The sequence below is a fragment of the Lagenorhynchus albirostris genome, chromosome 7 (genome assembly GCF_949774975.1).
Source record: "Lagenorhynchus albirostris chromosome 7, mLagAlb1.1, whole genome shotgun sequence".
NCBI classification, from domain to species: domain Eukaryota; kingdom Metazoa; phylum Chordata; class Mammalia; order Artiodactyla; family Delphinidae; genus Lagenorhynchus; species Lagenorhynchus albirostris.
In genome coordinates this window covers 22,805,790-22,944,440 of record NC_083101.1, presented here as the reverse complement: position 1 = coordinate 22,944,440, position 138,651 = coordinate 22,805,790, and the positions used below count along the sequence as shown (strand labels likewise).

Here is a 138,651-nt window from a genome sequence, read left to right as displayed (position 1 = left end):
AATTTTTCCTCCACATTAAAAAAAAAATCCTTTAGTGCCGTCTGCTTCTATAATACTTTGTCATGCTTTAAAAATTTCATTCCCAGACTCTGCAGTCTTGAAATACCTCCATGAAAGTTTCGTAAAGGAAATAAATCGGAAAAAGAATTTCCATTCCTCCTAGCTTGTTTCTTAACAAACAGCAGACAAATTACTCAAGAAACATAGAGCTGCATAATTTTTGTCACAATCAGACACTTCCCTTCTGATTCTCCCTCTGACCTTATGACCATGCTGTGCCTGAGGAAACAGTATTTTATGTGCTATGTACACAACTTGTGCAATAATTTTTCTTTAAAATATGCAGATCTGGTTTTATAATCTGTACCATTAAATATGATGAATTTCCATATAGTCTCATTCATTTTATAGATAAACATTTAACAGATGACTAGATTACCAAAATAAATTCTCCAAGGGACATTGATGGACTCAAGCAATAATACCAGTAAAAGAAATCCGATAAAGTAAATAGACTCTTCCTCGATGAACTTAAAGCACACGTTTAGATAAAAATCAGACTTTTCCAGTTTGGGACAGCAGTAATGGAAGATTAAGTGGCTCACTTTTGCACTGTGTACAACTCAAGTCTGATATTGATTTAGAAATAGAAATAAGTGGTATTAAAATAGTGATGCTGAAATTGTGGTAGAAGAAATAGCAATAGGCCAACAGTCTCCTCGGAGAAGTCTAAATATGGATGTTCAATTGTTTACAAATATATTCAACCTTTCAACCATTATTCAATATACATCAAACACCTGCTGTGTCTAGATTCTCTACAAGTTTCTGTAATGAATCAATAATTTTCTAAATAATTTTAGATGAAATTGATTCATCATCTTATAGATAGAACTGGACTCCCTTCCTCCTGTATTTTCTTCTCTGGTCCATTTTCCACATATTAACCAGAACTAACTTTGTGAAGTTAAAATTATATAATAAAGTTCAAACTCCTTAATGGGGTTTACAGAAACCTGATGGTTTCACGCTTGCTACCTCTCTGGCCTTGCGCTCGCCTTTGCCCTCCAGCCACACTGAACGACTAAGCGTTCACAGAAGTCAGGCCTTTGCATGCATTTCCACTGCCCAGATAATTTTCTTCCTCTCCTTTTCTGACTCTTTTTCCTTGCTTTTTAGTTTCTGGCCTAAATATCTCCTTGGCTAAAACTTCTCTAAGGAATAAAGCCTGGTCGGGTGAGCCTCTTACGCAGTCAAATACTCTACACCTGAGCTCTCTCCATCAGGTGTATCTCGTATGAACCACGTTTAACATGCCATGCCTTCCACCTCTTAGCACCTAACCCAGCAAGTTATTCACTTGTCTGCCTCTTCTACTGGACTGGCTACCCCTCAAGGACAATTGTTTGCTCTGGAAATCTCGTTACGTGAAATAGGGCCTTGGTGATAATTGGCTGAATGAGTAAACGGAAAATTGAAATACATTTTTTCCATTTATTTTGGTGAGGCCATTTTACAGTGGCATGTGTGTGAAGTAAGGGAAATTATCCTTGGTCCCACTACTTGACTACGTGGATTGAAATATTTGATGGTAAATGCACACACTTAAGCACACTCTCCTTTTTCACACATTTTAATGTTAATTTATTATTAAATGTTTTGTACTGAAATCAGTAATGCTCCCGTCTTTCCTACTGAGAAGATTAAGTGGCTTAGTCTTGCTTTGATGTATCATGATGAGTCAAAATACAAGGCAACTCCAAAATCAACTTAAATTTGTTTTCTTTTCTTTTTTTTTAAAGCAGGGTAAGAAGGAGTTGCACTAACAATAGTTATTTCTGGTTGACTTTTACTTTCATTTTTTACTCTCCCATGTTGTCCTAAACATTGACAATGAGCAGGTCAAAAAGGAAACCAATAAATATTTTACACACAGGAAAGAACAGGAAAGATAATTACATTGTACCAAAGACAGATTAGTAATATGGGTGATCTGTGACTTTCTTGCTACCTTTAAAATTCTATAATTTTATGGCTTCTCAATTGTACTATGCAAAAACATGTAGATTTTAATCCACACTAGACACAGTAGGGATTCAACTAGAAATGTCTGTGAAATGTTCTATCACGATAGAAATAATTAATGAAAAAGTTTACATATGACTTTAGTCATAATAAACGGTAAATGCCTTGTACATAGTGAGCACTCATTAACTGTTAAACGAATAAATCTATGAATTGGTCAATGAATGTCAAATGAAGTTTGTGTATTAAAATCCTGTCTCTGCTGCCCTCCAGTGGCTCAAAGGTTAAACTCTGAAAGACTTCATTTTCTGCATTTCATTTTCAGATCCTTATTTGAGAGGAGTATGAATGTCCAGGTTTGGGGGCTTGGTATTTTTCGTGGACAGTTTTGTATTTGTTCTCTGAAATATTACCTTGGCGGATCCAGACTAAATCCCCAAGATCAAATGCATTATCCATCTCTTCCCATTTGCAGGCTAAACTTCAGCAGTAGTAATAGGTGGTGTCAATAAACACTAACATTTGTATGTTCACAGTTTACAGAGATTCTTCATTTGTGTCATCACATAAAACTTCTTGTAAGAAACAGTGGTGTCAATGACGACACCAACTGCAACTGTTTTATTAGAAATAGCTCTGGCCTCTTGTTACTATAAAAAGTAGGTGATAGTCTTGCCATGTGCTATTAGGCATGAGGGTTCACATAAATGACATACCCTATGAGCAGCCTGGGACTCTAAATTTACATGTAATCTAAAAGTAGTACGATAGAAAAATGTTAACTTTGCAGCAAATACCATTACAAATATCAGTTCTGCCATCGGGTGAACTACAGAACTGTATTTTTGTATTGCCCTGGTCTGTGAGAGTGATATCCTGAATTCAACCAGCTACTAGAGTAGATGCAGGAGAAAACTTTTGTTTCCAAAAATATGGAGTTTTTGACATTGGCTAGGAGCTAACTGCCAGATCTCCTGTGCTTCAGGCCTCGTCCTGGGGCTTTAGATAATGATCTCCAACTGATTTATCTCCTAGATGACTTCTCTAAATGTTTACCTTCCCTTGTTATTATAGTTCTTCTGGAATTTCCTTTCAGTCGTAGCCAAGGAAGTCTCTAAATTCCTTCCTAGTCTGCCACCATACCTCTAGGTGGTGTGATTGTTTCCATTCCACCTTGCTCACCTACAATCTATCGTCTTGAATCATAGTCTCTTACTTTATGTCTCTTACTTAAACGTTATTTCTTCCTTTTCTGTAATATGTATGTCCCATTTATCTGTCATAATACTACTTGTGTTTTTCTTATTATCAATTAGATTAGAATTTTGTGTATTTTATTGATGTTTTCATAAGCTCGGGTTTATTTAACAATTGTGTAATTTTTCTACTTTTTACTTCACTGTACTTTTGCAACTTGTTTTCAGTTAATATATTGGGAATATTATAAAAGAAAAATTATTTTTAGAACTAATCCTAAGAATATTTTCTCACCAAAGCATTTTTATAACAGTGAAGCGTTTAAAAAGAATAAGTAAACTGAAATAAATGTCCATTAAGAGGAGATGTGTTATATAAATTCAGTGATATCATAAAATGCAATAATATTCACTAATTAAAATTATGTTTTCTTTAAATATTTATTTGTTACAAGTCCATAAAATAGCAAGTTAAAATTACAGGACATTTTGTGAGTTAAAATATAAAAAAGTATTTTTTTCCATTTTTAGAAATGGATGTGCATGGATGTATTGTGTGTGTGTGTGTTTATGTGTTATACGCACACATGTCTGAAAGAATATACTCTAAGCTACTAACAGTGATTTTATCTGTGGTGTGGTTGTTATCATAAGAATCTATAACCAAAAATGTCCCAACTCTCATTATTCTTCATGAGGCCTTTAACCTAATGTGCCTTAAACTTCAACATATACTTTAATATAATTTTCTAAACACTTCCAAAAATTTTATGGAGATACAGGCACAAAAACAAAAGAAAACAGCCAAACTGGGATGCCTTCCATTCTTGTTACAAGAAAAGCAAACCAAGAACATAGTGAGAAATTGTTTCAAGACAGGTTTGTGGTACTTTGTTATGGCAGTCCTAGGAAACTAATACAATTTCCTTAGGAAATTATCCATTTTATCAAGGTTTTAAATTTTTATTTGTATAGAAGTCTATAAAGCAGTCTCTTAGGATTTGTAATTGCTTCTGCTTCATTTTGTTTTCACTCAATTCTTCATTTTTTACTTTCTCTCTTAAGTTAGGGGTACTTTGTCTATTGTTTTATTTCACCTCAAAATAAGCACTTTATTTGTGAATTAGATTTATTGTTTTCTATTCTGAACCTCAACAATTCCTGCTTTTACCCTTACGATATCTTTGATTATTTATTTCTTTGGTTTATTTTGTTGTTTACCTTTATTTTTTTCTTTGTTTTTATTTTTGGTTTGTTTTTGCATTTTTGGCTGGGCATTTAATTCATTTATCTTCATTCTTTCATTTTTATTCATGAAAGTGTTTAAGGCTTTGAGTTTTCCTCTCACCAGTACTTTAAATATCTTCAAAAGATTCTGAAATATAGTGTTTTGTCACTGGTTTTCAATAATTCTGTAATTTGTATTTCCCCTTTCACCCATGAAGCAGAAATTGTTTAATGGAAGGCTTTTAAATTGCCAGTTGGACATACATTTATTTATTGTTAATAATTTTTCATTTTTTGGCCTTGTGATAAATGTATAATATTTCTTATTCATGGTACTTATTGATCTTTTCTTTGTGACATTATATATGATCAATTCTCATGACTTCCATGTGCCCTTAAGTAGGTACACTCTATTATCAGAGTCTGAAGCTTTATATATCCTTAAGATCTGTCTTACTATAAGTCTGATATTTGTGGTCTCAAGTCTATCATTTTATTTTATAATTATTATTGTTATATTTGCTGAGTTTTTTCTACACACTATAGATATGTTTTGCTCTTCTACCTTTTAAACTTTGCTATTTACAAAGTGATTAACTTTATCCTTATGTATATTTTAACGCCCTTAGTCCCATTTCCTTATTTAAACTTCTACTCAATACTCTGTTGTTTTATTCTGGTATCACTAATTCTCACCTGTTCACTATATGTATAAAAAAATTAGTAAAATTATTCTACTTTCCTCTTTTGTTCTCCATTCTCCTCTGATATGTTGGTTGTGTTATTTATACTTGTAAAAGATACAACACATAACTGACATTGTGTATAACATTATTTTACCACCATTGTCCTCATTTTTATAGTACTATAGTCTTACTTAGATCTATATACAACTGAATGTATGAAATGTATACCAATAGTCTTTTTTTCTGGTTTCAGCAGTCAGATCTTGGTTAGAAGATGCTCATTCTCTAGTGAATTCCTCAAGAAAGGCTACCTACTGAGTACAGAATGTCCTGATCTCTTGCATATTTAAAGCATTGCTATCAAAGACAACTTGGCTTTATAAAATTCTTGGTTTGCACATCCTTTCCTGAAAGGATTTGAAAATTCTGCTTCATTGATGCCTTGCTTTATGTATGTTTTTCTAAGAAATTTGATGCTAGTCTAATTCTGTCCTTGTAACTTTTTTTTTTTAACCTGATGGCCCTGAGAATTTTTTTCTTCATCTTTAAAGTCTAATAGTTTTACTAGAATATGTCACAGCATTGATCATTGTAGGTCAATTTTCCCTGGTACCTGGTAGATCATTTCAATATGTAAATATGGGTTTTGTTTATTTCTAGAAACTTTACCTAGATTATACATTTTAGTATCAGTTCTGTTTAATTTTTCTCCTTCTGAAACTCCAATAATACATAAATTAGTTCTTTTTTGCTTGAATACCATCTAAATCACTTTTCTTTGGTGATTAAAGAAAAAACAATTTAAAAACTATTTTTTCATTCCCATGGTTGTTGTCTTACTTTTATTCATTGCACTTTATTAATTTTTCACTCGTATCTTTTCTTCCATGATTCCCTCCTCCCCCACTGAATTCAATCAACTCCTATTTCATTTCTTATTATTCTTGACTTTTGAATTGTTTTTTTTTCGGTACGCGGACCTCTCACTGCTGTGGCCTCTCCCGTTGCGGAGCACAGGCTCCGGACGCGCAGGCTCAGCGGCCTACGGACCCAGCTGCTCCGCGGCATGTGGGATCTTCCCGGACCAGGGCACAAACCCGTGTCTCCTGCATCGGCAGGTGGACTCTCAACCACTGCGCCACCAGGGAAGCCCCAACTTTTGAATTTTTGATGCAAAATGCTGTTTTAAAAATTCCCAAGGGACTTCCCTGGTGGTCCAGTGGTAAAGAATCTGCCTTACAATGCAGGGGATGTGGGTTCAGTTCCTGGTTGGGGAACTAGGATCGCACATGCTGCGGGGCAACTAAGCCCACGTGCCATAACTTCTGAGCTTGCATGCCTCAACTAGAGAGCCTGCGTGCTGCAAACTACAGAGCTCATGCATCCTGGAGCCTTCACGCCACACCAGAGAGAAGCCTGGGCACCACAATGAAAATCCTGCATGCCTCAACGAAGATCCCACGTGCTGCAACTAAGACCTGACGCAGCCAAAAATAAATAAATAAATAGTAAGTAAATCTTAAAAAAAAATAATCCCAAATACTTGTTTGACAATACTTAATTCAGTTTGGAACACTGTGTGCTAGTTTCCTTTTCCTTTGCTTTTCTTCTGTTTAAGGGAAAGTTCATTAGAAAACTGTTTTGATTTTCATTTGTTTTATTTTAATAGTAATCTATACAGACAAAGACTGTATCCCTGCTTGGGGTAGATTACCAGATTCTTAATTCAAAAGTATCTTCTTCAGTCTGTATAGCAAAATATAACTTCTCTCTAGACGGCTTTCATTTTTCTGTAGGGGATAAGGAGAATGACTATGTGCTCTTTGATATTTTAATTTCCTTTTGTTTTCTAGGATCTCAAATTTCCCTCTCTTGCTTCTTTTTCTCATTCACTCTGAATTTTCCAAGTTGTGTTTGCTTATTTTTCTCATTCACTCTGAATTTTCCAAGTTGTGTCTCTCCCATCTGTTTAACCCCTACATCCCCGCAAACTTACTCTTTTCTAATTGCCTCCTTGCATCCGCTGTACATTTCTCAGTCCCTTCCATGAGATCAGTACTCTTTTCCAATATTTTTACACTTATGTTTGGTTTTCTTTCTCTGGAAGTAATTTCTAGATTAACCTTAGGCCCATTGCCAGTTTCCCTCTTCTTTCATGCAGCTTTTAATAGACTGCTTTTGCTCTCCATGGACACTTCTGTCAGGAATGTGAGTAGTTCACTGGTATTTTGTTTTTATTTTTCCAGTTTTACAAGTAATTGGAAGTCTGGATGTTCTCTACTACTAGAATTTTGCATACTTTTATTTGTTCTTGTTGTTCTGACTTTTTTTAAGAGGATATGTTGGGAGATTTGAATTTACTGAATGCCTCAACGAAAATCCCGCGTGCCGCAACTAAGACCTGACGCAGACAAAAATAAATAAATAAATCTTAAAAACAAAATTCCCAAATGCTTGTTTGAGAATACTTAATTCAGTTTGGAACACTGTGTGATAGCTTCCTTTGCTTTAGCTTCCCTGCCATTGCTTTAGCTTCCCTAAGTTCCCCCAATTTTATTTTAAGTGGTAGATTTTAATATATTATTGTCAATTAAAAGTAACTTTGAAAATGAGTATTTTTTAAAGCAAAAAAAAAAAAAATCCTACAAAGTTGCACGAGTCGCTTCACAGGAAAGACACATCTGACTCTTCAAGCCTGTGCTCCAAAAAGAATTGCTATTGAGATACTGGAATCACTACTAATGATCTTTGAGATACCAAAGAGACATAGAACAGTTGCGAGGATATTGCAAATGGGTGAATCCTGTTGAAATTTTCAAATGTGAAAGATGAATTATGTAAGATAACTATAGCAATTTTGACTTTGAGCCCAAATAGTGTTCTAGGATGGTTATTTAAGAGGTCGTTTGGGGTTACTCAGATGAAGCTCAGGTTGAACATGGGTTCCTTGTGAAGAAGTACTATCAGGTTAGCTAGACTCCTTTTTTTTTTGAAAGTATGGGTAGATTTGGGAATTATGTGAATATAATGTATCTGGAATTAAGAAGACATTTGACAAATCTTTTATTATATCCTTTTGGGCAAAATGGAAAAATATAAGCTGTATTATAATATCATCTTTTTCTTGCTTCCTCTAAGCTATAAGACCTATCTTTGTGTCAGGTGCTCACTCCACCATACAAAAGAGGTCCAAGAACACATTCGTTTTACTACCATATTGTAAACAATTTTCCCTTGCTTGTTTCATGTTTATTTTACCCCAACTTCTGACCTGATTCATTTTCCCATTTACGACTTTAACTTGAGCCTTGGAACTATTGCTCATTACAAGTTGCTGGCTAGCAGTTACGCTTGGCTGGAATTCATATTCTCTCTTTGATTACTTCTATGAAAAGGGATGACTATAAATTAAAGATGATAAAACTATAAATAAAATGAAGGGATAAAAGAATGATAAAGTTCATAATTCAGATTCTGAAAACTGTCTTAACGGTACCATATATATACCACACTAAGGAAATTCCACAAGATTTTTCCTTATATATCCCTCTTTTTCTTAAAATTTTATAATGTTTAATTTTGATAACTACCGCCTTCCCTAAGTTCTAAACATTTTGCTGGTGGTGTTGTTCTAAAGAAACACTCCCAAGACGATCAGCAGATGGCACTGCTAACTTGAGGAACCAATTCCAGATGAACTAAAATTTGGAGATGTGACTTTTTAAAACTATTAACAGTCACTATTTTTTCATTACACAAGTGTATTGAAGAATAATGAGAAAATAAAGTTAAGCAGATGGAAGAAATTTTAAAATCAGATAAATAACAGGTAAATTCACTATGAATATTTTAATGCATCGCCAGTTTTTATGGTCACATGGAAACAAAAATGGAATATATCCCACAAGAGCTTAGTGGCTAGGTTTTTTAAATGAATAATGTATTATAAACAAATTGCTTTCTCAGCACCATGATTTTTTATGCCTATAAAACTATATCATAATTTGGTTAACTAATAACATGTTGTCTGAAATCTAGGCTATTTCCAATTTCTTATTCTCATAAATAACACTGTCGTGAACATCCTTGTGCCTAATTCCTTAATTATAAGCATCACATACTTAATTGTCTCCCAACAGGATAAATTTTTAGAAGTACAACTTCTGTTTCAAAATATATCTATATTTTCAAAGTACTATTTTCAAATTGGTCACAAGAAAGGCTATACTAATTTACACACTCCTTTTTGCTTTGATTTACATACACTGAATATTATATTAAAAAGCATTTGCTTCAAAATAGGAACAAAAGTTAACTTTAAAGCAAGTGTTGTCTTTTATTAAATATTTTTAACTTTTAATAGGTTTATGATCTGCTTGATTTTTATGAAATTCGTATTCAGGTCTTTTACCCCTTTTTAAAAATAGAGCAAGTCATAATTTCTCTGCTTATTCTATAAGCACTCTGTATACATTAAGGTTATCATTGCCACTAAATAGCCCAATACCATTAACCCAAGAGTTATTTAAGAGAGCATTATTTTATTTTAGAAAGAATATTTCTTCTTTGTAAAGTTTATTAACTTTTTTTGAGTATTATTTTATAATTAATTTTAATAAACGTCCCCAGGGGTTATGAAAGGGTTAGTCTATATTTGTATGCTCTAGAATTCAAATTTTACAATCCTGTTATATTTCTCTAATTCTCTATATGTTATTTATCTTTGACCACTTGATTTCTCATGGAGAAGAGATGCTAAAATTTTCAACAATTATGTTTCTCTTTACTCACATTTGTTTTTTCTTTTTATGTTTTATCATTATATTATTTGATGCATTAAAGCTTATAACTCATATTTTTAGTGTGGATTTTGCATTTTAGCTTCAAGAAAGCCCTCTACCCTATTTCAGTTGTCTCTTTAAAAAAACTCAAATTATACTTGGTATACTCCCTAATTAATATATCAATTGTATATTATATCAGTTAAGAGATGCTTCTAAAGTGGTTGAAAAGTTTGATCTTTTCAGTAGCTTTAAACATTTTACTCATAATGTTTCCTGTTTTTTCAATGGCTTCCTTCAAACTGTCCCACAGGTCTATGTCATTCCATATTATAAATTAATAGAATTTGAATTCCATAATATAAATGCTATAAAAGAGGATGTGACTGTCTCTTATGCACTTAATGTTTAGGGAGCTGCCTAACTGGAATAGAGTATTTCTCATGTAAATCAATGGATTTTTAAAAATAATGGCATTCACTCTGACAGGGTTTTCAGGATAGGTGTATTTACTCAACAAAACATCTACATGGTGGGCTTCCCTGGTGGTGCAGTGGCTGAGAATCTGCCTGTTAATGCAGGCAACATGGGTTCGAGCCCTGGTCTGGGAAGATCCCACATGCCACGGAGCAACTGGGCCCGTGAGCCACAACTACCGAGCCTGCGCGTCTGGAGCTTGTGCTCCACAACAAGACAGGCCACGATAGTGAGAGGCCCGCGCACCGTGATGAAGAGTGGCCCCCACTTGCCACAACTAGAGAAAGCCCTCACACAGAAACGAAACCCAACACAGACATAAATAAATAAATAAATAAAAACATCTACATGAAGTAGATATTTTTATTATCGTTATTGTATTATTACTGTAACTTTTTAGAAATGAGGAACAGAGAGATTGTTATTTGCCCAAGGTAAGATAACCAGGATCCAAACCCACACAACAAAAACATCTGAGTTTGTGGTTTTATTTCCACAACCAAGCCAGAGAGAGAGAGGCCTGCAAGCAAAACCTGAAAGTGATGATTTTATTTACGACTTTGTAGGATGATGGTGTACGGCCCAATACTACTGGTGCCTGGTGGCAGCACCTCGGCAACCACAGTGGAGGTTGTTTCGACAGCTTAAGGAGTATTAGAAGACAGTCCCTTTGGCAGGCCTGGCGACAGTATTATGGTGAGCAATAGAAAGACAGTGATGAAGCGCACTTACAACAGGCTTGACAAGATGCCAATGGAAGGGGCTGGCGCAAAAGAGGAAGACCGAAGCAGAGATGGCGCAGGTCAAGACTCAGTTGTGAATTCAAGTGCACCCCCCCACCCCCTGGGGACTTGCAATGAATATGACAGAGTCCAGAAACGACCTGATTCTACAGGAGGGGACGAAGTTGAAAGCAGAAAATTTTGCTTATTTCTTGACAAATTGCCGTACTTCTACCTGTCTGCTAGTACGGCCTAGGAAATACAGGATCCTTCTATGGGCTGGGGGTGGGAGGGGCAGCAATATTGACAGAGCAAAGGCAGTGTAACCCACTTGGCAGGAATTACATTTGCAAAATCAAAAGACTGGTTTGCACAGCCATGGTTCACACCTGGCCCACAATGCTTTGTGATGCCTTAGATCCTATTATCCTGATCCTGAGTCTAGAAGTCTTTTCACTAAAGCATCTGTGTATGATTAAGAGCAGCTAACATAGGATTTAAAAAGAAGCACCCATGGTTTATACATGGTAGTTTTTTATGAATGATTATTAAACAAGTCAGAGTGAACATCTACCATTTCAGCTGCAGAGGTGAAGCCCTAGTTCTGTCAACTGCCCTGAGATTTGTGTGATCTTAGGGAAAGCATACCTCTGAGAGCCTTGGTACATCCACCAAGGATGTACCAAACTTCTCATATTCCAAGTGACACTGACCCTCAAATTAAAACAAGCCTCTCTCTTAGGGGTAAAATTAGTGACCAATGGACCCAAAGGCTTTTGAATTTTGATGATACTTAAATGAAATTCTGTTAGACTAACTAGGCAAAAACAAAATAAAACAAAACAGGTAACTTTGAATGACATAAAAATTAGATTTACCTCAAACTTCTATGTGATACTGGATGTCAGACAACACTGAAGAAAAGTCTACAGTGAAATCCATTGCCTTTTACCAGGAGAGCCTTCAGTAGATAGTCTTTGATTATACAAGGCCTCAGCAAACACACCTCCTATGTACCCTTCTCGAAAAGAAGAAAAATATTTTACTCAATCGAAAATGAATCAAAATTCACAAGATGATTCTGAGACACATAGAACTGATAAGCTCATGAATAATATATAGAATTATCTAAAGAGTGTTGTAAGTATAGCTACAAAAATGGGTACAAATATGAAAATTGTGTTTATTTATGAAGTTGTCATACATATGTATATTTAAAAGTAATACAGCATTGTAAATAAACTATACTTCAATAAAATAAATTTTAAAAAAAGGTAATACAAAATTATGGTGGGTAATTTAAGGAGTCAAAAAAATATGGAGAAATAATCATTTGTAATTCTGCCTATGAAAAAGAAAATCTTAGCATTTCAGTGTATTTCCTCCTGCTACATATATGCATGTTGCAAGCCAACTATAAATGGCAAATTTTATTCTTACATTTTAAAACTTAATAACGGACAAAATCTAATAGCCTGAATTTCTGAAAACATGATTTTTAATATTTTTGCATAATATTATATTCTACAAAAATCCTATAATTTCAAAAGATTTCCTTTTGGGGGCCATTAGATCATTTCTACTTTTTGGGGCTATTGTGTATAACATAGATGTAAATGTCTTTTAATCTCTGCATTGGATAGAGTCCTGAACATGAAATTACTGAGTCAAAATGTATTATCTTTATAAAGTTCTTGATAAAAATTTCCCATTAATTTATACAACCACCATCTGTGTAGGAGAATATTGGTCTATGTCATCAATAGCAACGATCATCCTTAGAAAGTATAACTTCCCAATTTGAAAGGCAAGCAATGATGTATTTTATTCTATTTAGGTCCTAATGTTTTTCGCAGAAATTCAAATCGGGGTATTTTCCCTGGGTAAATGCGACTGGCCAAGGAGTCAAGGAATCATGTTCTGTCTGATACGTTATCTTAACAAACTGTGTCTGTATCCTGACTGCACACACCCCTCAGCCACACCAGCCCCACTTACTACCATCCCATCCACCCCTCTCCCACTACACTGTCTGTCCTTCTAGCCCTGAGCTAATGTCCTATCATTGCACCATCCATCATACAGATGGAAGCAAAGCAAGTTAGGGCTGGAGGTAGGGGCATGGTGTATTACATGCTGCCCATTGACTAACATTCTCCTACAACTTGCTATTTAGAAACGGGGAACCAATTCTTACTGGTGCATTTGATTTAACTCTTTGATAAGACAGACCTTAATAACATCAGGAATTAAATCATTCTTGCAGTCACCAGTGGCTGATTGGTACAAGGCCGTTGCTTGTACTTCATTATCACGATGCCAGTTGCACAGAAGCTAATGGACCCTGCTTTCCTCTCCAAGGTGGAATGATAACTCTAAGAAATCTCATTTACACATTAACGTTTACTATTTGTTATTTCGTTGAATACTGATTAGTTTGAGAATTTTTATGCTGTTAGGTTTTTGTAATTCTCTGACTTGTCCTTTGTTGAATCTTAGGTTGGAATTTTTTTCTTATTAGTTTATATGAGCTCTTTGCCCACTATAGTTAGTAATCAATGCAATTCCTGTAACAAATATTTACCCTTAATTTGTCTTACGTAGAGAATGGTCCTACCTCTTTCCTGATGTCTATGTTTGAATTCTATGTGCATGAGATTCCTGGACATATTCTGACCTTGTTATCACTTCTTTTCGAGGGAGAAGCAGCATCATGACCCAATTGATGAGTTTGGGAGCAAAATCTGTGCATACACAGCTCAGTACCCTTTTCAAGTGTTTTCTAATTTGAGAGCAAACTTCCCCCTAGTGAGACAAAAGGGACAAGTTCTATTCTGTTTTCTCATGTCGTAAGTTCAACAGGCGCAGACCCCTAATGTGAACGCTTGGGTTGCTCCAAGGCTGCCTGTGAGTTGACGGGTACATAAGCCTAACTCAGGGGCTCTATGGTAGCAAACTCACCCGTTTGTCACTGTTCGGCAACATTCTCCAACATGAGCTTGATAATAATAAAGGTGATATTTTGGCCTCTATTGACTTATCTCTTTTATATTTCAATTGGTTCAGAAGTTGGATGGGGGAGACAGATACTATTCATTGAATCTTTGAATTCCAGTAATTTGTTTCTTAATGATGTGGTTTTTTAAATAATACAAACTAATTTTTGTAAAGTCAAATTTATTGCTGCTTTCCTTTATTCCTTACATTGCTTTTATTCTTAGAAAATCTATCCCCATGCTAATAAGATCATTCAGATTTATCTATATTTTCATCCAGCTCTTATGTACTTTGGCTTTTTATTATTTAAATCTATTTGAAATTAGCTTATGAACATGATGTAAAGTGAAGATTTCTTTTCCAAATAATTAAGAAAACACCTTGGCACACCTTTTTTGAATAATCCTTATTATGCACAAAATTGTAATAACCTTCTCATTCACTACCAAATATGTACACGTGGCTTCACTGACAGCACCGTCAGGATCTGGGACCTGCAGGACCAGGGCGTGCTCAGGGCCCTGCCGGGTCACCCTAACGGAACCACGACCATCATTGTCAAAGACCAGAACATCCAGACCTGACAGTCTGGACTCCTGCCAGCGGTGCTGAGACCCAGGGACAGCTGGGAAGCCCCAGGAATACCAATTCATGTCTCAGATAATGAGCCTGTACCCCCGCCTCCAAGAGGACCGGGTACTGGTGGGCACAGCCAATAGCCAGCAGTAGCTGCAGCACATCTGTGGGAGCCCGAAGTACACGGTGGGGTGTAAGGATAGCACCATCCTCTGTCTCAACTTCTCTTCCCTCTGCCAGGGGTGGGTGAGTGTTGGGATGGACCACCTCGTTAGCATCTACTGCATGCCCATGGTGACCAAGGTGTCACAGGCACCCGAGACCTCCTCCATTGTGTGCTGGGATGTGTCCCCCACAGCTGCCTGATGGTTACTGGGGTCCAGGGGCTACTCCTGATGTACCAGATCACGTACTGAGGGGCTTGCCCCTGTTGTCCCGACTCCGGGTCCTTTTCTTTGGTCTTTTTTTTCCCCCAGGGATGGGGGGCAGGTGGTAGTGGTGATGTGTGGTGTGGGGATGCTGAGTTTCTTTGGCATTACAAGACTGGACCGGTGATCTTTGCCACATGCAGCAAAGCAACTGAGGGAAACAATAACCCCCACCACCACATAGAGATGTTACATATATATGCATATATACATGTATCTGTGTGTTTACATACATATTACATATACACACAATCATGTCTCTGGACTGTCAATTATATACCACTGATTCTTTTGCCAAAGTTCTATTTTTCAATTACGATAGCTTCTTTTTTTTTAATCAGGTAAGGGAGGTTCCACCTTGCACAGTCCATCGTATGAATACATGTTATAATAAAATACCATTTTTAGCTATCAAGTTTTGCAAGCAAACATTAATTAATTTTCTGCAATAAACTTTTATTATTTTGTAAGTGTGATCTCTACACATTGTTCATGCCTCTGAGTCAGGCACGGACTGGACTGTGGCTTGGGCTCCCAGCTGGCCTGCTGCACGACCGAGAATGGTCTCCACCAGTCACAAATTACATCTGTTTGTGCCTCTATTTGTTAGACAATCTGGCACCAGGAACAGCTGAGAGGAAAGATTTGAAAACAGCTTGCTTGACTGATGTGTCTAGAGTTATCTCTAAATCCAAATAAAATGTTAAGTGCTATCAAGAAATCATAAATCAGGCATGTCTCTCTTTGAGCCATGAGAAGATCTTGCTAAAGCTTTTATGACACCCATTTGTGAGAGACTGGCTTGCATTCAAAGACAGAATTTAGATCTGCTTGTTCTACACAATTAATTAGGTCACATTTTTAACCTGATTGAGCTGTGGGGTGTAGCACAGGGCCTAGCATTTAAGTCATGGTGAGGAAAACTACTGGAACTAGGATTTCAGCCAGATAAGAGGAATATAGCACCTACTAAGAATGCAGAAGGTGGTTGATACCAAAGAATATGTTGGGAGAGCAGATATGATCCAGGAGAAGTGTTTGTGGGTAGTGAGACATCGATCAAGATGGGCATGAACAATACAGGGTAGCTCAGCAAAAAACCAGTAGGACATCACCTTGGGGGAGATCCCAGTACTGAACTCTGTGGGTTATAACAAGAAGTTTTCAAGGGAACCCTCCTACACTGTTGTCCGGAATATAAAGTGGCGCAGCCACTATGGAAAACAGTGAGGTGGTCCCTCAAAAAACTAAAAATAGAGTTGCCATGTGATCCAGCAATCCTACTCCTGGGCAAATATCCAGACAAAACTCTAATTCGAAAAGATACAGGCACCCCTATGTTCATAGCAGCACTACTTACAATAGTTGAGACGTGGAAACAACCTGGATGCCCATCAACAGATGAATGGATAAAGAAGATGGAATACTATGGAACACTACTCAGCCATAGCATACAATGGAATACTACAACGGAATACTACTCAGCCACAAAAAAGAACTGACATAATGCCATTTGCAGTTACGTGGTTGGACCTAGAGATTATCATATTAAGTAAAGTAAGTCAGAAAGAGAAAGACAAATACCATATGATATCACTTATATGTGGAATCTAAAATATGACACAAATGAACTTATCTATGAAACAAACAGAATCACAGATGTAAAGAACAGACTTGTAGTTGCCAAGGCGGGGGCAGGGAGGGGAGGGATGGATTGGGAGTTTGGGACTAGCAGATGCAAAATATTATATATAGAATGGATAAACAACAAGGTCCTACTGTATAGCACAAGGAATTATATTCAGTATGCTGTAATAAACCATAATACAAAAGAATATGAAAAAGAATATAAATATATAACTGAATCACCTCACTGTACACCAGAAACTAACACAACATTGTAAATCAACTATACTTCAATAAAAAAAAGAAAGTTTTCACATTTTTATATTTGTGAAAACCCTAAAGGCCACGTGAGGGTGCAAATGGACCTCTTCTTCAGGCAAAGCTTTTTTTTAAAAAAAAAAATTTCCTAACTGTTGTATTAGATGCCATCAGTTAACACCAGCTCAGCCTAATTTAGGCAGAAAAGAAATTACTGGAAGAATATTGTGAAGCTCACAGAATCAACGGAAAGGCTAGTGAATCGAACTTGAGAAATGGGTAAAAACCAAGGAAAGTTAGGCAGGAGGCACTACGTTAAGGCCATGCCCCAGGAGCAGTTGGGCTCTGGTGACGTCTTGGCACCAGCACCTCTACCCTCTACCCTCTACCGTGGCTGCCCTGCGCCATGTCAGTGAATGAATTCTCACGTGACTTTGGTTTTTGCTGACTCAAGACTGGAAGTAGTGGTCAGGAACATCTGATTGGCTGATCCTGGTCACGTGCCCACCCGGGTCTGGAGGCAAGCGGGGGAGGATCTGGAAACTTGGGCTTCTTTATGTAAGGCTGGGCCTTGACTCCTTAGCAAGACTGTTGAGAGTGGGAGGGGAGGGAGTCTGGGTGTTGGGTAGTGAAACAAAACAACAACAAAAAAAAACCCCACAAACACAAATATATCAGCAATGGATTTCTATACCTGAAATTTCAACATTTTGAATATTTGTTACTTACAAAAATCTGTTTCTGTTTTCTGCAATAATTTGTTTTTAAAAGTCTAATGCTTGGGCTTCCCTGGTGGTGCAGTGGTTGAGAGTCCGCCTGCCGATGCAGGGGACATGGGTTCGTGCCCCGGTCTGGGAAGATCCCACATGCCTCCGAGTGGCTGGGCCCGTGAGCCATGGCCGCTAAGCCTGCGTGTCCGGTACCGCAAAAAAAAAAAAAAAAAGGTCTAATGCTTAAGGTCTGTTTTTCTCCCACTTTTTGTGAAAGGAATATTTTTTCTTTATTCTTTCTTTTGATAGGGTCCTGGTATATCTCCCCAGTAATAGGGTGCTTACAGCGTCTCCTGGATTTCCCTAAACATCACTTGGGTCTTCATAAGGAAGGCTGGGCTCCAGCTCCTTGATCCAGTAGCCCAAACAGAAGGACCTAGGGCATTGGGCAGCCTTGGCAGGTAAGTCTCATTTCTGAAGTAAATCTCATCTCTCTCTCTCAAAACTTACATGCCAGATACCACATCTTTCCTGGCGCAGCATAAGCTATGGAAACCTGATGTAACCGTGCCACCTACAGAGGACTGTTGCCCACCTCCACCTACCCTCATTTTAGCACTCTGAACAGTTGGCGGCCTGGGCTTAGGCAAAAGTTTTCCAATATCACTTTTGCCAGCAGCCAGTGGCTTGACAAAGCCATCCAGGGCTCAGACCTCTCAGGTTAACTACTCTCAAATCTGGCTGGATTCCCCCAAGGCACTTATACCAGTGAATCTGGGGACGAGCTGCTGCCCAAGACCCTCGAGGAGGAGGGTTTTCTTATGATCCGATGGTTCATTTCCAACTCAAGCCCTAGACCATATAAACTAATGTATATTTATGGCATTCAGAATTTCTTCTTAATTTTTGAAAGCCTCTAATTTCTAAGGCAAGAGTTTGCAAGTCAATCCTGATTAAGCTTCTTTAAGCAGATCCCATGTGCCCTGTAACTAAAAGAAATTCTAGCATTTGGATGGTACCCTTCCCTGGTTTCCTATATGAATGGAGCTGTTTCTCCATTTCTTGGCTGATTTCACTAGCCACTGGGAAGAGAAATATTAAACACCTGTTGTCAAGTAGCTACCTTCCCACAGATGGCAAAGAGATCTGTGTTTGTTCTTTTTATATTTTATTTCACCTCTTCCTTTGAGTTCCTGTCTCATTGCTTTCTCTTGGCATTCATAAAAAGGTATGAGGCAAAGATGAATTAGGCGAGAAAAGAAGTAGCACATTTCTCTCATACCCCACACATCGTGGACAGGTGGTTTCCCATGAGCTCTACTCCTCTCCCTGCTCTCACATTTTACCTAGTTAACAACTGCTCAGCTCAAATGCTCTCCTCTCTGGCGGTCATCTCAGACCAGCCTCACCATTGCGGGACCCACATCAGCACCCAGAGTGCCCCCCCCACCACAGGGCTCTAAACATGCCTCTCTCACACCTATTGTACTCTCCCAGCATTGTCCATGCACTCACAGCATCTCCCTAGCCAGACTGTGAACTCCCAGATAGAGTTAACTGTCACTGGATCCCCAAGGTCAAGTGGAGTTTGTGAAATGAATGAACAGGTTTGGGAAAGAGATAGAAAAGACAAGACGAAAAGTTTTCTTAGAACCTCTAGATTGTTCCTAAATTGGTAGCATCTAAGATCTCTCACACTTTATTCAACCAATTTGGGAGGACAAATGTGAAGAAAGAGCTAGATTATGGGGCTGATAACCATTTCTGTTTATTCTGCTAAAAGCATAGTGCTTGTGTTAGAGACTAACATTGTAAATAATTACTAACAGCAAATAAAGTATATAAACAAAGCTTTGGATAATAGTTTCTATACAATTCCCACTTCTTTACAATAAATGCCCTATTCTGCATTTATTATTAGAAAAACGAATTGTCCACTGTGGAAGAGCTACCCAGCAGCCTCAAAGCTCCTAAACAATATACAATCTCGTCGTTTATGGCTCTCAGCTGCACACTGCCTGGAAGATGCTTTAGACGTGAGCCAACTTTTGACGTCTAACAAATGCCCAGTAAAAGACACTTCGAATTCCAGTTGGGCTGAACTTGCCCTTGCTCCAGAGGGCACATAAATGAATAAATACATCGTGCACACACATATGCGCGCACGCAATCCTCAGAGCAGCTGTGTTATATTATAAGTTGGAGGCCTTTTGTTAGTTCAGATGTTTCAGGTCTGTAAAAGCACTCTGGAGAAGAAATAAATATTATGAGTAAGTCTCGTTTCCAGGCTTATAGTGGAGAAACACTTACTAGCACGGTTTACTACAGCTTTATACTCAAACAATCTCGTAAAAGAATACCAGCATTACTCACTCAGCACATGACTGCTAAGACAAGATGGTGTTTGTTTTATTCCCTAAATATTCAAAACATGATTTCATTCAGACCATTTCCCAGATGGATTTTCTTTTCAGTAAAACTAATCAGGATAATCATGGATCATGGACCCACTTTCGTCTGTTTTTTTCTTAAAGCATTCATCTTTCTTTTACTTTACCAAATATTGAATATTAATAAAACTTCACAATGAGAGAGACAAGATGTATACATTTGAATTGTCAAAGGAGAGGCAGGAAGCTGGGCAGGAACTCAACGTGGACTCTAGATCATTCCATTTGAGGTTTTGGGCTTTTGCTGTGAAGGCTCAGGGTCTGAGGCTGACAAATTAGGCAACAAGAGGAGAATGTACTGAAGACTGACATAAATGTGAATTTATTAATTTACAAGGAGAAAGGACTCTCATAATAACCAAAATACTATAAGTCTGCCTATCAGTGCACTCTCTTATCATTAAACTCTACGTGAAGCAAAATTATAACAAGATGTTTAGTGAACATAAAGTCAGAACAAAGGGACAGGGAGAAGTTGATTTTTAATGGCACTGAGAGCCTGATGTGTCCATATCCCTATGAGGTCTTGTTAAGGGGATTAGAAACACTTTGCCACGCTCTTCCCAAAGCCTGGTACATTCTTCCCCCCTTCTTCACTAACTTTTACTAATCCATCTAATCTTAGCTTAATTATCACTTTCTTAGAGAGACCTTTTCTGGTCTTCTTATCTATGAAAGGGTCCCCACTGCACACTCCAGAGCACCCTGTAATTTTTCTTTAGAGCACTTGCCTCGATTTGTACTTATAGACTTATTTGTTGCTCCAAGTCCTGTCTACCTGCAGACTGTAAGTTCCAGGAGAGCGGGCATCATGTTTGTTTTGAGTCCCACCAGGTTTTCAGTACCAACCACAGTGCCTGGCACCTCTGCAAGCATTCAGTAGATATTTGTTAAATGAATGTTCATCCAGAAGCTGCCTGGATGAGTGGCTAAGAGCACAGGTGCTGGATTCAGGCTCCCCAGATTGAAATTCTGGCTCTGCCTCTTAATAACTATGGGAGCCTGAGCAAATTACAGAATAAGATCCCTTATCTTACGATAAGGGAGGACACCGATAGTGCCTGCCTCATAGCATTCTAATGAGGATTAAATAAGATAATAGGGCTTCCCGGGTGGCACAGTGGTTGGGAGTCCGCCTGCCGATGCAGGGGACGAGGGTTCGTGCCCCGGTCCGGGAGGATCCCGCATGCCACGGAGCAGCTGGGCCCGTGAGTCATGGCCGCTGAGCCTGCACGTCCAGAGCCTGTTGTCCACAACGGGAGAGGCCGCAGCGGTGAGAGGCCCGCGTACCACAAAAAATAAAAAAATAAGATAATAGATGTAAAATACTTGAAACACTGACTAGCACAGTAAGCACTCAAGCAGAGTTAGCTATTAATAGTTTCTTTCAAAGCATAATTCTAAGAAAAATTGAAAGCCTGATTGCTAAAACTCAATTTCCCTGGGAATTATTAGGATGAGTACCATCAATACTAATCTCTGAAGATATTTATTTATGTTCCCATGGTTTAGCAGACCATCTTTTTGATTAAAAAATCCTTTATTATTAAATATGTGGATATATTGAAACAAGTCATCCTCAAGCCCTTCCAGCCTGGAATTCACTTTATCTTATGATGTTTTGTGTCTATGTACTGATCCACTGTGCATGGGTGACAGAGCTTAACTCTAATGGCAGCTGTATCATCCTCATTTCTGAGTTTTTGGGAGGGCCACCTCTGTAACAATGAGTTACGGACAATACTCAAGGCGGATATTTTATAAAATTTAGTAAGGAAAGAAGAAGAACATAATAAATACACAAAATTCTGTAAGAACAGAGGTAATCACTATTGTATTCATTTGTTTTTTTGTGTTTGTTTTTGGTTTTTTTGAGGTACGCGGGCCTCTCACTGCTGTGGCCTCTCCTGTTGCGGAGCACAGGCTCCGGACGCGCAGGCTCAGCGGCCATGGCTCACGGGCCCAGTCGATCCGCGGCATGTGGGATCTTCCCGGACCAGGGCACGAACCCGTGTTACCCATATCGGCAGGCAGACTCTCAACCACTGCGCCACCAGGGAAGCCCAGTATCCATTTGTTTTAAACGCTTTACTGACAAACACTATGGGGCATGCACCATATTTGTAATAAATTAGCACTGCAGTTTTTGCCCCCCTGCCACCCACCGTGGGTTTCACTTGGGTGCTTATGGGTAAGCGCCTGGACACGAGGAGAAAAGTTACATAACCTCAAGCTGTCAATCAACTTGTCAGTCAAATGACACAGGACACAGGGAGGGGCCACCACTCTAAAAAAAAAACCCCAACCCTACCCCACTGCAGGGCTGCTTCTGGTTTCCAAACAGCCCGCTCTCATGCTTTCTCGGGACTGTACTTTTGCTCTGCTTAATAAAACTCTGGCTGCTTAAAAAATGCTCTATGCCTCTCAACTGAATTCTTTCCCTCAAGAGTGCAAGAACTGAGGAAATGGCCGATCCACTGGTGACAGATAAGAAATAAGTCCATATACATATAGTCAACTATAATTTTTGAGAAAGGAGACATGAAAACACAATGAGGGAAGGATAGTTTCTTCAATAAATGGTGTTGGGAAAACTGGATATTCCCATGCAAAAGAATGAAATTAGACATCTGTCTTACAAAATACACAAAAATCAACCCAAAGTAGAGTAAGACTTAAATGAATGACCTGAAACGGTAAAACTCTGAGGAAAACATGGGGGGAAATCTCCTTGACATCCATCTTGACAATGATTTTTTACATTTGACACCAAAAGTAAAGGCAATAAAAGCAAAAATAAATAAGTGGGACTACATCAAACTAAAAAGCTTCTGCACGGCAAAGGAAACGAATAACAAAATGAGAAGGCAACCTACTGAATGGGAGAAAATATTTGCAAATCATATATCTGATAAGGGGTTAATATCCAAAATATATCAAGAACTCATACAACTCAGTAAAAACAAACAAATGGGGCTTCCCTGGTGGCGCAGTGGTTAAGAATCTGCCTGCCAGTGTAGGGGATACGGGTTCGAGCCCTGGTCTGGGAAGATCCCACATGCCGCGGAGCAACTAAGCCCATGCGCCACAACTACTGAGCCTGCGCTCTAGAGCTCATGCGCCACAACTACTGAGGCCGCATGCCACAATGACTGAAGCCCATGCGCCTAGAGCCCATGCTCTGCAACAAGAGAAGCCACCGCAATGAGAAGCCCATGCACCCCAACAAAGAGTAGCCCCCGCTCACCGCAACTAGAGAAAGCCCGTGCGCGGCAACAAAGACCCAACGCAGCCAAAGATAAATAAAATAAATTAAAAAAACAACAACAACAAATTGATAAATTGGAGGAGGAACTGAGTAGACACTTTTCCAAAGAAGACATACAAATAGCTAACAGGTACATAAAAATGTGCTCAACATCACCAGTCATCTGGGAAATGCAAATCAAAACCACAATGAGATACCACCTCACACCTATTAAAATGGCTATCAGCCAAAACCAAGCAATAGCAAGTTCTGACAAGGATGTGGAGAAAACAGAACCATTTTTCACCACTGGTAAGAATATAAATTGGTGCAGCCACTGTGGAGGTTCCTCAAAAAATGCAAAATAGAACTACCTTATGATCCAGCAGTCTCACCTCTGGGTATTTATCCAAAAGAAATGAAATCATAATCTCAGAGAGATATCTGTACTCCCATGTTCCTCACAGCATTATTCAAAATAGTCGACATATGGAAACAATTTAAATATCCATCAACGGAAGAATCGATAAAGAAAATGTGGTATACACATACAATGGAACATTATTCAGCCTTAAAAGAAGAAGGAATCCTTGCCAGCGTTTGGTGCTGTCCATGTCCAGGACTTTGGACATTTTAATAGGTGTGTAGTGGCATCTCACTGTTGTTTTAAGTTGCACTTCTCTGAAAACATATTATGTAAAACAGATTTTTCATATGCTTAATTTGCCATCTGTGTATCCTCTTTGCTGAGGTGTCTGTTAGGGTCTTTGGCCCACTTTTGGATTGGGTTGTTTGTTTTCTTGTCATTGAGTTTTAGGAGCTCTCTGTGTATTTTGGGTAGCAGTCCTTCGTCAGATATGTCCTTCGCAAATATTTTCTAACACTTTGTGGCTTGTCTTCTCATTATCTTGACATTGTCTTTTTTTTTTTAGGTAGTGAAATTAGAGGAAGCTTTATTATTTATAGTATTCTTCCATTAATCTATTTTATACCATGCTAATTGTAAAATAATTTGCACTCATTTTTTGAAATATGTGAACATTAATGTTCATCATTTATACATTTCATTATACCTGGAATATAGAATTAGTAAACTAGAAAAGAGAACTGGTACAATGCTTGTTCATCCTATTTGGAGAATAAAGCTGGGGAAAGGAATTAACAATTATGAATGCTAGTTTATTATGAGCTAGATATTGCCCTTGTTCACAAAATACATCATCCCCTTTTAACTTCATCACTCCATGAGAAAGTTTTATTACCATCTTTTTTTTAAGACTGTTTTTTAGAGCAGTTTGTGGTTTACATCAAAATTGAGAAGAAGGTAAAGAGATTTTCCAAATACCTTCTGTCCCTACATGTGCATAACTTCCCCCATTATCAACATGACTCACCAGAATGATACATTCTTTAACAAGGATGAATCGATATTGATGAATCACGATCACCCAAAGTCCGCAGTTTACCTTAGGGTTCACTCTTGGTGCTGTGGACCAAGGAATTGGACAAATGTATAATGACACGTATCCATCATTATAATATAATACATAATACTTTCACTGCCCTAAAAAACATTGTCTTTTGCAGAGCAGGCTTTAATTTTAATAAATTCCAGCTTGTCAATTAAAAAAAAAAAAAGAAGGAAATACAGCCATTTTTGACAACCTGGATGAACCTGGAGGACATTCCGGTAAGCAAAGTAAGTGAGACAGAGAAAGACAAACACTGTATTTGTGGGGGTGGAAAAAATGGGGAGAGGTTGGTAAAACAGTACAAACTTTTAGTTATAAGATGAGTAAGTTCTGAGGATCTAATGTACAGCATGATGACCATAGTTAACAATGCTGTACTGCATACTTGAAATGTACTAACAGAGTAAATCTTACGCTTTCTCATTGAAAAAAAAAAAGTAACTATGAGAAGTGATGGATACGTTAATTACCTTGGTAGTGGAAATCATTTCACAATGTATACACATATCAAATCATCACATTATACACTTTAAATATATTACAATGTCAATTATATCTCAATAAAACTGGAAAAAACCTACAATTTTTCCACTTGAATTATCAATTACAAAGAGGTGTGTTAAAATCTTCCACAGTGGTTGAAATGGTTCTATAATAGCTGTGGATTTGCCAATTTCTCATAGTAATTCTATAATTTTTATTATAAATTATAATTATATTTCTATAATTTTATATAAATTATAATTCTATAATTTTTTGCTATATATATTCTTTATATATATATATTAGGTACATGAAGCTACATATATGATAGTGGGTGAAGAATAGATAGACATCAATGAAATACAATGTACAAATATAAAGCATCTTTCCTGTTACCCTCTCACATACGTGCTCATGGGAGTCCTTAGTAATCAATCACGGCACTCCATTCTGATCCTAAAATTGTTCCAGATTATGTTTAACATAGTGCTCCGTGCAATCATCTTCGTCACCCTTCAAGGTAATTCCTTTTTGCCTTTCCCTTCCTTACCATCTTATTGTCCTCAAGAATTTAATACACTAAAAAGATGAGATCTCAGGTAAATGGGATAAATAAGAGATTACTTTTTAATAAATGGAGATTATTATTTATTATTTAATCAATTATTAAATTTAATTTAATAAATGGAGATTATTTAATAAATGGATTAGTTAATAAAGAGATTATTTAATAATTGATACTTTAAAAAAAGTCATATTTCTACTTTCCATGATGCTAAGGAAAATTCTGGATTGATTGAAAAATTTAATATAAAGATAATAAACTCTTAGTTGGTCTAGAAAAGAATGTACGTTGTTATTATCTTTTCTTGGAATCCAGAGAGCTTTTATGAACATAAAAGCAGGGCCTGGGTAGCGGGCACAAGGAAAAAGTCTGATAGATTAAGTTTTATAAAAATTAAAAACATTTTTTTCAGTCATAAAAGGCAAACTGAATAAATGAGGAATAGATCGACAATGCATATAATACTTTAGGTTCTTAATATATACAGATCTTATAAATTAAACAAGAAAAAGACAAACATCTTAGAGGAAAAACAGACTAAGAACAAGCTCACATAATTTACAATAGAAGTATTAACAGCCAATACACATACTGCAAAAGGTTACATTTCACACATAAAACAGCACAAGATACCTATTTTACCCATCAAATTATCATAGACAGAAAGCCAAAGATTATATGATTTCACTTACATGTGGAATCTAAAAAACAAATGAACAAACATAACAAAACGGAAACAGAGTCATAGATACAGAGAACAAACAGATGGTTGCCAGAGGGGAGGGGAGTGGGGGGATGAGAAAAATAGGTGAGGGAGATTAAGAGGTACAAACTTCCAGTTACAAAATACATGAGTCATGGGTATGAAATGTACAGTGTGGGGAATACAGTCAACAATAATGTAATATCTTTGTACGGTGACAGATGCTAACTAGAATTAGCTTCTTGATCATCTTGCAATGTATAGAGATAGCGAATCACTTTGCTGTGCACCAGGAACTAATGTAGTGTTGTAGGTCAATTATTCTTCAAAAACAAACAAGCAAACAAAAAAAACTTATAGAAAAGAAAAACAGATTTGTGCTTACCAGAGGCAGGGGTGGGGGAGAGGGAATTGGATCAAGGTGGTCAAAAGGTACAAACTTCCAGTTATAACATAAATAAGTACTAGGGATGAAATGTACAGCATGATTAATATAATTAATACTGCTGTATGTTCTATACGCATGTTGTTAAGACAGTAAATCTTAAGAGTTCTCATCATAAGGAAAAAAAATTTCCTTTTGTATGAGATGATGAATGTTCACTAAACTTACTGTGATAATCATTTCATGGTGTACGTAAGTCAAAGCATTATGCTGTACACCTTAAACTGACACAGTGCTGTAGGTAAACTATATCTCAACAAAAATGGAAGAAAAAAATTATCATAGATAAGTTCAAAATGATGTCATGATAGAGTGAAAATTGGTGACACTGGTAAAAATATCTGGAAGGAAGTTTGGAAACATGTATCAAGGGCTTCATAAACATTCACATACTTAGACTCAGTAATTCCGTTCCTATATTTATCTGAAGGTCAGAGGATCACATGAACAAGGATGGATGAGAGCTGACATTTTACTTCTAAGGTTAGGAACTGGAAATAACTAAAATGCGTGAACGATTGCACAGATGGTATTAATAGTATATCTGTATGTTAGAATAAAATCCGTAATAATCAATGTTGGTAGAAACGTACACAAAACAATGTGCAGTGTTCTTCAAACTTTAACATATAGTCTATGTGTATGGCAATAACATGGCAAACATGGCAATAATGTTGGTTTGCTAAGTCTGGGCACTACTATTAAATGACTGACTACTGTTTTTATTGTTCTTAATGTTTTATGATTGTTTTCTTTTTCTTATTTATTTTTTTACTATGAATGGCTAAAGACAGAAAAAGATTTTTAAAAAGAAAAAGTCAGCAAACAAAGAGTGCCTAAAAATCACATCAGACTATTGCAGTCTTCAAATATTTTCTAATCTAGAGAAGTACAACTAACAACGGTTTTATTAGACCACTGACAAAGAAACATCTCAAAAATATTACTTCACTCGCAAAGCTAGAAAATCACAGAAAATGTCTCCTTGAGTATGTACTGTAATCATTTCTAAAGCCCTATGTAAACCGCTACTCAAAATCTCCAGAACTTTCCCTAGTCTGCACAGTTCAGTCTGGCCCTTGCCCTGGGCTAACCAAAAGCAACCTGTCCTCTGGCCCATAGGCCACACACATCCAGGCTTTGCAAAAGGGCCAGAGGTATGGCTGGTCTGGCAACCCTAATCCTAGTGATTACCAGGATGTTACAAAATAAGACTTATCTGTGGATTTATGTTTTTATTAAATTAAATCTCCTGAGGCTGTCAGGGTTATGCAAAAACCGCATTTACTAATCCTTGCAACAGCTCAAAGAGACCACTGCAAAATCAGACTGTGAATACACTGACCACGTCATACTGATTCAGTGTGCAGCGTAATCTTCTGAGCGTTATTTGGTGCTAAGCTGTTGAGGAGCTAAATGAAGCCTTCTCTGTCCCTGAGATGGTATGTCTTTCAAAACTGGAAAATTCTTTCCAGGCCATTTAGACATTAGTACACACTTCCTGAGCCATTATTTATCCAGCACGTCACTATAAGGGTACTGTGCTGTTTATAGAAAATGCTAGAAGATGTATCTAGCGCCTTGTCCAATTTGTTTACAATGACTGAATTCAACCATATAAAGAAGCACTGTCATAGTCTGTGTGTGCATCTAGCAACTATTGCCAGGCAAGGAGAAGGGGGTGCTGACTAGATTCGTTTTCTCATTGTTTAGTCACCTGGCAAAAATGAAAGCTAGCAATTTCGGCAAGCAAATGCCAAAGCTACTTTCAATATGGTGTCAACAGTTCAAATATCTTCTGCTTTCGTTTTTGGAAATGAGGATGTCATAAATCAAATTAAATCAAACTGAAATTTAATAAACACAGAGATCTAAGAATTCAGCATGTGAACTGTTGTCTGCGATTTTCTTCCGTGCTCATGTTAGCCCTTAACCGTGCATGTTTGAAATACTCCTGACAAGGTCACCACCAACCACCATGTGGCGAAATCAGATGGACACTTCGCATCCCTAAACTCCCTCACCCCTCAGCAGCATTTGACCGAATTAACCATTTCCTCCTGCTTAGGAGCTTCCTTCTTCCCACAAGAATGCACACACCTGCTTTTCCAACTTGTCTGGCAATTGTGTCTCACCCTCTTCTGCCTTATTAACTTTCTCTTCTCAGTACAGCCTCTAAAAGTTGGTATTCCTAAGAGCTCAGTCCTGGGGTCTCAAATTTGCTCCAGCTACCCTTTTCCATGACAATCTCTGCTGTCTTATGATTAAACAACATCAACATGCTGAAAACTCCCGAATTTACATGGAAGCCCAAACTTTTCTTCTGAGCTTCAAGCCCTAAATCTAACCTGTTTAGCAGACATTTTTATTTGTGTGTCACACAGACTTCTCAAACGTCACATCCAGAACCAAAATCATGGTTAAGAACATCTTCCTTCTTAAGCTGTGTTTTTCCCTTTCTAAAAAAAATCCAGTCTTCAGCGTCTTAGTAAATGACACCCCGTCCATCCAGGTATTCAATCTAAAACCCTGAACATCATTTTTGTTCCTCCTTCTACCTCACCAAGGCCTGTTGTTCTAATATCCCAGATGAAGGAGCAGTCTTTTTATAACCTAATATCGGAGGTGACATACCATTGCTTCTGCTGTGTTTTATTCATTAGAAGTGAGTCATTAAATCCAGACCACACTCAAGGAAAGGGGATTACAAAAGGGCACTCCACGTTTGGGGACTATCTAAGAGGCTGTCAAAACACTCCCCCACTGTTCGGGCAGTGCTCCCAGCCCTGCCAAGAGCTTCTCTCCTTACATTGCCACATGGCCTAGTGGAAGCAGTTGTCGATGTTTCTTTTGGATGCCAGTGCCTGGGATGAGGCCTCGTAATGACGTGTTGAACTGAATAGAATTGTACGTCTCTAAGGCATGGTCAGAATATGTAAACAGTGCTGATGGTTGGAACTAAATTGAGAAATAAAGCTTTTAAAATGGGATGTTTCCTTTGGAGGTGGTCTAGTTCAGTGTTCTCCAATCTTTTCCACAGTCCCCTGAAAATAGACCTAATGTTTTTGAGGAATGTGTGGTAGGAATCTGGAACACACCAGTTATGATGATGAGGAAGAAGGAAGGAGACAGGTGGTGAGAAACAGGGATGACTCTGTCATCCTTGTAAGGGGCTTAAATGATGGTTTATGGCCTTCTCTGTGCCTCTCTGTCTCGGGAAACTCTGGATGAAGTTTAAGATTGAGGAAAGCTGAAGAGATGACAATACAGAGGGGCAGCTTACAGGGCACTCAGGTACTAGTTTTATTATAAGAGGAACTGAAGGAGGACATTTGCTTACCACTACCCTCAGGTTCCCAAATGATAAGGGCCAGAGAACGCCCAAATCAAATTCACTCTTTTCCTGTACACAGGATATGCCCAGAATTCCTGCCTGCCATTTTTTTCCCTAAAGATCTGGGTAAATACAGTAACATAGATTATCTTTCTTCTCTACCAAAAGCATAGACTTCAAGCATACAGCCCTACGACTCCAGTCCTGTTTTCTCTCCAGTGTTGAGTATGCCTTCAAACCATCATTTCCCCAAGCTGCAAAATGCAATTCTGCATGACCTAACACTCCAAATGCTCCTCTGGAGGAAAGGAAAAAAAAATACAGCCTATGAAAGTAAGCCAAGGAAATCCCTTTTAATGCTTCACTCTCGTGTCAAAAGAATCCACCACCAAGGCCTAAAATTCCTAGGGGGAAAGGAGGATATTGTTTCATTGATTCCTCTCTCATCATAAAATAGGTACCAGGGGTACAATACGTCAGGAACTCTGCTAGGCACAGGCATCACAAAGATAAAAGATACAAAAATCAGCCTTCGATAAGCTCACATTCAAGAGCAGGTAAGAATCTATTGTACAGTGTGTTGTGATATACAGAGAGTGGGGCGCACAGGGTCGGAGCACTGATGAGAACAGAGAAGAGGGCATCCTACCTGGGTCGAGTCATCAAACGAGACTTCTTAGGGAGGTAAGAACCGGGTGGAGTCTTGATGGACAAGCCGTGACTGGCTAGAAAAAAAAGCAGAAGAGTTACATTTCAGCAGAAAGGAAGCCATGTTAAAAGGCAGAGGGGGGGCTTCCCTGGTGGCGCAGTGGTTGGGAGTCTGCCTGCCGATGCGGGGGACGCGGGTTCGTGCCCCGGTCCGGGAGGATCCCACGTGCCGCGGAGCGGCTGGGCCCGTGAGCCATGGCCGCTGAGCCTGCGCGTCGGGAGCCTGTGCTCCGCAACGGGAGAGGCCACAGCAGTGAGAGGCCCGTGTACCGCAAAAAAAAAAAAAGGCAGAGAGGCCAGAAAGAATGTGGTGATTTCAAGGCACTACAGTTACTCCTCAAACAGTGTGAGGAAGGGAGGATGAGAGAAGACGGGGGAGAGGTGAACAGAGGTTTGCCATGCTAGGGAGTGTGGAGTTTACCCCCCAAAACAGTGGGAAGCCATAAAACATTCTGGGCAGGAGAACAAAGTGGCCAAATTTGTATACTAGAAGGAACTCTGACATTGGTGGAGAGAAATGATTGGCAGACCCATTAGGGGGCTGCTGTAGTGAACAGACAATAAATTAAAGAGGGCTTAAAGTAAGGCAGTGAGGGCACTGAGAAAGGGACAAACTAGAAAGGCCTTCAGAATGTAAATCTGATAAGATTCACATTCAATTTAAGGTTCAGGGGAAAAAAAGGGTGTCAGGGATGATTCACAGCTTAATAGCTTGAGAAGCTGAGTAGAAGATGGTGATATTGACTGAAACAAGAGATAAAGGAATTCCCACATTTCAGGGAAGATGATGAGTTTAGTATTGGACATACTGATGCTGTAGGGCCTTAGGACCAATTTCCTCTGTTACTAGGATCTTGGATTCATTTAAATGAAGACAGATCTCTTGGTCGGTAGAAATTTAGACTCCAGGTCTTGAGAGCTTTGCGAAAAGGTTTTGTATCAGATTTAATCAGCTCTGAAATCATAACACCTTCCCAAGCTGTCTCCCACAACTCCCCAAAATAACTTCCCACTACCATACAGGGATTGGGGCATATAGGGGACAAACAACCGAGACTGTCTTACTTAAAGATACAGACAGCTGTACAGGACTAGCTCTTGGTCTGTTACTAACTTACTCTAAGGAAACTTTAACATTGAAAATCACGTTTTACGGGCAATTTAGAGCCACATCAACTTGAAAAAGTTATTAATTTATGTTCAACTCTTATTTATTAAACACATTCCATACGCCAGTCATTATTCTAAAGTACTTGCCTTCATAGAACTCACCAATAAGAGGAAACACGTATCCTCCAACTTTCCCAGTGGCACCTTCATTTATGAGTTGGGAACTAGGTCTAGTTTCTGGAGATATGCGGGTTTCCAGAACTATTTGAGCTCAGATGAGAACCGTGGAGAGCCATTATGGAGATATGGTCTGTACATGACATTTTCGTCTTAAAGAGCCCCTTGCAGTGATGTGGAGAAAAAGCAAAGTTTGAAGGTTTTCTGTCCTCTCTGATCTCACTGTTAATTCTAGTTGAATATTAAATGGTTTTAAGATTTAAAATATTGTATCTCAACTGTCAAGTTTCAGTTGCCGTGGGGCAGCCAGGTAGGTGACCACATATGCAGGTGTCTCCAAAAGAGATTTAATTCAAAGATACAGGTGTAGGAGTCATACATGTATAGATGTTACTATAGTAACATCTATAGTAACATGTATAGATGTTACAGATAGTCTAATACTGTAAAATGGCTAAAGCCACTCTTAGAATATGTGTGCCAAAGAGGAATGCCAAGGACTTAATGTTGGGAAAAAATAATTTTAATTCTACATGGGAAAGAAACGGTTTTATGAGGGTGACAACAAAAAATAACAAGAAAGAGCACCATGCAGAAAAACCAAGTGAAAAAGAACTTCGAGTAAAAACAACTGGCCAATATTGTCATATGCTGAGGAAAATTCAAGTAAGATACATACTGAGATATCTATTATCTTAGGAAGGTTTTTTTTTCCTTTTTGATAGTTGCCTTTTGGCAATACGTTTTCCAAGGTAGATGTGAAAACTTTATGTAGTCAAATGTATTCATCCTTATATGACTTGTAGGTTTTGTATCATATGACTTTTCCCACAAGAATATACACATGTATTTTTTTCATGCGTTCTTCTACTACTTTCAATTGTTTTAGATTTTTACTTCGGTGTAATACATGAGGAACATACATAATTTTTTACTTTGGTGTAATCTATGAGATACATAGATAATTAATTTTTTAGATGGCTACCCAGTTGATAGAAGTTATCTTTTCCCACTGATTTAAAATGTCATCTATCATTTATTCAATTTCCATCGATCTATTTATAGCCTAGTACTACACTATTTTAATTATTATAGCTTTTACAATGTGTTTCAACATTTGCTAGGCAAATTACCCCCTTGTTAGTCTATTTTTTCAATAACTTTCCTTGGTCATTTTTGCTTATTTAGTTTCCCTATATGCATCCTAAAAATCAGTTCTCCTACTTCCAAAAATACTACTGGAATTTCATTGGGTTTTCCTTAAATGTAGAGGCCACACATTATCTCGGGGGGCAATAGTTCTGCTAAAGCTGTGCCTTGCTCTTTTTCTTCTTCACAAACTGCCGTTAGGAGTAAATGAAACACTATTACAAGTAGTTCTCCTTTAGGGTCTAGATCTCTAGCTCTAAGCAAGATTACCTGAGCTAAGGGTACATCCATAGGACTGATGTAAAACTGAGGTCCCGGTGGAGGAGGAAATACAGGCTTCTATACACTAAGAAGAAAACAAACCCCCCAAACCTCTCCACCGTTTGTATACTTGCCTGACATCTTAGGTGTTAATATCACCGAACCAGGTTCACTCACCGGGGGTGCAGCAAGCCAGACCCTGAGACGCCGAAGTTTGAAGCAGAGAAAGGGTTTATCCACGAGGCAGCCAAACGAGGAAATGGGTGAACGAATCTCAAATCCGCGTTGGCAAGGTTGAAGGGCTCGGGATGTTTATGGGATAAAGCTGGGACGTGGGGAAAGTGGGGAAAGGTGATTGGAGATAATAAACAGCTGAGGCACTCCTAGTTCTGCACAGGAGCAACTACGCTACCGGCTTCTTCACCGGCCGCACCTCCAGAAGAGTGGCACCAGCATGTTCTGAGGGTGGAGCTCCTGGCCCTCTGACGTCAAAAGGTCACTGAGCGGACACCCGCGCATGCCCAGTTGGAGGGTCAGCGGTCCCAACCAGTCTTTTCAGGATTAAGCGCAAACGGGACACAGCTGACTCCAAGTTTCCAAAAAAACAACTTGGGCAAACATCTCGTTGTTTAGGCTACGTGACGCTTGGAGGAAATGTGCGTTTTTATAAAAAACCAAGTTAAAGCAAGCTTGATCCAGTGAAGGCAGGTCACAGTTTATTATTTATTAATGGCTAACTAACTGATAATTGCCCTTGGTTTCTTTCATACACCAAGATAGGCAGACGCACAAGAAATTCATAGTCAATATTGATGACAGTAGGCTAAGTAGTTAAAATCCAATAATTAAGTCTCCCATTCACAATCCTGTGAGTGGCAAAAGCAATGGGTGAACACAAATGACAGTAATTCGGTGGAGAAACTCTAGGTTTCTAGGGCCAGTAATTCCTGATGCTATCATCTCTGGCTCTTACAGGTAAGTCATTACCTCCTGCATATCCATAGAAAACTGGAATACTTTGCAGGATGAGATTAAGTTTGAAGGCAGTAAGTACTGAGGTTTGGGGGTTTGTTGGTTGGTTTGGTCTGGTTTGCATAGGCACCAGGAAGTAGAAGGGAAACAGTGACTTGGAGGAAAGCCCTGCGTGAACCGTCTGGTCTCCTAGAAGTTCAGGAATATTTAAGTTTTGCCTGCTGAGGAAGTTAGTTTTGGTCCCAGAGGGGAGGAGACATGTACTTACCTGCCTCCCAAGTTTATTGGCTAAGTCCCACCAAAAACCTGACTGATCTCATCTGCAGTCATGTATACATCTTGGGTCACCTTCTAAGCCAGCCTGCTTACTATGACTGTTCACACCAATTTGTAAAGAACCCCAGATGACTCACCTTCATACGGCAGGACATGTCCAATGTGATCTTGGGACAGCATGTACCATCCCCATCCTTCTTCCAGAGTCACTGTATAACCATGTTTGCCGTTTCCCTGATTTCTCAGTTTGTATTCATCAGAGAAGATAAAATCACCACTTACCTTGACTAGTTCAACCTCTACGCTTGTTTGGCCATTAAAACACCCACCTGTCATATGAAGCGTATACTGTATCCACATTGTAGATGCAGTGGTTTGGGGGCTGGGATGGGCGGGAATCAAATTTAGAAGCCAGACAGACCTGTGTTAGAATGCTGCCTCCACTTCCTAGTTACAAAACTTTGGACACATTTTCAACCTTTCAAAGCTTTCCTTTTCTGCAAAATAGACATTTATTGTTACAATCAACAACAAATGACTGGTTTATTTAGGAGAAAGGGAACTTGGGGGAAGGATATTGGGTAGCTTGTGGAATCCTGGGGAACACTGAAGAGCTAGGCAGGAACCTAAGGCAGTCAGGTGGCAAAGCGCTTGGACGACGATCTCAGCAGAGGAACAGCCTGGTCAGGATGACACAGCTCTGCAGCGGAACGCTGGGCACTGGCACTGCCATCGCTAGACACTGGATACTGCTAAGGCACTGCCACGGCCGCATGCTGCCCTTGGCACCACTGCCACTGAACACTTGATGCCACACCACTGGCGTGAATTCTAACTACCTCTTTCTTTGTGACACTTGCTCCAGATTCACAGTCCCAGCGAAGGCGTCTGATTGTCTGAGCTTAGGTCACTTACCGTACCCAGCTAGCAGGTTCACAAGAGTAAGTATTCACTTTTCTTAGCTTCTGTAGGGACAGCATAGACTTTCCTCCTACCAAAACTCACAGAAACATAGGAAGAATTTCAAATACTGAATTAAAACAAAACAAAACAACTTCACTATAGAGTATAATGCCTTCCTTGCAAAGATGTTTTTAGGACTAGTTCTTGGTCATAAAAGGACATCTGTAGTTGTCATAATTTTTCAATATGTATAATAAAACTTTTATAAAAACATGAATACTGGGCTTTCCTGGTGGCGCAGTGGTTGAGAGTCCGCCTGCTGATGCAGGGGACACGGGTTCGTGCCCCGGTCCGGGAAGATCCCACATGCTGCAGAGCGGCTGGGCCCGTGAGCCATGGCTGCTGAGCCTGCGCGTCCCGAGCGTGTGCTCCGCAATGGGAGAGGCCACGACAGTGAGAGGCCCGCATATCGCAAAAAAAAAAAAAAACATGAATACTGTCATTGTATTGACTCTTTACATAAACTATTTTTAAAAAAAGGCTTTATATTTTTAGAGCAGTTTTAGGTTTACAACAAAATTGAGGAGGTACAGAGATTTCCCATACACCCCCTGCCCCACACATGCATACCTGTCTCAATATCAACATCACTCACCAGAATGGTATGTTTTTTAGCAAGGATGCTTACATTGACACATCATAATGATCATAGTTCATAGTTTACCTTAGGGTTCAGTCTTGTTGTCATACATTATATGGGTTTGGACAGATGTATAATGACATATATCCATCATGATTCTATCATACAGAGTATTTTCACTGCCCTAAAATTCCTCTGTGCTCTGCCTACTCATCTTTTCCCTTCTTTCCCTGCCCCTCAAAACCACTGATCTTTTTACCATCTCTATAGCTGGGCATTTTCTAGAATGTCATATAGTTGGATCATACAGTAGGTAGCCTTTTCAGATTGACTTCTTTCTCTTAGTAATATGCATTTATGTTTCCTCCATGTCTTTTCATGGCTTGACAGCTCATTTCTTTTTAGCACTGAATAATATTCCATCGTTTGGATGTACCACAGTTTATTTATCCACTCACCTACTGAAGAACAACTTGGTTGCTTCCAAGTTTTGACAATTATGAATAGAGCTGCTATAAACATCTGTGTGCAAATTTTTGTGTGGACATAAGTTTTCAACACCTTTGGGTAAATACGAAGGAGTGCAATTGCTGGATCAGATGGTAATCTGTTATGAGTATGTTTAGTTTTTTTTTTTTTTTTTTGGCGGTACGCGGGCCTCTCACTGTTGGGGCCCCTCCCGCTGCGGAGCACAGGCTCCGGACGCGCAGGCTCAGCAGCCATGGCTCACGGGCCCAGCTGCTCCACGGCATGTGGGATCTTCCCGGACCGGGGCACGAACCATCTATTTTGGACCGGGGCCATCTATTTTGTTTTGAGACCCAAACAGCATCCTGAGATATATAAGATATACATTTACCTGTTGGAAATTCCTGCTAGCATACAATACTCCATTTTCTATATTCACTCAATTTTTCCAGTTGGAAATCTGTCTTTATGAACAAATCCTTCTGATTCACCTTTCCATACTTGTCTAAATCTATCCTTTTCTCTCCATCTACACTGTTACAACCTCATTGCCCCTCGTGTGAATGGCAACAGCTACAGAGCTGGTCTCCACTCTGAGAAATGAGCTTAACTACACATAAGCAAAATGGCCCCGGGTCGTGGGCTGTGTTCCCAATATGAACTCCTAAACTGGTTTAAACCTACCCCCATCCCTGAATCCACGCTTTTCATTGCTTGCTCCCATTGTCCATTTCCTACCTTCTTTGTCCTGCCAGTATCATCACTGGTTTATTGACTATCTCTAACGCAATACACCCACTTTGCTTCCTATCATTACACTTCATTGTCTCTTCTGGAATGCTGCTTCCTTGGGTTAATATATCACTGACAAATACCCTTTCCTTCCCCCCTCCCCCAAATAAACCTAACAATTCAACATCTGTTATGTGGAAAGCTGAGAATTGGTAGAGAAAAAAAATTACACCAGGGTATATGAGAATCGGTATGACTCTATACTGAACAATCTCAGCAGTGTGTTCTCTTCTTCTCCAGAGTAACTGTTTTAAATCTTCTCCGACCTCATCTTCTACTTGATAGAGATGATAGAAGTCATCAGATGAGGGCTCAGTAAACTCTTTGCCGTTCCTGCCCAAAAACTCCCCTACTTATCCTCATCATCTTCTATTACAAGATCCTATCCACCTGGTTTCCTTGAGACCGTGAATTGTCTATTATCTCTTTTCTCTCCTGTGTCTTTAACCTCTTTTCTTTCTACAGGATCCTTCACAGCACACCTTCAAAATAAATGAAAAATCAATTCTGTCTTCATCCAGCCTCTCCCTCCAGCTGCTTAACTTTCTCTATCCCTTCAAAGTCACTCTTCTTGAGAGAATCATATTTCCATACTGTCTCCATTTTCACACCTCTTATCCACTCTTCCATCTCTCTGTACCACTCTGATTTCTCACCTCATTCTCCACTGTTTCCTGAGACTGCCCTTTATCAATGTCATTAATTACTTCTATGTTGCTAAATTCAATGGAAACCTTTCCGTTCCTTCTTACTCGACCTCTCAGTAGCATTCAGAACAGTCCTGGAAAGTAGGCTCTCCTTCTGGAAACGCTCTCTTCCCTTCCCTTCCCTTTTGTGACACTCTTATCAGTTTTTTTCTATCTCGCTAGCTGTTCCTTATCAATCTCTTTCTCTAGCTCTTTATGTTCTACTGAATTTTAAAGGGTGGGATGTTTCATGGCTCAGTTCTAGGGCTTCCTATCCTTCTACACTCTCCCCTTAGCGTAACTGATTCACTTTTATAGCTTTATTTGTGATCTACATTCCCATGAGTTATTCCTGCTCTTAGAATGAAGTTCTTACTGAAATATACAAGATCCTGAATGACCTCCTCTACCTGCCTCTGTAGGTTTTACCCTCACTTTCTATACTCCAAGCACACTGACCCTTTTTCTTTCCATCACATCACATCCTTCACGTTCTGGGTCATTTCCACATTCTTCTCCCACTACCTGTTATGGTCCACTCCCAGACGTCCCTAGTTTAGTTGTCTGACTTTTACTTATCCTGCAGGGTTTAAGCCTCACTAGCATCTTCTCAGAGAAGCATTTCTTGAGCCCTCAGACTAGGTCAGGCTCAGTTCTTATATAATTTCACAGTACAATGTATCTCTCCAGATTATAACTTAATTATTAATGTTATTGTATAATATTCACTCTATCACCAGACATTGTTTCCTGCTCCATTGATTCCTGCTGAATGTTCAGCATACAGTAGGTAGTTAATATAATTCATTCACTCATTGAATAAACATTTTAAGAGTCCCTCCCAATTTTACAAGGTGTATGTTCCCAGAATATTGATGTATCTCTAATTGCCATCCTAATATTTAATCAGACATTAAATCCATTTGTAAAAAATAGAACTCTAGAATATCCCTTTGACTTCCCAGGAATTTTCTGGAGAGGGCAATCCATGTGGCACTTCTGAACCACTGTCTGCCGACCAGTGAGGCAGAGAACCAGGTCATTGCCCTTTGTGATAATTAGAAGGGGCTCCCTGCCAAGCCTCAGCAGATGTATGAGAGCAGGGTGCAGACCAGCGGCACTAACTGGGGGATGTGCTGACTCCAGCAGGAATGGGGCCGGTCTCATCAGCCGCTGTATGGTTGAATTCTGGCATCAAGTCCAAGATATGGCTCAGCATGGTGCTGCTTGCTCTCGTGGCCAGCTCTTGAGATGAAGAAGCAGAGATACCAGAGGTGGCAAGACAAGCTTACCTGGTGACTGAGTGCATTTTACTGAAGGGAAGACTGGCCATCAGCCCCATTTACTCCCCACATGCCCAAGAAAGGAGCCAAATAACTGGCTGGCACCCAGCCTCCACTCTCTGTGGCTGAATGAGCCTGCTTTACCAGGAATAGGTTTGCTTGTATTATAGGATGGAAGGCCATTTTCCATCCAGGTTCCAAGAAACTGCTGCAAGGACCATGATTGGCTGACGACCTCCAGCTGCTACACTTTGGGAGCTGCTGCAGCGTCCATGCCTAAGCCACACTCTCCAGGGGCTTCTCTTAGCCAACAGTTGATTCATTTTATTTATTTATTTCAATTGAAGTATAATTGATTTACAATGTTGTGTTAGTTTCAGATATACAGAAAAGTGATTCAGTTATACATACATACATATATATATTTTTTCAGATTCTTTTTCCTTATAGGTTATTTCAAAATATTGAGTATATTTCCCTGTGCTATACAGTAGGTCCTTGTTGTTTATCCATTGTATATATAATAGTTTGCATCTGTTAATCCCAAACTCCTATATTTATTCCTCCCCCACTTCCCCTTTGGTAACCATAAGTTTGTTTTCTGTGTCTGTTGGCCTATTTCTGTTTTGCATGTAAGTTCATGTGTATCATTTTTTAAATGTGGTTTATTTATACAATGGAATATTACTCAGCCGTCAAAAAGAATGAAATAATGCCATTTGCAGCAACATGGATGGACCTAGAGATGATCATACTGAGTAAGGCAGACAAAGAAAAATATCGTAGGATATCGCTTATATGTGGAATCTAAAAAAAAATGATACAAATGAACTTATATGCAAAACAGAAATAGAGTGATTCATTTTAAACCAGCCCTCAGCCACACATTCTGGATTTCCCTCAACAGAGTTTTGTTTCCCCTTAGCTTCGCACAGTACTGTTGTCACCTTCAGGCTCAGGTTGTGGTAGAATTTGAAGTAGGGGATCATTTCCTGGGGTCACTGGTCTAGAGGGTACAATTCCTGTTGGATTCAAAATGGGCACCATCAGTGCTTGTTCTATACTTTAGGGGAAAGGGGAAGAGGATGGAGAGTGGTCACTCCCAAATCCTCCTCCTGGACATTTGAATAGAGGCCCCTTGAAGCACTCACCTGGGACTTCCCTTTATTAACAGCTGGTGGTGATCCTGAGCTTAACTTTAGCTCATAAATCTATAGTCACCCAAATCTCTGAAACCCTGTGCTTTCCCTAGTGTTGCTTATGGGAACCACAGCCACTCTGTTCATCCTGCTGATTCCTAAATTTCACATAAAAAAAAAAAGTGCTCATCCTGCTAATGTCAAAGTTTCCCACGAAGTACGTAGCATTCGCAGGGTATTCTCACAGCAGAAACCACACCAAATTTATATCTCTTCTATTAAAATTACATCAGGATTATCTGGATTGCAATTTAAGGAATCAAATTCCTATTAGCCAAGCAAAAAAAATAAAAAGGAATTTATTAATTTCAAAAACAAGGAAATCCAATGGATCGTTCTGGCTTTGCACACTATTTCTTGTTAATGAAGCATGAAACCTCCAACAACCTTGGCTTTCCTGGTCCTCACAGGCGGTGATCTAAGAAAGAGGAGCTTATTTTGTATTAGGTCCAGTAAAATACCATGGAGACCTTGAGCCATAAACCAGCTTGAGCCCTAAGCCCATTTCTGAAGCAATCACTATGGCTAGGTAGTAGAGCTGTTCTACACAGAAAATATTTGCAAAATATACAATGGACCAATGATATAAATTATTTACAACCAGAGTAGTTTTTAAAACTCCTATAAATTAATAAGAAAAAGAAAAATGACCTAAGAGGAAAATAGACAAAAGCCACAGAAGAGGAAAATGAATAAGAAACACCTGAAAAATTCTCATTACCAATAGTAAGAGTGGAATACATGTAAATGAAAACAACGACATACCCTTTTTATTCTACTTAAATGTAAACATTCAAAGGTAAGTGTCGACGAGAGTATGGGGAAATGGATTCTCTCATACATTGTTGGGGCATGGTTAAATATACCATCATACCTCCACGATTTAGAAATCGGTGTAGCCAATAGAAATAATGAGGTAGTGCTGTACATTAACATGGAAAAGTCTCCAAGACACATTGCTGCAGTGGGAAAAGGCAATTCGCATAAGAGAACATTTTGGAAGAATCTGCTGCAATTGACAGTCCATGGCTGCTGACCCTGTGGACTCATGAAGCCAAAGAATGAGGGAGACACCAACACAAGCGGAAAAAAATCTTAAAACCATGTGGTAAGTGCAATGACAGAGAAGCCCAGAGGAGGTAAACCTAATGCAACTTTGGGAAGATGTGGGAGTTTTGGTCCAGGATGGCTCCCAGGAGGAGATAATGATCAAGCTGAGATAGATATTAACTGGGTGGAGAGGAGGGGAAAGCATTCCAAGACGGGAGAACAGTAGGAACAATTCATGGAGGCAGGAAGGCTGTATACAGGGAACCAGGTTGCTAAATACTAAACTAGAGGCATGGATTGTAGCAGATGGGGCTAAACAGGTAGGCAGAGTCCAGCGAGCCTTCCTACGTCATATTAGGTTTGAATATTTTTTTCTATGATGAAGAGCCACTGAAGACTTTTGAGTAGGGCAGGCGATCTGAAAAGCGACTAGAGGACAGTAGGACACGAGGCAGAGAGAAGAGACAGGAGGTTACCACTGTCATTCCAAGAAGATGAATGTCTGAAAGGGAGGTTGGGATAGGGTGAGACTAGCTGGAATCAAAGGAGGGGAGGAAATCAAGGAATATCGAGTTGGTGCAATCTGTAGGAATTGTTAACGGGATGGATGTGGGAGGGGGAAGTGAGAAATGGGGAGGAGTCATGATTAGATATGCCCAGGGCTCTGGGGTGAGTGCGGGAGGGATGGTGAGCTGACTCAGAAGACCAGGAAAACTATACCTCGGGGAATCCAGTGATGGTTGCGAAAGGCATCTGGTATTGTCCTTCTACCACTGTCTTAAAAGGGATTCTAAAGGGATTTTCTTTCCCTTGTTCCTCCAGCCCTACACTTGCATTACTGGCCTAAGTGGATACTCACCAGCTGGCCGTGTCCATCATTACAGCCAAGTCTGAGAATTCCTGATTATACTTAGAGTCAGTGGAGCTGCTGACACAAACAGTCATTAGCAGACGACCCTTTTGGAACAAACTATGCTTTAAAATGTAAACTGAGGGGGGGGGCATTTTCCTTGTGTTGTCCAGAAAGAACTTTCTGCTGCCTGAGCCTGGATTAATCATGAGAGAGCTTGTCAACATTCCACTGGTACATATTCTTACTTTGGTTGCCTTCAGCGGGACTGAGAAACTTCCAAAAGGTTGGTTTGAGCAATCTTGTCTTCTCTTGCCTTATCATAGTTCTGAGGTGCATGCGTGTGTTCCGATCATGACTGATTCATATTATGGCATGCTTGGGTTTCACTTGGTGAAGTAGGGGTGCAGTATATGGAGAGGGAGAAAACTGTATAAATAAGCAATTGATTGATGGTCTCCATTCTACTGCTATCCCTCCTCTGCTTAGGTTCTGCAATAAAAAGTTAAGCCATTCAGTGAATGTGGAGCCCTCACTTATAGGGGAAACATTAGCAGGTAGACTGCAAGTTATCGAGGTCAGTTTGTTTATGTGTATGTCAAACTTCAGGGTGGTCTAAATGGATGATGAAAACCTTTTCACATCAGGTTTGCCGGGAATATAATCAACCGCACTCCCAGACATCCAGAGTGTTTGCTTCTGGACAAAAATCATTTCCATTTTCAGCTTCAGCTTTGCAAAACTCTTAATCAATATTTTAGTTCCTCCCACATTGGAATTAGAGAAAGACGCACACAAGTGCCTAGAAGATAAAAGCCTGAAGAACAATGGGTTCTCAATAACTTAGAGGCTGGAGCCATGATTTGGTTTGGCAAGAGACTGTGAAAAGTTTTTTTCAGAGCCTTTGGAATGTACCGGAAATAACACCACCTCAGGGGAAAGGAAAGCAACTTAAGAAACTGACAAACACCTGTTGCAGTAGCAAGAATGTCCACAGTTTCTGGCCAGCGTATTATGAAACTGAGACTAGGGTATTTCAAATCAGGAAGAAAGATAGGAAAATAGGTGACTTGTGAAGTGACTGGGGGCTTCATTGAAATCTTTTTACAAAGACACGAGAAAGCAGATTGAATGATACTACAGAGTTTTCAAATTAAATGTATTACAGTAGAGTAAAAAAGGTTCTGTGATTTATGGCACACTCAAATGCATTATTTTCCCTTCATATTACTTTACCAAAGAACTGAACAGGTTTGTATTGTATAGATAAGTGAAGGTACTAAAATATATTGTATGTAGATGGGAAACATAGCTTAGATTTTGTGGTTCATTAGAATTTCTGGAACCACAAGGTCAAAATTCACATGCTAACAAGATACAGCTTTCTTCACAAACAGTCGGATTTCATAGACTTACGTTGTTTTGTTGCTTTCTTTTTCTATTTTACATGAGTAGAACAGTATCTTCAAATGTATTTAAATGTCTAATTGTCAACTAATACTTTAAGGTAGCTCCAGATAAAAGAGAATCTAGATCTTTCCAAATAGCTAATAATAGCCAGAAAGACTTAACATTGGCTTCAGATTATTTTAATACTTCCTGATCATACAACGGATGTCCGGAAAGGCAGCACCTGGACGTCTGGACTTATGGATTGTTATAAATTTATTTGTGCTATTCTAAACCATGAAGTTACATTAAAATGACATGGTTAAATACTAAAATTTACTGAAATCCAGTCTTACAAGGAGCAGGACAATTGATTTTCTGGTCCAAATTAGAATCTCGTGCACAAAGAAAAACCAAACCCAACCTCCTAATTTATATTCTAAAAAGAGAAGATTTGTAGCTTCCAAACTTTACAGATGAAGCACACTGTTTATTTTGAAAACTTCAAAAATGGTGGCATAAATGTCACAAAGCCAAAACCCTGACTTCAATACAACAATAGCCAGATTGTTACCCCAACCTTGTTTATTTGTTCATAATTTATTTACTGCTTTAATTAGACTGTAAAATCAAAAAAATATTTTTGCCTACCTACTCAAAGAGAGTATTTGAGTATTATTAAAAAATGTAAATTAATATGGGTTTAACATCAGCCTTAGCCAAAACACCAGGCCTGGAGGAGCAAACATTCATTAACTACACTTACCAGTTCTGAGAATAAACATTATCATGAAAACACAATCCTTAAAATTTTAAATGTTGAAGTACATGGGATATATTGGTACCAAAAAACACATTAATATGTGATTATTTTAATACTATTGAAAGTAATGAAATTGTTCTACACAAAATATCTCTAGTTGTTTTCTCTATTCTTGGCAGAAGGCAATAATGGGAAGAGGCTTTTTAGATGGTATACCTTTTTCCTAAGTCCTTTAGCGTGAATGTATCAAGGCGTCTGCAGCATAATATATCACAAAATAAACCGACACAATTAAAATACTGCAAGAGTATTCCATGGGTTCTTTTCCAACCATCGGCATAGGATTTCCTCAATAAAATTAATAACCCACTTTGTAGAATTAATAGTGTATCGTTATAGTTTTAATTTCATTGATATTCCTAATATTCAAAGACAAAGGGAAAAGTCACTATCTTTCTGAATCATTTCAACTAGTAATACTTTCAATCATGAGCTCAGCATCAAACCATAAGGAGGAAAATTTTATAAACTGTCATGTATGAAAATAGTCAACATTTCACTGAACATTCGCCTTAACCACATTCTTCAATAATATTTAACGCTTTGTTAGGGAGTATTAAGTGTATAGTGGGATTTTCTGTAGGAGTATAGTAGTTCATGTAAGCAGCCCTGAATTTGTTAACATGCTATGCACAAAGAACTCCCGTCCAAATTCCAGTTTTAAAATTACCCCATAACTACCATACCTAGAGGCTCTTGAGTCTCAAGTGATTTAACCTGAGGTGTATTTTAGTAACTTCTTCTTCTAAATCGTATGTCTACAGGGACAGAATTCACAAATTCGACACATGACTAAGTCAGATCAGGCACAGCTGCCATTGAAATCCAGGATACCAAGTCCTGGATGAATGTTTTATACTAACGTATATTGAAAGAGTGACTCATTCCACGTTTGCGGAAACACAGTTGCTTTAAATATTATTGACCTTAAAGAACAGAAAAAGAGAAGAAATGGCAAGATTTCTGCCATATTTCGAAAGGTGAAGTAGGCAACTTCTCAGTGAAATAGGATGTGAGATTATTGGGGGAAAGTGACAAGTAAGGGATGCCTAGAGGACCTCAAGGAAATGGTCCCATTCAGGAAGATGAGAGAAGTGTATCCGATAATGGAGAAGGACCATATGTCCATGCTGAGGACCCGCTGGGACTGGAGACTGCATGCCCATCATGGTCCTGATCTGCACTGTTGTTTCACTTTATCCAACAATACTTTATGAACATATGAGCAGTGAAGACAGCTGGTTGGATTAGTTCAAGATTGGTACTTTCCAGGGTCAGTGCAGCTAAAGGACTAGAGAGTAAGGGAGCTGAGATTATCTGGCAACATACCATGTCGTCTAGGTCAAATAATGAAGAAAGTGAAAGAAGGATATTGCAGGTCTGGAAGAGAATGTTACAATCGAGTTCCTTTTCTAGTCCCCAATGCCTTTCTGTGTGTCTTTAGGGAAAGCATGTAGTCACTGTAAGCCTCAGTTTTCTCCTAAAATGAAGGACCTATCAGTGCTCAACTTACAATGTTATGTACTATGCTAAGGATTGTCAATGATAGGTGGCGTGATCACTTCTGGGGAACAAGCACATTTTAGATGAGTCCCTATGAAATCATCTCTTAATCCCAAAGGAATGCCCCCCAGGAGAGGTCATTTCAGAAATTCTAACAGGCTGACCCAGAATTCCTACCTGCCTGTCCCCAGTGTCATTCCTGAAGGCAAGGACCAACAGTGTGTTCTGTGACAAAGAATTAATGATACGGTGTTAATAAGTGAGATAACAATAATTATTGAGATGATCAGTGAACCTTACAAGTTCCAAAGACATCATAATAAAAAATAACTTATGTTTGATTACATCACCAGCAGAATAAATGTGTCAGTTTGTAAGATATGCCAAATGATGAGCAATACTGAACATCCTCTTTCTTTGGGGGATTTGAAAAATTTCCGACACCAAAGTGTTTTGTCATACCGAAAAAACAATACTGTATTCATGATGTTAGAAAAGCATGAATATGTTCCAAGTCTGAGCCCTAATTATACCAGAACAAAAAGGAGCAAATACACCTGACTTCTTTGTTTATTCAGTCATTTGGTTATGTCAGTCAGCAGCTGGTCAATCAGAAGTTGGTATGTCAATGGCCATGTGCTAGAGCCCATAAAAGGGTAATATCATATCCTTCTCAGCAGCTAGTATCCAAGTCAAGTTACTCTTTGGGTACAGAAAAGCATTGTGTTTATTTTCATGTATTTGTTGTTCATGTGGTCCTTGGATTGAGGGAAGAAATAGCGTCCTAGTTTAAACAGGCCCTGGCTGAGATGAAAGCTGGATAGTAGAATGAAAGCAAACAGGAGACGGTCTGCTGAGTCAACAAATGTCATTAAATACAACTATGTGATTGTACCAGTAAACATCTGAAAGCAGATTTGTTTGGGTAATTTTGGAATATGGGCAAAGTGGACTTAACTGACTAGACTCTGTCTATAGGTATTGATATTGGTGTCAATCATGTTTTTCCCCTTTCTGTAACTAGTACCACACTGAAGACATGGTATACCTTAGAGTTAAAAGATAGGTACTTTAAATCAAACTTAACTTTGAAGTTCAGTTCTATCACTTCCTGCTTTTGTTTTGTTTAGACAAGTTGTTGAACAATTCGTCGCCCTCATTCCTCATCTGCCAATGAGAATAATAAAAGTATCTGCCTTTATGTTTGTTGTGATACATAAATGAGATCATGAATGAAAAGTATAATGCATGGCTGATAGCAGGGTTTTAATCAGTTTTAGATGCTAAAATTATTAAAAACAGAATCAAATCTCACATGAAACTGTCATGCCACTGAACATTAAGGGAAGCTGTTCTTAGTAAGAGCTCATGTATTTCTCCATGTCTAAGTTTATCAAGACATTCTAAGATTTACTTCTTTGATCTTAACTGATCTCAACAGAGTTTGTGTTGCCTCGTTGGAAAGATAATATGTCTGTTAACTCTGTCACTTCTGCATCTGCATGTTGAATGAGAAGAAACTAATGAATAAAGTTTGGAGCTTTGGGTAAAAATAATTCATGGCCATTAAGAATGATATTGAAAACACAAAATATACAAAAGTTTAAAAGAGAAAATCACCTACACTTCCAGGACTGTAAAGATATTGATATATTTTCTTCCATTTTTTTCTACATATCCAAAAAAAGATATCATAATAAGATTGTTTATGCAATTCTGCTCCCTGCCACTAAAGCATGAGCATATTTTATATCATATCTTCAAAGTACCATTTGCAGTGACTGTGTAAATAGTATCCTGTTTAGATAACAGTTGCTAATATATGTTGAACATTTGCCTCTCTGAGGGAAAAAAGGCCCTGATATGTTACATTTGTTGACTGCTGTATAAGTGCTCCAGTCACAGCCAATTTCCAGGTACCAATAAACACTGAGTTGGGAGGAGATATATAGTAGCACACCTACAATTTCTACAGACATTAGATGTAAATAACCACAAGAACATAGATAATAGTAAAATATAGAAAAATAATTAGAAAGTGATAAATGTTGAGTATTATTACTTTGTTTTTAACACAATTTATCTAATCAAATTTATATAATTTAGTTTCTAATAATGGCTCTATTCCATTATCTTGTTAAATTTCTGAGAAATTAACACATGACTCTTGCAAGCCAGTACAAGCCAGCTCCAGTAGACCACAGCTAGAAGACAAAGCTGTGTGCCTAACTCTTCTTCCACTTTCACACAATTAGTACAATTTTGTACAATTAATCTATTTTTGTGCAGTGAAATTCATCTATATGCCTTTCCATTTGGGGATTATTTCCTTGGGATAGACTCCTAGAAGTATTATTGGTAATTTGCAGGTAATACAGCAACCAGGAGAACAACTGAATAGTTCAGGTTTCTGTCTCTAAATTATAGGAATCAAATAACACAGAGTGTTCCATACGGACCAAGGACAATGTTAAATGCATTATGTATATTCACTCACTTAATCCTCATGACAAGCCTATGCGGTGGTTTTATTATCTCCGTCTACAGCTGAAGATGCCAAGGCAACTAGTTAAGTGAGTGGGAAGTAAGTGACGGAGCAGGGATTTGAATTCAAGTCCTGTGCTAGAACCTCTTACCGTCTAGTTCCTCAACAGGCTTTCTTTTTAAACAATGAAAGCATTCAATACTATCAGTTAGCCATCATTACTTGCATCCCATGACCTTACTATAATATTTTTTGTTTTCTAATCTCTCAATATCTATGTGATTATGCAGTTGATTGCTTATTTCATTCATTAGTTGTTTAGAAAAATCTGCTTTCTTTCTTAAGAGACTGACTTTCTCAAACTGTGTTATCAATTACAAATTTGCTTCCATTGCATTGGAAAATTAACATTTCTGTGGCCTTCTGATTTATGTCCTATAATTTTTTATTACAAAGATAATATATATTAATTTTATATATTTTTAAATATTATATAGTATTTTCCTGTAATACTTTGCTGTAAGGTACGGCAAAACAAAACACAAAGTTACACATAATGCTCACAACTAGGAGGTAAATGATTATAACATTTTGCTCCTCATTCATTTTTCCACTCTCGTGTGTGTGTGTGTGTGTGTGTGTGTGTGTGTAATCTTCTTTAAAAATTTAGTACCTATTACTTCATTGTAATATCTTCTGGTAATATTAATTTTAGTTTGGGCTTTGTTTGAGTCTATATTTTTAAATAATTAAGCTTCATGTTTGTTGTATCTTCCTGATGGAGTGCTCCTTTTATCATTAAGTAGTATTTCTCTTCATTCTTTAAAGGCTTACTTATCACCTTATATTCCATTTTTTCTTATATTAGTACTACTTTACTGCTTTATCACTTTGTTTACTTCGTATATATTTTCCATTCTCTTTATATCCAATGTTTCTGTTTTAATTTATTTAGGCATGTCTTTTGTGTTTTTTAATCCTGTATGATAGTGTCTGTCTTTCCATAGATCAGTTTATACCATGGGTGTTTACTGTGATTTCTGATATATTTGGCCACGTTTCTTCCACATTAATTTGTGTCTTCTGTTAACTATACCTTTTCTTGGCTTATTTATCCTTTTCTGCTTCTTCATCATTTTTTTTAAATTGATACAGTTCTAGTCTCTTTTTTCTTCTGCTACTCTGGAAGTTTGGGATTTTAATCTATTATTTTAGTGGTAAGCATTAATGAAATTTTAACAATATGTCTCTAACCATATATTTTCTCCCCATGTTTAGAGTTATTCAGTGTTTCTGTCATCTTCCTGCTTACGGTAAAGAACTTAGAATGTTTTAACAATCTGCTGAACTTCTTCCCTAAACTTTCATCTTATAATTGTTTGTCTAGAATTCTAGTTCCACTCTTTTTTTAAACACAAAAATTATTGAGTTTAAAAAATATATATTCCACAGTGTCGAAAATTGCAATTATTTTTTACCACCATCTATGCTAACTACAGTTTCTCATCACTGGCCCCTTTCTTTGGGGGTACAAGTTATTTCTTATGGAGTTTATATACTTTCAGTAACTGTTTCAGAGAAGGTCTCAGTGGTAAATACTCTCAGCATTTGTCTGTGTATTTACTTTGTCTTCATTTTAAAAAAAAATGATTATCTAAGCTGGCTATAGAATTCCAGACTAACAGTTATTTTTTTCTCAGCCTTTTAAAAATACTGGTCCATTGCCTTTTGGTATCAACTGTTGCCAAGTAATATCAGGTTAGCCTAATTGGCATTCTTCTTAAGGTGGCTGATCTTTTCTTTCTAGTAAGGTTTAAGATTTTCTTTATCTTAAATTTTCTACAGTTTTAATCCAGTGTATCTAAGGATAAATTTATTTTTCTTTATCTGGCTTGATGCTTAGTGGAAACTTTCAACGTGAATATTTCTGCTTTTTTTTTCACTTTTGAAAAATGATCAGTGATTTATCCCTTTACATATTACTTCTGTGCCATTTCTTCTATTGTATTGTTTTTGGAACTTCTGTTAGAAGTTTATTAGTGTCTGTCTGTTTTTATGTCTCTTAACTATTCTTTAATACTTTTAATTTCTTTATTTCTTTGTACAGCATTCTGTATATATTAATGGCCATTTTAGTGCAAAGTTGGGAAAAGGGGTGCCTTGCTGCCTAGATATAAAAGATGTCATTTCACCTAAAAATTCTGCCCTCTTCTTTCACCTACTTTCTCTCAACCTTTTAAAAAATTTATGCCTTTTATAAAGGCCTCAGTAATAGAGTTTGGTTCATTTAAACAATACATTAGTCAGTGTGCTAGCCCTCCAGATAGAGAGAGGTCTGAGACATGGTCCCTGACCCAAAGCTTAAGGTTTTTATAACTGAGTGTGGGACAAAGACATAAATCATTCTAATAGCATCTGTGTGGCAAGTGCTATGAGTGACATATATAGGATGACCCAAGGTTAAAGAAAAGGGCATTTGGTTCTATCTAGGAAGTCAGGGAGATTGGGAGGAGATGATGCTTAAACTGGACCTTAAGAAAAGAATAACACTTACGAAAGAGATATGGGCTAAGTGGACACTCCCAACCACCATTTCCCTTACTCTCAGCCAATGAGTTTGCCTCTGAGTTTACTGAAAAAAATAAGTTTCATTTAGACACTGTATGCATTTTTTTTAATTTCTTTTTTTTGCGGTGCGCGGGCCTTTCACTGTTGTGGCCTCTCCCGTTGCGGAGCACAGGCTCCGGACGCGCAGGCTCAGCGGCCATGGCTCACGGGCCCAGCCGCTCCGCGGCACGTGGGATCTTCCCGGACCGGGGCACGAACCCGTGTCCCCTGCATCGGCAGGCGGACTCTCAACCACTGCGCCACCAGGGAAGCCCTGGATGCATTTTTAAATGGCCAATGTTCCAGTTTTTTCTTGTTTTATGGGGCTGTCACCCCCTACCCTGCATCTAAAATATTGCTCACACTACTTACTTGGCTTTCCTAGGCACCTTGCATTTTAACTAAAATGACCATATAATTTACTGTCCAAACTCAGGTATTTTTGGAGTATGGGGGTACTATTAATAATTATGCCAGGATAGCAGGCATAACTGATTATTATAGCTGATCATTTTATGTATCTATCCTACCTTATCATCTATATTGTGGACTCTTACCAGGCAGAGATGTGCTTTACACATCTTTTTGCTTCTAGTCAACCCAGTGCCTGCTCCATGAAAAATCGTAAATAAATCTTTGATAAATAATAACAAAGCAGTGATGATAATTATTTTAAATCAGATTATACAATGGGGTAGATTTTCAGACTCACCCAAATACAGGGGCCGGCACTTTCTCACACCATCAAACCCTTGAGGTGACCAGGACCTCACCCCTTTGTTTTGGTGGAATTCACAGATTTGTAAATTGAAGTGGGGTGCATCCCTTTACCAACACATTCTCATCCTTCTTAACTTCTCTTTCCTCCCCAATTCTTCTAAGCCAGGTGACCCTCATCTCATGGAGGTGGGAGGAGAGAGGGACCATGTTTATGGCCTCTCTTCCTTTTGTCTTTCTTTTTGTAACACACACACACACACACACACACACACACACACACACACACACACCCCAAGCAAAAACAAACAAACAAAACCCCCAGCTTTATTGAGATATAATTCACATACCAGTCTCTTTGGGTAAAGTATACAGTTCACAGAGCTGTGCATTCATCATCATAATCGATTTTAGAACATTCTTATTACACCTATTTGAAATCCTGCATTCCTTAGCCATAGATTACTCCCTAAGCCCTCCATCCTCTTCCCAATTCCTAGACAATCACTCATGTATTTTCTGTCTCTACAGATAATGACTATTCTGGATATTTTATATAAATGAAATTGTACAGTATGTCATTCTTGTGACTGGCTTCTTTCACTTAGTTTATTGTTTCCAAGTTTCACCCATGTTGTAGCATGTATCAATACTTTGTTTCTTCTTATTGTCAAATAATATTTTGTTGAATGGATATACCACATCTTGTTTATCCATTAATCTGTTGGCAGACACTTGGGTTGCTCCACCTTTTGGCTACTATGAGTAATGTTGCTTTGAACGTGGATGGACAAATATCTGAGTCTGCTTTCAGTTCTTTTGGGCATATATCCAGAAGTGGAATTGCTGGATCATATATTAATTCTATGCTTATCTGAGGAACCACCATCCTGTTTTCCACAGTGGCTGTGCCATTTTACATTCCCACCAACAATGCACAAAGGTTCTAATTTTTCCACATCCTTGCCAGTATTTGTTGTTATATTTCTTTTTTATTATAACCATTCCAGTGTGTGTAAACTAGTATCTTACTGAGGTTTTGGTTTGCATTTCCTTAATAGCTAATGATGTTGAGCATCTTTTTACATGCTTGTTGTCCATCCGTATACATTCTTTGGAGACAGGTCAGTTCAGATCCTTTGCTCATTTGTTGTTTGGGTTGTCTTTTTGTTATTGAGTCTTTTTCTAATCTACTCATAATTCAGATGTGAATTCTTTATAAATCTGATGAACCTTCACCTTCAAAGCCTCTCATTTACAGGAGCCCCCTTCTACGATCTCTGGTGGTTTCTAGCAATGTGTTCATATAAACATACATTTTAACAAAATTTGGGAAAAATTGTTTTTAAACAGGAATTGTTAAGATTGCTTTCTCTTTTCACTTTGACTTCCCTTCAGTGACACTTCCCTTCAAGTCGATTGGTGTTAGGGAGGCAACAGATATTTTGTATTAATAATTTTATATATTTTTTCTTAAAAAGAACACCTAAATTATATAACTTTGAACTTCACAAAACCTGGATCTGCCTCTACCCATATATAATAAATCTAAGTCCGACTCTCCTGAGAGCCTTCTCTTTTGATTCTCAAATGCCTACTTTAGAAGTAGCAACAAAATCCTCTGCACAAAATTTTTCCTTCCTTTTGGCAAATTTCTACTATGGGGAAATGTCATTCTCATTCAGGTATGTGGTGGCCTCTGACTACTTACAGAAGAGTTAGTAAGCAGTACCGTAGAACGCTCTCATTTGATTTCTCCTCTCCTTTCAGCCCCTGTCATCACCACTCCTCTTGAAACAGTGGATGCCTTAGTTGAAGAAGTGGCTACTTTCATGTGTGCAGTGGAATCCTATCCTCAGCCTGAAATTTCCTGGACCAGAAATAAAATTCTCATTAAGTAAGTATTCTGCCTTTTTCCAGCAAGAATGCCCAAGGCTGCCTTGAGATTTATCTTTGTCATAAATGTAATCACAGCTCTGGCAGTACTAAAGTTCACCTTCTAGAATACGTAAAATGCAAATTTCCTCATTTTATAAATGTAAGATCTGAACTTCAGTGAGGTTGAGAGAATTGCCCAACATAAAGTGATTTAACTGATATGGGGAAGTCAGGGTTATTTCATGGATCCCAGGTTAGGACCTAGAAGTTTCACAGTAATTAGGAAACATAATGATATCCTAATTCTGGGGGTACATGTTCCAGGACACTCTGGGGAGTTAATAGGGACCAGCCTCATTTCCTGTACTTCTAATATCCCAATCAAGTGATGCATGTGGTCTAGGAATCTGACCTCTAGGTGACCATGACTTTTTCTTTTGAAAGTCAGAAAGGACTTCTGATGTATATAGTGAGGTAGCCTCTCAAACAGATAAAATTTCTACTTGGCATATAAAGGTTAGGCTATCCTTTCCCCATTACAATAGCTATCTGATCAAAAATACTCTAAAAATCTGTAACAAATGTAACCACTGGCTTTCTAGCAGGCCACATAGCTTGCCTTAGGACTAGAGCATTTAACTCCTCCACAAACTGGAACTTGAACTCCACATCCATGAACTTGGATGGGGAAAAATTACATCTTTGTTTTCACTAAGCTCCAATTGAAATTTATCATTTCCTTCTACTATATATGTTGTAATGTGGAAAACTACCCTGGGCTGCAGAAGCCTTCAAGTACTCTACCAGGCAAGCTATCCCAGAAGTCCTGGAATAGGAAAGCTCACAGACCAAATTAAGATGCCTGAAATACAGTTTATTAAATAAATTTAAAATACATAGATAGAGAAAGGAATGGAAACTACCAGAGGGTTTCTATAGGTGTGCGCTCTGTTCACGATGTTTCTGTTTGGCTGAAGGCTTTCCTAAGCCGTGTGGCTGACAGGGTCTTGGTGCTCTGGACTGTTGTGCTGAGTTCAGGACACTGGACCACCAGAGACCTCCAGGCCCCATGTAATATCAATTGGTGAGAGGTCTCCCAGAGATCTCTGTCTCAATGCTAAGACCCAGCTCCACCCAACGGCCAGCAAGCTCCAGTCTGGATACCCCATGCCAAACAACTAGCAAGACAGGAACACAAGCACACCCATTAGCAGGGAGGCTGCCTAAAATCACACTAAGTTAACGACACCCCAAAACTCACCACTGGATGCAGCCCTGCCCAACAGAAAGACAAGATCGAGCCCCATCCACCAGAACACAGGCACCAGTCCCCTCCACCAGGAAGCCTACACAAGTCACTGAACCAACCTTACTGACCGGGGGCAGACACCAAAAGCAACGGGAGTTATGAAACTGCAGCCTGTGAAAAGGAAACCCCAAACACAGTAAGTTAAGCAAAATGAGAAGACAGAGAAATATGCAGCAGATGAAGGAGCAAGGTAGAAACACCAGACCAAACAAATGAAGAGGAAATAGGCAGTCTACCTGAAAAAGAATTCAGAGTAATGATAGTAAAGATGATCCAAAATCTTGGAAATAGAACGGAGAAAATACAAGAAACGTTTAACAAGGAACTAGAAGTACTAAAGAGCAAACAAACACTGATGAACAACACAATAAATGAAATTAAAAATTCTCTAGAAGGAATCAATAGCAGAATAACTGAGGCAGAAGAACGGATAAGTGACCTGGAAGATAAAATAGTGGAAATAACTACTGCAGAGCAAAATAAAGAAAAAACGAATAAAAAGAACTGAGGACAGTCTCAGAGACCTCTGGGACAACATTAAATGCTCCAACATTCAAATGATAGGGTCCCAGAAGAAGAAGAGAAAAAGAAAGGGTCTGAGAAAATATTTTAAGAGATTATAGTTGAAAACTTCCCTAACATGGGAAAGGAAATAGTCAATCAAGTCCAGGAAGCACAGAGAGTCCCATACAGGGTAAATCCAAGGAGAAACACGCCAAGACACATATTAATCAAACCATCAAAAATTAAATACAAAGAAAAAATATTAAAAGCAGCAAGGGAAAAGCAACAAATAACATAAAGGGAACATGCATAACATTAACAGCTGACCTTTCAGCAGAAACTCGACAAGCCAGAAGGGAGTGGCAGGACGTATTTAAAGTGATGACAGGGAAAAACCTACAACCAAGATTACTCTACCCAGCAAGGATCTCATTCAGATTCGATGGAGAAATTAAAACCTTTACAGACAAGTAAAAGCTAAGAGAATTCAGCACCAGCAAACCAGCTTTACAGCAAATGCTAAAGGAACTTCTCTAGGCAGGAAACACCAGAGAAGGAAAAGGCCTAGAAAAACAAACCCAAAACAGTTAAGAAAATGGTAATAGGAACATATACATTGATAATTACCTTAAATATAAGTGGATTAAATGCTCCAACCAAAAGACAAAGACTGGCTGAATGGATACAGAAACAAGACCCATTATGTGCTATCTACAAGAGACCCACTTCATACCTAGGGGCACATACAGACTGAAAGTGAGGGGATGGAAAAAGATATTCCATGCAAATGCCAATCAAAAGAAAGCTGGAGTAGCAATTCTCATATCAGACAATATAGACTTTAAAACAAAGACTTTTACAAGAGAAAAGAAGGACACTACAGAATGATCAAGGCATCAATCCAAGAAGAAGATATAACAATGGTAAATATTTATGCACCCAACATAGGAGCACCTCAATACATAAGGCTAATGCTAACAGCCATAAAAGGGGAAATCAACAGTAACACAATCATAGTAGGGGACTTTAACACCCCACTTCCACCAATGGACAGATCATCCAAAACGAAAATGAATAAGGAAACACAAGCTTTAAATGACACATTAAATAAGAGGGACTTAATTGATTTTTATAGGACATTCCATCAAAAAACAACAGAAAAGACTTTCTTCTCAAGTGCTCATGGAACATTCTCCAGGATAGACCATATCTTGGGTCACAAATCAAGCCTTGGTAAATTTAAGAAAATTAAAATCGTATCAAGTATCTTTTCTGACCACAATGCTATGAGACTAGATATCATTCACAGGAAAAAAACTGTAAAAAATACAAACACATGGAGGCTAAACAATACACTACTTAATAACGAAGTGATAACTGAAGAAATCAAAGAGGAAATCAAAAAATACCTAGAAACAGATGACAATGAAAACATGACAATCCAAAACCTATGGGATGCAGCAAAAGCAGTTCTAAGAGGGAAGTTTATAGCAATACAATCCTACCTCAAGAAACTAGAAACATATCAAATAAACAACCTCACCTTACACCTAAAGCAATTAGAGAAAGAAGAACAAAAAATCCCCAAAGTTAACAGAAGGAAAGAAATCATAAAGATAAGATCAGAAATAAATGAAAAAGAAATGAAGGAAACAACAGCAAAGATCAATAAAACTCAAAGCTGGTTCTTTGAAAAGATAAACAAAATTGATAAACCACTAGCCAGATTCATCAAGAAAAAAAAAGGGAGAAGACTCAAATCAACACAATTAGAAATGAAAAAGGAGAAGTAACAACTGACACTGCAGAAATACAAAGGATCATGAGAGATTACTACAAGCAACTATATGCCAATAAAATGGAAAACCTAGAAGAAATGGACAAATTCTTAGCAAAGCACAACCTTCCAATACTGAACCAGGAAGAAACAGAAAATATAAACAGACCAATCACAAGCACTGAAATTGAAACTGTGATTACAAATCTTCCAACACACAAAAGCCCAGGGCCAGATGGCTTCACTGGAGATTTCTATCAAACATTCAGAGAGGAGCTAACACCTATACTTCTCAAACTCTTCCAAAATATAGCAGAGGGAGGAACACTCCCAAACTCATTCTAAGAGGCCACCCTCACCCTAATACCAAAACCAGACAAAGATGTCACATAAAAAGAAAACTACAGGCCAATATCACTGATGAACATAGATGCAAAAAATCCTCAACAACATACTAGCAAACAGAATCCAACAGCACATTAAAAGGATCATACACCATGATCAAGTGGGGTTTATCCCAGGAATGCAAGGATTCTTCAATATACGCAAATCAATCAACGTGATACACCATATTAACAAACTGAAGGAGAAAAACCATATGATCATCTCAATAGATGCAGAAGAAGCTTTTGACAAAACTCAACACACATTTATGATAAAAAACCCTCCAGAACGTAGGCATAGAGGGAACTTACCTCAACCTAATAAAGGCCATATATGACAAGCCCACAGCCAACATTGTTCTCAGTGGTGAAAAACTGAAACCATTTCCTCTAAGATCAGGAACAAGACAAGGTTGCCCACTCTCACCACTGTTATTCAACATAGTTTTGGAAGTTTTAGCCACAGCAATCAGAAGAAAAAGAAATAAAAGGAATCCACATCAGAAAAGAAGTAGAGCTGTCACTGTTTACAGATGACATGATACTATACAGAGAGAATCCTAAAGATGCTACCAGAAAACTACTAGAGCTAATCAATGAATTTAGTAAAGTAGCAGGATAAAAAATTAATGCACAGAAATCCCTTGCATTCCTATACACTAATGATGAAAATATGAAAGAGAATAAACCTACCTAAGGAGACAAAATACCTGTATGCAGAAAACTATAAAACACTGATGAAAGAAATTAAAGATGATACAAACAGATGGAGAGATATACCATGTTCTTGGATTGGAGGAATCAGCATTGTGAAAATGACTATGCTACCCAAACAATCTACAAATCCAATGCAATCTCTGTCAAACTACCAATGGCATTTTTCACAGAACTAGAACAAAACCTTTCACAATTTGTATGGAAACAAAAAAGACCCCGAATAGCCAAAGCAATCTTGAGAAAGAAAAATGGAGCGGGAGAAATCAGGCTCCCTGACTTCAGACTATACTACAGAGCTACAGTAATCAAGACAGTATGGTACTGGCACAAAAACAGAAATATAGATCAATGGAACAGGATAGAAAGCCCAGAGATAAACCCACACACATATGGTCACCTTATCTTTGATAAAGGAGGCAAGAATATACAGTGGAGAAAAGACAGCCTCTTCAATAAGGGGTGCTGGGAAAACTGGACAGCTACATGTAAAAGAATGAAATTAGAACACTCCCTAACACCATGCACAAAAATAAACTCAAAATGGATTGAAGACCTAAATGTAAGGCCAGACACTATCAAACCCTTAGAGGAAAACATAGGAAGAACACTCTTTTTGACATAAATCACAGCAAGAACATTTTTACCCACCTCCTTGAGAAATGGAAATAAAAACAAAAATAAACAAATGGGACCTAATAAACTTAAAAGCTTTTGCACAGCAAAGGAAACCATAAACAAGATGAAAAGACAACCTTCAGAATGGTAGAAAATATTTGCAAACGAAGCAACTGACAAAGGATTAATCTCCAAAATATACAAGTAGCTCATGCAATTCAGTATCAATAAAACAAACAACCCTATCCAAAAATGGGCAGAAGACCTAAACAGACATTTCTCCAAAGAAGATATACAGATTTCCAACAAACACATGAAAGGATGCTCAACATCACTAATCATTAGAGAAATGCAAACCAAAACTACAGTGAGGGGCTTCCCTGGTGGCACAGTGGTTGAGAGTCCGCCTGCTGATGCAGGGGACACGGGTTCGTGCCCCAGTCCGGGAAGATCCCACATGCCGCGGAGCAGCTAGTCCCGTGAGCCATGGCCGCTGAGCCTGCACGTCCAGAGCCTGTGCTCTGCAATGGGAGAGGCCACAACAGTGAGAGGCCCGCGTACCACACAAAAAAAAGCTACAGTGAGGTATCACCTCACACTAGTCAGAATGGCCATCATCAAAAAATCTACAAACAATAAATGCTGGGGAGGGTGTGGAGAAAAGGCAACCCTCTTGCACTGTTCGTGGGAATGTAAATTGATACAGACGCTATGAAGAACAGTATGGAGGTTCCTTATAAAACTAAAAATAGAACTACCATATGACCCAGCAATCCCACTTCTGGGTATATACCCTGAGAAAACCATAATTCAAAAAGAGTCATGTACCACAATGTTCATTGCAGCACTATTTACAATAGCCAGGACATGGAAGCAACCTAGGTGTCCATCGACAGATGAATGGATAAAGAAGATGTGGCACATATATACAATGGAATATTAATCAGCCATAAAAAGAAATGAAATTGAGTTATTTGTAGTGAGGTGGATGGACCTAGCGTCTCTCATACAGAGTGAAGTAAGTCAGAAAGAGAAAAACAAATACCATATGCTAACATATATATATATGGAATCTAAAAAAAAAAAGAAAAATGGTTTTTATGAACCTAAGGAAAGGACAGGAATAAAGACACAGATGTAGAGAATGGACATGAGGACATGGGGAGGGGGAAGGGTAAGCTGGGACGAAGTGAGAGAGTAGTATTGACCTATATACACCACCAAATGTTAAATAGGTAGCTAGTGGGAAGCAACTGCATCACACGGGGAGATCAGCTCGCTGCTTTGTGACCACCAAGAGGGGTGGGATAGGGAGGGTGGGAGGGAGATGCAACAGGGAGGGGATATGGGGATATATGTATACATATAGCTGATTCACTTTGTTATACAGCAGAAACTAACAAAACATTGGAAAGCAATTTTACTCCAATAACGATGTTAATAAAATACATAGATAGAAACAAGGGGAAAGAAATAGGGCAAGTTAATATACTTAGGAATCTTGGTTTACTTAATGTTTATGTGTCCAGTCTCTCTTCCCTGTGCCTCAGATGTCCCCACTATGGTATTCTTACAAGAAACAGAGTTGAGGTTGAGCAAGGGCCCATAGGTGGAGGGTTCCTGAAGCCAATGATATATATTTGCCCTGTTGGAGGGATGCAGGGATAAATATACCTGGCCAGAGCTTGTCAATTAACCTGCTCAACAGCCATGGATTTTAACTGTGTTTCCTGGATACAGCTCATGGGACCATAATGGGGCCATAGTGTATATCACCAGTGGGTGGTTGTTTTCAAGGTGACAAAGTTGTCAGTCTAGAGGTGGCAGAATTATGAACTTGTCTTTCCATCTCTTCCTACCATAAATAATGCTCTTCTTTGTTCCATCATATTTTTAATTTATTCCATCTATGTTTAGTAGGTGGCAATTTTATTTACTACCTATGTTCAACACAATTTATCAATTCTGCCTATATTTCATAAGTCAGTAGCTTACTTTTTATCTCTACTTACAAGTCATTTTACCAATATCTCATAAGTTATTAGCCTTACAATTTATATGCTTAACACTTTTTATGAGTTTTATCCATCTTATGTCTTTGTCTTCTATAATAAAATTGACTATTCCTAAACAATACAGGAAAACCTCATTTAATATACATCATGAATAACAGTGGTAATAAAGTACCTGTGACACTATTACAGTAGAAGTTATAAATAGTTTTATATTACAACATGATGTAATATATTACCGTTGCTTATATACTGGGGTATTATTTATATTCTTCTCTACTTTGAAATTATAATAGGTGTTAGATAGCAGTCAGTATTCAAAAGTCAATATTCAAAGACTACTCTCCCCATCATCATCTTTTAACTTGTCCAAGAAGGAAGTTTGTTGCCTACATTGTCAAATAACTTTGAAAAATATTGCCCTATAATCCTCTCATGTGTTTATCTTCCAATATTGTAAGTAGATGAAGAAATGGACAACCAATGAGTTTTTTTCAAATCATGCAAAGAAAATCAACATTATAAGTCTGGTTCAGGAAACCATAAATATTCTAACTTGGCTTATAATACTATGAATAAAATTACTTTTAATAAATTTAAACCTTCCCTTTATTGTATGGCAAAAATATGTTACAAATAAATAAGAAATAAACGGAGCAACAGGTTCAGATAGTTGTTAGTCAAAGGATATGTGAAATAGGAAGAAATTACGTTTTGAAAATACAATTGAGTGCTTCTTGAGGAATAATGAATAACTTTACACAGGAGATACTTGACAAGCATTACCTCAGCCAGGTGATAAATGTCAATGTCAATAGTGAGAAATTATATTGATAGTAGTACCCTTGTTATGATGTGATGAAATGGCACTCTACCTGTGGTCTTCCTCCCAAAAGCTATAAACCCAATTTAATCATGATAAAAGCATATGACAAATTCCAATAGAGGAGCATCCTACAAAATATTTGACCAGTACTCTTCAAAACTGTCAAGTCATCCAAAGCAAGGAAAGTCATAGAAAATGTCAAAGCTAGAAGGAGCCTAAGGAAATGAGACAAATAAATTAAATGTAGTAGCCTGGAAGAGATTATGCAACAGAAGAAGACATTAGGTAAAAACAAAACAAATCTGAATAAACTATGACTTTAGTTAATAATGTATCAATGGTGATTCATTACCTGTAACAAATGTACCATACTTACCTAAGATGTGGGAAACTGGATGTAGGGGGTATATGTGAATTCTCTATACTACCTTTCCAATTTTTCTATAAATCTAAAACAGTTCTGAAAAATTTCTCTTTGATGTAAATCATAGCAATATGTTTTTGAATCTGTCTCCTAAGGCAAAAGAAATAAAAGCAAAAATAAACAAATAGGACCTAATTAAACTTGAAAGCTTTTGCACAGCAAGGGAAAACACCAACAAAACAAAAAGACAAGCTACAGAATGGGAGAAAATATTTGCGAATGATATGACCAGTAAGGGGTTAATATCCAAAATATATAAACAGCTCATACAACTCAGTATCAAAAAAAAAAAACCAAACAACCCAATCAAAAAATGGGCAAAAGGCCTGAATAGACATCCTTCCAAAGAAGACATACAGATGGCCAACAGGCACACAAAAAGATGCTCAACATCACTAATTATTAGAAAAAACAACAATAAGATATCACCTCTCACCAGTCAGCTATCATAAGTCTACAAATAACAAATGTTGGAGAGGGTGTGCAGAAAATGAAACCCTTGTACAGTACTGATGGGAATGTAAGTGGTGTGGCCTCTATGTAAAACAGTATGGAGGCTCCTCAGAAAGCTAAAAATAAAGTATTATATGATCCAGCAATTCCACCCTGGGGTATATATCCAGAAAAAATGACAACACTAATTTGAAAAGATATATGCACCCCAAATTCATAGCAGTAGTATTTACAATAGCCAAGACATGGAAGCAACCCATGTGTCCGTAACAGATGAATGGGTAAAGAAGATGTGGTATATATTTAGAATGGAACCTTAGCCATAAAAAAGAATGAAATTCTGCCATTTGCAGCAATGTGTATGGACTTAGAGAATATTATGCTTAGTGAAGTAAGTCAGATGGGGAACAACGAATACTGTATGATACCACCTACATATGAAATCTAAAAAGTAATACAAACGAATGTATATGCAAAACAGAAACAGATTCACATAGAAAACAAACTAGTGGTTACCAAAGGGGAGAGGGATGGGGGAGAGGGATGGGGGAGAGGGATGGGGGAGGGGCAAATTAGGCATATGGGATCAAGAGATACATACTATTATGTAGAAAATAGATGAGCAACAAGGATATATTGTATAGCACAGGGAATCATGGCCATTATCTTGTAATAACCTTTAATGGAGTATAATCTGTAAAAATACTGAATCACTGTGCTATGTACACCTGAAACTAATATAATATTGTAAATCAAGTATACTTCAATAAAAAAGAACAATTTATATTTTGAAAATTATAAATACTTGTGTCCCTCACAATCTAAAAGCAATTTATGTACTTGAATTAAGCAGCAGTGATACCACAGATTATAAATCTTGGAAGTTTATATTTCACCGAGTGGCTGGACTCTTGGTCCACAAGCACATCTGTAAGATATTCCAATATTCATATTTTCCATGAAAACTTATACAAAGCAAAAACTACATGAGAGTGAATATCATGGCTATCCTCAGTTATTTGATGTGATTTAATGAACTACCCAGTGATTATATTATCCTTAGTCACATTAGACCAAAAATTACTCCATCCCTTTTTTCCTCTTTAAGATCAGTGTGTGATGGGAGCCACCCATTGAATTAGAAAAATCAAAATTCCATTCCCTTTACAGTTTTTGTTTTCATGTCGTGTTAGTTTTTCCCATTTCTACCGTAACAAATTACCGCACATTTCATGGCTTGAAACAACACAAATTTACTATCTCCCAGTTTCGGAGTTCAGAAGTCTGAAATAGGGCTCTTTGGGCGAAAATCCAGGTGTTGGCGGGGCTGCATGCTTTCTGGAGGCTCCAGAGGAAAGTCTGATTTCTTGCCTTCCCTAGCTTCTCGGAGCTGCCTGCGCTTCTTGGCCCCTTCCTGCATTTTCAAAGCCAGCAGCTGTGTCACTCCATACTCTGCCTCCACCGTCACAGCTCATCCTCTGATCCTCCTGCTTCCCTCTTCCATCTTTTAAGGACACTAATGATTACATTGGGTCCCTCTGGATAATCCAGGATACTCTATTTTAAGATCCCTGACATCTGCAAAATCCCTTTTGCCCTGTAAGGTAACATATTCACAGGTTCTGGGGATTCAGACATGGATCTTTGCTGGGGGTGGGGTGCTTTACTCTGCCTAATATACGGATTTAGCGTAAAGGATATTTGGTCATAAAACTCACTTTTAGGTTGACGCTTCCTCTCAAATTTCTTTCTTTTGTCCTAATTTCCTTCTCAACATTCACACTGCATGTCATTTAGTGAGATAATATATGTAAAACCTGTATTTCTACAGTTTGGACCTTTTTTGCTTCCTTATGTGTCCCAAGGAACTAGCACTGTACCTGGCACTTGTTAGGCACTCAACAAACATTTGATTAATGAATGAACAAATAGTTAAGTGGTAGTTACTTCTATAAATATTTAACTCTTTCTTTTTTTTCCATTTTTAAAAATTGAGGTATAGTTGATTTACAATGTATTAGTTTCAGGTGTACAGCAAAGAGATTCGGTTCATAGATGCATACACACACACACACACATACACACACATGCTCTTTTTCAGATTCTTTTCCCTTATAGGTTATTACAAGATATTGAATATATTTCCCTGTGCTATACAGCAGGTCCTTGCTGTTTATCTGTTTTATATACAGTAGTGAGTATCTGTTTATCCCTTTCTGCTAGTCGCACTTATGTGTGTGTGTGTGTGTGTGTGTGTGTGTGTGTGTGTTTTCATTATCTAGCTGCTACTTCCCAGTAAATATGGGGCAGAACTCATATCTTGGGTAATGATATATACTTTCCTAAATAAATAACTTTATGTTTGGTCTCATCAACAGACATCACCTTCTGAAGTTATTTTTGAAGGACTCAACACTGCTCTGATTATTGGAGCCTAGGAAAGATTAGAATATAATGTTAGCTTTCAATTCCCAAATACGCTTATTCTGTTGTTCAGAACTCAATCGAATTTCCTCTTACCTTTAGTCTACTTCCTCCATTGGTAAGCCATCTGTGTGATCATTTAATCATAGCCAAAACATCACAGATGGGGCCCTAACCTGCCATAATCCTCTGCGACCCACAGGCTCTTTGACACCCGGTACAGCATTCGGGAGAACGGTCAGCTCTTCACCATCCTGAGCGTGGAAGACAGCGATGACGGCATTTACTGCTGCATAGCCAACAATGGCGTGGGAGGAGCTGCCGAGAGCTGTGGAGCTCTGCAAGTGAAGATGAGTGAGTAGGAAAGAGAATCATCCATTGATTTCAAAGCTGACTTGGTACATTTTGAAGCAGGCAGTAAATAGAGCCTCCTGCATACCTGTATGTTCAGGCAGCCAGACAAGTTCAAGTTCAAATCACAACCTTGAGACAGTCCCACACCTCTTATTCCTGCCATCAACCACCATCCTACAGGCAAGCCTCATTGTTCTCTACCGTCTCCCATTTTCATGCCTTTATATGTCTCTTTATTTGCGCCACCCTGACATCTTTCACCAGGAGCTTCCCTTTAGAATCTCTACCCCATACCTTCAAAACAGTTTCATGAAAACCAAACACCCTTTTAATCTAAAACCTCTTTGCAGACACTTCTCCTACCCTTTTGCCTTGTTTCAAACTTGATTTTCTTGAGCGACTTTTCAAACTTGAGTGACTTTTCTGCTTAAAGGGAGGCTATTTCTTCCCCACTTCATGTCAACAAGGCTAGCATGTACTGATGTTTCATGGTGGCTTTTAAGCCATTATATTTTGTATTCCTGTGCAAAACCTTTCCTCTCATGAGGGCTTTTGCCATTTTGACATTCTCTCTAACTCTATTCATCAAGTCAGCTACTCACTTCTAGGTCCTCTCCCATATTTCTCAAAGATTTTGATTCCAGATTTATTAAATTTCTATCCATTCCTACTCCTGCCGTTATCCTAAGCGATTTCAACAGCCATGATTCAGAGCCACTGTCCACTTCATCCTATAGCTCCTTGACCTTCAAAAGTCCAGTGATGTTTGCCTTAACTCTTTATCAGTCTACCCAATCTATGACCTTGTCACCCCCAGGAAATGGACTGTATTTCAAATCTTAAACCCCAGTAGGTCACATCCTGAACATGGACATTTCTATTTCCAGCTCTGTCCGATGAGGAAACTAGTTTCCCACACTCATGATTTGCCTCCAAACAGAAGGCGCAAACTCCATCTGTCTCCTTCTCAGCTAAGAAGAGTTTAGCTCTCTCACACCCTTCCTCCCATTCCATACGATCACCATCATGGTCATGTTCTCCTGCCCTTAACTCCATTGGGGGGGGTCTCTGTTCCATCGACCCCCAATGGGCACTTCATCCAATTCTCTCTTCACTTTGTTCTCTGTCCTACCTAGTGTGGCATCATCTCACAGCCCTTACCAGCATCCTCAAATCTCCTGACCCCCTGTGCTATAGCACCTGCTGCTTGCAAACTCTCAACCTGGTAATGAAGTAACCTTTATTTTCTCCTCTCTGATGTCACAGTACTGATGAGAAGAATCACAGAAACATGCATATTGGCACCATACAAAGCACGGTGGAATCCAGTTGCACCCGGAACGTTTATTATGAGGTTTTGTTGTTGACTTTATCACTATTTCTTACATCTTTTATCTTTCGGTTTTATTGTATTGTTTTGCTGGAGGAAGTGGTTTGCTGCTTCTTTTCAGTGTGAGCACGTGAGATGCATTTTCTGAATGTTTGTGTGGCTGAAAGTCTTTATTTTGCACTCCAGTTGTTTCACCTCATATTTCCTACATATCTATCTTGATATTCTACTTTCTAGGAGATTTATTTGGCTTTTCCTTCTATATCATGGATTTGGTCTTCAGTATGACCATTCTGCTATTCTGACCTTATATTCTGTACTTTGATCTTAAAAACTCGTATTTTTAATTTCTAGGTATTATTTTTTCCCTGACTGCTCCTTTTCTTCATAGCCAACTTTATGTGTATGATGCAACATTCACTCATCTAAGGATACTATTAATGCACTTTTTTAAAGCATTTTCTTCTTTCACCTGCTTTATTTCTGTTTTCTTCAGGCTAAATTTTGATTTTATTTTGATTCTCTTTCTTCGTGTTCATGGTCGTTCTCACATGTCTGTTAATCTTTTATGTTTGGTCACACCTATAAATGCTGTCCGAGATTAACTATAATAGGTATGTAGTGGGGCTAGTGGGACATCGTGGGGAAGCTGATCTGGGGGTTCTGAGGGTAAAGAGGTTGGGATGTACCCACAAGCAGGCTTTCTTTCAGCATGTGGGGCAGTAAGAACACCAAGTAAGGAAGTTGGGATGTTCTCTTTTGCTGAAGAATGAAGGTGTGATTCCAAAGAGTACATTTAAGTACTTCACTACTTTGTGGTACTACTTTTCCTTTGAATACTGCTTATATTTTTCTGACACTAAATGTTCTTGATTTTGGTTCTATCCTAAATCCTCTTTTTTTCTTCTCTCCTCTTCTTTTCTCCACTCTCTCCTTAGGAAAGCTCACACTTCAGGTGTGAGCTAAATCCTCTTTTTTTCTTCTCTCCTCTTCTTTTCTCCACTCTCTCCTTAGGAAAGCTCACACTTCAGGTGGCTATACACTGGTGTGGCCGTCCCAACTGTTAAAATTTTGCAATGCTTCCACACTGCTTGCTAAAGAGCTGTTTCCTGAGACCCTCGAGGTCCCCACCCCCATGGCTACTCCAACTACCCTCAGACCTCCTTTGGGAGTTCCCTCCCCCAGATTCCTTATGGTCCAACAACTAAGGGTTCAGTCTTGGCATAGCAGGACACTTCCAGCATCCCACTTCAGCAAGATGACCAGTTCTGATTAGTCAGTGCTCATGGCTCCCCCTGAATCATGCTCCCTTAGGGTGGGGAATCCATGACTCCACATCAATACTCAGTTCATTCCTAGTTTTCTTAATGTTCAATTGCCCCCAAAGGTTCTCCTGAGCTCTCACCAACAGATGACAAAGACATCTATTTCATTGAGAAGACAGGAGTTATTTGCTTGAAGCAAAGGTTTTCTGCCTAAGACATTATCTGCAACTCAGGTTTGCCATAGGGATCAGTTCAGGGAGCCCAATGGAAGGAATGAATAATACTCTCTTTGACGATATCACAGGTGTATCAACTCCTAAGCTAAGCTTTTGCCAATAGCTGTATGACAACTCAACTCACAATTGAGGCGCCTGGTCATTGTCTAAGCATAGGTATTCACTGTCATTGATGAGAATGAGCATTGTATGCTTTAGATCGCAGACAAAGTGACAACGTTGATATTTTTCTATAACATGTTTAAAGCCTATCTTGTATCTTTGCCACACTGCAGGGTCATACCACCTCTAAATGGCAATAAATAGCTAGATTAAAAATCAATAGACAGGGCTTCCCTGGTGGCGCAGTGGTTGAGAGTCCGCCTGCCGATGCGGGGGACACGGGTTCGTGCCCCGGTCCGGGAAGATCCCACATGCCGCGGAGCGGCTGGGCTCGTGAGCCATGGCCGCTGAGCCTGCGCGTCCGGAGCCTGTGCTCCGCAACGGGAGAGGCCGCAGCGGTGAGAGGCCCGCGTACCGAAAAAAAAAAAAAAAAAAGTCAATAGACCATGCAGTCTTTGCAAATATCACTTATAACCACCACCAAACCATGTCCCTCCAACACACACACACACACACACACACACACACACACACACACAATTGAAGTAGAAGGGCAAAAATCCTTATTTCCTGCTCTTCTATGTTAAGTAACAAATTGATTATGGCACATGACCTGAAAACAATAAAATGCATCTATTTCTCAGTAGTCTCTCCTGCAAAGACAGTCTTCTGCTTTGTAACTGTAACATAAGATTCCTTAGGAAATAAATGTAGTTTTCATTATTTTATGAATGTTTCAAATAGTAAAATCACTGGCATCTTGAACTTGTCAGTACTTCTATGCAACAGATTTAATAACGTCTTCCTCTGAAAGCTCAATGTTGGAGAATAAAAATTAACTGACATAAACTATTTCTTCTGAAAAAATTAATTTAGGAGTGTTTCACAGAACAGTATACACAAGTTGGCTTTGCAGAGTAGAGTTACTCTGAATTGTATTACAGAATTTCTCTGATTACAAGTATAGTAACATTTGATTTATTTTCTAGAGGATAAATGTATCTAATTTTTGTTTTGGTTTTGGTTTTGGTTTTTTTTTTGCGGTACGCGGGCCTCTCACTGCTGTGGTCTCTCCCGTTGCGGAGCACAGGCTCCGGACACGCAGGCTCAGCGGCCATGGCTCACGGGCCCAGCCGCTCCGCGGCATGTGGGATCTTCCCAGACCGGGGCACGAACCCGTGTCCCCTGCATCGGCAGGCGGACTCTCAACCACTGCGCCACCAGGGAAGCCCTAATGTATCTAATTTTTAATCATCAAACGTAATAGTCAAATTAAGATGGAAACCAAAGGGAAAGTAGACATAACTCAGAATTATACAAATAAAACTTATATCAAAACTTTACTTTCATATGTTTTCATGTCTGTTGCTATGAATTACGTGATGTTGAATTGTTATCAGTTTATTTTTATTTATTTATTTATTTATTTTGCGGTACGCGGGCCTCTCACCGTTGTGGCCTCTCCCGCTGCGGAGCAGAGGCTCCGGACACGCAGGCTCAGCGGCCATGGCTCACGGGCCCAGCCGCTCCGCGGCATGTGGGATTCTCCTGGACCGGGGCACGAACCCGTGTCCCCTGCATCGGCAGGCGGACTCTCAACCACTGCGCCACCAGGGAAGCCCCTATCAGCTTATTTTAATCAACTTTTTATTAACTATTTTAAAAGTGCAGAATACTATGATAATTATAAACTCCTAATATGTTTTATGAACTGATTTTTCAAATAAGATAAAACAGAGATAACCTAAATTTTCAAAAATGATTTCTGTTTGATAGCCACTAAAAACATGTCTTAGCATTTGGTGAATTCTGTATTATAATAAGCCTAAGAATATTTTTAATGTATATTTATAATTAAACATAAACTTAGAAACTCTAAGTTTAATAAAGCCGTATTGCTTTTTAATTTTTAACCTTCATTTCCCTTTAGAACCTAAAATAACTCGTCCTCCCATAAACATAAAAATAATAGAAGGATTAAAGGCAGTTCTACCATGTACTACAATGGGCAATCCCAAACCATCAGTGTCGTGGATCAAGGGGGACAGTGCTCTCAGGGTAAGTGATTGTTATGTTAAAACATGTATATACAACACATTGTCAAATACAACAATCCTTTGCAAGCTCAGTCGCACACTTATAAACTTTTTTCCATGTACAACATTTAACCAAACTTTAATATTTCTGTTCCCATACATGCAAATTGTAAGGCATTCCAGTTGGGGCTGAGTAGGGGAAAAAAGAGATAGGAACCAGTAGTGTTAAGGATGATAAAGGAGGCAAAGCAGAGCAAAGCTACAGTCTTTTTTGTTGGTTGGTATTTGAATCATTTATTTTTCAACATTGAATCTTTGAGACTCATGAGATTTAAAAAATGGAACTAAGCTCCAAGCTTTAGACCTGACAAATCGTTTCTGGGAGGAGAGAGAGAAATAAGGTTTGGAAGAAAAGGAATGAGAACATTCTGGAGTGAAGTTAGAGCATCAAGACTGGTGAACAAACCACCTTGACAACAACCTCAATCACATACAGTAGTCAAACTTGAAATGCAGTATTCACATGCTTATTTTGTACTGCTTTGTATCTTATACGTACATTTATTGATAAATTACTATACTGCATCACCATCGTCTCTTTCCATCCTTGTATAACCTACCAACTGTGAACTCAGTGAGGTCAAAGACATTATGTTTTTCATATTACTGTACTCAGAGTATTCCATGGGGAATACATAGGTGTTGATATATGTCAATTAATTGAAATAAAACATAATATCAATTAGCTTTGTTTTATTTAAAATAAAATAAATGTTGTCATATTTTCTACAATAAAAGCAGGGGGTGGCTCTATATGAATTTAGAGTCCCCAGAGAGAAGATAGATGTAACATTTTAACTATAAAGACCAATATTTGTATTATCTGTAGAATTTTCGAACTTTTCAAAGGACATATATTCCCCTAAGGATACCATATAGGCAGTAAGCATGGCTGTTAAAAGCAATGCTTTTAATCAAACAGACCTGGATGTGACATTTTTAGATATCAAAGAAACTCCTAAAATAAGGCTTGTTGATGTAGGACATCCAATAAGCCTTGGGGTCCTCATATAATGAAAGAAAATAAAAATAACTATATCTTATGGCATTGTTATTAAAATTAATTTTGGTAATCTTATACTATCTCATTTATTATTGTGTTACCCATAATAAATGGCAAATAAATGTTAAAATAATATTTTTGATAAGAATGATAGTGATGACTAGATGAAATGTAGCAAATGTGTCCTTGACAGACCTATGACCATTTTTAATTCATGTCCCTGTCCCTGGCAGGAAAACTCTCGCACTGCGGTTCTTGAATCCGGGAGTTTAAGGATTCATAATGTGCAAAAGGAAGATGCAGGACATTATCGATGTGTGGCAAAAAACAGCCTCGGGACGGCATATTCCAAGTTGGCGAAGCTGGAAGTTGAGGGTAAGGAGCTGCGTTCCTTCCCATTACAGTGCTAGCTGAGGGCCTCACGCTCTACTGTGAAGCATTTCAGCTTGCAAAACAGAGAGGCAGTAGGTAGTTCATTTCCCTCATTTATTCCAGATATTAGACCGTTAGGTCAACACTCAAAAATTTGAAACGAGAAAAAAAACGTTCCTTTGTATAACAGGTCATATTCCATCTATAGCCCATCAATTAACCAAGACCGACTAAAGTCACTATAATACTAAAACAATAGGATATCATTTTAGAACGTCTTCTTGGCTTGGACAATTCTCGTTTATAAATTTGAAGATATTCATTTTATCTTTTTTCAGCATAAAAGACGTGGTCTTAAAAATGTATCAAAAAGAAAAGAAAAAAGTAACTTCTTTCCAATTGTATTGTCACAAAGGGTTGAGAAAAATATAATACTGGCTCAAAATGTATAACCCCCAATGGTCCTACTTCTATGAGTTACATTGTCAAAATATTTTCCATTTTTTAAAGTGTTCCTTTAAAGTCAATTAATCCAACAACTGGTTGTGAAATATCTTCACTGAGAAATCAGAATCCAGGTCGAGCTAGGGATTCTATCCATTTGGTCCTCAGCTCCTTCTTGACCTAAAATTATAACATATTTTGCTTAAAAATAGAAACTACCAGCATGCCTATACGAGGTGAGTAAACTGAGTACAAAACTCTTCCCAGCTCCTCCTGTTACAGGCCTTAGAATTAACCTCTCTGGCTCTCAGTTTTCTTATCTGCAAAGTGGGGTTTGTTGTGAGTATTCAATGAGATAAGTTACTGGTAGTATTTAGCAGAGTGTCTGACGCTTTGTAAAACTCAGTAAATGTTGACTATAAGAGTTATCACTTCCTTTTCTGTTGTCTGATTGGTAAAGTGATTATCACACACTGGCACAGATTATAGCTCAGCTGGGGAAGACTTCACAGCTTCCCCATAGCTTACTTTGATGTCACCCTTCTCTTAGGCCAAAATCGAGCCTTTCCGACATTTCTTCCTTCTCAATCATACAGTTTTCTATTAGCTCCTTTAAGATTATCTTTATTTCCTAGCTAGACCTTCTTCTCACAGCTTTGATGATCTCATTTCAATTAACTGTTCATGGATAGGAATGAGGTTGGAGGGAATAGTGGTTGTCAGATGTAAAAAGAATATATTTTTCGCACAGCTGCTAGAATTTAATATCTTTTAAATTATCAGTGCTATTTAAAGCTCAGAATGCAAAAACCAGCTGATGTAACTTATTGAGTGAAAATTAAATAAACATACAAACACACTCAGTCCCACTTTCAGACACAGTGAATGTCTGCCTAGATCCAGTGTTTCCTTGAACTATATGTGGAGGGATACAGAACCAATGTTATCCATTTGTGTACAATATCATAAATATTTCCCTCTTCAAGGTATGAAATATGAGCCCACTGCATTATAACATCAAATACTGATTGTTTAGGTTACTGTCTTCAAAGATATTGAAACCATTTGGTTTAGCTTTGGCCTAGAGAAAATGATCACAGATCTCATTAGTTGGAGTTCAATTACACAGTCTGGTCTTGCCTTGCCGTTTAGTTTTGTATCGTGCCTATCAGTAAAACTGAACACTCTCCTTTCTTCCAAACACTGAAACGATCATGTTCATTGTGTTAGTAATTAATATATGCTAGAGATTTTATTAAACTTGCTAGTACTGAGAGCTCATAAAATCATTTAAAGTTACTCTACCAGTAGGTAAGACGCTCAGTTTAGCACACATGTCTATTTCTACTCCATTCTAATCCTTATTAGTCAATAGACACGAAAATATGTGACATGCTTAGCACAGCTGCTGGTATATAATATGCATTTAGTAAATGGTATCAACTATAATTATTACTATTAGAAGATAAATTTTGCAGAAAATCTGCTTTGGCTATTGAAGCTCTGAAAAATTGGCTTCCACCTAAAGCAATAGTGGAGGCATGTCCACAAGATATAATGCAAACATGACCTATTTTAAAGGAAGGGCCAATTCAACCAACAACTCAGAGCATGTGAAAAAGCAACTAAGAAGTCACTGGAAGAATCCCAACGTGCCTTCAAATGCCTGCTGTCTTGGCAATGGTGAGGGCTAAAGATGAAGCTGGCCATGGTCAGTTAGGACAGATGAGCATTTGCTATGTATTATATCGGTAACTCTGCAAATTAGTTTGAGCATATCAGAATGAGAGCCCTGTAAGTGCTAGTTGATGTGGGGCTACATTGAGGGCAAATAGATATGTCAGGGAAAGATATGGTTTGTCTGCCATTGTGAGCTTCTAATGAGGTTAAGCATGCCAGGTTATGGATTTAGTACAGTGTGTTTGCTAAATCCTAGCAGCCATAACAAACATGAAAGAAACACCCTTGGACACAGAAGTAAAGCTAGCTCCCTTTCTAGATTGCCATCCTCAGGCCGCCGGGTCTCTGGAATGGCAATGTAAAGATATTCTACCCTGACGCCTTGCCTTAAAAGATTCAAACAGTGGCATGCAAGATTACTGATGGGACCGTCTAACTCAAGAATGACCAAACATGGATGTTTTTCGAAAAGGACGAGCAACGGGATGGCTAACATTTTAAAATCCTAAATGCTTTACATGTATTATTTTATTTTAATTTTCACGAACAGTCACTGAGGAACGGCCTATAATTGTACCATTTTAGGAAACCGAGGAACACAGAGGATAACTAATTCACTCAAGGCTGCACAGATGGAGGCACCTAAGAAATGGGGTAACACTGAATACTGTCTGTTCTATTAAAAAATGAGAGAATCATGTGTGACATTGTCAAGAGTGATGTCAGAATGGGGATGGGGAAGAAGCCAGAATTCTGTGAATGAAGGAGAACAGGAACTGAAAAAAAGAGAGACAGTGTATGCTGACAATTTTTTTCAATAAATTTGGCAGAGAAAAGGGATGAGTCAAAAAAGTTAGCAGTAGTTGGAGGCATCTTTGGCACATAGGAAGCGTGGTTTTGCATGATTTCTCTTTTTAAAAGATTGAAATGTTTAAGAAAAAACATGGACAGTGTTAAAATATTAACGAGAAGGAACCCAGAGAGAAGGAAAATTTGAATATACAGGAGAGAGGTGGAATGTTCAAGGGACTGTGGTGCTTGGGAAGGCAAAACAGATGTATTCAGCAATAAACTTTATATAGGGGGTGACCACATGTCCCAGTTTGCCCAGGACAGTTCTGGTTTACACCTGTTGTCTTGGAATAATTATTAATAGAGTCCTTCTTTTACTTTCAAAAATATCTCAGCTTCAGTGGTCAATTATATGATTACTCAGACAGGAAGAAGAAACTTCCTTCCTCATAATAGGAAGAAGGAGAAAAGAGGTGTATGCCAGTGTAAATGAGTTCATAAGTTGGGCAGATGGAATTTGAGAAAGCTCTGTTCTGATGGGCTCTATTTCCTCTCGGAAGTAGGAAGTAAGGTTATCTTCTGAAAATACTTCTGTAAAGGGGGGCAGCGGGATGAGGAGAGTGGAAAGGTTTTAAAATAGCTGTGGGGAATGGGGGAGATGACTCACAGGGAAACTAGGCTTGCTGGGGAACATTCAGATTTTAGCAGAGAACAGGACTATGAATACAGAGTGGCATCAATTTGCTTCATTGCAGGTTTTCCTGCAGGGTTGCTCAGCAGTACAGGTGTAAGTTGGAATAAGTAGAAAGCCAAATCCAAAGGCCAGATATAAGCATTTGAGTTTTGCCAGGAAAGAAAAGAGGGCAAAGGATTTGTGAATATTGGAAGAGAATGCTTGAAATGATGACTCATGGAATCTTTAGGTACTAAATACACAAACCCGGGATTACACACTTAGAACTCCAGCAACACGGCCAACAAGATAATATGAAAATCTTCCCACTACAAACAGCCAGAAATGCCGGGTTAGTTGTACAACTCATACGGAAAAAATGGAAATATTCAGAAGTCAGGAATGACTAGGAATTGGAAAAGCAGAGCGGTGAGATCATGAGCTGGTTGGGCACTCTCCTCCATGTAATGAGACAAGTGCCCACTTCTATAATGTAGAAGATTGGTTTTAAGGCTGTTAAAGGGAAAAAGTCAAGGTCTTGGGTCCCTGTGAAGTGGAAGTTAGCGCTGATACCCTTGTATAAAGCTGAGAACCACTGAAGTGAAAAGATAGGCCAGAAAAATGCTACCCGTTGGCATAGAAACACAGAGGCTTGTCTTTCTCTTCATAAGAATAGCCAATATTCATTCTTCATATGAATGAATAGCCAACACTCAGGATAGTATCTCAATTAGATTTGCTTTTGAATTCATGCTGCCAGCCGGCCAGTCTGGGAATCCCCAGTTGGAGAAATTAACATAAAAGTTAGTCCCAGGTCTTCCAAAAAAGAAATAGAGATGGCCAACAGGCACATGAAAAGATGCTCAATATTGCTAATTAATAGAGAAATGCAAATCAAAACCAAAATGAGGTATCACTTCATACTGGTCAGAATGTATATTATCAGAAAGTCTACAAATAATAAATTAGAGAGGGTGTGGAGAAAAGGGAGCCCTCCTACACTGTTGGTGGGAATGTAAATTGATACAGCCACTATGGAAGACAGTATGAAGGTTCCTTAAAAAACTAAAAATAGAGCTACCATATGATCCAGCAATCCCATTCCTGGGCATATATCCAGAAAAAATGAAAACTCGAATTCAAAAAGATGCATGCACCCCAATGCAGCACTATTTACAATAGCCAAGACATGGAAACAACCCAAGTGCCCATAAACAAATGACTGGCTTAAGAAGATGTGGTATATATAGAACGGAACATTACCTGGCTATAAAAAAAGTGAAATATTGTCATTTGCAGCAACATGCATGGGCCTAGATGGTATTATACTTAGTGAAGTAAATCATTCAGAGAAAGACAAATATGTGGAAAGACATATGTGGAATCTAAAAAATAATACAAATCAATTTACATACACAACAGAAACAGATTCACAGACACAGAAAACAAACTTATGGTTACCAAAAAGGAGAGGGAGAGAGGGAGGGACAAATTAGGAATATGGGATTAACAGATACAAAAAAATACATAAAATAGATAAGCAACAAGGATTCACTGTATAGCACAGGGAATTATATTCAATATCTTGTAATAACCTGTAATGAAATATAATCTGAAAAAAACCTGAATCACTTTGCTGTACACCTGAAACTAATACAATATTGTAAATAAACCATACTTTAAAAGAAAAATTTTAAAAATTAGTCCCTGGTCAAAAATTTAACAACAAAAACGCTGAAAAAAGAAACACCTTACACAGGTTACATAGGGTTTTCATAGGTAAAGCCACACTGAGGATGAGTTCACAATACAAAATTATCGCATCCCCAGGAAACAACCCGCCTTGAGTGAGAATTAGCTGACACAATATACAAAGGGATTTAAACCCCAGGAAATTCGATTAACAACACAATATAATAGATACTCTAAAATAAATATGTTTAAACTAAGACACAAAAGGAGGAACAACAAAAAAGTAAGATACATTAGGAAGAAGAAAGACAGTTCCGATAAAGAATTAAATATAATTTTAACAAATGAAAAAGATAATAGTTAAAATTAAAATTCAGTGGTTGAATAATGGCATATTAGAGATAAAGAGATAATTCACACATTAGAAGTCAGCTCTTCAGAATTAAGAATTCAGTGCAGAGAGATGGGAAAGATGAAATTGAATTTAAGAAATAATTAAGGATAAAAAGAGAAATAATTAAGGATATAAATTATAGAAAGAGAGAATAGAGAAATATAAGAGAAGCTATACTCAAAAGCATGATGCCTGAGAACTTGCCAAAATTGATGAAAACTTAAATCTTCAAGTACGAGATGTACACCAAGTCCCAATAGTAAAAATAAAGAGCAGATACAGAAATATTTGCACACCCAGACACATTATAATGAACCAAACACATAATGAACCAAAGACAAAAAGGTGATGTTAATTATTAAAGAAAAGACAGATTGCTTACAAAGAACATCAATTAGAATAACAACAATTGACAGGGTGTGGGAAACCAGCACTTGCAATTATTCTTATAATTTGGTGTAGCCTAGTAGATACGTTTTTTGTTTTTAATAACCATCAAACTTTAAAATGTGTACAGATTTGTCTCAATAATTTAACTTCTAAAAATTTATCTAAGGGAATTCTTTACAGAAGTATATACTCAAGATTATCACAAAGTTGTTTATAATAGTAAAGTTTTTTAAATAATTTAAATTTGCATCAATAGGAGACTGACATAATATGTGATGAAATTCCGTGTGACCATTAAAAAGGATGAGATCGATCTATATGTATTAATTTCTAAGACTTTCCACCATATATGTGACTTGGGTCTGTTTCCTGTCTCTGAATCTCATTTTCCTCATCTCTAAGACAGGGGTAAAAATAGGACCTGCCTCTCAGGGTTTGCAATGATTACATGAGTTAATACTGGCACACAGTAAGCACGATATATTTGCTGCTGTTATTAGTAGTAATTTAATTAATACTTACATAGTGCTTACCATGTGCAAGGCAATATCCTATTTCTTTAGAAATATTAACCCATTATAAATATTAATGTGTTCATAAGTGAAAAAGTAAGTTAAAGAACAGTATGTTATATATTATACACTGGAGTATAAACGCCAAATTGTTAATAGTCATCATCTCTGCATATAGAATTACATGGGGGGGTTGGTAACCTTCTATCATGTACTTTATATAGCTTTATACTTTCTGAACTTTTATAAAGAGACCTTTATAATGAGGAAGAATTAATGCTTGTATTTATGCTTTGGAAAAAATGACTTCTTCCAAATATTATACTATTTTAATCAAGTGACATCAACCTTTCTGTTCATTGGTTTTACATAGTTTTGTAGCTCTGTTGCTCCATTCTGCTCTAGAACAAACTCAGGGATGGGAAAAGTTTTGTCAAAGGCAATCGATCCCTACCTTGATTAGATATTCACAACTCTTGCCTATTGGCTGAAGAACGTCTGTGGTGGGATCATGATAAACAGAACACGGAAGCTGCCATTTCCTTAGGGAGGGAATTAACCCGTAAAGACAGTAAGTTGAGGAAGTAAGGGAGTGGGAAGTGAAAAGGTTCAGAGAGTGGCAGCTACTGGTGAATTCTCTCCTCGTTTGACTCTTCTTTCTTGATTATGGGCAGAAACCTGGAATTTATGATTCTGTAGTAGCTTGGAGGATCCAAAGTAAAATTCCATACGGGTTCTGATTTCTCAATGAATATTTTCTACACTTGGTTAGGTGTTATTGACTCATAAAGTAAATTAACAGAAAGTTCACATAGAAAAGTGAAGCACTCCTGGGTGAGAACTATATAGCTATACTGATTTGCCATTGGCAGGGAAGTCTCTGGTTTCCCAAATTCCATAGTCACCTGGGATGCAGAAAAGAGCTGTCAGTCTCACAACGATGGAGGCTCTCCCTCTGGAAATGCTAACCCCTCTCTCGGGTACCTCTGTGACAGTGGGCTTCAGGATAGGCCTCATGGCAGGATAAATGAGGGCCAGAGAAATCTGTACGTCATATTGCATAGAAAATTTCATTTTCTAAATGTTCATTTTTAGATATTTTACCATATTTGGAGTGAATCTCACAGTCATTGGTTTCTTACAACAAGCATTGGCTAACTTTCTGTTTCTTTATTATGCATTTTAATATATCTGAAATTGAGGTTTGTCTTACCCAGCTTAATGGCAATCATACCTTGTTTGTGGCTTCTGCCCCCTAGCTAAGATGGTTCCTTAGCTGTCTCCAGATATGAGAATGAATATACAGTTATAAAACAAAGATAAGTCAATCATATTGGCTCAGAAAGATTTCCTTATATTTAACTAGAAATGTTCCTTCTGTTTGAGATCATTTCTTTTAATTAGTTCCTCACAGAGGTAAAAACATCACTTTCAGCAGCATAATTCTATGTAGTCTCCCCTCCCCCCGCCGGCCCTGAACAATGATACTTGCTGCATTAGTTTTGGTTGAAAAGAGACAAAGGGACTTCTCAGGGACCTATGGAAGGAATTCTCTTCTAAGTCAAGGGACAGCGTTGTCTCTTTCTCCAATCTACTTCATGTTCTACCTTAGGCATGTGCGCATCCAAAGAATGATCCCTACTGTTTCTCTTATGTGTCTTTAATTGAAAAAGTTTTCTCCTGAGTACTCCGAAGTACTCAGTACTCCGGAGTACTCAGTGGCAGGGCGAGATACCACCATGGAGTGTGATGATCTGACTGGTAGAGCTGAAGTTTTCAAGGAGAGGCTGCCGTCAGGGGAGGCTTTGAATGACCTCTGAAGTACCAGATTCTTATTTTACTTTTCCAATTTTGACGAGAGGGATATTCTCCCTTAAAAAGTGTTTCATAAACACTACACCACAGAAATTAAACACTTCTAATACGATAATGTAATGATTCTTTTTATAGCCAGAAAGAACATGGTTCTGAGTTTTTTAATCATTGGAAAGGATCCATTAAAAAAAACTACAAATATCTAATTTTCTTATATTTCTCTTCTATTCTTACATATTTTCCTTAAACTTCCCTTATATCCTTTGCCTTAATTATTAATGAAGTGATTTATTTATTTGGAGCTGAGGGCGGATCTTATACATTCTGTGAATATCACATTCAGACGAATCCTGCTTTGTGTATAGAAACTGGTGGAGTGTAGAATACTTGAGACCCAAATTAAGACAGATGGATGTTGGAATGGATCGGGCTCCCTGCTAATTGCATTTGCTATTATTGCCTTGTTTCCTCTTGGAGCTTTAAGCCATTAAGGAAAAGGTTAGGCAGAAGGGAGGCTAGAACCAAGGGTTCTCAGTCAGTGATCACCAGTGGAAAAAGGTGGCTCGGCATAGTATAAAGTTGCAAATGAGAGCCCTAGAAGCAGACCAGGAAAAGAACAGAACCCTTCTACACAGAGGGCTATAGAGGGTTACATAGAGGCTCCTCTAACGTTTAAACAACTCCTTATTTGCAGGGGGCCTCAAAAAGAGACCCATGTCTCCACACTTGGGAGAGGCATTTTGGGGAGTGAGGAGGAGGGAAGGTGAACCATTTGGCAAACTTGATCGGCTCCAGGGCAAGAGTTTCCCAACACTGAACAGGGTACTTTATTGCTGTCAGCCCCTTTCTCTGCAATCTGAAAAGCTTCACCATGTATCCTTAGGGATGACCTGGTCTATTGGAGGCTTTTGTTGTTGTTGTTGAAGACTTTTGGCAAACATACGCAGTATATAAGATAAGTAGAACTCTAAAAGACCCAAACAAATACTCACATAGGATGTCCCAGAGGCAAATGGCAAGAGATCTAACTCTAAGAGATCGGGACTGTTTTCAAAAATGTTAGACTTCTGGCTGTCTTCTTTCCTAGAGATCAGACTTCCTTACTGCATCTAGAAATGTTTACATACATTTGATTTGCTTTTTCCTTTGTTTATGCTGCAGCTCTTAATATGACAAATGCCACAGAGAGAGGTATTTAAACCCCCAACGTGTGCTGTGCTCTCAGTGATTGCAGTCTTAATAAAATTTGCAGTGGCCCTGTTCCCGGCATCAATTCTACCTGCCTGATGCCACTAACAGCTTTGATTTGCTGTCATGAGTACACTGTGCATTTAAAAACCAAAGAAAAAAAACAGACATAAACCTTCGATAACCCGGGGGGCTATCATGGGGAAAATTAAATCTGCATGATTAATAGGGTGCATGCTCTAAAAGAAGGGTTTGACCCATGGATTTCAACTTTAGGGGAGATTATGCTGCATTCTCATCTAGAAAGTTCTGTAGTGCTTTTGAGAAACAATGGTAAAGTGGTCCTTTAGTTGAAGAGTTGTAAAGTTCTCTAAGGACAAAAAAGTGTTATATAATGATTATGCACTGAACATATAATACTTCAAGATGAAGAACAGTTAGGCCCTCTTTAATCGCTTTTAAGAAAAGAAAATGTGCTTCAAAGACTTGTCTTCAATTATTTAAGATAATCAAATTGATACAATGTTGACATTATATCGTTTGAAAAGAAAAGTTCTTGGGACCTAAAATATGCATCCTCTAATTGGAGTAAGCTTTTATTTTCATTGTTTAGGTATTAAAATGAGATGTACAAGTTCAAACATACATTCACCAAAAAAAGGGAAAACTTCTTTCTCTTTAATGCATTAATTCGTCCAACAAAGATTCCTTGAGCAATACACCAGGTGCTGTATGAGACAGAGAAGACCATGCCATCAGTGGGCTTAATTTCAAAATGTAGCTATTTTGAATTATGCAAAGGTATCACAGAAAGCTGTCAGGACTCTATGGCAATATGGAATTCAAATAATACGTTCACCTGTTTCCTTCAGAGATCCAATATGTGACTTTCAAATTTTAATTAGCATATTTATTTCCACCAATGATAAACTATATAAGGCATGATTTTTGGAAGGAACTTAATGTACTGGCTAATAACATGGGCTCTAGATTTTTGAGAAAACTGCCTGGGCTGCAGAGACTAGAGTCAACTGCTTAAGTTCAAACCGTGGCTCCACCACTTACTACTTATGTTAACTTCAGGTGGGTTACTTTGTTTCTTAGTGCCTCAGTTTCCCTACCTGTAAAATAAGGTGAATAATACTTCCTATCTCATAAGTTGAAAAAGAATAAACCTCAATACCATGTTTAAAGCTCTTAGAAGAGTGCTTGGACAAGAGAAATCACTCAAATAATAGTTATCAATATTAGTTCTAGAACTAAAGTAACTGCAGTACAACGAAAGCAACGACTTAAGCAACTGGAAAGACGTTTACAGCTCTTTACTCCACGTGTCATCTTTATCCTTGAGGTAGAAGCAATAAAGTTCAATGCAAAAACTAAATTTTTATTTAGAATAGAGTTGATGTTTTATTAACTTTGGTTCTATCAGAAGAGTAACCATCGACTTTAAAATCTGAAATGAGCCCTAGAAGTTATAGCTCAATCCCTTAGTCTTCAGATAAGGAAACTTGAGACCAGAAAAATGATTACTTTGCCTAAGTTATCCAAGAGCTTGGATGTCTTAACCCCTAGACCAGGACATCTTTCATTACCCCATTCTTGAGTCTTTTCTTTTTCTATGTTTATGTTACATAGATCAGTACTCTGCCACTTACTAGTTACGTGAGATTGGATAATTTACTTAACCTCTGCAAGTCTATTTCCCCTTTGTGAAATGGGGGCAATGTGACTTGGAACATAAAGTTCTTAAAAGGGGCTGAGATAGCATATATACAGTGTCTACATGGTAGCTCTTCGATTAATACTGGCTGTTGTTGGTATTGTTGTCTGTTTTTTACATTGTTACGAAGCTGGATGACTTATATCCAGAGAATATTGCTGGTTAGGCTTCTCAAATTTCATAAATAGAATGTCAACATTACCAACTGCTTCTCTTGCTTCCAAAGAACATAAATCTACCCTCAACCAGCAATACTTTGTCCCTGCATTCTTGGTACTTGTTAGAGATTATAACTTTGGTTTGGCCCCATTGTGACAAGTGATATAAGGATGCCTATCTAAGGAGCTGTATGAAGATGTGACTTTACCGGCAAACTAGAAATGGGCTGTTTAGAATCAAACTGTCCCCCACAAAAAAGTATAAAATCAGGAAAGTCAAGGCGACCTTAGTGCATACCCCAAGATTACATCATATTTTATTCACTACAGAAATAGCTGTTTGCCAAAAATCTTGTTGAAAATATTGATCATTCCATCACTCACTGCTCTGCAAAACATCTTAAGTGAGAAATCGCTTTAAAAATTTAGTGCCGGGCTTCCCTGGTGGCACAGTGGTTGAGAGTCTGCCTGCCGATGCAGAGGACACGGGTTTGTGTCCCGGTTCGGGAAGATCCCACATGCCGCGGAGCGGCTGGGCCCGTGAGCCATGGCCGCTGAGCCCGCGCGTCCGGAGCCTGTGCTCCGCAACGGGAGAGGCCACAGCAGTGAGAGGCCCGCGTACCGCAAAAAAAAAAAAAAAAAAAAAAAAATTTAGTGCGTGGGAAGAAAACAATGGTCTCTCTTGAGACCATTTTGCACTCCTTCCTGTAGCGAGAGCTATGTACTTTATTTTCTTTTTTGCTCTAGCTTGCATGTATCTCAGAATTCAGTTTGAAGCTTCGTCATAGTATCCGTTACACTAAACCAACAAGAGGTCTCCTTTTCTTGAAACTAATGTGTTGTTATTTCATTTAATTTACTGTCACACCATTGATTAGACTCACTTCAAAATTCTCTATGAAAAGAGATGGAAATAACAAAGTTGATGGACTAATGGAACTCTGCCTCCAAGGTAGTGGTTTCCAAGCATCAGTGCACATCAGATCTTATTTAAAGGCATAGCTCTAGGTTGCATTCCCCAGGGATTCAGATCTGATGCGTCTCTGTTAAGGCCTTTTAACAATCTCCCAAATGATCCTTACATAGGTAGTCTATGAACTACACTTTGAGAAACATTGATTTAAAGATTTCTACCTGGAATGTCTTCATTCCAGATGGAGCTTAAAAATTTAAGAAGAAACTTAGCTTATTCACCATTAGTATTAGGATAACTTCAAATTTATTCATTTGTTGAGTGCCTACTATATTCCATGTAGTGAGGTAAATCCAAGGTCACAGAGATAAATAAGACATGGTTCATTTCTTGAAAAGTTTTCAAATTTAGTGAGGAAGGTGAACATGCAAGCAAGTAATTACAGTAATTAAAGTTCAATATATTTGCAATGATAGAAGTTTGGGCAGGATACATACACAGGACAGGGGAGACAGTGAAAGGTCAGGGAAAGCTTCAGAGAGGTGAGGTCTCACAGGGCTTTGAAGGATGAATGGCAGCTCATGATACAGATCACATCACAGTGAGGGAGGGGAAAAGGCAGACTTATCATGCTAGCACAGGCACACTGACCGCTAACCAGGGAGTCAAAGATGGACTAAAGAGTTTGGGATAGTATCTATTGGAGGCGCTATGAAGACCGGAAGGAGCTGCAATTTGACTCACAAGCTATTTGAGTTTATAGTCTATGCTATCTTTCTTGGACATCATTTTAAAATGGGTGTATATCTACCATCTCATCAGCATGGGACCCTACAGTTTGGAGGCCTATATATGGTCCTATTGGAACATCCAGAATCCCATCTCAAAGGCTACAGACATGTTCCCAAGCCAAGCCACTTTAGACAACCGGGATATTACTGTGTCACTTAAGATTAAGGTTGTGACTCCTGTTTCTTTTCCCAGATAAAATTTCTGGTCAGCTAAAAAATAAATAAATAATTTGAAAATGCTGGTTCTTATTAAACTTCAGTTTCTTTGACTACTGTCAGAGCTCAGGTATCTTCCTTTTCATGCGATTAGGTCAAAATGTCATTTAAAAGTAAACGAAGATTTTGATAAATAGACTGTAGTTATATACAGTGTTAACATTGGAGGAAACTGAGTGAAGAGTACCTGGGAACTTTCGTATGCTTCCTTTACAGCTCTTCTGTAAATCTAAAATTAGTCCCAAATAAAAACCTTTTGAAAGGGTAAACTAATAACGACTTCTGTCCTCCTCATCAAGCTGTTTAGCATCTCCTCCCCTTAAAACCAGAAGATAATTTTTTTTAGAATGAAAAAAGTGAATCAGAACCGAAATTCAACTTTTGACTTACAGTTAAACTTGTAATGTACTTTCAGAACCATTTTAACAAAAATATTCCTAATAGTTGCTCTAGCTACGTCGAGGACTGAAATCAAAACAAGTTAACTCTGTGTGGCTCTTGTCTGATTTCCTTGGTAAACATGTCTTACTCACAGTCATTATTCACCATCCATATTTACAAGCTAGGAAAATGTTATTATCTCCAAGGCCACAGAAATGTTCCCAGCCCAAGCCACTTTAGAGAATTGAAATGTCACAGAGGCAGGCCAGCCTGACTTGGAGGAGAGAGTCACAGTTTGTGAGGGTACCATGTATGTTTTTCTAAAGGAACTTGCGCTCCCATCCCTTCAGAGATGGAGCCACAGTGGATAAACCTCTTTATGCATTGCTCTGCTTCAAAGGGGACAGAAATGTAAACAGTGGCAGCACACCAGGATCGGGTTTCTTTGCTTTAGCCACCAAGAAGTCAGGAAAGGAAAACCAGGTATTTACTTAGGTTTATCATTACTATTGTCAGGTTTTCTTTTAATGATTGGAAAACAAAAGAAGAATCTGTTCAGAAACAAAGTACCACAGAGCCTCACTGTGATTTCTTTTCAACCACCCCTGAGCCATTTTTTTTAAGTATAAAATTAAAAATTAAAATGACCTTTTTTGTTCTTTGTGATGGTTGTCTACTAACAGGCATCTCTGACTCAATAATTCTTAAAATACAATGCTGTATGAGACAAATGTAGCCTATTTAAGAATGGATTCAAATAATCTAATATTGATTAGCATCTATGTTTTAATAATAGGGCCTGAAGAATGGATTTCTCTTTCTAGAGTGATTCTTCTCGGATAATTGAGGAATGGATTTAAGCACAGGCTTTTAACACCTACAGAAAGGCTGTTCAACATGATCAATATCTGGGATGCAGCCAGCTAAGGCAGACTGAAATTTAAAGACAAGATAAAATAAAATAACCTTCTACCTCTGAAGTCAGTTGGAAGAACAGCTTTCATCAGTCAGGAAGATACCATAGAGATAGAAATAGCAAGCAAGAAAGAGCTAGAAGACATGGCTTCAAAATTAGCCCTCAGTACCTTCTAGCTGTGTCTTAGTTGCTGTATTAACTTGTTTGTACAAATCATTTCACTTAATCTTCTTCATAATTCTGTGAGTTGGGAGTCGATACCTACATTTTCTGCATGAAGAAGCTGAAGTTCAAAGAAGTTGAGCAATATCACAGTTCAAACAGCTAATAAGCAGTAGAATGAGGACTCAAACCCAGAGCCACTTGCCTGGTTTGTTTTAAGGGTATTATATATAACTGTAAGGAAACAATTCTAGTAATACGATTTTGATTTCCCAATTTCTGAGTATGTCCTTAGAAAAAGCCCTAGAATGGTATTCTTAGAGTACCAGAGATTTCCTTAAGATATTGCCTAAGAAGAAAATTATAAATGATGCCATCCTACAAAGAGCAAAGAATGTGCTATTTCAGCCTCCATTGAGACTTCAACTCTAGATAGCCAAATTCCTATTATCTTCTTGGCTTTCCTCACTCTTACAGTCAAAAGAATGGAAACCGTCTCACAGGTCTGCCTGTTTTCTCTTCTGGTTTCATTTCTTTCTTTCTACAAGATCTACATGACCTGTATTATTTAACCAAATATATTCCTTTTATTTCCACCAGAGAACCTTGATGACTTTCCCTCCTTCTGTATAACAATACATTTCCCCTCCAAACTTCTTCTCCCATCAACTAATACGGTGAACTAGTAGGAAAAAGTTAATTGACCTTAGAATCAAGTCATATTTACTCACTCTCACACACACACACACATATTCAAAATTGGGGAGATAGACCTTAATAAAAGCAAATATAGAAATGAGTATTGGGTATTCAGGACTTTCAGTGGAACCAATGACCTGTTTTATTATATGAACGCAAATAAAAACTTACGCAAGTTTAGATTCATAGAGGTAGAGTATTTAGAAAGAGTCTTGCTATTCTTTGAATTTGTGAGACTCTAGGTGTATGTTAGTTTTAGTTCCTGGTACCACAAGATGAGAGGATAAATTACGAAAAGAGGGAAAGATAAGAGGTGGTTCAAAAGTGAGCAGTCAGGATGGTAAACTGGGGCTAGCAAGCTTGGAAAAATGATAATATTTGATGGATTTTTTTTTTTCATTTTTGTCCAGTGGATAGAAGTAGGAACTAGGTCTTGGCGGGGGGGGGGGCGGTGATTATAAGGAGACTGATTTTAGTTTGATTTAGAATATATATGTATATATTTTTAAAACACAGTTGTTCAAAATGGGTTGATATGATAATGCTGAGTTCCTCATAAACCAAAGTATTCAAGAAAATGATGGATATCCTCTTTAACTTGGATGTTGATTTTATCTCAGATTAGTCCAATATGAGAAGTCTCAGATTCTCTGTTCCAAATGTCCTACTGAACACTCCCAAGAAAGCAGAGACGGAAAATGAATCACTATCCAACTCTTTTTTAAAGAATTTCCTTTCTCTACAAGAGACTGTGCTGGACTTTAGGGGAAAAAAAAAAAGGCAAAAGCAAAGTATGCTATTCTGCTCCCTCCTCCACCCCCTACTCCCCACCCCCCAAAGAAGATTACAAATCACATTGGAAGACAAGACTGATGCAGTACACATAAGGCAATTAAACGAAAATTTAACAATCAAGTGAGAATAAACACCATGAAACAGAATATGTAAAAATTGATAAGAGGTAAAGCAATCAGTTTAGAAGACAAGAGGGATCGTGGTAGGCTAGGCAAGCAGGATACACGGAAAAACTAGGGCTACAGTTTGACCTTGAAATAACAATGTCATACACTGAATGCTCGTACTCAACCTTAAATAGTTTGCGGGTATTCTTGCATATTTGCCTCTAATGTAAAGTAACCTCAATTGTGTGCGCATGTGTGTGACTGTGAATGTGTATATTAATACCTAAGCATATGTAAATATGTATCTATAAAGATGTATATTTGCATTTGTGTGTAGAAAAAAACTTTGAGAGTCTATATACGAAAGTATAATTTCTGGTGGAACTTCCAGACCTCCTCCTAGGAAAATGGCAAATCTTAGACATTCTTTCATCTTCCGAGTTGGTTCTACATGTCTGGAGTGGAGGAAATGGGTGCATTAGCTCAAAACTGCTTCCAATTCCAAACAGATCAAGTAAAATGAACAATAATAACAATAGTAGCAACAAGGTGAAAGATGGCAAAGGAAAATCAGCATTGCCCTCGGAGTCTACTTTAAAATACAGCCCAGTAGAAGATCACGGTGTCAAATTAAAAGGAGACTGAGGATTTACCTGTACTTGCTCTAGAATCCTAGTGAGAGTAGTGTAAGAGATGAGTAAATAAAGTTCTCAAAACTTACTTAAGGCCCTTCAACTTTAGTGGAACAAAATTTTGGAGATATAGCAGCCAGATAATAAAGACACTTAATATTCCCAGAGAAGTCCCTTGCCCATCTCAGGCACTCATAAATAGTTATTTGGCTGGTGGAAAAAAAAAAAAGGGGTTTTTTCTAAGCTTAGAAATAAGCACAATTGTGCTGACGAACTAGAAAGATATGCGCAGCCCAAAGGCATTCAAATATAATTTTTCAGGTCCAATCTGGTCCAACTATGGACCTTTATTTATTTATTCTGATTAAGATCTGTGTGGCAAACAAGGAATCTCTGCAGTTTTCAAGTGTCCAGATGACAAGTTTTTAGCATGGAAAAAAACTCATTTTTAGCCAACATGACCTTGATAATTAAAAACATAAAATAAGAATGTGCCACGGACTTGATTGGTGGAGGGAGGGAAAGCTCAGAGTAAAATCTAACTGGGAAATTATAAGTTCACTTAAATTTAAGAGTATTGGGTATTAAGTACCAAAATGAGGCCTTCTCACTGCGATGCTAGGTTAGAACAGAAGATTTGGTGTCTGAAAGTTGGAGTGGCATTTCTGGGTCTGCATCTGCAGCAAATCTGTGAGTCTCAGATTCCTTGTCTAGAAAATGGGCTGAATCATATCAACCATGTACAATCACAGAGATGGTGAGGATTAAGTGAGATAATGTACAATGTGTGTGAAAGTCTCCATAATCTGAAAAGAATTATACCAATGTATTCTTATCATTAAAAGTAGTTAACAATAGCATTGCCATTTTATACTAAAAACAAATATTGTACTTGGCTTATCACTAATTCAAAGAAAGGTCTATTCTAACTATACTCCAATAAAATTAAAATATTTTTTAAACCACAAAGAAAGGTCTAAATTGACATGAAAAAATAAATCTTCATGATAGAATAATAGAGCTTCATGTGGGCTCTACATCTGATATGGTTGTATTAAACATTTTGGAACAATTAATTTGGTGGTTGTCTCTTTTCTAGGATTTTTAAAATTCTAAAAATTCTCAATTCCGTATATTTTGATATTTTGATATTAGATATTTTGATATTTTTCTTTGTAGCTTGCTTTACTGCTTTTTTCCTGAAAGAGAATGACTTGCTCCTCTCTGCTCTCTGAGCAGCCTCTGGGAATTGATACAGAGGAGAGAATCTCTGTTGGTTGTAGGCTCCGTTCTGCAGACACCCCCTAATCCTCTGTTTACCACAACATGAGTCTATTACCATAGAAATGATAGCTGAGATCCCAGATTCAACATCACTGACTTCACAGCAGGGCCTCGTAAGTGGAGAAGCCACGCTGACGAGGAGAAGCACAATCACTACTACTATTATCAGAAGAGTAGACAGTCCGTGGCCTTGAAAGAAAGGGTAATTGTCAACATCGCAAATAAAAACGCATGAATGAGCTGCGTTGCTGGGATATGTTGTAGTTCATTTTCTGTGTAATACTGCCTGACTAAAAGTAATGAGTTGAAATTTTATGTCATTTAATAGTTTGCTTTTAAAAGGCCAACAGTTTCACTTGATTGCATTTGTCTCTCATTAAGAAACAAGCAGATTCTAATTCATCTTTACAGCGCTGTTTCAGTGCTCAAAGGTTTCCCTTTTCATGATGCGTTGTTTTTGTTTGTGTTTGTTTGTGTGTCTTGTTTCTATTAATAGAAGAGAGTGAACCCGAGCAAGATACTAAAGGTATTTTTTTTTGCTTTCTGCACTGCTTCTTTTTAAATGTATGGTTCGATTCAACTGTTTATTTCTCTGACTTTGTAAACTCTGAGTGCCACGATTTTGTAAGGAAATAACAAACGATGTACGGGGAATATTAATTCAGCATTTAACAGTGTTATTAGATGGGCTGCCTTATTACATAATATAGTTATTGAGCACTTACTTTTATTAAGAAAAGTTTGAATCGACAGAAATGTTTAAACTTTGTACCCCAAACTCTGAAAATGCAAACAAAATGAAATGACGTCAATCAGCATGAGAATATAAATCTCACACAGATTGGAATAGAAAGATCCTCTGACCAAAAGCCTTGGGGGGACAGGAGGTGAGGGTGTTACAATCTTCAGAGACTTGTAAAAATGTCAAGGTACCAGCTTAGGTTTTTACTGTCATTACTTGAAGTGGACAAGTATTATGCAAGTGCTCCAAACCAAACCAAGTCAATCATACTGTTCTAATCTAACTTTTGTGTATTTTGGATGAAATTCACAAGTTCTCATATAATACAGTTTGGCTCTAGGAATAAACCCTAGGGTGGTATTCGTTGAAATAGCACCTCCTTATCTTAGTATTTCAAATAAGGTATCCGCGATGTTTTCCTATTTCTAAATATCACGCTGCTTATAACTAAATTTAGATAAAATTATTTCACCTGCTCCTGTGTGGTTTTGGGGGGTTTTGTTTGTATTTTAGTTTTTGTTTTGCTTGTTTTCAATTTACTCCTGTCAGTGCTGGTTTGAATCAAGTAGCCTCAAAGACCTCTTTAAGAGAAGCTAGAAAAGTAGAAAGAAGGAAGAGAACGAAAGAAAAAATTCATGCAAACTTATTGTGTCCTTTGAAATAATTGCTCAGAAATAGAACTTATAAGGGACTTCAGTATTCTTCTGGTCCTACTCGCTTACCAAGAAAAGAGAGGCAATTCATCTCAAGCCAAACTGCTTATTAATTTCAGGATTTAACTTGGGTCCCCCACCTGTTAGGCTTTCCATTACCCCACCAGGCAAATTTCAGAGTGTATAATGGCCCTACTTCCTTATTACAAATTCAGATTACCCCTTAAAATGGCAACCAATAATAAACTTTATTATATATCTGAAAGTGCTTTGAAAAATGGAATGAGAAAGATGCGGCGGGGTGGGAGGAAGAAGGGAGGGAAGGAAGGAAAAGGAAAGAAACAGAGAGAGAAAGGAAATGGGAATACAATACGGTTATATTATACAGAACTTTGGAATCACTGGCTGCTTAAGCCCAATTTTGAATACAGGATTCTCAACCTGCAGTTAGTATTGTAAACTTACCCCAGAGAAAGTAGAGCGCCAAACTCAGAACTAGATACCATGAGAGAAAACCCAGGGATAAACAGATTGCCCGTGTCTATTTTACATGTTGCAGATGAAGAATAATGTGCTTGGCCATAGGAAAGCAAGTCAGAAACAGCTCACAGTGAATTGGAGAATGATGGATAAAACTATTTGTAGAAAGCAGAGTTGGATAATTTTTTTTCTTTAAAAATCCACATCGAAACAACTGCAAACATTTTCCAAATTACTCAGTAATGTCATGCCCCTTCTATCAAACAGCTCGTTTATGCAACAAAAACACTTCTATATTGTCTTTCATGCAAATATAGGTAAAATAGGGATATTCAAGGGACATTTATTTGATATGAAACCTATCACATTACTTTTAAAATGGATGACTCAACGAATTTTCAGTTTGTGGCTGCCGCTAAAACAATGGGAGTTTATTACTGAACTATGTTTAAGTTTATTATTACAGGTATACTGTTATCCATGGAGCAGTCTGGCATTTATTTTTAATGGCAACTGGCTTTATTGTTTTGAATGTTTGATAAATGTGGTGAAATTTCCTTCTCCATCCCTTCACCTTTTATGCTTGGAACTGGTAACAAATACTGATGGGTATAAGAATATTAGCTTCATTGCTGATAAAGCTGAATTGAAAAATAAAGCTTTCTCTTCCTTCATCCAAGAATTGGAGTCAAGTGATCTACTGATTCCTCCCCACAACTCCACCTTTCACCTGGAGTCATAGGATGGAGAAGTCCTGACCTGGAGAACTTACCTACTGCATATTAACCCATACCCTTCTTGTTTGCTGGGTAGCTGGCAGAAAGATGGCCCAGAGAGGATTGAGATACTCATCATATATACAAGCACTTTCCCCCAATCTCACCAATCAGAGGAGTCACTAATTCACTCATTCAACAAATATCTCTTGAGTGCCTACCATGTATCATGCAGGGTTCTGGATCAATTGATCAATGAACCGACCAATGATGTCTATCAATCAGCTTGTGTTAATGAACAAAGCAAGCTTTGCCCTTCTGATGCTTACATTCCAGGAGAAGAGACAGCCAAAAAACAAACAAATCAATACCTATGACATGGTGTGAGGGGGATGTGTCGAGAAAGCATTATGAGAAGACATCTGAGTCAAAACCTAAAAGACATTTGCAACCTTCTTTGAGGGAGGGAAACTGGCAGGAAAGGTGTAAGCTATCTTTCAATACTGAAAGAGTCAAGTTTCTATTTTATCTTTTGGCAAGAATGTGGGAGGGCAGGAGAGACCGGCTTCCCTTTATTTCCTGGCCTTTTTTTTTTTCTCTTGACCCATCAGACTTAACAATGAAACCCATGATCAGCCAAGGGTATATCTGCCCCCTTGGATCAGGAGACCAGCAGGTTGTCAGCACAAGCCTACATTCATGAAGCCACCTGCAATGCCAATGGTGCTCCTTTCTGTACCCTCCTGTGCCCCACTGGACCTCCCAGAAGGTTCTGATGTGGGACAGAGCAGCACATTAATTAAATTAACTCCAAGGCTACGTTGACCTCTAGAACGATGACGGACTCTGTTTTAGTTACCATCGCACGTAATTCTTAACTGTGTTGTGCAATATGGATCATCAGAGGTTTTGCAATGAGCCCAAATGATATTCCAAATAATGTAACGCCAGCCAAAAGAAGAGAAAAATCCATAAATTACAGAATAAATAAATAAATAAACCCTCCCTTATTATTAAATTTCCAGGAAGAATTTAAAGTCCCCAAATGAAAATTCTTGCCTTTGTAAATTAAAGCAGAAAGAAAACAATCTAGATTTCATAGTTCTCCAGTTTCTTACGCTTCTCATCTTCAGCCAGAAGGCTCTCATTCAGTTTTAAGGGCACACTGACTATTGTCATCTTCAGCAGCTGCTGTCTACACTTTTCCAGCATTTATGGAATTGAATTAAACCCACTCTCAATCTTTCAAGGATCCTACTTTTTTTCCCAGATTCTCGAATGCAGTGGGACCCATAAAATGATCATTGCAGTAGACTCAAACTCAAAAACTTCTGGACATACAAGTATAGCCCCAACTCCCTACAAGAGTTATTTCAGCCAAATGATGAATATGGACTCAATTATGTTGTGCAATCTAGGTCACCATTATTGTTGCCAGAAAACATCAGAAGGAAAAGAATCCCTGGGTGTACCCTTGCTCAGATGCCAGTCACTCTGTGTTAGCTGTCCAGGGTCCACAATCTGTGAACTTAGACTGAGTTGGGAGAAATCTCCTATCAGGTGTTCAGATGGGGTACCATGTTTGTCGCTCTGGAAGAAATGTACACTGCCTCCTAGCTGGCTTGTCTTCTTGAGAAATTTAGACTTTCCAGTGCGGACAGCCTCTGTCTTCTAGTCTTTCTTGACACTTCCTTCTGACCCATCCAGCATTTTGCAACTTTTTAATTTTCCATTTCACCTTGGAGCCTTGTTTTTCTGGAACTCCAACAGAGGTGCAGCCTTCACCCCTATTTTAAGAAGGCAGTTTTAGCTCTCACCGCCAGGCTCTCAGGACTGGCTCCATAATTTGTGGACCAGGTGCCAATGACATTGAGGGCCCCTAGTTCAAAAATCACTTATAATTTCAAGACACAGGCAGCAGAAAAATAAACGAAGCATGGGCCCCTCTAAGCATGGTGCCCTGGGGGACTACACAGGTCACTCGTTCTTGGAGCCGACCCTGCTGACCACCATAATGATGGCTATTCCTCTTGCTCTGGAATTTTTCAGGTTATATCTATCGCCTGCTAGGGAAAATTTTCCCTGAGTCCCACATTTTGTTTCAGTTTGGAATCATCCCCCACAGAGCTCTGATCTAAAACTGTTGTGGTTATTTCTGAACTCTTAGGACTGATACCTCTGACAAATGTTTTTCCTCAGAACCTTACCCTTCTTCAGGTTTTAGGTTTTCTAGTACCTTATGCTATTTCAATGGCAAAAGAGGCATGTGTCCCATTGTATGTTTCTCTGGAGCTGTAGAGTAAGCTCTACTGCAATTTTTAAACTTTTTAATGTTAAAACATTTCAATCTTACAAAAAAGTAGATACAGTAATATATTAATAGTAAACTCCCATGTTCCCATCACCCAACAGCAACAGTGATCAATAGTCTACCATTTTTGTTTTATCTAACCCAGTACCAGTTTATTGCTGCTGACTTATTTTAAAGCAAATCCCAGACATGGATTCAATCAGTCCGTATGTACTTTAAGGCTTTTTAACGCAGTCACATTACCATTTTCATTACCCCATCCATCCCAGCTAGCACTAATTTCTTAATACCATTTACTACCAGGACAGTGCAATTTTTATTTGATTGTCTCAAAAAACTTCTTTTTACATCTGATTTGTTGCATAAGAATCCAAATGAGAATTCACACATTACATTTAGGGCTATGCCTCTTAAACCTTTCTCAATCTATAATAGTTCCCTCTTTTTCTTTTTTTCCCCAATGTTATTTATTTGGTGAGGAAACAACATAACTTGCCCTGTTCAGTTGTCTATATTTGGGATATGATAGAATTGTATCCTTATAATGTTGTTTAACATGTTCCTCAATCCTCTATTCTTTCGTATATTGGTAATTCGACCCCAGGACTTACTTAAAATCAGGCTCAATTTTGTGTTTATTTGGAGCAAGGGGGAAAATTCAGCTTCCTTTTAAACATTAAATCCACTTTTTTTTTTCTTTAACATTTTTGCCTTGAAGTTGGCATCTTCCTTCCTTTCTCTTTCTCCTGGCTTTAGGGTCCAACATGTGTATTTCTAGCATGCTCTTCTAGATTCCACCTCTTAGAGTCCTCAATATCAAAAGATAGAAAGGTGAGTTCAGTGATGTTGAGCATTCTTTCATGTGTTTGTTGGCAATCTGTGTATCTTTGGAGAAGTGTCTATTTAGGTCAGAAATGCAAAGGAAAACCACAATGAGGTATCACCTCACACTGGTCAGAATGGCCATGATCAAAAAACCTACAAACAATAAATGCTGGAGAGGGTGTGGAGAAAAGGGAACCCTCTTGCACTGTTGGTGGGAATGTAAATTGATACAGCCACTATGGAGAACAGTATGGAGGTTCCTTAAAAAACTAAAAATAGCACTACCATATGACCCAGCATTACCACTACTGGGCATATACCCTGAGAAAACCATAATTCAAAAAGACACATGCACCCCAATGTTCACTGCAGCTCTATTTACAATAGCCAGGACATGGAAGCTGCCTAAGCGTCCATCGACAGATGAATGGATAAAGAAGATGTGGCACATATATACAATGGAATATTACTCAGCCATAAAAAGAAACGAAATTGAGTTATTTGTAGTGAGGTGGATGGACCTAGATTCTGTCATATAGAGAGAAAGAGAAAAACAAATACCGTATGCTAACACATATATATGGAATCTAAAAAAACAAATGATTCTGATGAACCTAGGGGTAGGACAGGAATAAAGACACAGATGTAGAAAATAGACTTGAGGACAGGGGGAGGGGAAAGGGTAAGCTGGGACAAAGTGAGAGAGTGGCATGGACATATATACACTACCAAATGTAAAATAGATAGCTAGTGGGAAGCAGCCACATAGCACAGGGAGATCAGCTCGGTGCTTTGTGACCACCTAGAGGGGTGGGATAGGGAGGGTGGGAGGGAGGGAGACGCAAGAGGGAAGAGATATGGGAACATATGTATATGTATAACTGATTCACTTTGTTATACAGCAGAAACTAACACAACAGTGTAAAGCAATTATACTCCAATAAAGATGTTTAAAAAAAAGAAGATGATCAATAGATTGTGGGTGTTCGATTCTTGTGGTTAAGGACAAAATTTATATTTTTCTCAAATTTATTACGTTCTAAAATATGATCAGAAAATACAAGGTCCAATTGCCATCTCTCTCTAAAAAAAAAAGAAAGGTGAGTTCATCTGAACCTGCAAATCTGGAGTTAGAACTTGCAAAAAGCATACAACTGTCAAACAAATCATATCCTCCTATATCTCCTTGAATTATGTAACCCTTTTAAACAGGTATTCAAAAATCAGAGTAACTTCTAATACAGCTGAATTTGATCTAGCCCTGGCCTGTACATCTCCTATCTAGTATATACTATCTCTTCTGTACTTTCCTTTCGAATACAGACTCCACAAATTTCGCAGTTTTAGAAGAACTAAGCATCAAAGCCTGGTGTTAATTGGAATTTCATAGTCTAATATTATGTTCTGTCTTTAAGTCCCAGAAAACAAAAGGCAAGAGCAAAAAGAAAAAAATCATGTTTGCAGTAAATGGGCAATTAAAAGGATTTCATAATGGTTTAAAGAACACTGGATTTGAAGTCAGAGGAGTTGAACTCAGGTTTCTCACCCATCAGTTTTATTACTTTGGGGAAGAAACGTAAGTTACCTGGGATTTGGTTTCTACATCTATTTAATAAGAGGAGAAATCTAGTTGATCTCTGAAGTCTCTTCCAAGATTAGTGATTCTATGATTCTAAGTACCCTTCAATTTATTGTACATTCTAAACCTCATCTCCACTCTTCAATTAAAAGTAAAATTTCTTTTCACACCAAAAGAACTCCCTCTTACCTAGTTAGTGGGGATTCAGCCTCAGAAAAGAATATAAATCACCCATTCTCCTGTCCACTTTTGTCTAAAATATTCCTTTTCTTTTTGATCCTGTATGCTCATCTCACTCTCTGAAAAGTTTGACAGATTTTATCCGTCCTCCCACTACGATATAGTTGAAGATGTAAAGCATTAATTAATTATTTCATTAATTCAATTAAATATTATTACTTTGGTAGGCACTCTCCTAGGTACTGAACAAAACAGGCAAGGGTTTTGGTTGCTGAGGACTCTCGGTCTACTGCGGGGATACAGACAATAGACAAAAAAATAAATAACTTCAGATAGGGGTAAGGTCTATAAAGACAATGAAACAGGACGATGAAAAAGCAAATGGGGGGAAGGTTAGACTTTACGTTGGGTGGTCAAGGAGGCCCTTTCTGAGAAAGTGTCACTTAAACAGAGACTTAGATGATACAAGGAAACCACGACATGAAGATCTATGGGATGAGTGCTCTAGGCTGAAGGATGGCATGGACATCTCTTAAGTTGGGAACAAGCTTGGTGTATTCTGGAGTGGTGAAAAGCAAAGTGGTCATAGCATAAATGGCTTAGAAGCCAGGGCACAGTATTTGATATTACCCTTAAGACAGAGGGAACATGGAAGATCCTTCACAGGAGAACATGATCTGATTTGCATTTCTTAAAGACCACTCCAGCTTGACTATTCCCTGTAGGAGACTCACTCACCACTTCTGTTTTCCTAACAGTTTTTGCCAGAATCCTGCGGCCTCCTGAATCCCACAATGTCACCTTTGGTTCCTTTGTGACCCTGCGCTGTACAGCAACAGGCATCCCTGTCCCCACCATCACCTGGATTGAAAATGGAAACGCTGTGAGTGCCAACTGTACGGAAACTTGTCTGGGGAAGACGCACTGGTGGTGAATTTCAGGGCAGAACACTTATTTGTAGAGTTACTTTGACCTCTGTCATTGGTCCCATCTGCACCTCCATTTTTCAAAGCCTTCCAATATTTTCATCCTAGAAGTCACTGACTTAGAGACTGAACTCCATAGGTTTACTTCTTTCCTTGTATCATGGGGATAGTAGAAAGTCAAATTCATTCTTTATGCTTTTGTGTAAAAGGGAAGTGGTATTAATTCCTTCCCACACAAAACTCATCAATTTAAGAATTAGTCCACTGTTGGAGCCTACTTTGATGAAAAGTAATCCAGAATTAGAACCCATGTCTGTTAGTGCAACAAAATTTTCTTTTCATTTCTAATACTGGTAATAATAACTAACATATAGTATGTGGTTGCTATGACCAGGCCCTGTTTTAAGCACTTTACATAGAAACATTCATTTATTCATTCTACAAATATTATTGAGCATCTCCTGGGCATCAGGCATTATTCTAGACATTGTGGATACAGGCATAACCAAAACAGGTAAAGTTTCCTGCCCTCAACTTGCTTACATTGTGATGGGGAAAAACAAACAATAAAATAAGCAGATGGGAGAATCTATAGTCTATGTGCACAGTGTCAAATGCCATGGAGAAAAATAAAGCAGGAAAGTGAGAAAATACAATCTCAGGAGAAAGATTCCATTTTCAATAAAGTGGTCAGAGAAGCCTTATTAAGATGGAGATATTTGAGCAAAGATCTGAAAGAGCTGAAGGAGGAGGCTATGTAGATAATGCGGGGATGATAACCAGGCAAAGTCACTGAGATAAAGGTGCACCTGGTATGTCAGAGGAACAGCAAGTAGGTCAGTGTGGCTAGAGGTGAGTGAGCAAAGAGGAAAGAGGTAAGGGGTGTGCATAGGGGTTATAGATCCTACAGGCTTATATAGGTCAATTGATACAATTTGGCTTTATTTGAGTGAGACAGGATGCCATTGTAGGTCTGTTTCTGTCGTCTGTTTTCCTGCTGACTCTTTCATTGTGTTTTGTTTCCTTGTGTGCCTAGTTATCTTTGACTACCTGCTGTTCATTGTTTTGAGAAAAAAAAAAGTCAGAGATTAATTTGAGGTCTAGACAAAGGTTCTTTTCTCCAGAGAATTTTTGTTTGTTTCTGCTAGGGACCAGGGGCTACTACTAATCTTAGACTGCCTTAAACTTGTTATAGTAAAGTAACTTGTAGTCTTGTTCTTCTTCAGCTCTCGAATTAAATTTTAGATGCCATTTAAAATTCACATCTTATTTGGCAGTATGTTTTGTGGCTTTTCTGTGAAGCTGTAGGAGTTGTCTTAAGCCTCTCCAAGTAGTGTAAAGAGATGCCCTAAGAAAACTGGGTAACTGACAATATGACTTTATTAATTTGTCTTAAACTCTGTGAAAACAGTTAATACAGAAAATGGAAAGACATAGGCTTTTAAAAAATTCAGTGTTTTCAAAAGGCTCCTTTGAGTTTAGAACTGGAACATATATGATTATTCTCTGTTGGAGTTGAGGAGTAATAAAAAAAAGCCAATGGTTAGAGTTAGTTTTGGTCTTATTGAGACTCCAACTTCATCTTTCAAGATGTGATTCACAAAAAACAGAAAGCAAAATGGATCCTTCGGCAGAGATTCTAAAACAGGAATAAAATAAATGAATGGTAACTTTCTTCCAGGAAGAAAGCAAAAGGACATCTGCAGTTCTCATGGTCAGAGAGAGTGTTATTCTTACAGCCAAGTTTTTTTTTTTTTTACATCTTTATTAGAGTATAATTGCTTTACAATGGTGTGTTAGTTTCTGCTTTATAACAAAGTGAATCAGTTATACATATACATATGTTCCCTTATCTCTTCCCTCTTGCGTCTCCCTCCCTCCCACCCTCCCTATCCCACCCCTCTAGGTGGACACAAAGCACCGAGCTGTTCTCCCTGTGCTATGCGGCTGCTTCCCACTAGCTATCTACCTTACATTTGGTAGTGTATATATGTCCATGCCTCTCTCTCGCTTTGTCACAGCTAAGTTTTGTTCTTGGCGCTACTATCCAAGTCCAAACAGAAATCGAGATGACTGCCCCGTGCTGATGCAAATCACAGGAACTGGAGGCAACTGAAGGCATTTAATAAATGTTGGACAAGTAGCCAACCAGAAAAGTCTATTGAGGAGAACAGGGAAGGGCCACAGACCTGGTATCATTCTGGGTGGGCAGGATTAAGACAAATGCAGAGTTGGGAGATATTTGACACAGAATAAAACAGAATTTGAACTGTGGCTTTTCACTAACTATAAGCCAGTGAACTAACTTCATAACACACTACCAAGTACAAACGAGTACTTTAAAAGATGTGAATGCTCCTTTTCTCCCCCTCCATGAACATGCCAAAAACGAAAACCCTGAATGATTACAGCCAGAGAACAAGAGAAGAGCAAGCAACTTACCCCAAAGCCATCAAGAATTCTTTTGCTTTCTTCCTATGGAAATATCATTCATTTTTCATGAAAATTTGTAGTCTTAGATGAACTCAGAGTGAGCAGTAATATCACGTTTGTTTTACAACGTTGGAAATAATAGTTTGGTGGGGCTATAGCAGAGTTTACTTTTCTAAAAGAAAATATCCTTATATTTTGATAAACAGATTTATTTAAAGTTATACCCATCTATTTATTATTTTGGCATTCAAATAAAAAATGTAGAAAATCTGCACATCTCTCTTGCTTTGTCCAATCAATATAGTTCCTAAAATATGTTAAAAGCTGAATCATTTTAACTTATTAGAAGGATTTTATAAAATAAATAGCCAAATCATCTGTGTTGAAGATTGTGGTTTTTGAATTTCCTTAAAGGGAGACTCACCTATATATTATATGTATTTTTTTAAATTTATATGTTTATTTATTTTTGGCTGCGTTGGGTCTTCCTTGCTGCGTGCAGGCTTTCTCTAGTTGTGGCAAGCAGGGGCTACTCTTCGTTGTGGTGCGCAGGCTGCTCATTGCAGTGGCTTCTCTTGTTGCAGAGCATGGGCTCTAGGCGCGTGGGCTTCAGTAGTTGTGGCGCGAGGGCTCAGTAGTTGTGGCTCGTGGGCTCTAGAGAGCAGGATCAGTAGTTGTGGCACACGGGCTTAGTTGCTCCACGGCACGTGGGATCTTCCCAGACCAGGGCTCGAACCCATGTCTCCTGCATTGGCAGGCAGACTCCCAACCACTGCACTACCAGGGATGTCCCTATACATATTTTTAAGAGGCAGTTTTTTGGTTTAAAGGACATGAGCTTTGGAAACATCTCTCACTAACTGGGTAAACCAAGATAATTACATATATCAACTGGAATATATTAAGTTGAATATTTCAGCAGCTAGATCGAAAGAGGTCAATATTCATTGCTATGTTGATCAAAAACAGCATGGGAAATTTTCTCAATTGTTCCTTTTTCTATGATGCATAGACAGACGTTATTACAACTCATGGACCGTATTGGGCCACATCCTAAAGGTCCCTGAGACAATCCTAGCCAGCTGGGACTATTTGCAAGACAAGGTCATAGAAGCCAGAATACCATTCAGAGGTTTCTCTATGTTGAGGTCAAATCATGATGAAGTTGTGGGATTATCCATAACTCGGGATAGATTCTCTCCAAACAGCATTATTAATATATTAACGATATGTAGAAAATATTCCACCTATATTGCCTCGCTCAGAAGGCTTTTACATACGTTCAGTCAGGTGGGAACTAATATGCCTATTTAATAGAGTTCCTGTTCGATGCCCTCATTTGAGGTCACTGTCTCAATACCACACACAGAGCAGAGAGCTGTTTATCCAGCTCTTTCAGATCAGTAAGCCTGGGTGACTTGGAGAAATACCATATTTACTGTAATACCAGATAGAGTCACCTCAATTAAGTCCTTAGCTTCGCCTCAGCATACCTTGGTCAAAGCTCCCAGGAATAAGCTGAACTCATCATTTTGAGCTTTTAAACCTGAAGAACAAAACGATCAAAACGCAGGGCAAAGGGCTGTTTTGAATTTTAGGTCATCAAAAATACTAAACTGTTGGTCAGGCTGCTCCATGAAGAAAGAAAAACAAATTCAAACGATGACTAACAAGGCCTGCTGTGCGTGAGTCACAAACTGAATCAAGCCAGGCCTCTGGAAACAGGAGGAAAAGCTCTTAGGAATCACATCATAATCAGGCAATGAGCCTCAGGACTTGCTGGTCTACTCGTTGAACTGTGTCAGCACCTGGATGATGTCCAGGAGAAGAGAGGTCAGGCGCTTTAAAACTCACTTCTCTTTCCTCCCAAGACTGTTTTCAGTGACCTTGAGGAGTGACTTTCTTAGGTGTGAACATGAAAATTGTGGGAGTTTAGTCAGCATTTGGGGGATTACTCGTTTCTGAGTTGTCTCCCAGGCACTGACGGTACAGACCTACTTCTTGAAAGAGGGAACGAACTTTGCAAAGGAGGAAGGTTCTACGGATTTCACATATATAAACTAGAAAGGGATTATATTTATAAACAAAATATCCTGAGAGCATAAGGCATACTGACTGACAGAGGTTGGAGGTCTTTAGCTTTTTTTCTCATTGTTGCTTTGTATTAAAATTCAGGGAGAGTCCAAAATTGTATTTCACCAACAAGCACCTACCATATAGCACAGGGAACTCTAAGCAATATTCTGTAATAATATGGGAAAAGAATCTGAAAAAGAATGAATATATGTATATGTATAACTGAATCACTTTGCTATACACCGGAAACTAACAGAACATTGTAAATCAACTATACTCCAATAAATTTTTTTAAAAATTACATTTCAAACTGTTCAATCCTTTCCATCTAACTTGGACACTCAAATCCATAAGAACGTGCACCTCTGATAAATATGATAATGATGAATTCGGTTTGAATTCCCAACTGCATGTATGTCTCTTAAAGATATTTTTCTCTCTGCCTTGTCAATTTCTCATAGAGTCCAGGCTGCTTATCTGGGGAAAATGCCACAATACTTGATCTGACCTGGGACGTTTCCCCAGTTAAGGTAAATTGATGCTCACGTAAACCAGTGTTTCTCATAAGGAGACTAATAGCGCAGGTAAAGAATAAAAAGACAAAGAAGCTAAGTGAACAAACTTTCACTGCCTAGTCGCTACAGAGAGTGCTGGGTTCTGGGGCCAGCCAGCCACCTGGCAGCAGAAGGATGGAAAGTTGGTCTCACCTCAGGGCTTCCCTCCCCCTTGCTGGTCTAACTGTGAAATCTTCCCTCATGTGAAACAGTAAAATAACTGGCTCCAAGTTTTTCATTCTCTTCTAGACAGAAAGATCTCTTTCAAGGCCACCATGGTACTCATCCCTACTCCTCCAAGATAAGGTTAAGGTAAAACCATCAGCTAATTCCTTGATTGTCATTCCATTCACACTTCCCTCAAACCAGCATTTTCCCCTCATATAAGCAACGATAATTAAACAATAATTATTGGAAAGATGGTAGAGTGCTTAAGAAAACAGTGAAGAAAGAACCACCAGTTTAACAAGTGCCACCACTTTAACAATGACATTTATGTCAGACATTTGTTTTGTTCATGGTTGATTTGAGGTTGTTACTACTGTTCTTGTTTTCTAGTAAGTCTATTCTGTTTTCTAGGACTAGGGAAGGCACTAAAGCATAATGATGAAAAGCACAGGCTTTGGGATCAGACAAACTAGGGTGTAAATTGGAACTCTGCAACCCTGTAGAATGTGCTAGACAGCTGTCTTTCTCACAGAGTTGAATGCTGACAGCTAATAAGCATTTACATAAATTAACCTGTCAATTATGTGCTAATATGGCATTGATAGCCCAGCTCTTTGAGGACATTTGACTTTCTGATTTAAGTAATGAGGCAGAAACAGAATTGGCTTTACAACCATTTTCTCCTGATAACCATTCACTATTTGATGTGCATTTATGGGGAACTGAACAGGAATTATGAAAATAAGCCCAAAACTCTATAATCTCTCATAATTGACTCTATCTTCAAGACAGAGAGACATATCTTGGAGGATCCACACAGTATATCCTTTCCTACTTTGCATTAGTTATCTATTGTTGTATCACAGACATCCCAAAGCCTAATGGCTTAAAACAATAACCATTTGTTAAGGATCAAGTCTGTGGGTCAACCAGATGGTTTTCCTGATTTGGGCTAGGATTGCCTGCTCTTGCTGATCTAGCTCCTGTGATTGGCAGGTTGACTGGGAGCTGATTGGTCTAGAATGGCCTTACTCGTATATCTGGATGATATTATTGGCTCCCAGCTGGATCAGTGAGGATGACTGGGCTATATGTGCCTCATCCTCCAGCAGGCTAGCTTTGGCTTGTTCACAGGAGGTCTAAGAGCAACAAGAAAGCAAGCCACAATGTGCAAGAACTTTGTAAGTCTCTGTGTCTTTCTAAAACATGTCACAAGCCAATCAAGATTCAAAGCATGGAGAAAGATGCCACCTCTTGAGGGAAGAGCAACAAAGTCACATTGCAAGGTCATGGGCATATGGAGAGAAAAGTAGTTGGCAAGTTTTGCAATCTACCACATGCCTTTTGATCGTAATCCTTATCCTTTTTCTTTCCAGGCAACTGATACAGCATATTAGAAATCCTTGACCTAATTCTATCTTCTTTTTCCCCCTGACTCCACCAGGTTTCTTCTGGATCCATTCAAGAAAGTGTGAAAGACCGAGTAATTGACTCAAGACTGCAGCTGTTTATCACCAAGCCAGGACTCTACACATGCATAGCTACTAATAAGCATGGAGAGAAATTCAGTACTGCAAAGGCTGCGGCCACCATCAGTATAGCAGGTAGGATGGATTTTCACAATTGCATTGCTCCAGGAGAGGAGAGAGTTGGCACTATTCCACAATATCTTTCACTGGGGAAAATCTTTTTTTTTTTTTAATCTCTTACTCCAGTCCCATTTGGGATATTTCTTCCTCCATAGGGACACTCCAGAGGTTGACCTAGATAATTGATTTTGGCTAATTTGTTGCTTCAAAAACTAGATCCACAAATACCTGCCCAAGTGACGGGTAACAGCTTCCAGTTCATTTCTTTTTCTTTCATTTTCTTTTCTTCCCTTTCTTCTTCTTTTATTCTTCCCTTCCTCCCTCCCTCCCTCCTTCCTTCCTTCCCTCCTTTCATCCTTCGTTCCTTTCTTCCTCCCTCCCTCCCATTCTTTTTCATTCCTTTTCCTCCCCTCTTTTTTCCCTTCCTCTTCTTTGTTTCTTGGGGTTAATCAAACTTTCCAAGGCTCTAAAGAGGAAGTTGGCAGATATTTAACATGGTTGTGCCAGTCTCTGCATGGCTACATTTTGAGGGCATTTTTACTTATGAATATGTGATCTACCTTATGGTCTTTCCCCTTCCTGTTTCATGCAAGTGATAGCAGGACCTACAGGTATTTTTAAGGAAAAGGGCTGACACATGGATTTCTAGGATACTTGTGTTGAGTTATAAAGGTTTATTTTTAAAACTTAAATGTCCCAAAGGCTTCTGAGAACATTTGTGGAATTCCTAGAGATGGAAATAATCCCTGTATCAGGAAATGCCTGGCATGATAATATTCATAGCATGTCTACTGTCCAAGGGTCAGCAGAGAGATGCTTGGCCTCACATGTAAGGCAAGCACTGGTAGAACCTGTGCCCAGGGCCAGCTCTCCAGAGCCTACTATTTCTTATTACAGTGCCACTTCTTAGATCTTCCCTGATGGGGAAATTTCCAGTAATGTTTGCGATTTTTTAGCATGAGGTGAATAATGACACAGAGAGATACAAAGGGAGCACTGGACAAGGCTGGCCCTCTGAGGCATGCCCATGAAGGAAAGAGATTTCAAAACCAAGGATCCCTTCTGCCTTCTCCTCCAAGGATACATCTGCCTACAGTATCTTGAGACATCATATCAGTTATTTGAGAATTTCCACTGATGGGAAGTCATTTTCCCAGAGAAGAGTGAGATTCTTAAAAGTAAATTCAACTCAGTTTAACAAATAATAATAAAATGATTACTATTCACATAGCACTTTGTTGTTTATGAAGCACCCTTACATGCATTTATTAAATACACTGGGCTCAGTCCATTGCGTTAGGTAGAGGATGCAAACTTAATTAACGAATGGGATCATTAGCAATGGAGTCCCAGTTTTCTAGGGACTCTCAACCTAAAAAGGAAGTCCATTGGTCACAGACATTATGGCACAGACTATGTTCTATGCAGCAGCACAAAGTACAACAGCAGACACAAGACAGAGTTTAAGGGAATCCTTGGGAAAGAGATGCCATTTGAGTTAGAGATGACAAGGTCAAAATGAGTTCAGAAAATAGCAAGTCATGGTGGAGACTGAGAATGAGGTGGAGGATGGGAAGAAAGGTTTGAAATGTGAGCTCTAGCTGGGTTATGAAGAGCCTGAGTAGGTTGACTATTGTTCAATCAATGGGAAGTCATTTAATTTTTTTAGAGAAGGCAAGCAATATGATCAGATATATTCTTTATCAAATCGACAGATGTCGGGTGTCAAAAGATGGGGAGGCATGGCATGCAGATAGGAGACTATTCCAGGAGTCTGGGAAAGTCATGAAGGTCTGAACAACAACAGTAACAATTGGTAAAGAGAGAACAGGGGAGATGTGTGAAACCTATCAGGAGAGAAACGATAGGATTTGAAAGTGTTTGAATGCGGTAGAAGGAGTTCAGATGTGTCTGAGATTTTGAGGAAAGCGTCTAGGACAAATAATAACATAAAAGAACATGAGGAGGTTCAAGAGATAATAAAACAATTAAATTTTTGATGCTTTTTAATTACTTGGAATGATTCTCACTATCTTATGTTTTATTTGATATTTGATCAAGACCCAGTGTTAAATACATAAATATATATTTATATAACCTATATCTATATATTTACAAAGTGTGTGTATGTGTGTTTGTGTGTGCAGAGAGAAGGAGAAACATTTACGTATGAATTCTCAAATCCAAGAAAATAGACTGATCTAATCTAGCTTAGATTAGAATCACCTCCCCTGGCTAGAAGAGAAAAATTAATGTTGCTAATCTGAAGAGAGTCTCATTTCAGGTAATTATTCAGTCATTCAAAGATCAATTTCCTGCCACGTTTCTTCCTCCCCTTTCTCCTTGTGTCTCTTCCCTGCGTGGAAAGAGAGAAGGAGTCTTGGATTTATGCAGTGATGTCCTCTGGATCCGCCCTGGTATTTGGTAAAGTCTACAGCTAGAGAACTAGTGATCTCATCTCTTGGCTTGGTTGGGACCCAGAGGACCTCCCTGTCTGGCTCAGCCCCACTGAGGCTCTTCCTGTAGCAGCACAACCCTCTACATCTCAGTCAAATCCTTCATCGAGCCCCTCTCTGGAGTCTACTCTGCAACGTCTGCACATAGGTCACCCTGGCTCTCCCTACAATACCAGATATACTAAAAATCCAAGTCAGCTCCTTCCTTATCCCTCATGCAGCCTGAAGCAACTTCTGGATCACTTTCATGTTACACAAAATCCAAAAAAGATTCACACCTACCAACTCAGTTCTGCTGTCTACCCAACCATGTCATGCTACCATTTTTACACTAATATGGCCATCCTATGTCAGGGTAAGAGGTCCCTAAAAGGTTCTCTGCTTTTAGAGTCCCAAATAAGAAGTAGGAAAAACTCCCTCTGCTTTGGCTTTTTCCTTAATTTATCAATATACCTCTCTTCTAGGATTTTGGTCCAGAGAAAGGAATCTATAAAATGTGTATCTGAATTCTTAATTCCCTTACCTTCCACCTTTCTGCAACATACCAAGCTGAAGGAACTGGTCAGGGACTCCCTCTTTAGTGCGGTAACCTTCAGAGCCCACCCATCATAAGTACAAAGACAGGTGTGAAGGCAGTGCTATGATCAATAAAAAGAAGAACCTGATAAAATGGGTTTATCTCCCCCCCCCAACAAAGACAGATCCATCACATGACATGATCTCCAAGATGCTGAAAGGACTATAGAGCATAATTACCACCATAGTGTATATGGCAACATCACCCCTTTCATCCCAGTCCTAGTCCAAATGAGAACCTGATCCAACACCGTTAAGAAACAGAATATACCAACAGAGGAAGCTGTAATCCTAAAGAAAATGGTGGTATCTTCTGGTGGTAAAAAGAGCCTTAAAGTGTGGACAGGCAGCATAGAAAGGTAATGTCCCAGAATGCAGGGAGAAGTCATTAATGTTGAGAATAGACCAGAGTGAGAATGAGGGCAAAGAGCAAAGGCAGCCTGGGGGAAAATAGCAGGAGAATTTGCATGGGGAAAGGAATGGTGGGAGCAAGGCGTGAGTTGGCACATAGCAGCAGAGAGGACTGGAAGCTTGCCGCAGCAGAGGTGAACGCAGATAGGGAGCAATGACCCCAGTAGGGGCAAGAGTCATGTAGACTGAAACCTACATGTAATGACCTACATGTAAACCTACAGTAATGACTTGACTTTAGCCAATGGGTCTGTAGGTAATGTATTTGAATAATAAATGTGAATCCATCTGCACATAGAAACAAAGTTACTAAAATGAGTAGAGGGACTCCCTCACGTAGCTAATTCATAAAAAGCTGCAAGGCCCTTTTGTTCATCCCCTGATCTGTTTTTCCTGTCGGATCCCATTTACTATGAGACCTGAAGCTCCCCTACTTTTCCTAAAATTTCCTCAGGCAGATTTAATGAGGGTGTCTCATGAGTGCATTGGAATAAGACCTCTGAACCCCATGAGACACCTGCCATTTTTCTTCCTCTCCTTAAGCCGTTCTTTTCAGTCAAAGCTGCCTCATAAAAGTCTCCCTGCCATCGCTGAGGAAACTGTCGTACTTCCCAACTCTGGGGTGCTCCCTGAACCAATATTCCACAGAAGTGAGGCCACTCTGGTGAAAAAGGGATTCATGGAACCACTTTAATTCAGAATCATTTCAAAGCACGGTCTTATGCTCTCCAGATCTCTCAGAACTTGGTTGTGACATTCGCTCTCTCCACTTCTGCTTTAGGCATCTCTCTCCATTGGCCTCTGATGGGGCTGGCCAGAGGTCCAGAGCCCGGTGCCTCCCCTGGACATTTTGGCAATGCTGCCTTACCCCAAATTCTCCTTTCTCTCATTTCAGCCATCCCCATCCTCCCCTAGTGTTCTGTAGTCAACAGTCCCCTTTGTCACATTCTCTGTGTTTCACTTTGAAGATTTCACTCCATCTGTTTATTTACTCAACCCAGCAGGAAAACTGGAAATAGAAAAATCTGGTCTAGTGCTTAGGATTATGTCTATTGATATTGCTAGTGTCTGAAAGACAACAACAACAAAAAATAAAGATCAGCCTTCATTTTCCCAAAACTCTTCCATGTGTATGCCCAGATTCATATGTATTATTTGAGAAATGTGATATACTTCTTTCTGACTCATTTACATTTGCTGTTAGTCATCAAAAGGAGCCAGAAAAACTTTTGGAACCTCTCCCTATGAACCAGGAAGTTCCATTTCCCCTCCAGTCACAACCTCAAAAGGCTCAAGTTGCAATTTAAACTCAGCAGGATGCTGGGTTATTGGCAAGATGCCTTCTCTTTGTCATCAGCCTTGTGACAGAGACCAGGAAGACACCTCATGATCCCTGTAATGAGCATAGTCCTGGAAGAGCCAAAGGCCATCAAAATAGACACAGGTATTAAATCTACCAAACATTTAAAGAAGAATTAACACCAATTTTTATTACCCTGATACCAATGCCAGGTAAGGGCACTACAAGAAAACTAAAGGCCAATTTCCCTGATGAACATAAATGCAAAAATTCTCAACAAAATTCTAGCAAACCAAATTCAACAGCACATTAAAAGAATCACACACCATGATCAAGTGGGATTTATCTCTGAGATGTAAAGATGGTTCAACATATACAAATCAATTAGTGTCATACACCACATTAATAGAATGAAGGATAAAAATTACATGATCCTCTCAACAGATGCAGAAAAAGCATTTGACAAAATTCAACATACATTTATAATAAAAACTCTCAGCAAATTGGATATAAGGAACATACCTCACAATAAGGGCCACATATGACAAACCCACAGCCAACATCATACTCAATGGCAAGAGGTTAAACACTTTTCCTCTAAGATCAGGCAAATGACAAGAGTGCCCATTCTCACCATTTCTATTCAACATAGTACTGGAAGTCCTGGCCCAAGCAATCAGGCAATAAAAAGAAATAAAAGGTATCCAAATTGGAAAGGAAGAAGTAAAATTCTCCTTGTTTGCAGATGATACAATCTTATACATAGAAAATCCTAAAGACTCCACCAAAATCTGTTAGAACTAATCAATGAATTAAGTTCCACATACAAAATTGACATACAGAAATCAGTTTTTTTAAAATACACTAACAACAAAACATCTGAAAAAGAAGAAAACTATCCCATTTACAATAGCACCAAAAACAACAAAATACTTAGGAATAGGTTTAACCTAGGAAGAGAAAGATCTGTATGCTGAAAATTACAAGACATTGATAAGAGAAATTGAAGACACAGATAAATGGAAGATACCCTGTGTTCATGGATCAGAAGAATTTATATTGTTAAAATGTCCACAGCACCCAAAGCTATTTGTGGATTTCATATACTCCTATTAAAACTCCTATGGCATTTTTCACAGAAATAGAACAAACAATTCAAAAACTTGTATGGAAGCACAAAAGAGTCCCGATAGCCAAGCAACCCTGAGAAAGAGGAACAAAGCTGGAGGCACCACACGTCCTGATTTCAAGCTATATTACAAAGCTATAGTAATCAAATCAGTATGGGACTGGCATAAAAACAGATGCCTAGACAAATGGAACTGAATCAAGAGCCCAGAAGTAAACCCACACATATATGGTCAGTTAATTTATGACAAGGGAGCCAAGAATATACAACGGGGAAAAGACAGTCTTTTCCATAAATGGTGTTGGGAAAACTGGATAACCACATGCAAAAGAATGAAACTGGACCTCTATCTTACAACACTCACAAAAATTAACCTGAAATGAATTAAAGACTTAAACACATGACCTGAAACCATAAAACTCCTAGAAGAAAAAATAGACAGTAAGTTCCTTGACATCAGTCTTGGTGATGATTTTTTTGGATATGATACCAAAAGCATAAGCAACAAAAGTAAAAATAAACAAGTGGGACTGCGCCAAACTAAAAAGCTTCTGTACAGCAAAGGAAACCATCAACAAAACTAAAAAGCAACTTATAGAATGGGAGAAAATATTTGCTAATTATATATAAGGGGTTAATATCCAAAATATATAAAGAGCACATACAACAGCAAAAAAACCAAACAATCTAATTTAAAAATGGACAAAGTATATGAATAGACATTTTTCCAAAGAGGACATACAGATGGCAAACAGGTACATGAAAAGGTGTTCAACATCACTATTCATCAGGGAAGTGCAAATCAAAACCACAATGAACTATCACTTCATACCTACTAAGATGGTTATCATCAACAAAGTAAGAGTTAGCAAGTATTGGCGAGAAAGGAACCCTGACCCACTGTTGGTGGAATTGTAAATTGGTTCAGCCACTATAGAAAACAGTATGGAGCTTCTGAAAAAAATTAAAAATAGAACTACCATATGATCCAGCAAACCCACTTCTGGATATATACCCAAAGGAAATGAAAACAGGATATCAAAGAGGTATCTGCACTTTCATGTTCATTGCAGCATTATTCACAGTAGCCAAGATACGGAAACAACTTAAGTGTCTGTCAACAGAAAAATAGATAAAGAAGATGTGGTATATACATATAATGGAATATTATTCAGCCATGATAAAGAAAGAGATTTGGTCATTTGTGACAACATGGATGAAACTTGAAGGCATTGTGCTAAGTGAAATAAGTCAGTCAGAGAAAGACAAATACTGTATGATATTACTTATATGTGGAATCTGAAAAAGTCTAACTCATAGAAACAGAGTACAGTAGTGGATACCAGGGGCAGTGGGATCGGGGAAAAGGGGAGACATTGGTCAAATGGTACAAACTTCCAGTTATAAGATGAATAAGTTCTGGAAATCTAATGTGCATCATTGGTGATTATAGTTAATACTGTATTATATACTTGAAAGTTGCTAAGAGAGTTGCATTATGTAACTGTAGCAAATCAACACCTTGTCCACCTTAAACTTACACAATGTTGAATGTCACTTATATCTTAATAAAGCTAGGAAAAATAGACACAGGGATCCAGTAGAGGAAAATCCATGTTTGTATTTCCCATTCTCAATGGCATTAATAGGTCCTTCACGAAATACTGAGGTCCAGAGTTCTTTTCTGCTTACTCAGTCTGAGGGTACAGGAATGAGTCTGTGGTCACACCCCTCCTCTAACATAAGCCACTCCTCATTTTACCAACACCCCCACTGTCTGCAATGCCCCTTCTTTGGATTGACCTCAGAGTCTGGGGATTCTGGTCACTAAATTTAAAGCTCAAATGAAAATATGTAGCATAACCAAAGCTGGGCAGTAGGGAGAAATCCGATATGTTAGTATTGGAGTTCCCCACCCTCCCAAAATTGGCCACGTATTTTTATTTTTTTAATTTTTATTGAAATATCATTGATTTACACTGTTGTATTAGCTTCCACTGTATAGCAAAGTGATTCAGTTATATATATTCTTTTTCATATTCTTTTCTATTATAAGTTATTACAAGATATTGAGTATTGTTCCCTGTGCTATACAGTAGGTCCTTGTTGGTCATCTATTTTATATATAGTAGTGTGTATATTTTAATCCCAAACTCCTAAATTATCCCTCCCCCGCTTTCCCCTTTGGTAACCATAAGTTTGTTTTCTATGTCTGTGAGTCTATTTCTGCTTTGTAAGTAAGTTCATTGGCATCATAGTTTAGATTCCACCTATAAGTGATATCATATGATATTTGTCTTTGTCTGACTTACTTCACTTAGTATGATAATCTCTAGGTCCATCCATGTTGCTGCAAAATGGCATTATTTCATTTTTTTAATGGCTGAGTAATATTCCATTGTGTATACATACCACATCTTTATTCATTCATCTCATATTTTTATTTTCTATATTTTGTGTTGATGTTTCACATTATTACAGAAAAAAATTAGAACTTTGGACTCTTATTTTGTAATCGATATAGCTGATTGAACGTACTACCATGTTTCACACTCTCTCTCATGTCTCATAGTCACACTCCCGTGTCCCCCGCAATGTTCCCCCCAGTTGTGAGACATGGGGTGATGTAGCAGGGGCACACGACTCCCTCTATCACCCAGTGTTTCAGCCATGATAGGTAGAAGTGTTCTTACCAACAAAACAGGCCCCGTCCCTTGGCATTTCATGGTGGCTTCATCTGGTTTCCAATGGATTAAAGGTGTTTGTTTTTGTTTTTAATAAAAGGGAAAGGAATAAATGACTAACAGCCAGTAGCCACACTAAATTGCTACCAGCTGTTCTGCAGCTAGGCTCAAGAGGTAAGCATTCTTTCTACAATCAGGCAGCTTTTTTATATTAGACTGGCTGCCTGTTTTAGAAGAGAGACAACATTTTATTGGCTTTTCCAGATAATGGAAAAGATACTACAAATATTGATGGCTGTTGGAAGCTTTTGAAATTTTTAAAAATCTAGTTTTGAGATAAAAGCACTTGTTTATAATCGGAGGCTCTTGGACCCCTTCCCTGCTCCCCACTCTCTCCGCCCCCGCAAAAATGAAAATGTGACTGGAGAAATTTCTGTACGAAACACATGGAAGCCTAGTGAATCATCCTTTGATTCTCTTAATATTCTTGAAAAGACTGAGCACCCTTAAACGACCTTGATTTTTTTTTTTTCCTCACTTGTCCTTGAAATCGAAGCCTAGCTAAGCTGAGTATCTCTTCCCAAGTTCTACGGCTGGATTCTTTGGGTCTGGTTGACCTCCACGGTATTGAATCCTCTCTTTTACATCTTAAATTGAGGGCTCTTTCATATACATAACCTTGGACTTTTCCCGTTTCAACAGGTTTCCCTGCTCAGCTGCTATTAGATTCTGCCTTTACCCATTCCAAATTATATACCTTTTTCTCTGTAAGAATTTCCTCCTGTTTCTTCCATCTGTTCTCTCCAGAAAATGTGGGGCCCCTTGTTAAAAAATTATTAAGTGTTTCAAGATGATAACCGCAGAACATTCAATTAAGCATGGGGCCCTTCTGAGTGTGGGACACTGTGTGACCACGTGAAGCCAGTGGGTCTGTAAGAATCACAGCTCCGCCACCCTCTTCCTGTTCAACCTCCACTTCTTGCTTTCTTGATGCAAAGTCCTTGGGTGGCCAACAGAGGGAAATTCTGACCTATGATACTGCCTGGGCTAACGAGGCCACGGTTGACTCAGCTTGAAAGGAAGAATTCAGTTCCTGGAGACATTTAATATTTTCTTACTCTCCTTCTCCAAATCTGCCTGTTAATGCAGGATCTGGCCTCCTAGCAGAAGCAGGGAACTTTTCAGAAACTTAGAGATTAGAAGAATGAAAATTATCTGTTATGAACCTTGAGATGAAAATGTACTAACTTTTGTTTCTTTTCCCCTTTAATTTGATTTCCTGTGGAAACTTCCTTTCCTGTTACTAGAATGGAGGTGAGATATTATTGTTATACCAATGTTTTGTTTCGCTTTGTTTGACATGCCATTTATTGAGTATCTATTATTCGTTGAGTACTGTAATCTTTCAGAAAACTTTCTAATTTCTAATCCTTTTAATACTCTCACAAAATGATGATGAAGATGAAGATAGGCAACATCTGTTGAATACTTACTATGTATCAGGCACTGTGCTAAGAGCTTTACATGCATTTTAAAAATTTATCCTCAGGACATGAAATAGATGCTAGTATTATCCCTATTGTACAGAAAAGAAACAAAGAGACATACTTTGAACTGGAGAGTACACATGACTTACACAGTTAGTATATAATAGGCTTGGAAAAGAGACACAGAACTGACTCCCAAACCCTCCCTCATAGCTTTATCCTGCAGATAAGAAAGTAACACCATGTAATATAACACTGTGAAACCTACAGCATTTTATTTGCATAAAATTGCCTTTCATAAAAACTCTATGATGTGTAAGATTTCATCTAATTTTACAAATGATGAAACTGAGATTTAGAATGGTTCATTACTACTAATAACAGCAGTTAAGTTTTGCAGGACATTTTTGAGTACCACTGTTCTCATATTAATGTTTCAGCAACTTTATGGGGCAAAAGCTATCATCCCTCTTTCTTTATATGAGGAACCTGAGGCACAAGAGTTGTCCAGACCACATAGCTAACTACAAAGCCTCAATCTGAGCTCAGACAGACAGACTCAAGAACACAGATTCATACCTATGTTGCTAATCCAGGTAGCACAGCAACTGAGCAGGACCTGCAACTCAAGCCATTGATCCTAATTCCATGGAATGAAATAATTCATTGCATAAGAACATTTAGTTTGTTCTCAATCTTTTTCCCAATTCATATAGCTTTGATGCATTTATTTACCTAATAAATAGGTATTGAGAAAGAGTCCTGACCTGAAGGATTCTACAGAGAAGCTGAATATCTACTGAAGGGATATACAACATAAACACGGGAAAAGGTAAATTAAAATGCAGGCCAACCACAGAAGAGATGCCATCTTTCATTCATACACCTCTTTCATTCAGCACACCTGTCTTCCCTGTGCATCTTTAAAACACTCTATTCCTGGCACTACATTGGAAAGTGATAAAACAAAACAAATTGTACATATTCCCTGCACCCAAGGAATTTACATTTTATTAGGGGACCGACACACACACACACACACACACACACACACACACACACACACACACACACACACACACACACACACACACACACACACACTAGTTCCAAGGTAACATAATAATGGAATCATGCACAAATTCTAAGGGCTCAAGAACAGAAATAAATCATTCACATGCAACTAAATGCAAATGAAAATAATTTAAACTGATTATAGTCAAATAAATGCTAACTAATGAAAATTCCATACCATCTTTCACTTGTGATAACACAAGCACTCTTGGTTTTCTGCAAAGCGCTAGATAGCAAGTATATGGCTTTCTGGGCCGTACGGTCTCTGTTGCAACTGCTCAGCTCTGCTATTGCAGCACAAAAGGAGCCACAGACAGTTTGTAAGTGGATGAACTTGGCTCTGTTCCAATAAAATTGTACTTCTAGCCACTGAAATTTGCATTTCATATCATTTTCACTTCTCCTTTTGGGCTTTTTCAACCATCTAAAAATGTAAACACCATTCTTAGCTCACAGGTGGTATAAAAATAGGCAGTAGGCCAAATTTGACTTGTGGGTTCTATTTGCCCATCCCTGTCATAGAGAATGAATCATATATAAAGACACTAGGCATGAAAGGATAAAAAGAATTCCAGTTTGCTTTGGAAGTTTAGAGTGGCGTAGGGCCCTGGCCATCACATTTGTTGGGAAAATACAACGGGAACCTGGCAGTTGCTGTATAAGGAAGAAGATGTGCCGCTCTCAGGGGAGAGGTCCCGTTCTCACGTGTTCCAGCCCTAGGGAGGGCAGGAAAAGAAGGTGTGGAGTTTCCGCTGGGGTAGTGGGGTTGTCCCAACCAACCATGGCCGGTCATCTGGATGTGCCCTTGGGCAACGTGTTCAAAGGGAAGAGATGTTGCCCTCATAGAAACTGGAAGATCACATTTTAAAACAGTGGACCCCTGAACAATTCAGGGGTTAGGGGCACCAACCAGCATGCCCTATAATTTAGAGTTGGCTCTCTGTCTATGTGGTTCCTCCATATCCACGTTCTGCACCCTTGGATTCAACCAACTACGGATGGATCGTGTAGGACTGTAGTATTTATTGAAAAAAAAACTGGGCATAAGTGGACCCGTACAATTCAAACCCACGTTGTTCAAGGGTCAACTGTATTCTACTGAATGGGATTCATACATGTTAAAGCAAAGAGAAAATAAAAGCAAAAGGTGTAGTGAGAATCCTTGAAATATTCCATCTGACCAAGAAGAGCTGTCTGCTATAAAATAAGTTAGAAGGGGGACGTGGGATCAGATATCAGTTGTTGCCTCCAAAAAGAGAAACTGTTCAGAAAGAGAGGTCAGCCAGGTTCAGTCTGTCAGGAGACAAGAGAGGGACTGGCTCCATGTGCAATATTAACTAGAATTTTTGGAGGTAGTCCAGCAGATCATTCCAAAACAACCAGCATTCTGTGAACAGATCCCTGTGACCTCTGCCCCACTGTTCAAACGAGGAACAGGACCAGCTGCCTCTGCTGTTGCTCCATCCACAGTCCCAAGATCTGCATGTGGAGAAATACGACTTCAGCTGGACAGAAAGGGCACTCATCACTTGCAAAAGACAGAAGACACCAATGGAAATTTTTTGCATTCATCTTGTTCCCTGGGTTTTGCTGTGACCTCCTTAAATTTTTTAAGTGATAGGGTTAGAAGGATGAGGGAAAAAATGGCCCCATTGGCCTCCATATCTTGCCTCTGAAATTTGATCACTGCATAACATTTGAGGTTTATAAGTCAGCAAAACAGGGGAGGAAATTGTTCCAACTCTGACTGAAACTGTGACTGGGCAGTCTCTTTATATATGTATTATGTATGTGTGTGTAGGGAAATTAAAATACAGGCCACCCGCAGAAGACATGCCATCTTTCATTCGCACACTGTTCAGCACATGTGTCCTCCCTATGTATTTTAAAACACTCACTCTATTCCTGTATATATATATTTGGTACTATATATCTCTTACCTTGTGGGGCTAATCCAAGCAAAGATATACTACCAAAGCTAAGTCTTTAATGCTCCCAGAACATCACAGAGACAGAGAAAATTAATAAGAACCATATACTTTGTATCTGTATGGTTTTTCTCAGCATGCAAAGGGTTTTCACAGGCTAGTTATCTTCAAGCTGGTAGGAAGACAAATCAAAATTAAAACCAAGATCTTCTCATTTCTATTCAAAACCTATTCTGCTTTTTCTTTTCTTTTGCATTATACAGCTAATGTTCAAAAATCAGTGAGGACTCCGTACTATTAATTCACATTGAGGTTGTTCTAAAGATTTTCCCAGGGCTTTTTAAAAGAGAAGCAGCAGAAACTCAGAAAAAAAGAATTTTTTTTTTTTAAGAATTGGTTCTTAATTATTAATAATTCTTATCTCTGAGGCTATTTTCATTTTTTCTTTTGTGTAATTTTTCTTAGTTTCCAATGTTTTCTTTTAAATGTTTTTTGCTTATGTAATTAAAGAAAAAAACATGAGTTTTTTAAATTAAAAATATTCATGGAGGGCTTCCCTGGTGGCGCAGTGGTTAAGAATCCGCCTGCCAATGCAGGGGACACGGGTTCGAGCCCTGGTCCGGGAAGATCCCACATGCCGCGGAGCAACTAAGCCCGTGTGCCACAACTACTGAGCCTGCGCTCTAGAGCCTGCGTGCCACAACTACTGAAGCCTGTGCGCCTGGAGCCCGTGCTCCGCAACAAGAGAAGCCACCGCCATGAGAAGCCCGCGCACCACGACGAAGAGTAGCCCCGCTCGCTGCAACCAGAGAAGGCCAGTGCGCAGCAACGAAGACCCAATGCAGCCAAAAATAAATAAATAAATTTATTTAAAAAATATATATATTCATGGAAAAATAAAGAAGTGTCATTCAACAGTTAGCATGTGACCGTGCAACATGGATGAATCATTCTCAGCTCAGAGACACTAGGAGAAATATTCAACTTTTACAAGAGATAGTTTTTTATAAATTTATGTATTTATTATTTATATTTGGCTGTGTTGGGTCTTCGTTGCTGCGCGGGCTTTCTCTAGTTGCGGCGAGCGGGGGCTACTCTTCGTTGCGGTACGCGGGCTTCTCATTGCCGCGGCTTCTCTCGTTGCAGAGCATGGGCTCTAGGCACACGGGCTTCAGTAGTTGTGGCTCACGGGTTCTAGAGCACAGGCTCAGTAACTGTGGTGCACGGGCTTAGTTGCTCCGCGGCATGTGGGATCTTCCCGGACCAGGGCTTGAACCCGTGTCCCCTGCACTGGCAGATGGATTCTTAACCACTGCGCCACCAGGGAAGTCCCCATAGTTTTTTTCTAAGTGAAAAGAGTCACACCTGCTCTTATCCATCCTCTCTTTTTATGGAAGGATTATCAATATGTGTGACCATTTTGTGAGCCAGTTTGGGGTATTTCTAATTGTTAGGTATTATTATTCAGTTTCTTAAAGCATAGTATCCTTGCTTCTCTAGAACTTTCTTAGTGTCAGCATACCCTGAGTTCCCTCAGAGGTTGAGTCATGAGCTATTTCTCTGGGTGTTTTCTCAACCCTATAGGGCCCAAGTTTTCATGGGAGTTTTGCGTTTTCTTATTCAAGGCGTTCATTTAAAAAATCCCCAATGAATTACAGGTAATGCAATAAAATTCATGTTGACTAATTAGTAGAATGTTCGTATGAATTAGAGAATGATTCTATGTTACAAAACATCATTTTAAAATATAGTATTTCACGGAAGTTCATTGTTTTACCTGAATGAGTTGTATCTCATTTAATAGATTTCCTTCAAAGACCAGTCAATGATGTTTCTAATCACCTTTTCAAATTCAAATGGGGCCTGTTAGCAACTTAAACAATCCCCACAAATTCCAATTTGTTTAATTTTCTTTCCTTGAAATCCTTTATTTAAAGATAATAAAATGCTAAATTCCAACAGATGTACAAATCTAAATGAGAGTGCAACTTGAATTTGCTGTCATTGTTAATGAGATATCTGATGGAAGGCATAAGGATATATTGAGACCATTACAGTGCCTGCACATAATAAGTGCTCAATAAACATCTGTCAGGTGAGTATAGGAGTTATCATAATTCCCAGCATTGCATTAAGGAAGCAGTGGATATGTGGAGGGAGTACCAGCTGCGTTTTCCATTTTTCTTATTGTCCTCTTCAATTGTTATAGCAGATTAGCTTTTAATCTTATTGCTGTGCTAACACTTATATTACCCATGAACACACAATAACCTGGGTTCAGGATAATTACTTACATCACTTTACAGATTAGAACACTGTCAGAGACCAGATGACTCTCCCCAAGACATGTGGTAAGAAAATAGCAAAAGTGAAGATGCTACTTAGCTCCTCTGAGAGCCATAACAAATGCTTTCTCCTTCCCGTGTGGCTTTCTTCTTATTCTTTAATGGAATGCTGGGAAGATGTGTGAGTGAGAGGATCTGATTTTTGGAAGATGTGCCACAAAATTCAAATCATTAATTATCATAACGTTTAAATAAACTATGTTCATCAAGCTGCAAGCTCTTTGGATCAGAGCAATTACTACGTTCAGTCACTTATTAATCATGATGATGAATATATTTTTTAGATGTATTTACTTGCTATGTACGCTTATATGTAACAAATGTGGAGTTAAATTTTATTTATGATGGAAACAATAAAAATTCTCCCATCCATTCTGGCCTTGAGCGTTTCCAAAGCTTTCCACATCCGTTATCACATTTGATCCTCTTCATAGCCCTCTGGAGTAGCTAGAGGTAATATAATTGCTGCTGGAAATGAAGACAATATTCAGATGGAACGTTTCAACCAATTTGCTGGTGCAATCTTCTATTTCTGTGATGCAGATGTGGAAATGGAAAACAAACAAAAAGGCAGATGGAATGCTAAGAAATAGCATGTGATCAGGAATGTTTTTCACTGCTTCTTTCAGTAAACCACAGAAAGATGACAAAGGCTACTGCGCCGAGTACAGAGGGGAGGTGTGTAATACTGTCCTGGCAAAAGATGCTCTTGTTTTCTTCAACAACTCCTACGCAGACCCTGAGGAGGCCCAAGAACTACTGGTCCACACTGCCTGGATTGAACTGAAAGCAGTGAGCCCATTCTGCCGGCCGGCTGCTGAAGCTTTACTGTGTAACCACATCTTCCAAGAATGTAACCCTGGGGTGGCACCTACTCCTACACCCATTTGCAGGTAAAATTTACAAAATAAATAAATGGGGAAATTCTGTCTGTCTGCCAACAGGAAAAGTTTTCAAAAGAGGAAGTTGTTAGGTGTAAGAGTAAAGGCAAAAGCTGGCTTTTGTCCAAAATATAAGGTAATTAATTGGACAAAATTCCTACCATGTGAATCACTGGTGATACCCTATTATACAAGGGCTCTAAGTTAGAAAATGTCATAAAAGGTATAATATTCTATTACATTTGTTATTGTTCACATTATTATCATATTCATAAACATCCCTGCTTTCTAGGAAGTGAAAAACAAAATCCCAAACTAATATGGACCTCATTAGTAAGCCAAGATAGAGAAAATAAAGACTACATATCCAGTATTTCAGCATTATTAGCCAATAAATATGAGATCTTGGTGAGCATGTCAGAACATTAAAATACATTCCACCCAATATTCTAATTTACGTACTGACACTCTTGTGTCATGGGGGGTGGAAGGAGTAGAAACAGTTATAAAACAGATATTTCTTGAAAACCCCCTACTCTTTAAACACTGAAATTTATAAACCCACTTTCAATAGAATTATCTTTGCCTTTATTTACTTCCTGTGTAGAAAAGACAGGAATCAATGTAGCTTTTGAGCTAAATGGAACAAAGTTCAAATACTGTTTTGTACTGCTTTCTAGATGCACTGACATATGACCTCAGCTAAACTTCAGTTTCCTCGTCTGCAATAGAGCTGAGAGGATTAAAGGATAAATTGTACCCAGGGTATATATTAGAAACTGGATGGATACTGTTTGCTTTTCAAGAAAACACATGAAGACTACCAACACAGCACATTTCCAACTGTTTTGATAAAACCAGGAACTATTTAAATATTGAAATAGTTTTAAGGCATTCTATTTAGTATAAAAGGACTACAGAGGTCATTAAAATAGAGTGCTCCATTCTTCAACTTACTGCAAATTTTGAGGGTTTGGAGACATTTTAAGACTAATATAGGGACTTCCCTGGCGGTCCAGTGGTTAAGACTTCACCTTCCAATGCAGGGGGTGCGGGTTCGATCCCTGGTCAGAGAGCTAAGATCCCACATGCCTCGCAGCCCAAAAACCAAAACATAAAACACAAGCAACATTGTAACAAATCCAATAAAAACTTTAAAAATGGTCCACATCAAAAAAAATCTTAAAAAAAAATTACTTAAGACATAATTTGTTGTTTCTTCACTTAAAGATTATATTTTCATCAGACATGACATCTAAGTATCTTTTGAGGAACAATGAGAATTAAAATTGAATTGTATCTTCATATGCTAGCACAAAATAAATTTATTGAGTAATTTCCCAACATTTATGCCCTAGACCAGTTTAAATGCATAGGCCACAGATGTTCTTTCTCAAGATTGAAAATAATTTAACTTTTTTGTTTTTTAGAAAAAAATCCCATTCACTGAGATTTCAAATTTATTAGAATAGCATAGTTAATTAACTCTTAAATCTGTGAGCCATTTGTAGCGTACTTAAATTTTTTTCTTAATTCCAGCTGTTATTTAAACAAGTATTTTTTTAAATTAATTAATTTATTTCTTTTTTTTATTTCTTTTTGAAATTTAATTTTATTTTAATTTTATTTTATTTATTTATTTAAAAAGAAATTTTATTTCTTTTTGAAATTTAAATTTATTTAAATTTTAAATTAATTAAATTATTTCTTTTTGAAATTTTTGGCTGCGTTGGGTCTTTGTTGCTGTGCGCAGGCTTTCTCTAGTTGTGGTGAGAGGGGGCTACTCTTTGTTGTGGTGCATGGGCTTCTCATTGCGGTGGCTTCTCTTGTTGTGGAGCATGGGCTCTAGGCATGCAGGCTTCAGTAGTTGTGGCATGCAGGCTCAGTAGTTGTGGCACACAGGCTTAGTTGCTCCGCAGCATGTGGGATCTTGCTTGACCAGGGCTCGAACCTGTGTCCCCTGCATTTGCAGACAGATTCTTCACCACTGTGCCACCAGGGAAGTCCCTGAGTATATTTTTTAATCTGAAAATTGTTTCTATTCTTTTAATCCTTGTAAACAATTTATTCATATTGGGGTTGAAAAATATAGTCTAGAAATTTTCACATTTTTATACTTCATTAAGGTTTTCTTTTCTCTTATATATAATCAATAATTGTTTAAAAAATTAGACATTTAGAAAGACTTGGGAGTAGATTTCTTTTCATTATTTTCTTTCCTATAAGTAATATAAAAAGAATGGATAATATGATTTCATCATCAGACTTATGTCCTTTTTATTTTAAGAATTTTTCTTATAGTATATCTCTGAGTATTTTTCTATTTTTTTATGTGCTCTAGTTTCTTGTTGGGAAACACTGTTATTTGTACTTTGAATTTCTTGCTTGCTTCTCCCTCTCAGTTATCTCCTTACTCACTATTTTCATCTTTCTTTCTGCATTCAGTTAGAGCTTCTAAAGTTTTCCCCTATTATTTGTTCAATATCTTGCTGTGCCGTTTCTTTCTCAATGAAGATTTCACTTGTTTCAGTGAGACAGTTGTTTTCACTTCTTTGTGGTCTTTATTTTCTTCAGTCACTACCATGTTTAACTTAACCTAGTTTTCACTCTATTTTCCATTTCATCTTGATTTTTTTTCCCCGTGAAAAACGCTTCTGTAGAGGCCATGCTTCAGTGCATGCAATGAAAACAAAACAATTTTTTAAATTCTCTAACGTGTCTTTTCCATGTATAATAAAAAATAATTTTCCCAGGTATTTGCTTTCTCCACATAATGTGGGCTAACAAGTTCTTTCATATGTCCCATATTGCTTTTGCACAGTTTAACTATAACATCTGAATGCAGAAAGATTTGCTTATATGACCCAAGGATGGGACCAGGCATAAGAAGAAGCAAGCCAAACAATGTTTCTCCAGTTCTTCAGAGTCTCAAAAGCCTGAAAGCCCCATTGTTCCCTCTTCCTTTGCAGACATATTAAGAATCTACATCCCATCATTGTACTCATGACTCCCATTATATCCCATCACATTAGTATGCACAGCCCTTTCATTCTGCACATGCTCAGTTGGTCCATATTGGCAAGTGGTTGCCTGGGAAAGCAGGAGTGTAGGCATGAGTAGTAAAAAATATATATACATGTATATATAACTACACATACACACGAATGTACACACTCACACAAAATTTCCTCCTCTTTTATACTTCATATATTGAATGAATGACATTACTATTATTATCCTTAATTTCTTTAATTATCTTTAATTTCCTCTTATTATGAATCCCAAATATCTTAATTTGGAACTAACTTGATTTTTCCTATGTAGTCTATCCTATTTCCTATAAGATAAGCTTGAACAATTATTAATCCACAAAATTCTAATTAGTCCAACTAGTCTACCTAATCTTTCTTCAGCCTTTTCACTCAGTACAACACAGAGATGAACACTGCAGCTTCACATTCACACAGACCTTACTCTAGCTTTCTCAGATGAAAGCACACACAGCAATGAGATAGGACTCAGCTTCTCCAAGGGTAGGGCTGGGTAAGGACTCCCAAGCCCTCCTATAACCTTTCAGGAAGGTGATACTATTCTGTTTTAGGGAACAAAGCACACAGAGACACGGACTGTGTTCCTCAAACCCTGCCCATTAGCCCTGAGATTACAGAAAAACCTCCCAGGCTGGAAACTGCTTGACAATGATCTTTTAAAGCTCTGCGTACCTTGTTTCTGTACCTTTGTAGTTACTTTAATATGAAGTTAAAAGAAAACATATCTGGGATTCCTAATCCATTACCTTTGGAACTTGAACGTTCTTTTCCCCAGTAGCATTAGTGATGTTTTTAAAACAAAACAAGACAGCATTTCATCTCATGGGATAATATACTATATATTTCATAGCTTCTCACATTATTTACAATAAAAGGATCTTTACAAAAACACTTTTGCAAGAACAAACAGTGTACTATGATGATGTTTTGAAAATATGGGATTTAGGCTCCACCACCAATTTGGCTTCAACGCGCTATGATTCATCAAATTTTGTTCTCCCTAAATTATTTTAGAGAATACTGCCTGGCAGTAAAGGAGCTCTTCTGTGCAAAAGAATGGCTAGCGGTGGAAGAAAAGACCCACAGGGGACTCTACAGATCTGGGATACATCTGCTCTCCATGCCGGACTGCAACAAACTCCCCAGCATGCACTGGGACCCCATGGCCTGTACCAGACTGCCATATTTAGGTAACAGAGTTCTCTCGAGACTTTGGAGGTTCAGAGAAATTTACTATTTTGAGGAAACTAAGGTGTGAATTTAAATCTCCTAATATTTCTAGGCATTTCCAATATTTTTTGAGTTCTGCCTTCCTTCCATACCCAATAACAGAATCCTATTGCTATCCTAATTGCACCGGTTAACATAAGCATTTATTCCATTTGTTCTAAAAGAAATTAAAGAGCACTTTTCACTGCTGCTTGAGATCTTACCTTACTTCATAAGCAGATCTTATGAGAGCTCATAACATTTTATTGAATGTGCAGAGAAATGGCTAAGAAACAGTTCATATTTTGTCAGAGGAGTGGAATAAAAGCATAAAAGTCCTCTTTCTTACCCAAGGAAGCAGATTTTTCAGCATGCAAAAATAAGCCATATGTTTGCAAATGCTGATCTCACAAAACAAAGCTGAATGGCTGCATGTTGCTTTAATGAACTTCATCTGTAAGGAACTATGTGGTGAGCCCTAACAGCTGTTTTAATTTCAAAGATGCAATCCTTTCGCATTCGAATGCGAAGAATGTTTTCCCATTGTATATTAAAAAGCTGAAAGAGAACTTGCATTTCTTAGCACTCTCTCACAGAACACAGGAGCTATCTGGATGTTCACTTAAAACAAATTTTTATCCTTTCCCCTTCAGATTATAAAAAAGAAAACCTAACAAGTAAGTAATTTTGTTTGTGCCCTTGAAACGTTATGTGTATGTAACTGGATTCATGCATGCGTATTTACACCCGTATTTCATGATGTCCAGAACGGGATGTACGGTCCCTCTCAAAGTCTTTTCACTATACTCACCCAGGGTAGAATATGAAGGAAGATCATCAGAGATCCCAGTTTATAGCTTCTAATTAGGCCATGGAGAGCACCATATTTAGTGAACGATGCAAATCCCATCTTCTACCTCAAGGTTACTAAGTTGCTTTATGCCTTCTATGGCTATAAAGTAAGCCAATTTAAAATATCACCTTTTGATTTTGCATTCATGATTTTTGTATCATCCAATAGTATAAAGTTTACAGGGTCAAATCAAATGGTTTTAAAAGGGTGATCTCAAAATCTCTAGGAAAGAATTCAAGAAGGTTTCTTGAAAAGGGGTGTCCTAGAAACTAACGTGTATCAGATGGTACGTTAAGCCTATCAGAATGCAGAAATCTTCAGAATGAAATTAGAAATTTTTTTCATGTCGACTAACTTCCTCTGATTTTCATGTTCAAGGCTCAAATCATATTCATTTCTTGGGCTAGATATTCCAGGCCTAATTGTTTCTGCACTTGGCTAAGTGCCAGGACTTGATTTTACCAGCTTACTTAAAGGACTAAGACTTAGAATATTGAAAGAAAGAATGCTATTGGTCACAACTGAATCACTCAGAGCTAGGAAACAAGAACAGCTTTGGAAAACCCTAAAAATCTATTATTCTGGAAGCCTGTCAAATTGTCATTCCCAACCTGAAAGAATGAAAAAGAAATGTTTCAATTCTTTGTCACAGAAGCAACCAAAGTTAACTTTGATTGGACTCTTAATTGATGACTGTGATGTTTGTTATCCTTTGATTGTTTACTCATTCATCCATTCACGCATTCATTGAGGGTTTACTGTATGAAAGGTGCTGACCTTCAATCCTAGATTAGACAGAAATAAGACACACAAAAGCATCCAGATTTCTGCCTTCTACACTGATTATAAGAAATTGCGAGCAGCATAGATTAGCTAAATCATTTTATGAAATCTTTGCTATATGTAAGAAAATGAACTCCAGATGTCATAAACTGATCATTTCATCTGACTATACGGTGAGGAATGTCTAAAAATATGTTCCCTGAGTTAAATACAATTATCAAAGAAATTGGCTTTAGCTCTTCAGGTAGGTCGATCGTTGAACAGAGAAGTCAACCTTATTAGGTAGACTGTCTCATATCCTGTGGGAGTGTGTAAAGCCCTCAAATATTTCTTGGACAGTCTCTTGAATTCTGAGTAAACTCTAAAGGATATTACCAGTTCACTTTGAAGGGTGATGGAAGATTTCTTTTAATCATTAGTTTATCTTTTGGGTATTTCCTTCTTGCTTCCCTTCTCCCTGTCTTTTAATGATTGCTCCTACTTTCATATTAGCATTAAGTTTAGCTCTCCAATTTAAGCCCCCCTCCCCACTCATCTTGGATTGATTTTTTTAAATCTTCGAATGACTCAGTCCACAGAAAGTCAGAGCAGCTTTCAAACCATCACAGCGGAGCCCGGGAAGTCTGTTACATCCACCACTGCTGTGATGCTTGATGAGAAATGCTGTCATTGGTCCTGCACAAATGTTTTACTGCTGTGCTAATATTCTTCTAGTTCCAGGTGCCTGCTTGAGTCACAGGGGTAACCAAACTTGGTCTCCACAGGCTTCAAAACCACTTGCTTAGCCACTGGTGCTCAGGGCATAATCACTGCTTCCATGCCTAGACTAAGAAGTCATACGTAGGCACCCCTCATAATCTCTGCTTTTACGTGTCCTATTTCAAATGGCTTCAGGTATCCCTGCAATGAAAGTTTTCCTTTGACTCTGTGATGTGTTATAATAATATAGTTCCTTCTATGAAATCTTTGACTATATTGCAGTCAATTTCTAATATTTCATTTAGCATCTTTTAAATCTATGCTCTATAATCTGCACTTTTGTGCTAACACTGTCAGGTTGTGATATTAGTATTATAATAGCTTGCTAAAACAATCTGAAAGATTTTTCTCTTACTGGAATATATTATAAAACTGTGAAAATTGTATCTCTTCCAATACTGAAAGAATATAACCATAATTCTATAATGACTTAAACTTCCTGGTTATGGCTAGTTGCAGACTTTCTGATTCTTCAAATTTGGTAATTAACGTGCTCCTACCATTTTCCTTAAGATTTTAAAAATGTAACTCCATAGTTATATATCATTTCATTTTTATTGACCTTTGAGTCTATTGTTAAAATGACTCTATCATTCCTAATTTTGTATGTTTGTGCCTTTCTTTTCATTTTAAAATTAAAATGTCACTGATTAGACTACCTTGTAAATATATATCAGAAAAACTATTGACCTATTTTTAAATTCTATCATTTGTGTTATGTGTATTCTAACGTATTAATTTCTGCTTGTACATGGCTGTTACTATATCACCTGTTTTCCTTTGTTTTCTGTAGATTTTGTTTCTTTTCCAAAGTCTTGAATTAAATATCTAGTTCATTCACTTCATTCATTTTATCTAATGGAAGAAGATAATGCTATGAGTTTATCACTGAACACATCTTTGGCCAAATCTCATCAACACTGCTAGGAAGTTACTTTGTCATCTGTAACTATGGCTACTTTCTACTCTTTGATTGAAAGGTTATTAAAATGTTTCTTTTTTGAATGTCTTATTGGATTTTATTTAATCTATTATTAATTGCATTTTGATCAAAGAATAGATCTGCATCATTTCTTCTTTTGAAAATTACTGAGATTCATCTTTGTGACCTGACACAAAAGACCGTGTCTGTCAGTATCCCACAAATATTTGAAAATAAGGTTTATTCTGTCTTTTTAGGGTACAAAGTTCATTCTTCACTATTAAGACATTCTTGTTGATTATATTATTAAAACATTCTGTATCCATGTTTTTGTCTTTACTCAGTCAACTAAAAGGATTTAAAATATAATTCATAATGTTGTTTTAATAGATATACAATGGACGTTGCACCCTACAAACAGAGGGACATTAGTATGACATCTTTTGGTTTCCAGCGGTAATACAGATTTTAACTTATTTGTATATTGCATTGACCTTTTTAATAGGAATTTGACAGGAGTTCAATTGTTAGATGAACTAACTTCCTCATTTCTGTCCTACTATTTCCATTTTCCATGTTCTTTCATTTAATTCTGTTTGTAAATCAACAGACCTCAGCTTTAGATAATCCTGACTTCAATTTCATAAAAATATTTTATTTAGTAACTTAACAATGTCCATGATTGTTGTCAGGTCATAAAAACTATGATGAGTGTAAAGACACTAGCCCAGGATTTGCATTTGTCTTGGAAAAAGTATTTCCTTTCTCTGAGTCTCATCTTTAGAGTTCTATGATTCTGTAAGCTGGATTTACTTACAACTAGACTTCACTGGATTCTTACAATTGCGCTTTATAGATATATAACCAGGGAGAACCTGATACATTAGAACATAATCTTAAATTTAGTTTCCTGATTGCCTGAATACGAACGTTGCTGCTTAAAAGTTTAAGAATGAGTGAAAATCTGTTGTTGACTTACAGCATTCCCACCAATGACGTCCTCAAAGCCGAGTGTGGACATTCCAAACGTGCCTCCCTCTTCCCTGTCTTCCTCCTCTGTCTCACCTACATACTCCATGACTGTAATAATCTCCATCATGTCCAGCTTTGCCATATTCGTGCTTCTTACCGTAACCACTCTTTATTGCTGCCGAAGACGAAAACAATGGAAAAATAAGAAAAGGTGAGATTCTAGTTTAAGTGAACCACGTGTAATAACATTTTTAAAACCTTTACGTATTTGGTATTGAAGCTGGAGATGGGAGGAGGGGTATATATAACACTGCTACTTCCTTTATGACAGCCATTGCCTTGCTTTAACGGTAAGCAGCCCCACCATGATCTTTAAAAATGTCAGTGACTTGTTGCATAGGATCACATGTCCTAAGGTCAGTTTTTCACAGCAGATGGAATCTAAACCACGGTTTGGAAGAATATGGCCGTTCCTGCTCGCTGTCAGCCCGCTCAGCCCCACTGCCACTATCAGATTGGATAGTGACACAATTCCTGAAAAAAAGAATGTAACTTTAGGCTCCAAACCAAATTCTTCGTGGCTCTAAAATGGAAGGATCTTTGGTGAACTTAGCATAATTTGTTTCCTCCTAAACACCATGTCTCTTCAGAACCTAAGTCTGAGTACAAAGCTCTCACCTGGTCCTCAGCTCATTATTGATCTTACCTGTCTTACCTGCAGAGAATCAGCGGCTGTAACCCTCACTACTCTTCCTTCTGAGCTCCTGCTAGACAGACTTCATCCCAACCCCATGTACCAGAGGATGCCACTTCTTTTGAATCCCAAATTGCTCAGCCTGGAGTATCCCAGGAATAACATTGAATATGTGAGAGATATTGGAGAGGGAGCATTTGGAAGGGTCTTTCAAGCAAGGTAAAGTTGCCCACGTTAAAAAAAAAAAAAAAAAACTACCAACTGAAATACGTTGTGTCTGAAAAATTACCAGATATTAACTTGATTCTATGTAATGTGTATAATAGTTATTATCAAATTAGTTCATTCTTCACATCATTCACCTTATTTTTATTGAGTACTGTACTTTGAATCTTGATACTTTTCCCCCTCTGCTGGAAAATAGGGTTGTGTATATGGAGAGAATCTTTATAAAGCGTTCCGATGATAAGCAATTAGCAAAGTTTAATCATATTTTCTTTTCGGAAGAGAATTTCGTTGTACATTTTAAATAACCATTTCTCACATTGCTTTTAGTAAATCCTTCTAAAATCTCTTCCATTTTCCATTGCTATAGTCTCCACTTCACTTAATGTTTACTTTGAAAGAGTGTTTCAGTTTAAGAACTCAAAGCCTGACATGTATGGATATTAAATAGATGTTCACAGAATGACAAGACAGAAAAAGGAAAAAAAAAATTACGCAAAAATGTCAGCCAACAATGAGCTCAAAAAAACGAGTATGTATTAGGGCCAACGCTAGCCCAGTTAATGTCTTTGTGTGAGTTGGAAAAAAATATCCTCTCTGCATGGATGTAGCCCCACAGACACACAGCTGGGCCACAGAGTGTGGACTTGGTTTTAATCACCAATTGTTACTTTGGCCTGTTGCTCTTGGGCAGGATACAACCTTACTTCTACTCATAGTGGCCCCGGTATGGAGGTTACATGATAAATGAAAATCTCACACAAATACTTATTGGGAACCAAAAAATCTGCAAGGCACCCTTTTAGGCTCTTTGGGGATATAAAGATGAATAAGTCATCGTCCCTGCCTTCCAGGAATTTATATTCTGGCCAGAGATTAAGGGGTTAGGATGGTAATGATAATCCCATTGGATTTGGGCACTTTTGGTTTTCTGTTATTAATAAATAATGCATTTTTCAAACAATCTATGTTGAAAATAACCCCAGTGATTTTTACTCATTGGAGTAAGGAGCTTTAAGCGTGACCTGCCATTGGCATCTTACTTTGGTTCTGTGGCTCTGGGAAAGGCTGCATGAGTGTGGGGTTGTGTATACATGGGTAGTTATCATGTGACTCTGTGTAATCTTCCTGGTCTTTGATTTCTTGCTAAATAAATGTATCTCTCAGGGCTCCAGGCTTACTTCCCTATGAACCTTTCACAATGGTGGCAGTGAAGATGCTCAAAGAAGAAGCCTCAGCAGATATGCAAGCAGACTTTCAGAGGGAGGCAGCCCTCATGGCAGAATTTGATAATCCTAACATTGTGAAACTCTTAGGTATGAAAATATAAGTGAAGAAATGTATTGCATCAGAAAACAGAGGCTTGCCAAGTTTTTTCTCCTTCATACTTCACTTACGTTTTTTCTTTCATTCCTTGATCAGAGAGATGTCTCTGTTCCTCCCCATAGAATATATTCTGTACTAGGGAGTAGACTATTTCATTAAATCACCTAAATTCAAAAAATTGAAGTTTTAAAAAACTTCTCAGAGAAATATTTTGTCATTTCATTAATTCTTTTACCAATTTTGTATTTAAATTTTTAATTTAATTTATATAGTACATATAAATATACAGATTGCTAAAGTCCCTGGATTTAAAAACTAACACCAAAATAAACAAGCCAAGATAATAGTATTCTCATTTCTCTTCCTTTTTGAACAGACTTCTAACTTTTGCCTGAAAAAAAAAGTTAATGATCTATTTTTATGCTGATATGAAATTGTGACCATCTGATCTAATATTTCAAGTTGTCCATTTCCCTCTCAAATACAGCAAGATTTTAAAATTAACACGTCTTCCTGGCACGAAATCTAAGACTCTTTATGTTAACACTTTGTTTCTTTCTGGAATGAACACTGTAAATTTACCTACATGTTTTACTGCAGTAACCTGAATACTTCACCTAAGATCTTGGATTGTTTCTGTGCTCCTTTCCAAATTTCATACAACAGCTTCCTTATCATCCTTCTTCGGAAAGGAAGCAGAAAGACAGAGCAATTGCATTACATACTCAAAGCAAACATCCACTCATAAATTCATTCACCCAATATTTATGGAGTACTTGCTTGCCAGACACACGGTAGGTGTGTGGAATTTAAAGAAGACTTAAGATATAATCTCTAGTTTAAAGGGCTAAAATGTTGGGAAGAAACCTCAGCTAAATGGATGATCATAACAGGCAGGTAGATAGGATGCAGGATTAAGGATAAAGAATGACGGAAGGAAAATCTGATCCTGGAAAGGTCAGGAGCTGAAGCACCCCATGAGGAGTGATAAATCAGTTGAATCTTAAAAGATAAATAGGAGATGTTTACACAAAGAAAGGGGGTCAGAGTTCGACTATGATGCCCTCAACAGAAAACCAAGCCACCACATTTTCTGATCTGGTCATTTGCTTTCGTACAATTTTTTCCCACGTGTCACTTTAGAAACGCAACCTCTAACAGGAGGCCTTGTTTTGGTTCTAGGCGTGTGTGCGGTGGGGAAGCCCATGTGCCTGCTCTTTGAATACATGGCCTACGGGGACCTCAATGAGTTCCTCCGCAGCATGTCCCCTCACCCCGGACGCAGCCTCAGTCCCAGCGACCTGACCCGCGGGGCGCAGGCCTCCAGCCCCGGCCCGCCGCCCCTTTCCTGTGCCGAGCAGCTGTGCATCGCCAGGCAGGTGGCCGCCGGCATGGCTTACCTCTCCGAACGCAAGTTTGTCCACCGGGATTTGGCCACCAGGAACTGCCTTGTGGGTGAGAATATGGTGGTGAAAATCGCCGACTTTGGCCTCTCTAGAAACATCTACTCGGCTGACTACTACAAGGCCAACGAAAACGACGCCATCCCCATCCGTTGGATGCCCCCGGAGTCCATCTTCTACAACCGCTATACCACGGAGTCTGATGTGTGGGCCTACGGGGTGCTCCTGTGGGAGATCTTCTCCTACGGCCTGCAGCCCTACTACGGGATGGCCCACGAGGAGGTCATCTGCTACGTGCGGGACGGCAACATCCTCTCCTGCCCAGAGAACTGCCCCCTGGAACTGTACAATCTGATGCGTCTGTGTTGGAGCGAGCTGCCTGCAGACAGGCCCAGTTTCACCAGCATCCACCGAATCCTGGAACGCATGTGCGAGCGGGCAGAGGGGAGTGTGGGTGTCTGAGGTCGAAGATGGGCAGGTAGAACTCTCCAGTCTCCTCTCGGACTCTAGGAGCCTGCGGAGTCCAACACCAGAGGCCCAAGGAGACCCAGATAGGAAATAATAGTAGCAGGCATGGGTACCATGCTGTTTGTTTCTCAGAAAAAAAAAAAAAAAGACAGGGCAGAACTCCTGGGGTGGGTGGAAAGTGGGTGATGGGAAAGGCAGGGGAGGAAAAATGTCAGATAATTGGAGATAACTACTCTTCCTCATGGGGAAAGTTTGTATTATAGACTGTACAGGAAAGCATGTCATCCTGTTCAGTTCCTGAATTAGCTGGCAGCAGAGTAAGACTCTGCTGTATTAAATTTTGATACAAAACGCAGCTGAGAACTCCATTTTTAATGGAGTTCATTCTCCTCCATTAGGAAAGTAGCGTATCTTCCTGTAAGAAGTTTAGCTCAAGCACAGAAAACTACAAAGAAGGGAAAACCATTTATCGTCTCCTCACCCAAAGACGGGTGTTGGTTTTTTATTCAATATTTCTTGAGTTTAACGCACACTTTTATATTTGTTCGTATTCTACAGAGTTGTGGCTTACTTTATTGATAGAAGGTTTCCAAGGAATAAAATGATAAATCAGCAAGGCTATATTCTTATTGTGATAAGAAATAAGTTCCCTTTTTCTGTCTTTGTGTTTCTTCTTTAGAAGTTTCTCCTTTGTGTGCACTTGTCATGAATTTACTCTGCTTATTTTATTCCTACATTTTCTTTTCTGAAAAAAATCTTTTGTGGCTGATTAATTTACCTTTTTCTTTGAAAGTTTTTTTGGTACTTTTTCTTTGCTCTTATCTTTATTTCTTCCTTTTTTCAGAACTCGGTTCTTCTTTGGTTATTTAGCTATTTTTTCTTTTTATTTCATCCATACAACGAACACCCTGGCAGAAATAATAACTTTCTAAATAACATTGTGGACTATTACGTATATACCTTTTGCAAAGTATTACCATTTTCTTCTGCACTTGCTTTTGAAGCCACACATTTTAAAGTTGTCATCCATTAATTTTATTGCCACAGTCTATTAAATGTCTTTATAAAGCATAGTTTATAATATGGGATTCTGCAAGATGCTCTTGTGGCTCTGAGTTATTTCAAACCTGATGTTTGGGCATTCTGACATTTTTTTCCTTCTAGAAACCAATTTGATAGGCAGTAGCATTAACGCAGGGCTGCTTATCAACTTTCTGCATGACTGTTCACCTATCTTGTTACATCTTATGATTCTTACAAAGAAAAAAAAAAACCCTCTGGAAGTCAGGTTCTTGGTGCACAAGATTTCTCAGTGGTGCCCACACAATATAGCTTTATCTGAGGCCAACACGGATGATGTGAGTCTCTCCTGATATAGTATGAACCCAAATTCTCCCGAAAAGTAAATAAACAGGGAAGAGAAAATAGCAGTCTACCCTATATCAGCTTACTTTCAGTCAACCTAATTGGTAGTTAGGGCAATGGAGAAATGGTCTGAATTCTTGAAAGTAGATTTTCAACTGCTTCTGGAAGACTCTACCTAAAATCTCCAAAGGCACCTGCATGCAAAACCTTTTTCACCTTTGCTGGAAAACCTGCCATTTTCTCGTTCATAGTCATTCCAGGCAACCAAGACAAAAACACAGACTTGTCCCTGTCCTTCACCCATGAAAACTCATGTGTGTGTCATACATGCTCTGCAAACGTCAAAGACGTCTTCAGTTTTCCTCAGCTGACAGAGTTTTATTATAAAAGAAAGACATGGAAGTCAGGCCAATCAGAAAAACTACTCCATAGAAAAGCAGGGTCAGGACAGTTAGAGTTACTTGGAGGACCTGCCGTGGGGCTAGTGCTGCTGGGAACGTGTTGCCCCTCAGAACGGTTTCCATTGCCCTGTTCTGCTGTCTGCTGCTTTGAGCTGTGCTCCGTTTCCCTCCCCATTGCTGGATAACTGCCCTTACTTTCCTGTCTCTTCCGCATGCCTTCCACAGCCTCATAGATTCTCTGTGTGTCTTTTAGGCTCTGCTATTTAAGATTTCAAAGCAAAAAAGTCAGAGAGACATAGGTAACTACAGTCAGTGAATGAGTACGTGAGCAAGCAAGGAACTGTTATATAGACCATCCAATTTTACTAAATATTTAAAGGAACTGAAAACTAAAATAACAACTAGAAATCCATTATAGTAACAACAGTAATAAGAGTAATACCATCAGCTAGCATTTACGGAATGCTTACTCTAAGGCCTATATATATATATATATATATATATATATATATTTTAAGCTGGTAGGAATATTTAATTGGCATTTTGATGAACTGGCAGAGTCTGCTGGCTGTGGACTAGCATACGAGTGAAAAAATCCTGGAGGGTACAGATTTAAGGAAATCCCATAACTTTTGTGAGATTTACCTCCAAGAACTTAACCAGGTATCATGTAACAAAGTCCTACATTCCATGGGAAAGAATTTGACAGTGTTGTCTCAGCTAGTGGAAGATAATTACTGCTTATCCAGATTCTTCCAGCTTTTATGTCTCACCTAAGGAGAAACATTTCAGTTAAAAAGGGTGAGGACTTCAAGGACAGAGATTGGGGATGATATAGCTAGGGAAGCAAGTAAGTGGCAGTGGGGAGAAAGCTATATACAGGAGAAACACTTCTGAAGGTTAAAGGCTCTGATGAAAAAAAAAAGTAGACAACATGTAAGAACAGATGGGTAATATAAGCAGAGATATTGAAAGTCTAAAAAAAAGCAAAAAGAAATGCTAGAAATAAAAATACTGTAATGAAAATGAAGGATATTTTTCATGGACTCATCAGTAGAATGGACATAGCTGAGAAAAGAATCAAGGAGCTTGAAGATACGTCAGTGGAAATGCCCACAACTGAAATGTAACAAGAAAAAGAAAGAGCCCTGAACATCCAACAACTGTGGGACAATTTCAAAAGGTGTAATATGCACAATTGGAATACCAGAAGGAAAAGAATAAGATAGAACAAAAGAAATATTTGAAGTAATATTTGCAAAGAATATTTCAAAATTTGACAAACACAAAACCACAAATGCAGGAAGTTCATGCAGAACAAACACCAAAATTTCTGTACCTAGGCATATCATATTAAACTGAAGAATACTGAAGACAGATAGAATTTTGAAAGTAGCCTGAAGGGGGCCAGGAGGGAATGAGACAACCTACGAGTATAAGAATTACATCGAACTTCTCTATAAAGCACACAAGTGAGAGAGTTGTATATTTTTAAATTGAAGTAAATATATTAACTTAAAATATACAATATCCCTGTGATATCAGTACTATCATTATGCCCATTTTTTAGGTGAGGAAACAGGCACAGAGAGATTGTGTAACTGGCCTTAAGCACACAGAGCAGCAGAGCCTAGGTTGTGACCAAAAGACGCTGAACTCTCAATCGTCATGCTGAGGTGCTTCCGATGATTACAGAGGGAACAACTGAATCACAATGACTCTGTGGAGGTGAGTTATAATTTGCATGTAGTTTCAAAGCATACACCATACCCCTTATACTCCTGATTTCCTATCCCAGTCTTTTCATTGAACAGCAAAAAAGTAT

General features: G+C 38.2%; 1 protein-coding gene across 5 annotated transcripts; it reads left to right on the top strand.

Moving 5' to 3' along the window:
- Positions 1-43,111: 43,111 nt before the first annotated feature.
- MUSK (muscle associated receptor tyrosine kinase) lies at positions 43,112-135,190 on the top strand. 5 transcript variants are annotated; one of them, XM_060153344.1, is made up of 15 exons: positions 43,112-43,218; positions 54,227-54,353; positions 65,981-66,132; positions 70,996-71,123; positions 72,398-72,539; positions 99,138-99,262; positions 105,981-106,140; positions 115,989-115,995; positions 122,145-122,408; positions 126,461-126,636; positions 127,309-127,332; positions 130,954-131,155; positions 131,666-131,857; positions 133,031-133,179; positions 134,372-135,190. In XM_060153344.1, the coding sequence occupies exons 1-15, from the start codon at positions 43,140-43,142 to the stop codon at positions 135,052-135,054; spliced, it is 2,610 nt and encodes an 869-aa protein (XP_060009327.1). In that variant the 5' UTR covers positions 43,112-43,139; the 3' UTR covers positions 135,055-135,190. The 5 variants fall into 5 exon arrangements, with proteins under 5 accessions (XP_060009327.1, XP_060009328.1, XP_060009329.1 ...); XM_060153345.1 differs by lacking the exon at positions 127,309-127,332 and adding an exon at positions 91,390-91,419; XM_060153346.1 differs by lacking the exon at positions 127,309-127,332.
- The last annotated feature ends 3,461 nt before the right edge of the window (positions 135,191-138,651 follow it).

What these genes read in the sequence shown, in the direction of transcription:
- MUSK (XM_060153345.1), top strand. Translation starts at nt 43,140, where the DNA reads ATGAGAGAGCTTGTCAACATTCCACTGGTACATATTCTTACTTTGGTT. An exon ending in GACTGAGAAACTTCCAAAAG is followed by an intron (nt 43,219 to 54,226) that starts GTTGGTTTGAGC and finishes CTCTCCTTTCAG; the next exon opens with CCCCTGTCATCACCACTCCT. An exon ending in ACCCGAGCAAGATACTAAAG is followed by an intron (nt 91,420 to 99,137) that starts GTATTTTTTTTT and finishes TTTTCCTAACAG; the next exon opens with TTTTTGCCAGAATCCTGCGG.